The sequence below is a fragment of the Carcharodon carcharias genome, chromosome 4 (genome assembly GCF_017639515.1).
Source record: "Carcharodon carcharias isolate sCarCar2 chromosome 4, sCarCar2.pri, whole genome shotgun sequence".
NCBI lineage: Eukaryota > Metazoa > Chordata > Chondrichthyes > Lamniformes > Lamnidae > Carcharodon > Carcharodon carcharias.
Window position 1 is genome coordinate 97,370,326 of NC_054470.1, and position 144,179 is coordinate 97,514,504.

The 144,179-nt window shown below is 42.1% G+C and overlaps 2 protein-coding genes across 3 annotated transcripts; one reads left to right on the top strand and one right to left on the bottom strand.

Moving 5' to 3' along the window:
- The first annotated feature begins 30,896 nt into the window (after window positions 1-30,896).
- LOC121277203 (uncharacterized protein KIAA2026-like) lies at window positions 30,897-110,366 on the top strand. 2 transcript variants are annotated; one of them, XM_041186358.1, is made up of 8 exons: window positions 30,897-32,006; window positions 56,057-56,257; window positions 70,464-71,914; window positions 89,487-89,569; window positions 92,669-92,758; window positions 98,952-99,067; window positions 103,060-103,244; window positions 105,814-110,366. In XM_041186358.1, exons 1-8 carry the CDS (start codon window positions 31,147-31,149, stop codon window positions 109,464-109,466), a joined length of 6,639 nt encoding a protein of 2,212 aa, XP_041042292.1. In that variant the 5' UTR covers window positions 30,897-31,146; the 3' UTR covers window positions 109,467-110,366. The 2 variants fall into 2 exon arrangements, with proteins under 2 accessions (XP_041042292.1, XP_041042293.1); XM_041186359.1 differs by having other exon boundaries at window positions 103,123-103,244.
- A 12,448-nt stretch (window positions 110,367-122,814) lies between these two features.
- Window positions 122,815-130,462, bottom strand: mlana (melan-A). The gene is made up of 5 exons (XM_041186992.1): window positions 130,337-130,462; window positions 129,927-130,024; window positions 124,404-124,500; window positions 123,738-123,851; window positions 122,815-123,284 (listed from the first exon to the last, which is right to left on the bottom strand). Exons 2-5 carry the CDS (start codon window positions 129,998-130,000, stop codon window positions 123,216-123,218), a joined length of 354 nt encoding a protein of 117 aa, XP_041042926.1. The 5' UTR covers window positions 130,001-130,024; window positions 130,337-130,462; the 3' UTR covers window positions 122,815-123,215.
- Window positions 130,463-144,179: the final 13,717 nt, after the last annotated feature.

Sequence of the window (144,179 nt, forward strand, 5' to 3'; positions counted from 1 at the left end):
AATAGTGATTTGTGACATATACATTCACCATTACACGTGTCAATGAGAAATGATTCACCTGTGAAACCCCTTCTGTGATTGTAGTGACTTAAATTTCCGCTTACGAGTGCTACGTCTTGGTTCTTCCCCCTCGCCAGCAGCTGCATTTGTGGCAGGCTGCTGACTCTGATGGCCCGTTGGCCTTGACTTTGGCAGCCGTCCTCTGGTCACCAGAGATTGTGTGGGCCCCGACTGGGCGAGACAGTCCAGCGCTATGGCTGGGCACTCCTCAGTCATTGCGGTGTGCTCAGATGCAACAGTCACTGGCAGAGGGGCGAGGAGCTATTGCCATCATCAGGAGTGCCCTGAGAGGAGCCCCCAGATGCATGATGCTGCAGATCATCTACCAACATGAGGTTGGTTTGAACCTCCCTGCTCACCAGAGAGGGATGGACAGCTAGCAGACTCACTTGGTTACCTCATCCATCTCTCATATTGGCAGTGACCTGCTGAGGTCACTGCCAGTGTGTGGGGCTGCAGGTCTGATCGCAATCCCAGAAACCCCTGATTGAGTTCCTGGAGCTGCCCCTCCAAGAGAGGTGCCACTCTCTCTATGGGGGATGCTCATAGAGCTGTGGGTTAACGCAGTGCTCACGCTCCACATGGACTCTTCCAGTACAGAGACCACAAAACCTCAGGGATCTCTGCTAGATCTTCATGTGCCTCCCACTGGATATTCAGCATTTGCCGCCTGATAGACAACTCCAGAGGCTCATCATCTGCCTTGGGCTCAGCATCATCCTGGTCTCCAACAATCCTCCAAATGTCAGCGGACTCTCGGCCTCTGGCAGCTCCTCAAGCGAGTGTGACGTTCCTTCCCCAGTGTGCCCTATCATCTGCTTGGGAAGGCTCATGCCCACCAACGTGCCTGTATCTTCATTGGTGCATGGTGAAGAAAGAGGATGTCACGCTGGTGCATCTGGCTGCAGATCATCCTTTGATGTCAATGGTCTTCTGGGTTCTTCTGTGATCTGGAGGATGTTCCATCTGAGAGAGGGAAAAAATATGTAAGTGTCCAGCAGCATTAATGAATCAGAGTACATGTGTTCTGGTTGCTTCTCAGAATGGACATCTGGCTGAGCAAAAACTTCTGAATGGACGCACGAAGGGGATTAGTGGATTTCACCTGTCAGTCTTACAAACGCAGTCCAACATCTTTTATAAGTTCCCCAAATCTCTTCTTTGTCCACTGGACTCTTACCATCCTCCGAACCCTCTACCTCTATGCAACCAGTGGACCTTGCGCCATGTTCACAAGCCATCTCCAGGATCTGCTTCTCCGCCTGACTTAGCAACACAGTTTAGGGACACTACCACGAGTTGAGGCTTGCTCCTTTTCATTGTAACTCTTTTTCTCCTGTAAAGACAATAGTGCTTTCATTAGTCTACATGCCAGAACATTCCACCCTCCCCAGAAAAGTCGCAGATTTAGGTGCCCATCACATTGCAGAACTTCACTCTTCCATACATGCCAGCCATCTGGTCTAATCACATGCAGTCTTTAAGGGTACAGGAAGATGTGATAAATTAAGCCCGGGGCTTCACACCCGGGAGTCCCAACAAGTGCGGTCACACACAAACACATCTCTCCACTGTTACATGGGGACTCAATACTCACCCTGGCAGAGCGCAGAAGGTCATTGAACCTCTTCCTGCGCTACATCCAGGTCCTTTCAGCTACATCATGACAGTGGACCACAGATGCCACCTCCGTCCATGTTTTCTTGGTTAAATGTGGAAACCTCCTCTTTCCATCTTGTGGCAGCAATATCTCCCAAAGTGCACTCACAGCCTCCAGTAGAATCCATAGGCAGTCATCTGAGAAGTGGGGGGCCAAGTGGCTCTGGCCATTTCCACCACACCCGCCATGTTAAATTAGACTTTTCTGCTCCCTTCAATAATTTTTGCACTGTAAATTGCTTGAAATAGGAATTGATAAAGACACAGTGAGGGCAACAAGGCACCTAGGTCCTTAGGAAATAGCAAGACCAGGGCCTGAATTTTAGGATCGTTGAGCGAGCTCAATGGGCAGGACCGGAAGCGGATTTGAAATCCGCTCCCACCTGCCATCAGCTCCTGAAGGCACTGCTAGTGTCCCAGTCTCACATTCCTGCACTGTATCTCACCACATTTGTCTGCCCCTTTAAAGATTAAAACACCTCTCTGAAACCATTCCTCTATGCATAGCAGCCTTCAGGGAGCTCCTTATAAACCTCCTGCCCACGGCTACAATCATTCCGGCTCCCAATCTCTCGTGTCCTCCGACCCCAGGCAGTGCTGAGCCTCTCTCAGCATGAGCTTCACGCTGGCCAGCCAGCGTGTAATTGCTGTCAGGAGCCAATCATGGGCAGGAGCAGATTTCACATCCACTTCCAGTCCCGCCGATGGCATTCGCCCAATGGCCCTAAAATTTAGGCCCTGGTCTTACCATTTCCTAAGGACCCAGGTGCCTTGTTGCCCTCACTGTGTCTTTATCAACTCCTATATCAAGCAAGTTACAGTACAAAAGTTTGTCTAGCTGAAGGGAGCAGAAAAGTCTAATTTAACATGACAGGCTGTGGAGTGTCCCACTCCAACAAGATCTGACCCGCAGTAACATTCCAAAGTGCAAAGACCATTTAGCAGAGACCCTGCCCAAATATTATGCAGAAACCTTTGCTGGAAATTATGTTGGACATTGGAGGGAAGATAGAATCCAGCTTAGTTGTGATGGCCCCTGAAGTTGAATAGCATAATGCCACTCATTGGCCAGAATTTTAGCGTCGGCATGCAGGGGCAGGCCCAGCATACTGACATATAAAATGACATATGGTGACTTCAGGCGTGCGTCCCAAAGTCACCGCACGTCATTCAGATCTTTCGTTCGGCCGGTGCACAGTAGCCTGTTAAGACAAAAAAAAAACTAACATAATTATCAATGCTGCCCATCCAACCTTAAAGTGGGTGGGCAGGCGAAGAGCCCAAACAGTCTTTGCATTTTTCAGGAAGCCTCATCCACGGGCAGAAGATTTTATTAAATACATAAATAATTTTTTCACATTTCATAAACATGCCCCAGCTCATGTGACACAGTCACATGAGGGGACATGTCTAAATAATTTTTATCTTTCTTTATTTAAAACATTCCATATGATCTTAATCTCCCTGAAGCAGCTCCATGCCTCAGGGAGATTGCTGCGCTCTTTCGTGCGCATGCTGGAAAGAGCGCAGGCCCCAACTCTCCCTCCTCCCGCCGCCCTCACAGATAGTGCTGAGCGCTACCGGCCATGCATTATGCTGGGCGAGCCTTAATTGGCCAGCCCATTTAAAATGGCAGCGTGCAGCCAATCGCGGGTGGCGATCGGCTCCGCGCCCGCCTGCACCCGGTCCCGACCAGCCTGCCCAATATTCAGAAAATTTTGCCCATTGTCTCACATGGAGAATAATCAGTTGGGTGAGGCACTCAACAACTGTTGCTGCTAAATTAAAAATAGTTCAGCATTGGCGAGGATGGGTGGGGAAACGGTCAAACAACAAATAGGTGGTCCAAAATCTCCTGTTGTCTCCGATCTCACCGTTCTTACAAGATGTTTGTGAATTCGTACCTGCACATGCTCATGTTCTGTACATACACATAGCCTGGCAGCATAATGCTGTGTTTTTTAAAATTGTGCTTAATTTTTCATGGTTACGTGTTGTGACTAGAGGGAAGGCAAACAGAGAATAAAGAGAAAATGCCATTTGGTGGAAGAACACGTGACAATATTCCATTGAGCAGGAGTATTGAAGATCCAAGTTGAGAGTTTCTGGTTGACTTCTTTTGAATATTAACATGTTTATTTTATTCTGGCAGGATACCAGACAAATCTAAATCTAAATAGTCCTACAAAAACCTCGTACTCACCTATTTTTCTCTGACTGTATATGATAAATTTCATGTGGGGCCTGTGAATGAGATCCAGAACTGTCCTGTTAAACAATAGCCTCCAAAATGTCCTCATTTGGAATTTTGAATGTTCTTCATCAGGTTCCTTCCTCTTGCTGAGGGTTGGATGCAAGGTAGCACCAGCTGCTTCTACTGTAAGCGACTACATTTTTGCGACTAGTTTTAATCGCTAACTATGGGATGATACTCAATAAGGTCTCAAATACTTTTTGAGGTGACTGACCACAAGTCTGCTTCATTAGGAGGGTGCCCTGGGTGTGTCACACACCTTCAGAGCCATTGTCCCCTTGCTAGGATCATCTGCCTCTCCCGTTGTTCCAGACTTCATGCACTTAGAGGGGTGGCGTCCCCTCTTGACACCAGGTGAGGTTGATGGTACATTTAGTTTAGCTCCTCAGATGAGGTAAGGTACAATTACCAGCTGCTTGGAGGCATAAGTAAGGGCTAAGGACACTGTGGGACACCAATGAGCCTACCCCACATTCAAGACTGGAGTGTGCTAGCAATATTTCAGAAGAATTAGTCCTATCACAGAAATCCACCCCCCAACAGCCCGAAACTTAAAATAATTCTCCATATAATCACCTTCTGTTGGCAAACAAAAAGTTGAAAAAGAAGATGCACTAAAAAACAAAGGACAGAAAAATGGTTCAGATTTGGTTGTACAGGAGAGGAGGTGAGAGTGTTAATTAAAAAAAAAAAACCTCAAAAGCTGGAAATAAGGTTGGACGTGTGCAAATAAAAAAGGATAGTAGTGATGGTGATTTCCATTGCTGTTTGTCAGAGCTGGCAGGTTACTTGAGAGATACAGTATACACTAATGCCATAATAAAAACCATTATCCCCTTAAAAGCTCAAACATCTTTCAAAACAAACAAGCCCACATTCTCCTTGAGAGCTTTGTCAACAAACCCTGGTGAGCAGAACCCATTAGAGTCTTTGAACCCAGCCAGATGCTTAGCCATCTGTCCAAATTGGGCTTGAAACAGTCAAACAGCCCACCTAAGCTTCAAGGGGGAAAAAATCAAAGTTATTTGGACATTTCACACAATCAGATCTGAATTTCAATATTGTACATTGCAAAATAGCACTTTATCCAGTGGATAATGTACTCTAATGCAACTGAAGACTTTCCACTTTCAGAATGCTATTTTGCCCTTGACAGATTGCCAGTTGTTAGAAGTGACAACTTGGCATCCATCTTATTTAATGGTCACTTACCTTTTCAAAAACAAAACACTATGATTAACCACTGTAGTAAATCAAATATAATTTAATGCTATAGCATTTCATTATGACATGTAAAGTACGCAACATCTTTTGTACTTACCTTTCACACAGTTCCCACCTCCAAATTATGGTTCACCCATGATTCAAGATACCTCAGTGCTGGTGTGATCCATGTCGCCTGCCAAAGCCTGCCCTCCAACATCAAAATTGTGGAAGATCTGAAATGCCCACTTTCACAATGGTGCCAGCAACATCGGGACAGCAGCATTCAGGCTCCTGACCCACTTGCTTTTCCCACGCGTATGAAAAATCATGGCATCAGAAATGAGGGCAGGAATCCCGGATTCAGGATTTTTAAAGCCCACATCGGCCCCACATCGGGAAAGGAAAATCCTGCACAATGTGTGCAATTCTGGAACCTTGACTACCAGGATAAATGTAGCTGAACTGGGAGAGGTGAATCATTAACCCCTAAGCATAGACTTGGTGCTAACCCCCAGAGAGTTCCTTCATGAAGAGCTAAGGTAAAGGGGTTAAGGATTCGTCTGGTGTCTTGATGAATATTTTTATTATGGTATTAACATAATTGCACTTACATTCTGACTCAGAGACTAGACAGCTAACACTGGGAGAAGCTAACAGAAAAAGGACGCATTCAGATGGGATAGGAAGAAAACATACCATAGAAGTACTGGAAAGAAGTTTGTCTCTCATACATACCACTTTGTGTGGTGGAAGATTAGAAAATATGTGTCTATATATATATATACATATATATATATGTATATACATATATACACATATATGTCCCCAGCCATGTGATAAATTAAATGACATGCCACATTATCCTTATCTCTCAGCATTTTGAAGGCCTATTTTGTTGACATTAATTCCACAGAGGTGTGAACTTTAGCCAATCTGAATTCCAGCATATTATACATCCCAGTCTCTGATCCAACAAACAGTTGTATGTTCTATTGATGTATCAATAGTTTTGCTTTGAAGGGATGGTTTCTGATCTGAATGCAGCCCATTCTCAGCCCTGTAACACTTGTGGTCTGTTAGGTTCAGCTAATTCACCGCCGTAGCCAGATAGTGCTATATTCTTTGTGCTAGTTGGGTGCAAATTGAATAATGCTATGGTAGAATGTGTTGGTACTTGGACTAATATTGCTGATGGTGCTGCTTACATGGTATTGCTAATGTCTGATTTGTGACGTTGCTGACACTACTGCTTTTTGGATATATGTGCTTGGAAGTGACATGATCTATGCTCTGCAAGTATTAATGTTGAACAGAAATATATTCTCATCATAATGATCAAATATTAAGACAAAAAATCTATTGTAAGGGTGGCCGAAGTGCTACTATTGTTGATAGAGTTGATCAGCAGACACTTCTTGGGTGGAAAAAATAAGTTTATTTACAATGTACTCAGCAGCAACTACACGTGTGCTTTCAACCCGAACTCTATCTCTACACTGACAGCTGAGCTAGCCCATTCTACTCTCCTATTGGTTATAACAGATCATGTGATCTTCCTTAACATGTATTATTCTTAAAGGTACATTACACTAAATAAAACCATAATTACTACAAAATCTGTTTCTATTGACACAATAATTTAGGATGAAATAGTGATTAACTTTAAAATTCTATAATGAACTGATGTTATTTGCAAGAAATAGTTTGATATTTGTTAAAGAGACATAAATGCTAGGAAAACACTAACCAGAATTAATTTGCCAACTTTAGGCCTCTAAATTCCTTTAATGAAAAACTGGTCAACTTTCTCCTTGGCCATTGGCTTCTCAATTGTCTTAGGAATCCTTTGAATATTACCCTTCCTTGAAAATCTTTTCATTTTTGAAATGCTTTCAGGTGTCCAAATTTGTGAAAAACTGCATTAAGTAATCTCTTCCTATAGTTTTTTTTAAAGGCATGAGTGAGTTTATAGTTGTATGAAAAAGTCCAAATATGGCCAGCTTCATTACAGGTGAAGATTCAAAGAGCATTGGTTTCCTGTTTGACTTTGCCATTGGAATTCTTCATTCAGTTGTGCTTTGACTATTCTTACAGCAGGCGCACAGGAACGCCACCACCTGCAAGTTTTCCTCTAAGACACGTGCCATCCTGACTTGGAAATATATTGCTGTTCTTTTGTCATCACTGGGTTAAAATCCTGGATCTCCCCCTTTAACGGCATTGTAGGTGTACCTACACCACATGGACTGCAGCAGTCCAAGGCATTGGCTCACCATCATCTTTTCAAGGACAACTAGGAATGGGCAGTTAATGCTAGCCTTGCCAGTGAAGCCACACCCAATGAGCGAATAAAAAAAAACATCTGTAAGTAACCTGAGCGACATACATTCAGAAATGAGCTTAGACTGTTCGATATCTAATTATGTGAGCATTTAAACCAGAGTATAAAAATAGACCCCCCCGCCCCTGTGATGTGAAATTAATATTTCTCCTGTATGTATCACATATTCACTTCTATGATCTTTCCAATAATGAATTTAGCTGAGGCAAAGCCAGAAATAAATCATTAAGCTATTTTATTTTACAGGTAACAAGTGAAAGCAAGTTTCACTTAATTCATTCAATCTACAAAAATAGAAAAAATTAATAAACCATATGTCCTGTCCATTTTATGGCAATAACTTACCTGTTTTTGACTTCACCTTTTTTCTAAACTACTTCTAATTTCTAAGGGTCTCTTATAGTATGGCGACCAGAACTGCACATCTGGGGCAGAATTTTGCCGTCGGTGAGCAGGGGGCGGGGCCTGCTCAGTGACGCATAAAATAACATGGGATGACATCAGGGGGAACCCCCGCCCCATTTAAATTTTCAGGAAGGCGGGGGCTCAGCCAAATCAGCTGTGCGCCCGCCGACCTGTCAATGGCCAATTGAGGCCATTGACAGGATAATTTAAACAATTAAAGGACCTGCCCATCCAGCCTTAAGGTTGGCGGGCAGGCCAGGAGCCCCAGCGGACAATGGAAAAAACACGAAACCTCATCCACCGGCGGGATGGGTTTCATGTAGGGATTTAAAAAGTTTAATAAACTTATAATGTAAATTATGAACATGTCCCATTTCATGTGACATTGTCACATGAGGGGTCCTGTTAGGGATTTTTTTTTCTATTATTCATATTTTTAAAAGTGTCAGCGATCTCGCTGAGGCAGCACTTAGCCTCAAGCAGATGTGCGCTATTTTGTGCGCATGTGCGAAAGTGCGCACTCTCGCTTTTGGGGAACCCCCCACCCGCACAGGAAGCACATAGTGCTTACCGCTGGACATCACACTGGGGGGGCCTTAATTGGCCCACCCACATAAAATGGCGGTGGGGCCCGCTTCTCTGGTGGGGATTGGCTCCCTGCCCGCCGGAGATTGGGTGGGGCCTGCCCGCCCGGCAGGCAGAAAATTCTGCCCCTAAAGCCTAAGTGTGGCCTAACCAAGGTTCGATACAGTTTTAGCATAACATTTAGCATAACTTCTCTACTTTTCAATTCTATCCCTCTAGAAATAGAACGTAGCGTTCGGTTTGCTTTCTTTATGGCCTTAATAACCTGTGGCACAACTTTTAGTGATTGGCATATTTGTACTTTGGATCCCTTTGTTCTTCCTACCCGGCCTTGTGCCTTCCAATTGTAATAAGTGACTTCCTTATTCTTTTGACCAAAATGTACGACCCCAGAATTACATGTGTTGAACTTAATTTGCCAATTATTTGCCCATTCCGCAAATTTGTTACTATTCTCCTGTAATTTGTAGTAGTCCTCCTCAGTCCTGACTATCCACACCCCCTTCCCAATTTGGTACCATCCGCAAATTCAGAAATTTTGCTTTTGATTGCAAATTTCAAATCGTTAAATGTCAATTGTGAACATTGGTGGTCCCACCACTGATCCTTTTAACTCACAAGTTAAGATTACTAGCATTGAACCAATTCTGGCACATGAAGTGAAGAAGCAGCCTCACATACAGCAAACAGCAAAAGTATAGGCTCACACAGTGGTTACAGTGGAAGAAAATCAATATCAGATTACTTGCCTCACCGGCAGTGCCTGATGTTAAGTACCGGGTGACAGTGGGATGTTGTGGAGTCAGGGGAGCACTCCTGCTCCTCCTAACTCCACAGCAATGTTTATGAAGAACATAGCAGTAGCGGTAGATTCTGGAGCTAAACAGGCCCACCATCTGCTCTATCCTTTCATATCCAATTTCTCGGGGACAGCTTAAAATAGGCTTTAGGCCTTTCATCTTCATATGTAAGGCCAAATGCTTGTTTTAGGTAGCTGTCAGAGTTGCCTGAAAAATGGCCCAACCCAATATTGGGTCAGGCATTCTTCGAGCACATTTTTATTACCTGCTGTACCTGTATTTTTGTGCTTCATGTACTACAACAATGTGCAGCATTCTGTAGTCTCCATTTAAATCATATTTTGCTATTTTGATCAAGAATCAAATTATGGTTTCTTTTATCTGAAACTCACCACAGAAGTTGACCTGGATCCAGACTTGGATGAAAATTAGGAAATGTAAAGAGATATTCTCCTCTTGTGGAGCATTGATAATCAATCAGCTGGGATTTGCAAATGTATTTAGGACCATAAGTAGACTGTTTTGACTTTTGACAGCTGAGTGTTTATCAATGCTCCACAAGAGGAGAATATCTCTTTACATTTCTTAATTTTCATCCAAGTCTGGATCAAGGTCAACTTCTGTGGTGAGTTTCAGATAAAAGAAACCATAATTTGATTCTTGATCAAAATAGCAAAATATGACTTAAATGGAGACTACAGAATGCTGCAGAGGGACCTGGTTGTTGTAGCACATGAAGCACAAAAATACAGGTACAGCAGGTAATTAGGAAGGTAAATGGAATGTTGGCCTTTATTGCAAGGGAGGATGAAGTATAAAAGTGACTGTGTCTTGCTACAATTTTACAGGGCTTTGCTGAGTTCACACCTTTCTCGTAACTCCATCTCAGCGTCTGCATACAGTTTTGGTCTCCTTATTTAAGGAGGGATATACTTGCACTGGAGGCAGTTCAGAGAATGTTCACTACGTTGATTCCTGGGATGAAGGGGCTGTCTTGTGATGAAAAGTTGAGCCAAGACTCATTGGAGGTTAGAAGAATGAAAGGTGGCCTTTTTGAAATAAGATTTTGAGGGGGCTTGACAGAGTAGATGCTGAGAGCATGGAATCTAAACTGGAGGTATAGTTTGAAAATAAGGGGCCACCTATTTAAGAAAGAGATTAGGAGGAACTTCTTCTCTCAGGGGGTCATTAATCTTTGGAATTCTCTACCTTAGAGAGCTGTGGAGGCTGCGTCATTGCATATATTCAAGGCTGAGATAGAAAGATTATTGAACTGTAAGTCGAGGGTTATGGGGGATGGGCAGGAAGGTAGCGTTGAAGCCAAGACCAGATCAGCCAAATGAATGGCAAAGCAGGCTCAAGGGGCTGAATGGCCCACTCTTGCTCCTATTTCTTTTGTTCTTATGCCCCTGATTTTGGCATTTGGGGACAACAAGGTCCAAATTCAATTTCATGAAACATTTCGTGAACGACAGACTTTGAAAGCAGTTATGGAAGGGACAGCAGACAGCAACGGGACAGACTTGTAAAGTGATCAGCGAAGGGACGGTTTTGTAAAGCAGTCAGTGAAGGGACAAATTCATGCAGTGTACAAGGAGGGAACAAATTCAGACAGTACACACTGATGGGACAGACTTGTACTGCTGAAACATGTCGAGTACTCCCAAACCAAATTTGAAAAGTGCTTGAGAACTGACCATATTTCTAAATGTGTCTCTTTCTTCAATGACCTTCGAAAAAAATTCTAAGGGTGGGAATTTCCACACCCACCCTCCGCCAGGATCATCCGGACCTGCTGCAAGTCAATGGACTTCTGGCTGGGGTGCCGCCTCGCCCACAGTGGGTCCCACCCATAGCAGGGGCTGGAAAATCCCGGCCTAAATCTGAATAAGTGATATCAGAGGGATGGTGAGACTGATAACTATAGATAAGTGATTATTTTATGAATAAGTCCTATGTACAATTATCACAATTAGGGCTTAGTATTTAATTAATCAAATCTAGTGTGATGAAATGGAAATTAACTGAATAGACAATAGTAACATTTAAGGGTTCCAAATTGTCATTAAATTAAAATCCGATACATACAAATAATGAATTAAGTAATCTACAAACTAAAGGAGCTGATAAACAAAGACAAGGAGTATAGCAGAGTAAAAGCAAGAATTGAAACCCCTTAGAAAGGAGCCTCTAATTTTAACTTTAGGTTCATTAAATAATTAATTAATTAAATCAAAGTTATATTGGGATGCCACTGCAGGTAATGTTTCACAATTGCACTAGGTGGGATTTGTGGAGAACATTACAATCCTGGACACCTACACCTGCAATAAACATCTGTATCTTGAGGAAATTTATCTTAGAGTTGTTGAGCTGGAGTCTGAGGTAAAGACTTTGCAGCACATCAGGGAGGGGTAGAGTTACCTGGACACTAGATCCAGGAGGAAGTCATAGGTTAGGTAGCAGTGAAAGTCTGGTTAGTGTTCGGGGATGGGTGGGTGTGACTATGAGTCAGACAGATAATGGGGACCCCAGTGTAGTGCTGGAGCAGCCGCAACCCTTCTCCTTTAACCAAGAAGTACGTGGCTCTTGCTGCCTGTGCAAATGAGGTCAAAGGCCACAGGGTAATTGAGCAAACTAACCATGGCACAGGAGGCCATACAACTGGTGGGAGTGAATAGCAATGTGGTAGTGGTAAGAGACAGTAAATCCAGGGGGAATAGATACTGTTCTCTGCAGCCGTAACTGGGAGTTCCGAAGGTTGTGTTGCAGCCCAGGGCAGGGTTCAAGACATCTCAAGGTTGGGGCGGGAAGGAGGGGGATCCAGTTATTGTAATCCACCTAAGAACCAATGGTTTAGATAAAACCAGGAATGAAGTTCTGCTGAACGTGTTTGAGGAGCTGGGGTCAGAAGTAAAACACAGAACCTCATAGGTAATAATCTCAGGATTACTGCCAGAGCCATTCACAAATAAGGGCAAGTAGATTGGAAGATTAAATGCATGGCTGAAAGAGAGGTTGTGGGAGACAGAGGTTTCATTTCACTGGGGAAAGAGGAACAGGCTCCATTTAAACCAGGCTGTAAGCAGTGTCATGACAAATCAAATAACGAGGGCTTTAAAGTAATGAAGGGGTTGGAAGGGGGTAAGAATTCAGGAAAGGGTAAATTCAGAAGCAGTAAGAAAAATCTAAAGGCTGTGAAGTAAAGTACTGAGTTAGGTAAAAATAAGCAGTGAGTCAGCAAGGAAAAGAGTCTTTAAAAGTAACAGTATTAGTGACTAAAGCAATATCAAGGAAAAATAGAAAACAGTAAAAGCTAATGATACTCTACCTGAATCTGTGAAGCAACAAATTAGAATTAAAAGCACAAGCAGAAGTTATTGGGCTTGATCTATGAGCCATTACAGAAAGGTGGGGCAGAATTTTCCATGCAGGCTGGTGTTAGGCGTGTTCGGCGGCGTAAGCAGGAAATATGGCAAGAAGTGACATTGTGAAACCAGTTTGCGATCATCCACTCAGCCCATCAATGGCCACGTTTCCCACCATCGGACGTCGGGAATGTAATTTGTAATACATCTGTACATCATTATAAGGCCAGCCCGCCGGAATCATCCCCCCATTGGATCATTCACCCATGTTGCTGGGAAAACACGCCAGTGCAGAACAAATCTTGACAAGTGTGACGTGCAGAAGTCGGGACTTACCCGCTAGGGCCTTGCTCACATCATGGACATCCAAGGAGCAGAAGATGCTGGAGCCCGACAGCAATGGGATCAGGAGGAACATCCATGGCATGCTGGATGGATTCTCATGGACATGGCTCTGCTGCGAAGCAGATCACAGAAGAGAAAAATCACCGTTGAGGGTCTGCTCACAATGGATGATGGATGAGAGGGTGGAGAGGAAGGTCCAGCAGTGTTTGGGAGAGGAAGAAGTATGAGGAGGGGGGGATGGGAGAGGAAGGTCTAGGATTGACTGGGAGAGGAAGAGATACTGGGGGTGTGAGGTTGGGAAGGGAGAAGAAAGGTCAGGGTGGAGGTTGAGAGGCAGGGGAAGGAGTACAGAGGAGGAGGGGGTAACGGGGAAGAGAATGGCAACTGGAGAGGTAGTTGTAAGGGGGGGCAAAAGGTGTAAAGGAAGGTGTTCGGAGTGGAGAATGAGTGCAGAGAGGGAAGGGAGTCCAGGAGGAAGGAGTGCGGAGAGGGGAGGGAGAAAGGTTGGGAGAAGCAAGGGTGGAGGAAGGAGTAAGGGTATCTGAAGGAGTCAGGAAAGGGGAAGGAGAAAGGCTGGAGGAAGAAGTAAGGCTGTGGGTGGGGGAGTCCGGGATGGGGTGAGGAATAAATGGGGGGAAGTCTGGTGGGGGTGCAGGGGAAGAAGTTCCAAGGAGGGAAGGGGTTCTAAGCGGGTAAGAGGTTCCAAGGGGGGAAGGGATCCAGAGGGGCGAAGGGGTCCAGAGGAGGGAAGGGTTACAGCAAGGGGAAGGGGTCCACAGGGGTGGATGTCCTGTTGAACATCAAGGGAGGGCTCTGATGAGTCCGTGACTGCCTCCTGGGGATTGAACTGAGGGTGGGTGTGGTACGAGGGAATGGTGAGAATGACCGAGGGCAGAGTGAGGCAGTCGGGTGGGAGGGTCAGGGTTTGACCGAAGCGGTAGAAGGGACGGCGAAGGTGATTGGTGGGGACTCGGAGGCAGACACGGATCCTGGGAGTTGGAAGGAGGAGGTCAGGGTGGTTAATGTGGATGGATTCGGGAAGGAAGGGATCGTGCTCATTCACCTGGACATTCCCTGAAGGAAAAGGGTTGAGGATGATAGGTCACAGAGGGGCGGTGATGCCAGGGGGGAATCAACAGTGATGGGGGAAAGAAAATGGGTTACTGGTCGAGGGGAAAGAATGGGGGAACGAATGAAAAATTGAATCACAACCTTGCTGTCTAAATCGAAAGTGAAATGAGAGCCATGATGGGCAAGACCAGGTGCTGCATGGGAGTGTGAGGAGTGGACGGGTGGAGATGCAGGTCAGCTCAGATGAATGAGTGAAAGCAAACCCCAGCAGGCAGCATTGAGGTAAGCGTGATACGGGAAAGATCCGCATGCATGGGAGAGTGCTTACACGAGGCTCCGAAAGGCCCTGCCACACATCCCTATCAACATCCTGGGGGTTAGCAATGATCAGAAACTGAACTGGGCTAGGCATATAAATACTGTGTCTACAAGTACAGGTCAGAGGCTAGGAATCCTGCAGCGAGTAACTCACCTCCTGAGTCCCCAAAGTCTGTCTACCATCTACAAGGCACAAGTCAGGAGTGTGATGGAATACTCACCACTTGCCTGGATGAGTGCAGCTCCAACAACACTCAAGAAGCTTGACACCATCCAGGACAAAGCAGCCCACTTGATTGACATTCCTTTCACAAACATTCACTCCCTCCACAACCGACAAACAGTAGTAGCAATGCATACCACCTACAAGCTGCACTGCAGAAACTCATTAAGGCTCCTTAAACAGCAGTTTCCAAACCCACGACCGCTACCATCTAGAAGGACAAGGGCAGCAGATACATGAGAACACCACCACCTGGAAGTTCCCCTCCAAGCCACCCATCAACCTGTCTTGGAAATAAATCGCCGTTCCTTCACTATCGTTGGGTCAAAACCTTGGAACTCCCTCCCTAACAGTACTGTGGGTGTGCCTACACCACAGGGACAACAATGGTTTAAGAAGGCAGCTCACCACCACCTTCTCAAGGGCAACAAGAGACGGGCCCACATCCCGTAAATGAGTAAAAAAATACACACACACACTTCTCCCTCCAGAATCACTCATTGGCCAGCTGCTCCCTCTGCAGTAACAGAGGATGAGATTGAGGGGCTCACAGGCAAAGGGGATTCAGAGGGAAAGGACAGCCTCTGAGAATACTGAGTGGTTGACCCAGGGGTGTCCAGCTGCCTCTCCTCTTCCCTTCAGTTGCCCGGGGGTCCTGGCCTGACTCCGTGAGGGAAAGGAGCACCTGGAGGGAAAGCGAGGTGCCCCATTTCCCACTCACATTGCCACTGAAGGAACTCATCCATGGATCCCGCAATGGAGTGCAGGTTTGCACACATCTTGTGTTCTGCTGGACCAGGGTCTCCATGACATCTGCCATCCTCCCCATGGAGACTTCCATATGCACACATGCGGGCACCACTTTATCGGATAGCAAGCGACGCACTCCTCCGCATCACAGCTCTACGTAACGTTCCCACGCCTTCTGCTGATTCTCCACAATGAGTTGGAAGGCCTATTCCAGAGGTTCATCATCTGACTCACACTTCACAGATGCCTGTTCCCCAGCAACCCTCCAAGTGCCGGGGAGCTCAGCTGAATCGGCCTGCTCCTTTGCGGACACGTGTCCGTGTGGTGGCCATCAGATTCTGAACCCGAGCCTGCTCTAGATCTCGGTCCCACAAATGTGTGTGTCTCTGCACTGGTGGAGGGTGTGGGAAAGTGCTGAGACAAGTCTCCCAGGCTGCTTATTTCCAACTCTTCAATGGAGGAGGTGTCTTCTTGGAAGGAGGTGAGGACATGGATGGATCTGAGGGACTGGCTGGCTGAGGGTGTCAGCCACTTGGCAGAGCTCCTTGTGAATCAAAATAGAGATAATTAGTGCATGGCAGCAGAGTCAAAAGCAGGAGAGAGAGCACTCACATTAGCGTTGAGGGAGGGATGATGTGGTACCTGATCCTTATAAGGGTGTTCATTGCCAACCTGACCGTCACCACAGGCACGGCCCATGTCACCAGTCAGCGTGATGGCACACTCCTCAAAGTGAGTGAGGGGTGTAATGTGGGCCACTCCATCCTTGGTCTTGGACCTCTCCTTGCTGATTTGAGCCAACTTGGATACAGATAGAGAGAGTGAGAGCAGGACACATGGCTTTGCGTGGAATGTTTGTATGGCGAGTGTAGCCATGGACAGGATGAGGACGCGAGCCCCAGAGGATATGAGCCTGATGGAGATGTGAGGGTGTGTGTGAGAGTTAGTGGTGTTGACCCTTGAGAAGTGAGATCCCTGTGGATGTGTGATGGGTTTGTGAGTGTGTGAGGAACAGATGAGACCATTCATCCTGTAGTGGCACTGGGTGGCTGTCCAGGGCATTAGTGCTGCCCACCACTGCCACCCCCTCCCATGCTGGATTGGTGATTCTGCTGCCCCTCCAGCAGCCAAAGCAAGGGTAGAGGACATCACAGTGGGCCTCCACTGCGTCCAAAAGGCGCTCAAGAGACGTGTCATTAAACCAGAGGGCTGCAGTCTTTTTGGCAAAAAGAATTTAGCACTTCTCTGAACAAACTGAAGAATAAGTTGGCAGAGAAGACACAACAATGTTCAATTTTCCAGGGGGCAGCAAACAAAAACAAAAAAGAGATGATAGAGCTGAAGAATCAGCTAAATGAAGCCAAAGAGCCTTTGGAAGCAAAAGTCTCAAAATTCTCCAAAAAGCACACAGATAATAAAATTTTGGGAGACTCGGCCATTGAGCTCAGACAAGTTGAGCTTGCATCTGAAAGAAGTCTGGCCAATAGTGAAGTCAAAAAGAAGGTCGAGATTAAAGTCTGTGCAAGAAAGAAGGCAGCACGTAGAAATAAGATGCATAAATACTAATAGGGCTTTAATTCTGGCAGCATATAAACACATTTTCGTCCATAGGCCTGGCAATCAAATCGCAAACACTGATGCCCTTTGTCGTTTGCCTTTACAAGAAAATGATGAGCACGTCCCAGTTCCACAGTTTTATGGTTAAATTTCTTAGATCCCTCACCAGTATGTGGTCAACAGATCAGAAACTGGACAAATTGAGACCCAGTCCTATCTCAAGTATGAGAACAAGTACTACATGGTTGGTCACAGGAGCACGTATCTGACGAAATGAAACCGTACTTCAACAGAAGACATGAAATAACCAGCCAGGATGGCGTCTTACTGTGGGGAGCACGAGTGATAGTTCCTCCAAAGGGAAGGGAGCCACTTTTAATTAAACTACACAGTGCCCATCCAGGAATTTGCTGAATGAAGACCATAGCATGCAGCTATCTATGGTAGTCTGGGATGGATGGTGAAATAGAGAGTTTAGTAAAGCATTGTGTGCAATGTCAGCAACTGCAAAAGTTGCCAGTGACAGCTCCATTACTCCCATGGAAGTGGCCAGGTAGACCCTGGGTGCAGTTACACATTGACTACGTTGGACCTTTCCTGGGAACATGTTTCTGCTCATTGTCAATGCCCATTCAAAATGATTGGACGTATATGAGGTGAAGTCATCAATGTGAGCCACTACAATTGAGAAATTATGTCAGAGTTTTGCTATTCATGGATTACCAGAAGTAGCCATTTCCGATAACGGCACTGCATTTACGAGTGCTGAGTTTCAACGGTTTATCAACCTCAATGGTGTCACTCATGTGAAAACTGCACCATACTACCCTTCCTCAAATGGACGGGCCAAAAGGGTGGTTCAAATGTTCAAGGCAGGCATGAAAAAGCTAACTGGCGAATCCTTTGCAACCAAACTAACACACTTTCTTTTTCATTACAGGACTATCTCTCATACAACAACAGATGTCACACCTGTGGAGTTATTGTTGAAACACCATCTCAGGACAAGATTGAGCTTCATAATACTAAATTTAGAGAGGAAGGTGGAAAGGAGTCAGAGAAGCCAGAAAACTGCACACGACTGGCATAGTCGTGAGAGGAAATTTACCGTGGGAGAGCCGGTATTTGTGGAAAATTTCAGGGAAAGATCAAAGTAGTTACCAGGTGTAATAAGTGCAGTAACTGGACCTCTATCTTACCATGTGGAGGTGGAAGGCTGGATCATCTGTAAACATGTGGACCATTTAAGGAAGATAGAGACAAATCACCAAGATTTGGTTCCACCAGTGACTATGACCGGGCCTGTGTTTCCCGTTGAGGATACTCAACCCAGGACTGACATGTCTGATGTTCCTGTAAGAGTTGAGGACACAGAAGTGTAAGTTCCCACTGAAGCACCTGATGTTCAGGCAACTCCAGAAAAGGAGGTTCCTGATAAAGAATTTGAATTTGTGGAGCTGCGACGTTCCACATGCACCAGGAAACCAACTGAAAGACTGAACTTGTAAATTCCTTACCCAGTGTAAATATTATGTTGTCTTGAAAAATATGTACTTGTAAATATAATATGTAAAGCTGAGTTAAGGGGGGGAGGAATCTAGTAATTATGGTTTTGTTTAATGTGTAATATACCTTTTTAAAAACAATACTTGTTAAGGAAGACCACATGATCTGTAGTAACCAATAGGAGAGTAGTGCGGGCTACCTCAGCAGTCAGTCTGTGGAGATAGAGTTGGAGTTGAAAGCACACGTGTAGTTGCTGCTGAGTATATTGCAAATAATCTTAAGGTTTCCACCCAAGAAATGTCTGCTAACCAACTCTATCACTAATACTACAACTCAGCCACCCTACAAAAGAGAGTAAGGGTCCTGTGATGTCGGGTAAAGGGGCGCTGAGGGTTGTTGGAGGGGAGATGGAATGAGAAACAGATTCTGGGGGTCAGAGGAATGAGAGGGGGCATATCAACTTTGATGGTGGTGGGCTTTTCGGGAAGGTAGGACACTTCAACATTGACTTGCACGGGTGATGGGGAGGGGTTGAAGGGTAACTGTGGGGAGGTCAAACGTGATTCCTGAGGGGTCAATGATTTTTGGGGTGGGGGGTGGATGTGAGTGACGGCGTTAGGGGGAATAGATATTGGACTCATCTTGGAAAGTTACTTGCACCATGGCTGCTCGCAACTACCGAGAGCCTTGTGGTAGAGATCTTGAGATGCGGCATGGGAGTTGGGTCAATCGGGGTGGGCAGAGATGCAGGTCAGCTCAATTGGACAAACGAAAGGGGTACCCCAGCATGTAGCACTTACAATGCTAGGGCCCTGAGATAGATGAGAGTGTGAAGGGCAAAGGCTCAGCGTGCACCAGAGACTGCTTGCACCAGGGCCGCGAGGACCCTGGTAAAGACCTTTGCCTCCCTATACATGCATGATTTCAGGGGACATGGGGTGTCCCTCGGAAGATGGCTGGGACAGGGTGGGCGGGTGGAGGGGGGGAGTGATGTGTTGGGGGCACAGGCTTAAGGACTATCGCAACTAAACCACATCAGATATGATTAAAGTACAAGTGAACTCTATTTACAAAAGAAATAGTTTAACATCCTTGCAACCACTTGTGAAATCAAAACTTCTAAATTTTCTTTCCCTACCACTTCTTCTAAGTGCTCCCCCAACATCTGCAGCAGGGGTGGAGGTCACCACTGACCAGTTGGCCCCTCTGTTTTGGGTGACCTTGGTGGCCATCTTCTGGAGACTCGAGCCTGGAGGGCCCCAGCTTACTTTGGCTGTCCTGCTGTGGGGCAGCCGCTCTCTGCGGTCACAGAGGATGAGGCTGAAGGTGTTATGGGCAAAGGGATTTGGAAGGGCTGAACAACTTCAGTGAGCCCTGAGTGGAGGTCCCAACAACTGCTCCTCCTCCCTTAGGGTGCCCGAAGGCCCCTGCCTGCCTCCTTGAGGGGAAGGGGCACCTGGAGGGAGGTTGAGTTACCTCATCCCCCTCTCACGTAGCCACTTCAAAAGTTCACCCATGGCTACAGCACTAGAGAGCCGATCTGTGCGCATCTCTGGCAGAATCTTCTGGACCAGGTTTTCCATGGAGTCCACCACCTTTCCTATGGAGACCTCCATGTGTGCACAGGTTGGCACCACTTTGTCAGCCAGCAGGTGGACAGACTACTCCACCTCATGTGCCGCTCTGTTGAGGGTCTCTGACATCTCTGCCTGATGTTCCCCCGCCTCTTGCTGCTTCTTCGGCATCTCTTGGAAGGCTGATTCCAGAGGCTCGACATCGCACTTGAACCTCAGAGATGCCACTTCCCCATCAGTCCTCCAAATGCCAGTGAGCTTTGCTGACCTGCTTCCTCCTACTGCAACATGAATCCGCGTGGTGACCACTGGAATGTGAGACCCTTCCTGAACTAGATCTAATACCCACCGAGGTGTGTGTCTCTGGACTGGTGCAGGTGACTGCTGTAACATTTCTACAAGAGCACTTTTTTCCTCTGCAATATCCTCACCCCTCTCCAGGCTTGTCTGAGTGCTGGACAGGGCTTCATCTCTTTCAGGCCTTGTCCTCCTGACACCTGTAAGTGAGAGGATAGAGTGAGTGACTGTGTGAGCTGTCTCCAACATGGAGGAATGCATGATCCTTAGGTTTCTATGTGACATGCATGGATCCTTACCGGATGGAGGCTGCCCGCTGACCTCTCCATCTCTGCAGACTCTGTCCTGGTCCACCCTGCCAGCTGGGTTGCCCACTCCTTGAAGTTGGTGAAGTCTTTGAGGTCTGGCCAGCCCCCTCCCGTCTTCTCCCTCTCTTCTTTTATGGCTTAACTTCTCCTGCACAAAGAAAGAATATGGGGTTGAGAGCAATTGGGTTTCATGTATCTTCCTCACGCTTCCAGTCCTACAATTAACCCACAGGTTGTGTGCCATGTGACTGATGCACTGCCGGTTGTCCACAAGGGTTCTGGGGCAGTACCCCCCAGAGTGGTTAAAACATGCAGATATAAGGATAAGGTCCACAGAAACATGTCATTAGCAGTGCTTGTTGGTGCCTTCATCTCCTAACCCCACCTTCCCCCCAACCCCCACTTCCCCCCCGACAGTAATTGAGCTCTCTGTGTGGAAAGATCAGGGACCCACAGTGGCCTCTCTACCTGCAGAGTAGATGGGCTGCAGTAGGGCTATGAGGTATTACCTTACCATGTTGCCACTGAGGCCCATGTCCTCTCTACCATTCAGTGAGGTGAGAGTGAGCAATTGAAGGTTCACTTACCCTGGCAGAGCGGATGAGGTTTGTCACCCAATTCCTGCACTGCAGGGCAGTCCTCCGGTGCACACCTTGGGCACTGACTGCCCTGGGGACTCTCTCCCATTCTGGGTTCATCTCCCTGCTCAGCCTCCTCCTCCCATCCTCTGGATCAAGGACATCCCTCCTGGCCTCCATTTCGTCAAGCAGGACACCCAGGGAGGTATTGCTGAATTTGGGCACCAGGGCTCCTGGTCCTCTTTGGGCTTTTTCCTCCCTCAATGTTGGGTAGGCGGCTTTCTGGGCACCGCTTATGACAGTGGGGTGCACACCATCCTGCCCACCCTGAGATTCATCAGGGAACCCCTAACTGCATAATTAATGAGGTCGAGGTCGTGTGATATGGCACAAATTCCCAGCAGTCTCCACAGCGGAAAACACTCCCTCTTCCCGCCCCGCCACACGACCTAGTCCCGGAATGGAAAATGCCACTGCAGGTCTAACTCCTGGATTACTATCTCCCACTGTCTCCCGCCACTGACTGTCCACTGATACCCGATACCTCCTAACACTCCGACCCCCCCGACCCTCCATCTCTCCCCATGACTCTCAGACTCCACCCCCGACCCTCCAACTCTCCCATGACCCTCTGACTCTCCAAACTCCCCAAACCCTCTGACTCCCTGACTCTTTGACTCCCCCTACCCTCCGAATCCCCCCCACCCCCCGCCAACCGATCCCTCTTAACTGCTTCCCCCAGTCAAGCAACGCCTTTGATTTTAGAATTCTCATTCTTGTTTTCAAATCCCTTCATGGCCTCGCTCCTCCCTATCTCTGTAATCTCCTCCAGCACCCCAACCCTCCAAGATATCTGCACTCCTCTTATCCTGGCATCTCATATCCTCAATTTTATTTGTTCCACCATTGGTGGCTATATCTTCAGTTGCCTAAGTCCCAAAGTGAAAATACCCTTCCTACACATCTCTGCCTCTCTACTTTGCTTTCCTCTTTAAGGCACTCCTTAAAACCTGGATTTCTGCCTAAGTTTTTGGTCACCTTCTTTTCAGTGCTTTGGAATGTTTCATTACTTTAAAGGCACTATATAAATATAAGTTGTCGTTGTTGTTGAGAGAGGAAACAGGGTACTATAGGCCAGTTAGCCTGACATCAGTAGAGGAAAAATGCCAGAATCTATTATTAGCAATAGGATAGTTGGACACTAGAAAATCATAAATATAGTCAGGAAATGCTGGAAATACTCAGCAGGCCTGGCAGCATCTGTGAAGAGAGAAACAGAGTTGATGTTTTGAGTCAAGTATGATTCTTCTTTAAAACTTCAGTTCTGAAAAAGAGAAGAGGCATGTTGGACTCGATATATTAACTCTTTCTCTCTCCACAGATATGCTGCCAGACTTGCTCGGTATTTCCAACATTTGCTTTTTCAGGCTTCTAGCATACACAGTATTTTGCTTTTATACAAGAAAATCATAATGTGATTAACCAGAGTCAATATGAATTTACTGAAGGAAATCATGTTTGACAAACCTATTAATTTTTTGATGTTGTAACTACCAAAGTAGGATGTAGCATTTGAATTTTAAAAAAACTTCTGATTAAGTGCCACATTAGAGGTTATTACACAAAATTAGGGCTTATGGAATTGAATGTAATACATTAGCATGGATTAAGGATTGGTTAATGGACAGAAAACAGAGAGTGGGAATAAACAGGTCATGTTCAGGTTGGCAGACTGTAACTAGCAGGGTATCACAAGGATCAGTACTTGGGCTTGATATATTTACAATCTATATTACTGATTCAGATGAGGGGACGGATTGTAATGTATCCAAGTTCGCTGACAATACAAAGTTCAGTGGAAAAGAAAGATGTGAGGAGGATGCAAAGAGGCTGCAGGGTGACTTAGACAGGTTTTGTGAGTGGCCAAGTGTATGGTAGGTGGAATATAACTTGCCAATGTGTGAAGTTATCCACTTTGGAAGGAAAATTAGAAAAGCAGTATGTTTTTTTTTAAATGGCGGAAGATTGGGACATGTTGATATTCAGTGACCTCGGTGTCCTTGTACACGAATCACAGAAAATTAGTATGCAGGTACAGCAAGCAATTTGGCAAGTAAATGATATGTTAGCCTTTACATTATTACACAGGAATTGGATTATAAGAGTAAAGGAGTCTCAATACAATTACATAGCACTTTAGTGAGACCATACATGGCATACTGTGTACAGTTTTGATCTCCTCACCTAAGGAAGGATATGCTTGCCGTAATAGAAGTGTAACCAAGGTGTGCTGTCTGATCCCTCTGAGGGGACTGTCCTATGAGAAGAGCTTGTGTGGACTAGGCCTATATTCCCTGGAGTTAGAAGAATAAGAGGTCTTCTCATTGAAACATGAAAAATTCTTAAGGGACTTGACAGAACAGATTCTGGAAGATGTTTCCCCTTGCCTGGGGATTTTAGAACTAGGGGCCATAGTCTCAGAAAATGGGGTCAGCCCTTTGGGACTGAGGAGAGATTTTTTCACTCAAATTCTTGACCCTAAGGAGCTGTGGATGCTTGGTTATCGAGTACATTCAAGATAGAAATCGATATTTGGATACTAAGATATTAAGGGATAGGGGATACTCATTGCCTCCATTAAGTACCATCCTGTGTATTTCCATATCTTCCTGACTTTAATGGGGAGGGGGAATGGAGAAACACTGTTGTTAACATTATGTTATGTACTTGTACTTTACTGGAAAAATAGATCAGTCACTCTGTTGAATACATGGTCTGTTTTAATAAGCTCAGTGTAATACATGAAGGTTGCTGACTTCCTTTCACTCAGCCAAACCAAAAAATGGGATTTGGGGTAGTGAAGCAGAGGTCAGTCTGTTCAGCAATGATCTAATCTCGGCTGAAGAAACTGTTCTTAGTTGTACTTTGTTTATAATGGTATTTCTATTTTCTTTAGCTTCCAGTCAGTTTCCACAGACCACGTACCATTCTTGGCAAAGTTGGTGTACAGCCAACTTACTCCTAGCCCCGAGCCAATTGCACTCTGTGCTCAATTCCAAGCAAAACACAAGAGCAGGCTTGTGCTTCTAGGTTTACCAGTATTTTCTTCTGCCTACAAATATGGAACTTAATATGATACTGCGCTTGTCTATAAGCACTGCAAAGTGGGATTAAAAAAAAGTTAATGCAAAAGCAAAGCTTGATGCTTGAAACCTGAAATAAAAACAGAAAATGCTGCAAATACTTGGCAGGTCTGGCAGCATGTATGGAGAGAAACACAGAGTTAATGTTTCAGGCCGATGATCTTTCATCTGAACTGGAAAAACGTTATGCATCAGGTTTTATGCAAGCATAGACGCAGGGAAAGGGGAGATGGAGGAAAGAACCAAAGGGAAGGTATGTGATCAGGTGGAAGGCAGGAGAGATTAATTAACAAAAGAGGATGAAGTAAAGCAAAATGAGACAGAAAAGGGACAAGGCAAAAAACAAACCATGTGTCTAATCTAAATGAGCATGGTACAATCAATGGACAGGAAAGCTCAACCAATTATCTGGGCTGCCTTTTTTCAGTGTAACTCTTTCGAGTACAAACCCGTTTCCATCTGTTTCAGATGAAGTTACATTGTTTCATAGTTTGCCATTGTGAAATTTGAACTCTTGAGGTTACAAGCCCAGTACCATAACCACTTGGCTGTTTAGGCCAAGCCTTTTTTCAGTGTATGTAGAGATTTTCCAATGAATTAACAACAATTTTCAGGTGATTTTTGAGCAGACAGAGGCAGAAAATACGGCAGGCAGGGAGTCACTGCCAGCTCCCTGATCTCATCCAGAAAGGATTGGTGCTGGGATCATTATTGTTCAGCGTCTGCATAAAGGATTGGAAGATACAATTTTATTAAGCTGACAGAATTGGCATGTAATTGGCAAATAAGCTTTCATATAGATAAGTGTAAAATAATACATTTTGGTTGGAAGAGGAGAGGGCAGATGCGCCTTGGAAAATAAATGTCTAAATAGGGGAAGAAGAGAAGAACAGAGAGATCTCAAGGTACAGATACACAAGTCTCTAAAGATGATGATGTAGGTTAATATGACCATAAAAAATGCAAAGGCACTGGGATCCATTTCTAGAGGGATAGCATTGAAAAGTAGAGAAGATATGTTAAACTTGTATAGCATGTTCGTTAGACCACACTAGCAGTACTGTGCACATTTCTGGTCTCCATGTTATAATAGGACACAGAGCAGTAATGGGCAACTTTTTGGCCAGAGAACCACATCCAAGCATGGAAATTGTATTGGGGTCACAAATGCCCAAGAAATGAAAAACTAAAATAAAATGTTGTACCAGTAAATATAAAACCTTTACTATTATAAGTATACCATTTTATTTTATTTAGCAAATGTAAATCCCCAAAGCCAAGTGATAACCTCATTAGCTGAATTTAAGATGATTAGTCTGCCACTTAGTCTGTAGAGGGGACACTCCTCGGTAATGTGCATCATTGCTTGTTTCTTTCCACAAGTGCATAAGGGGTTTGTTCTGAGGCCCCAATGGTGGAGGTTGGCTGCACAGAGGCCCTGGCCTGTCCTGAACCTGTTTAACAAGGGCCAATTCACCGTGGTAGTACAAAGCCTGCCGTTTAACAGGTGCTGTTTGTCACAAGTGACTTGTTAGTGACTTCGCTTGTTTCCCATTCCTTGATCCATAGGATGTAGATCTTGCTCATGAAAAGGGCTTCATGTAGTGCTCCATATTATTCCATCGTAACAATACATTACAATAATACCAAACACATTTCCTTTTTCAGGCTTAAGGTGAACAATGCAGTTGGTCACCCCCCTTTATATTGGCATTAAAGTCTGGTGCCATTCTTGTTGTGGAAATGTGGAACTGTGACACTGGTTAGTTGACTGGGATTTGTAGTAAAATTTGTGGTATTTCAGCAGGGAAAATGCATTTGCACACATGAGGGGAGCCAAAAACAAGGTTTTTTGTGCCAGCTTGCAGATATTTGGGAACTTAGATTCACTCAAAAAAACATAAATTTATCCAGTTCTTCTGGACTGTATTTTTCCTTAAAGGTAACATCTTAATGTTAGAAATGCTCTGTTATGTCTGTAGTATAAGGGTCTGGCGCATAAAGGGACTGAGTACAGTACTGTGATGTAAAAGGACAGATGACCCACACCTAGGGTCAGCATAGTGCTGGACAGAGCCTTGTGTGGAAACAAGCATGGAGACAGCTCCTAGCTTGGACCTTTACTGTACCTATGTATATGGTTTCTAGTAGTCAATAAATACTTACTGTTGAACTGCCTAAGGCTACAAATGCCTTAATAAGACATACCAAACTACTCTCAACGCCTTACAACATTGTCAGCCATTTCTGTTACATTCTTGCACTCCCTGGGCCTCGAGGGAGTTTATGGGAAATGCGTCTCTTACTTTTTTATGACTACAGGGTGTTAGAGAACAATGGATTGAAGCCAGAAAAGGTTAAATGTAGCCAAGAAGTAAGCCAGAAAATTGATGTAGAGAAGTACAGTCAGTCAGGCCTCTGCATGACAGCCAAAACAGCATCTGATGCTCTGTCCGAATCAAGTATTTGAACCTACACCTCATCTGAAAGACGACATCTCCGGCAGTGTAGCATTCCCTCAGTATTGTACTCGCGCATCAGCCTTGAATTTTGTGCTCAAGTCCTGGACTGTGACTCGAAGCCAGAACCATCTGATTCAGAGGCAAAAGTGCCACCAAATGAGCCACAGCTGTCACAGGGTTTCTGTTGTTTCCATTCATTCTTGAGAATGTGCACCAGTGTTTAAAATGCAGTTTGCCAGGTTCCAGCCATTGAGGTAGAAAGACTTGTTAAAAAGGTCACCAAGGTTGCTTGTGGGGACCTTCATTTGTATATACCTTGGGACTTGCTTCAGGTATTACAGCATTTATACTTCTATACTTCAATCCCTTATCCACCAGCAGAATTATACGTCAGCAGTTTTAGGATGGCGAGGTTTCCCTTCCCACCACACTGAAGAATCAGTGGTCAACGCATCCCTGTCGATACTGGTTGCCCCCCTACCATTTAATTAGCGCTAATTGACTGGAGCAGGGTCTTCAGCCCCTCACACTAATTGGCCAGCAGTTCTCTAGTCCCAGCAGCAACAGGAGCAGCATTGGATGGAAGTCTAAGTTCCAGGATCCCAGGACCAGGTAAGAGTGGGAGTCTCAGGACAGGGAGGTGAGGTGAGGCCCCGAGGCGGATGGGTTGGCAGATGGATGTGGGGGTGTTAGTCGAGAGGCCGGGGGGAGCAAGCACCTGCAGGGCGGGGCCTTGTGGAAGAGGGTCGCCCAAATTTGAAAAGCTGCTTTAGAGACACCCACCTCCCTACCATCTGCCCCTCCCTTTCCTACCCGAGGCCTGAGCAGGGTCACTTTCCTGGCATCCCTCTGCCCATGAACTCTTCCCACCAGCCTAGAAATTGAGGCTGAGTGATCACTAACTGGCCACTTAAAGGCCTTAATTGGGGTAAGGGCAGGTGGGCCGGCCTAGGCCTTACCCGTCCCACTGTAAAATTGCAGAGAGGTTGGGGTGGCCTGGAGTTCAGTGGGAAGGCATTCTGAAGAATTTTATGCCCTCCTCCCCTCAAGCCCCTATCTACACATCCGCCAGCAGGGGAACATAAGATTCAACCCATAGATCAAGTTATGACTGGATCTGCAAATCTGCTACCCTCTGGTTCTTTAACCAATTATGCTAAATCTGTGTCCTCTGGTAACCCACCTTTCTGCAACCAGAAACAGTTTCTCCTTATTTACCTAACAATTACCCTTACCCTCCTCTGCTGTAAGAACAACCCCAGCTTCAGTCATTTCCCCACTTTTCTGAAGTTCCTTATCCCTGGTACCATTACAAGTGTGGCTATAAAAATTTATAATGTAAAAAGATTTTTTTAATTTATTCTTTCACGGGATGTGGGTATCACTGGCAAAGCCAACATTTGTTGCCCATCCCTAATTACCCTTGGCTTGCTAGGCTATTTCAGAGACCAGTTAAGAATCAGCTATTTTGCTGTGGGTTTGGAATCACATGTAGGCTAGACAAGGTAAGGATGTCAGATTTCCTTCCCTAAAAGACTTAAGTGAACCAGATAGGACCTTATGTTAATCTATAGTTTCACAGTCACCATTACTGAAACAAGCTTTCAATTCCAGAATTATTATTAAATTTAATGTCCACCAGTAACCATGGTGGGATTTGAACCCACATCCCATACCTTTGGATTACTATACTAGTGACATTACCATTATGCCATCATCTCCCTCTACAGGACAGAAACATAGATGCAAGATTTTTTGTTAGCTTATAGATATGTAACCATTATAGTGGGTAGTGCTTTCCTCAGCATCACTGGAGTATACCTGCTTGAAAGTGTGCATTGGTTCTGCATAGGACAGGGGCTGGCTAGTGACAAACTGCCAATCAACATGCATTGTGCAGCCCAAGTGCATGTCTAATGTATGTTGTTGTGAAACATGGGCGGACAATCCAGCAGTGGGGGGTGGGGATGAGTCCAGCGGGCTGGCCTTATAGTAACAATGAAGTTCCTGATGTCCGACGGAGGGGAACATGGCCCTCCATTGGTGGGCGGAGCGGATGCTTGCAAACTGGTTTCACGACCTACCGATTTTTGGCCTTCTCGCCAGATTGTCTGCACGCCACCGAACATGCCTGGCACTGGTGGGCATGGAAAATTCCGGCCACTGTCTTTTACCCTGTCAACCATATCATCCCTTTCAGGTGGTATAATGGCCCCTTTGATCAATACTGCCACCAGTCCCCACCTCTCCCTTCTTTCCTTCACTATCATTTTTGAATGCCTTATAGCTGATTTCCATCTCAGTAATATTGCCAGACATCACCTGTTGCTCAACTCATCTGTGGCTGGAATCTTCATTCGTTACCTCTAGGATATTCCACTGCAGTCCTGGCTACTCTCCCATGTTCTACCCTCTGTAAGCCAAACCTCTGCTGCCTGTGAAGTAACTCACAGTATTCACTTTTCACCCCCATGTTCATCTGACCTAATATCTCCTTATGTGCCTCAGTATCATACTTTGTTTTACGATGCTCTCATGCCTTGGGATGTTTTATTATGTTAAAGGAACTATCGAATCAGAGAATAGTTACAGCACTGGAGACCATTCGGCCCATTGAGTCCATGTCAGCACTCTACACCATCTGGTCCCATTCCCTGGCAATTTTTTCTCTCTTCAGGTGCCTATCCAGTTCCCTTTTGAAAGCCACAATTGAATGTTCCCCCTCCACACCCTCAGGCATGTCCTTCTAGATCTTAACCACATACTTGGTCAAAAAAAAGTATCCTCATATTGCCCTTGATTCTTTTGCCAATCTCCTTAACTGTCTAATAGAAACAGATAGAACTCAGCAAGTCGGGCAGCATCTGTGGAGAAAGAGATTTGACGTTTCCTGTCCAATATGACTCTTTTTCAGAACTCACCCTAAATCTATGTTCTCTGATTCTCGACCCCTCCGCCAAATATTTCAGTTCTGTTGAAGGGTCATGAGGACTCGAAACGTCAACTTTGTTCTTCTCCGCCGATGCTGCCAGACCTGCTGAGTTTTTCCAAGTATTTCTGTTTTTGTCTTGGATTTCCAGCATCCGCAGTTTTTTTGTTTTTATTTTTAAAATATGTTGCAGTAAGCTAGTATCCTGGGGGATGGGGCAACAGGCTTGAAAAATTAAACGGAAGGAAGGAAAATAAGGATGTTAAAAGGTAACTTGGAAAATAAAGTTAATGCAGTAAATGAAAAAATAAACACTGAATTGCATTAAATCCCGGTCTCAGAAACTCAAGATATATTGGATGCCCTCCAACGTCAAGTACAGATGAGCCAGAAGAAGGGAATTTCTCCGAGCACAACTCAGCAGCAGCCTCCGCTGCCACCCTAGGTTTTCGAGAGTTTGGGGTCCGTTCTACGATGACAAAACCCCCAGTTACAAAAGGTGCACCAGCACCACCTCTGCTCAGTCATTGCAGCCCAGGCGATAGCTTCTAAAAAGTTTGCAGGAGATCATACTGCGAGATGCAGGGCAATTTGGAGGGCATATTATCAGAATGCAGAATGTCCAAGTAGGGCAATTAAAATAGACAACATTTCTTTCTGATCTGCACATAGATAAAGTCCGCCAAGCCAGTTGGACATGATTTAGTGCAACAATAAGCAGCATGTTTATTGAATCCTGCATCTTGCAATCAGCCTTTTATTTGCCTGCAACTAATAACGTACGTTGCAATAAAGTGCTGTGTATGCGTATTTAACATCTGCGGACAGGTTGCAAACCTTTCCCGATGCTTCGAGTGAGCAACCTCTCCTAATGTTCACGCCGCGCGGCAGCGGCCGTTTCTTGCTAGCGCCGTCCTGTCCAATGGCTCTAGCTGCCCGCCGTCAATCAATGGGTCTTAAGCGAATGGCGTGAGGCCTGGCTCTGGCTGCCAGCCGTCAATCAGGTGGCACCAACCAATGGCGCACAGCCAGGCGCTGTCAATCAAATGGCCTCAGCCAATGGCTTGCGGCCCGTGGGGGGGCAGCCAGCTGTCAATCAGGCGACTCCAGCCAATCGGAGTGAGCGGGACAGCGAGTAGAGTCAGGCCGGAGCCCGCAGTGTGGTGAGAGGCGGACAGCGAGCGGAGCCGAGCCCGGGGCTACAGGCCGAGTCAGGAGACCCCCCCCTTCCCCTCCTCCCACCTACCCATCGGGAGACTGCGGAGAGAGGGGCTGGGAGCGAGTCCCCGGCTCTGGGGCCTGAGTCAATCAGACCACCCCCCCCCCCCCACCCCACACACACACCCCCTCACAGCAGCGACCCCCTCCCCCGGCTTCACTCTAAGGCCAGGTCGGCCTGGGGCCGGGATGGAAGCGACGGCAGGTGAAGGTGATGGAGGCCCGGCCGTAGCTGCCCTCCGGCGACGGAACAATGAGCCCGCGGCCGATCGGGATGAGACGGCGGCCGAGAATGAGGCGAGCTCAGCAGGCAGAAGAAGAAACAAGAGACCGAGGCCTCCGGGAGAGGAGCAGAGCGGCCCCGAAGAAGAAGATGAAGCAGCAGCGGCGGCAGGGGGCTCGAGTTCAGGGGAGTTACCACGGGACGGAGGCCCGGGTGGCGGCGACGACCAGCAGCAGCAGCAGCTCCCCCAAGACGGGGGCTGCAGCCAGTCGGGCCCTGAGGCCGGGGCTGGAGAGGAGCCCAGGGCCGAGGTGACGGGGCCCAGGACGCGCTCGGCCAGTGGCCGGCTTCCCAGAGCTAACGGGCTCGCCAGGCAGCAGGACGGTCCGGGGGCAGCGGCCGCTCTCGGCGGCAGGTGTAAGGCGGCCGACCCGCAGCCTCCCGAGCTCGGGGATCAGCAGCAGCAGGACGGAGGAGGAGGCGGCGGCAGCGAGAGTGACCGAGAGCAGGAGGCCGAGGATCCCAGCTACGAGGTGCAGCAGGGCCGCCGGATCCTGAGCGAGTTCCTGCTCGACAAGCACAAGAACCTGACGGCCCCGTTCGCCCACCCCGGCGAGCCGGCCGAGAGCTGCCAGCAGCCCGTCTGGCTGTACAAGATGGAAGAGAAGTTCGAGCAGAACCAGTACGGCGGCATCACCGACTTCGTGGCCGACTTCAGGCTGATGCTGGAAAGCTGTTACCGGCTCCACGGCGTGGACCACTGGCTTTCCAGACAGGCTCAGAAGTTGGAGATGATGTTGGAGCAAAAGTTGACGCTGTTGTCAAGGTGAGTGAGCTCCAGAGAGGCAAGGATTTTACCCACGTTGGGTGTGGACACCACAAGACTTGGGGGCGGGGTGGGTGGTGTATTTTCCAAAGTGATGAGGACAAGCGACAGTTCAAATCTTTTTTGAAGCAACGATATTCTTCTGAGCCTCGTCTAAAATTCATCCTAATTATTCAAATCATCCAGCCGTTTTACTATTTTTATTCAGACAGCGACCCCATTAGGCCTGAGTTTTCATACTTGATCGGAAGGAGTTATATTGGACTCGAAACGTTAACTCTATTTCTCTCTCCACAGATGCTGCCAGACCTGCTGAGTTTTCCCAGAACTTATTTTTATTTCAGATCTCCAGCACCTGCAGTATTTTGCTTTTATCTGAGTTCTCAGACAAGTGGAATGGGGTGCGTGGGTGGGTGAAACAATCTCATGTGAATGCTAATGGCGCAGAAGCTTCCACCAATGCCAACCCTGCCCACTGCAATGATTTACTTGTATCCTGCCCATTTTTCCCTATGGGAATTTACACAGCCAAAAGGTCCAGAAAGACCACTGAGTAGGACACTGAGAGAGCTATTAAATGTCTGCTGGTCTGATGTATTATATGGGATCCGATGGGATCATATTCCACACTGATTTAATCATTTGGAGGTAATTATTGCAGAATTATTGAGAAATATCCAATCGCTGGACATGTTCACTGATCCACACATATGAAGTGTTGACTCTCTTTGATGCCTGTTATATCCTGAATTAGTGACCCTTTGCTTTCTTTTCATAATTGGAGTGACCAAATGTAAACTGACAAAGCAGAAAGAAAACAAATCTATATATTGGAATTGTTGGTCTGTGCTAGGAAAATCGACTGCAGCTGCAGTCTCGAAATACTTGCGCCTGCAAACTGTTTTGGTACTACTTATCTGAAATCCATCCTCCGAAGTAAACCAGGTTGATCCTAAAGTCTTGGAAGCAGAGCTGCTCCTTGAAGCAGTACCGTTTGTGTGGTGGGAATGCCAGGGGTTGCGGGGGGGGGGGGGGGGGGGGGTTGCACTTTGTTGCCTGAAATGACCAACTATGCTTTTTGTATAGAGACACAGCAGCTTGTTTGCTCTCAGCAGAATGTCCAATTAATATGATGTGGTGAGGTTGTTTGAGGGGAGGAATGTTGCTCAGGGCACCAGTAGAACTGCCTGCTTTTTCTAAGTGTCATGGGGTATTTTCAATTCACCTGAGCAAGCAGATAAAGTCTGCATGCACCTTTCCCTCAGTACGGGGGAAAAACTTTGTCTGTTTGTATACTGATGCCTTGGAGTGCATATTGAACCCATGGCCCTCTGTTTCAATGTGAGTGTTACCAGCTGTACCAAGTTGATGCGTCTTTTGATTTGTGTAAATTTCGTAATGTATCTCACCAATCCGCAGCATCAGCCTTCTCCAAAGGTTCCATAAGCATTTAACTGTTTCTGAATAAAGGTGCATGCCTGGTTAAGCAAATTCTGCATAAGTTAAAGACTGAAGAATTAAATGAGGTTTGCATACTTAAGTGTAGTATTGCTTTGTCCTTGTAAATGTTCTGTCACCTAGCATTTTAGCGACCATTAATTTGTATATTCTGCACTATTCCTGTGCTACAGTTGAGTTCAAGAGTGCAACCTCAGCTGTTGGTAGAATTGAAAATATTTCTTGTTGAATCAAAAAATGTCTGCTCTTGAAGTAAGCTAAAGATTTTCGTTCGAAGGAGACAACTTCACCCACTTATCGTAGTAAATTTTAGGCAGTTGTTACAGAAGTTGAAGTGTTTATCATTCTGAGTTGGAGTGGTGTGTGACTTGGAGGGGAACATGCAGGTGGTGGTGTTGCACAAAATATTTGTGGAGGTCTCTTGATCCAAACTGCATTTTTTGAGAGAGTTTGGCTGAGATCCTGTTGCTTGACTTTGCAAAGAAAATGTCTAACTTAAAAAATCAAGATTGAATTAGTGTTTCAGCATAGAACAGGCATTCTGTTAAACCAAGATCTACTTAAATATGTTTTCAGTTTGTTAGCCTTGTCCTACCTGTGCTGTTTAGTGTTCCAGAGCACCTGAGGGCCTTTTGATTTGTCATCTTTCTCTCTCCCTTAGGGAACTTTCAAAATGTTGGCAAAAGTGATGGTTGCTGACTTTTGAGGCCATTCTCACCTTGGCATCTGGCTAGAGAACTAGTTTCATTTGATAGACTTTATTCACACTTGTCAAGTCCATTTCTTACTGGCATTGCATTGTTGTTTTTCAATTGAACCTTCTGAGATTTATTTCATTTTGTTTAGCTTATACCAATTTTATTTTTATTTAGGGCTCAACATTAGTAGAAACTCATTTTATTTATCTATTTACTCTTGGTCCTAACTTTGCTCTATGTTGACTGGTTAGAGTTAAAGCCCTAACCTAGAATTCATTGTGGCTCTCCAAATAAATTTTGGAGTAATTGATATATATATATATATATATAAAATACATTTATGTGTGTGTACCATCGGTACTGAATTATGTGCTATGTCACAGAACATAAAGGGGAGTAATAAAGCATGCAACTTAAAAAAGACTTTGATCCCCTAAATTAACATCTCTCAACTGTATACTCTCTCAAATGTCTTTCCAGTACCTACACCCCTGAACTGTCCATTCCACACTTTTTCCATCTTCTGAATATGAAGTATTTTGTATAAAATGTGCTCATCTCCTTTTCAAAGTTCAACCTGTGTCCCTTGATTCTAAAGTTGGTAGCAACCAATGAGACATCCTCAAATAGCATGCTGACAAGATTTGTGAAGTGTTCTAGGTATGGACATAATTGCCTTGTACCCATGCTCAGATGCAGGGATTTGTTAACTTGCTTATTATTGACAAACACTGTGATACTAGTTTTAATGAGCTAACTACTAATCGACTGAGATCGCACTCCAATGTTGGGCCCTGTAGTCTATCCTGTGGCCATTTAGTTTATATTCCCTCAGTGTATTTCTCCTCATTAGTTTTGCCATTCCATTGGATTGCCTCTTTATTGTTTGAATCCTTCCTCCCTTAGATTTGGTGTAATGTGCAAACTTAAATAACTTCATTTCTGTTACCAACTGTTTTGTGACTGATTTCTGCTAATGAGCCTTTATTTAAGTTAATTGATGTCTGATTCCCTTATCTTTGTTTGGCTTCCTCAACCTATCTGGCTTCTTTATCTCATCAATTTGAATGCAATCCCAGCCTGTGTTGAGTTGCTGAACTTAGTTGGGGCAGTAATTAACATCCTACATTTGGCCTCAGAAAAGTACTAACCAGGGTAAGACTCCATTGTAATAATAAAAATATAATACAGTGGATGCTGGAAATATGAAATAAAAATAGAAAATCCTGGAAAAACACAGCAGGTCTGACAGCATATGTGGAAAGAGAAACAGTTAAAGTCCACATGACTCTTCATCAGGATGCTATTGGTACTGACTGGGATGCTTTCTGTGGCAAAATAACTTGCTATCTAGGCTTAGCATTGAAGAATGGCCACTTGAATATGGTGCCTAAGGAGCCATACCTCAAGTTAGCACCGCCCACATAGCAAGGAAGAAATTGGAGATTGGTGGGAAGGGGCAATATTCATATAGGTGTGCACTTTTTTAATGAAAAAAATTTGGTCACAAAAAGTCTAACTCTCATTTACTAATTTACTACAGTTATTGTTCCATCTCTCAATCCTGGGCATGAATACAAGTTCAGGAACCTTCTCTTACTTTATCCTTCATGGGTATGCCTCTGTAAGTGGTGAATATTTGAGGGATGCTCAAGATTTGGGAGAAAGTGTATCTAAACGATACCAACGCCCCGTTCTCATCTGATTCTCACACATCCATTCCACTAAAGGTAGCTATTATGACCAGGAGCAGTAACCCTGGCTGATTTGATTACCATCTATATGCCTCCCAATTTTGGAATTCAGGTACTTGTGTCCCTATTACTGCCAGACTAAGATATGACTCGGCACAAAGCAAAGATCCTTTAAGAGACTGGTTACAAACACGTGTGGCATCTTTCTGATGTGTAATGCTGAGGAGTGATATTTCTTGACCACAATGATTGTGTCAGTGAAAAACTCAGAAACTAAAATGCGCACAAAACTATAACACACAATAAATGACATTTATGTAAGACATTTACACACTGTCTGAACTTTTATAGGTCATGATTTCACTTCTCTCCTTGCAATACTGCAGATGTTTTTGATATTTTGCAGCCTCCTTTTAGATTTTTACCTTTCAGTTGAAACCTAGTTCTTTTGCTGTGTTCAGGCTATTTCTACTGTACTGATATCATGCAAGTTTTCCAGTCTTTGTCATTTCAGAACTGTTAACAATTGTTAGTGTTGTGGTTTTATTGACTATATAACATTTTTTTTAAAAAGGAAGGGATTTGAAGAAGCAACTTCAGGTCTTATCTATGAAGAATTCAACATTTTACGGTTTATAATATCTGAACTTCTGCACTTTTCAAAAAAATTGCAGCTTAATTATAGAATTATTGTAGCACCAAAGGAGGCCATAGGGCCTCCTCTGTGTCAGCTCGCTGCAAGAACAGCTAGGCTGGTCTGACTCCTCTGCCCTTCCCCTGTAGCCCTCCATTTTTTGTTTCTGTTCAGGTGCTTATCCAATTTGATTTTGAAAGTCACAATTGACTGTGCCTCCTTTATACTCTCAGGCACTGCATTCCAGATCCGAACCACATGCGTGAAGTGTTTCCTCGTGTCATCTTTGGTATTTTGTCAGTCATCTTAAATCTGTGTCTCCAAGTTCTCCACCCTTTTTTGCTAATTGGAGCAGTTTCTCCTTATCTACTCAGATCCCTCATGAACACCTCTGTCAAATCTTCTCAAAATTTTGTCTTTAAGGACAACAGCCCAGCTTCTCCAATTTATCCAATTAACCAATGTCCAGAGTTCTGATGAAGAGACATTCAGACTCGAAATGTTAACTGTATTCCTCTCCACAGATGCTGTCAGACCTGCTGAGTTTTTCCAGCTATTTTTGTTTTTACTAATCAAAGTCCATCACCGCTAGAACCATTCTCAAATCTTTTCTGCCCCCTCTGTAATGTCTTTGCATCCTTCCTAAAGTGTAATGCCCAAAATTGGACACGCTACTCCTCTTGAGGCTGAATCAGTGTTTTGTAAAGGTTCACCATAACTTCCCTTGTCTTTGTACTCTATGCCTCTATTAAGACCAGGATGCTGTATGCCTATTTAACCACTTTCTCAACCTGTCTTGCCACCTTCAGTCATTTGTGCACATGTACCTGCAGGTCTCTCTGTTTCTGCACCTTTTTAGAATTGTTCCCTTTATTTTGTATTACTTTTCCTCATTCTTCCTATCAAGATGTATTACTTTGCACATCTCTGCATTAAATTTCATCTTCCATGTGCCTGCCCATTCCACCAGCCTGTTGTCCTCTCACTAACTTCCTCACAGTTCACAATTTTGAAATTGTGAACTGCGCACCCAAGTCGAGGTCATTAATATGTATTTAGATAGTCCTAATACTGACCCATGTGGAATCTCAATATATATCTTCCTCCAGTCCAAAAACAATGTTCACCAGCAACTCTGTTTTGTCACTCATCCAACTTGGTAACCGTACTGCACTTTCCGGCACTTCATCAAATGGCTTTTGGAAGTCCATGTACATCACGTCAGCCACGTTACCCTTATCAACCCTCTCTAGTTACTACATCAAAAAAACTCAAGCAAGTTGGCTAAACAATGTGTTTCCTTCAATTAAACAATTGTTTAATTACTCAATCATCAAATATTTTGTGTTTTTAACAGAAGAAAGTCTGTATGTGTAACCCAAGACCTGTTACACAACATCTGTGGCAGATTTAATACAAGAATCTAATTTCAACATTAGCTTTAAACTTCAATTGCAGGTAGTGGATAAAAATGAAATTTGTTCTGTTTGTCAGTCAGTGCACAACTGGAAAGTACAGATTATTTTTCTGATCTAATGTTTTGTCAGGTTTGTTACATTCTGGCTGCATGTTTCCTAGATCCTATTTACATGGATTATAGTCCATTGTAAATGATTAAGAGCCCCGGTGTTTTGGAAGATTGTATGCAGGGGCTGTAAGGATGGATAGTGTAGAAAAATCATATTAGTGCAGTAATTGGTACTTTACTGGTTTTATTTCTTACACTTGCAATCCCTTTTTCAATTTAAACATCTTCCTTACATAATTCATACACAATATAGTTTTACGGAAAATGTACTTCATCTTAATCATTATGCTTTAGTGGGCCAATTGATATTTTGGGTGGAGAGAACAGAGCAAGTGAGAGGAAGAGAGAAGACAGACAGCTAGGCAAAATAGCTTGATTCTGTTCTTGCCTATTGTCAATGCAGAGGATATTAAAATTATCTTTTCACTGGATTCTTCTTAAATAGTGAACTGAAGTCCAGATTGGAATTGCTTGTGGGGTCAACGCTAGCGATATGCTTTTCCCCAATGTTGACAAAGGATCTTTCTCATTTATCCATCCTCATTGACTGGAAGTTTGGGCAGTATTGTGCTGTAGATCCTTGCCCACTGATGACTGGTCCTGGTTTATCAAACTCCTCACACTGAACTTTTTTTGTATATTGTATGTGTATTTTTTATATATATATTTTATAGAAATGTATTTTTCCTATGATCAGCCCGAGCTCTCATTTGGGCCAGATCCTAGTAAAATCAATCTAGTCAATTGACAACCTAGTGACAATCAATCAAGGGAGAACAGTTTCTGTTTACCAGTATAATTTTGTGAATAACTTTATACTGAATCATTAATCCTGTCACTCAAGAGGCACTTGATTCTTCCTTTTATTCCATAAGTATCTTCCTTGAAGAAAATATGTATCACATTACTGACGGGTTCTCATAATTGCTTTAGCAACAGAATGAGCCTTAAGTGGTAGCTCTCAAATAAGTCCCTTTTCTTTGCAGCTTCATCTTTTGCCATCCTTTCCTCTTTTATTTTCTCCTTCTTCACTGCCCAGACCCCCTGCTCCTAATAATGGCTATATTTTAACTTTGTTTACAGATGGAAGCTACCTGAACAGAGCACATTTCCATCTTCTAACCTTATTCTCTATTTTTTAACCAGTGTTCTTTTGAAGCCTAGGACTTTGTTCACTTTTGATTTCCTAGAATCATTATCTATTAGGACTAGATGCTCTGCTTAACTACATTGCAAGTCATGGCTAATATGACTGCTCTGAAATTTAGGATAATCTGTTCCCTTTGTACAGCCGGCTGGGTCCTGGGCCAAAGTCTTAGACAGAATCTTATTTTTCCACTGGTGTCCAGGCTTAACTGTGACCCCCACTTATACTTGACACATTGCTAGACTGCCTATATTCTATTACCTTGCCTGATTGACAGGCTCAATTTCTATTCCTCCACTGGGACTTTTCATTCTAGCTTAGCCAGCTCTTATCTATTCCTAATGGTTTCTCTCATACCCTTCATGCTGCTGAAAAAAATCTCTGCTTTGCTACTATTCACTTGCTTCTTGCAGATGTTAACTCTGATCTGTTGCACTGTACTTATTTTTCAGAGCTCCTCCATCACTCTTTGCTAAGCTGGGTTGGACTGACTTCTCATGTTCCTGCTGCTACTAATCTGTTGTGCTATTCTTCAGCCTACAGCTTTTACATTTCCAGCAATCCTACGGACCTGCCATTTTCACCCTTTCCTGGTCCCTTGGTCTTTAGAATTCACTTTCACTACATGTCATTACTCTGGTCTGCTAGATCCGTTGTAATAGTGATCCACAGTGGACAACAGGATAAACTTCCTCTGTCTTGTGGTTGATCCTCTGCTCCTTGGCTGTACAATTCCTTAGGCCAACCTCGACAAGTATCTTGGCTAACGATCTGTCCTTGACAGCACCTGGATTAATCCCCTCTGCATAATCCCTTGTCTCTGAACCTGGCTTTTCCAAGCTGGTTCCATGCTGTCTGCAGTTGATTTTATCCATCCACAGGATCTAAACTAAGACTTCAATTTTGGACTGTTAATTTTTCTTCCCTGCATGCACATACTTTCCTTGTCTTCTTTCTGTCATCTGCCTGTACCACCTTTCATCTCTCCTCTTTTGGTCACTCCCTCCCAATCCCTACTCCAACCCACCATTACTCAAACTCTTCTGACTCTCCTGTTGTCCGTGGCTTGAATTCCCCTTCATTGTGCCCAAGGATGTTTCTGCATTCTCTGAATGATCCCATGAGGTATTCATTGTTGATACCTTATGAGCAGAAACCCCGCTCTTTTACTAACCTTTCCAGCCGCTGTGCTTGGTGGGCACCGATGTCGCTAACCTCCTTCCTGTCCCACTTAACGCTCATCACTGCCTTTGTCCTGTTTTCCTCCAGAATGTCTTTTTTTCAAAAAAGGGTCTGAAAAACCTTGTAGGTGATTGTATTCATATCCTGACCAAAACTTGATTTATAAGTAACAACACTTTTTTCCCTTTATGAACCTCCTTGACTGGCTGTGACTCTTTATCACCAAATCACATATTGGTCTTCTCCCTGACTTCCCTAGGATTGATTTTTATGAACATGTTGCCTTGTTACGTTTTTTCTTAAAAACTGTTTCTGTCTGCTGATCATTCTGCCGATCATTCCGCTGATCATTCCGCCTTTCCAAGCCAATTGAATTTCTTCGAGATATCCTCTCTCAGCCTTTGCACTGTTTGGCTACTTATCCTCTAGTTTCATTTAGCACCCCTTGTTCCCTACTGAAGTCACCATCCTCCTACTATGTCCCCAAAAGCTGCTTCATATAAATGCTCTCAACCGTTTTCATACCACCCTATTGACCTTACCATTTCTTCTGGCATCTCTACCTTCATGATCTTAATTACTTATTGGGTCATTTCTAATGAATTTCTTGTATCCCTCACACCCCATCTGTACCCTTCCAACAACATTTCTTACTGTATCTAACCCTGGTAAAAAGTCTTTGTTCTAAGCAGTTTAGAATCGCACTTGAAATTTCTAACTGCTTAGACGTTGACCCTCCATTTACTATTATAATTCTGCTATTCCCTCAGTTTAATCACCATTTATCAGCTCTGGCTGCACTGCATGAAGTTCTACACTCTCCACTGCTAAAACTGCCAACTACTCTTTAGAGAGTGAGGTGATCTTTTTTCCTTAGGTGCATTTTTAAACACAATTCCTTCCTTCCTCTATCCTCACTGCTAATGTCTGTCAAGAGCTTAAGAAATTTCTAACGAAGGAAATCATTCATTTAACTGCCTGTGCTACTTGGACCGCTCTCACCAAGCCAAACCAAGCTCTCAATTTCTCCAATGTTCTTCTCACGATAGCCTTTTAAGCACTGCCCTGTATAACCTCTAAGTTGTTCAAACTACCCCACCCTGTACTTGTTGGCTTGATTGTAAGCCTGTTGCTTAGTATGCTGATTCCAAAAACCCTCATCTACAATTCTAAATGTGGTCTCATTCCATGCTCCCTCTGCTGCTTCCCCCAGATATAGGTTCCATCTTGCATTCTTTGCTTTTCACACCATGACCTACTCTGCATTATATTGCAATTCATGGCAAGCTTTGAGCCATCATGGTCTTATTCTCTCTCAAATTCTTTCTGCCTTGCAACATCGCTCCTTCCTTAAAAGTTATTGCTGCTCCTTGTCCATTTTTTATGCGTTGCCGCTTTATTTAACTGAAACACCTGGGAACTTTCTGCATCATTGATTACTGCAAATTACTTGTATCAAAAAGAAAATATTGATTGAAATTTTACTAGGTGTTTAGTATTCAGAAACTTGTTCTATACTTAAACTGGTTGGCTTCCCTTGAAAGGGGGAAGCAAAAGGAGAGATGATTAGAACTCTGTACAATAAAGATCTCCATTGCAATACTTTTTAAAATGAGTTTGAATAAAAAAGCCATGCAAACTGTATTTGCTGAACATTTTATAGTCTGGGGCTCCATTTGCCAGAGGATGGAGATTTTCTTCACTGAAAGTGAGGCATTGAAATTTCATGGCCACCAGGATAGAGCGTAAGGTTCATGCCCATCAAAATGTCAACACCGCTTCAGAACAATTGACCAAAGAGAGTACCATCATTGCACTTCAGGTTCAATTCTGTCCTATAGCAAGACAAAATTATACCCAAATCATCAGGTTTATTCCTGGAAAAAATATTTATTTGAACTGTTTTTTTGGCACTGGCAGTGGTTGAAGAAGAATATTGGCTTTTTCAGGAAGTACCATGAGTTTTTTAACATCTGCCTGAACCTCCAAATTAAATGAAACACGAAACAGGCCAATTCTATGATTGTATAATCCTAAACTTGCATTGATTACTCAAAATTCTATGATTGTATAATCCTAAACGTGCATAGATTACTCAAAATTACTGATCGTTCATAATTAAGAAATATTACACCTGAAGATTTCTCTGATCTCTGGTAATAGTTGGCTAAAAACTTATCTGATTGCTATTAAGCTACTTGAATACCTGAGACACCAAAAATCTGTTAGCTTCAGCCTTGACAATGCTCAGTGATGGTACATGCAGAACCCTCTGGGGTAGACAATTCCAAAGATTCACAACCCTTTGAGTGAAGAAATTTCTCTTCAGCTCAATTCTAAATGATCAGCCCCTTTATCCTGAGACTGTACCCCTGATTTCCATTGACTTCAATTTTGCCAGGGTTCGTTGGTACCATACTTGGTCAAATTCTGCCTTGATGTCAAGGGCAGTCACTCGCACCTCACCCCTGCAGTCCAGCTCTTTTGTCCATGTTTGGGCCAAGGCTGTAATGAAATCAGGAGCCCAGTGGCCCTGGCAAAGCCAAACTGAACATCAGAATGAATTATTGTTGTGTAAGAGTCACTTGCTGGCACCGTTAATGACACCTTCCATCGCTTAGAGAGTAGGCTGATGGGGTGGTAATTGGCTGGATTGGATTTGTTCTGCTTTTTGTGGACAGGGCATACTTGGTTAATTTTCCACATTGTCGGATAGATAACATTGTTGTAGCTTTCCTGGAATGGCTTGGCTAGGGATGTAGCTCGTTCTGGAGCACAAATCTTCAGTACTGTTGCTGGAATGTTGTCAGGGCCCATATCCTTTGCAGTATCTAGTACCTTTAGCTGTTCCTTGATATCACATGGAGTGAATCGAATTGACTGAAAATTGGACTCGGGAGGAAGCCAAGATTGATCATCCATTCAGTACTTCTGGCTAACGATGGTTACAAGTGCTTCAGCCTTATCTTTTGCACTGATGTTCTGGGCTCCTCCCTTATTGAGGATCGGGGTGTTTGTGGAGCAACCTCCTCCTGTTAGTTGCTTAATTGTCCACTACCATTGATAACTGGATGTGGCAGGACTGCAGAGCTTTGATCTGATCCATTGGTTGTGGGATTGCTTAGCTCTGTCTATTGCATGCTACTTCTGCTGTTTGGCATGCAAGTAGTTCTGTGTTGTAGCTTCACCAGGTTGGCACCCCATTTCAGATATGTCTGGTGCTGCTCCTGGCATGCCCTCCACTCAGTGAACCGGGGTTGATTCCTTGGCTTGATGGTAATGGTAGTGTGAGGAATATATTGGGCAGTGAGGTTACAGATTGTGGTTGACTATGATTCTGCTGTTGATGGCCCACAGTGCCTTGTGGGTGATGTGTTTTGAGTTGCGAGATCTGTTCTGAATTCATCCCATTTAGCGTGGTGTTTCGTGTCTCACAATTTGATAGAGGGTTTTGTGACATGATATGCATGTACCTCTAAGGGAGTATATCTTAAACGGTTGTCAATCACTACCATCTCAACAGGATGTGATGTATTAGTCCATGATTTGTATTCAGTCTGCAGCAGCAAATGGTAGAAGACAGACATGTATACTTAGCCTCCTGATTAACATTATTTGTATATAGTCTTCAAATAAAGAACCCACATTATTGTTTTGCCCATCCTTGTCATATGATTGGTACATTTATGTTAAATAGAAAGATGTAACAGAGGGTACCCTCAGTGTGAAGGCAGGATTTTGTCTTCACAAGGACCTTGTGGTGGTCACTCCTACCAGTATGGTACCTGTGACAGGTACATTGATGAGGACAATGTCCAGTAGGTTTTACTCCCTTGGTTCCCTTACCACCAACCAAAAGCCCAGTCTGGTAGATATGTCACAGAATCTCTCAGTGCAGAAGAGGCCCTTCGGCCCATCGAGTCTGCACAGACACGTGAGAAACACCTGACCTACCTGCCTAATCCCATTTACCAGCACCTGGCCCATAGCCTTGAATGTTATGACTTGCCAAGTGCTCATCCAGGTACATTTTAAAGGATGTGAGTAAACCTGCCTCCACCACTCTCCCAGGTGGCGCATTCCAGGTCGTCACCACCCTCTGGGTAAAAAAGTTTCTCCTCACATCCCCCCTAAACCTCCTGCCCCTCACCTTGAACTTATGTCCCCTCATGACTGACCCTTCAACTAAGGGGAACAGCTGCTCCCTATCCACCCTGTCCATGCCCCTCATAATCTTGTACACCTCGATCAGGTCGCCCCTCAGTCTTCTCTGCTCCAACGAAAACAACCCAAGTCTATCCAACCTCTCTTCATAACTTAAATGTTTCATCCCAGGCAACATCCTGGTGAATCTCCTCTGCACCCCCTCCAGTGCAATCACATGCTTCCTATAATGTGGCGACCAGAACTGCACACAGTACTCCATCTGTGGCCTCACCAAGGTTCTAACCAACTCCAACATGATCTCCCTACTTTTGTTATCAATGCCTCAAGTGTACCATGTGCTTTTTTCACCACCCCACTAACATGCCCCTATGCCTTCAGAGAACTATGGACACACACACCAAGGTCCCTTTGTTCCTTAGAACTTCCTAGTGTCATGCCGTTCATTGAATACTTCCTTGTCAAATTATTCCTTCCAAAATGTATCACCTCACACTTTTCAGGTTTAAATTCCATCTGCCACTTATCTGCCCATTTGATCATCCCGTCTATATCTTCCTGTAGCCTAAGACGTTTGACCTCGCTGTTAACCACCTGGCCAACCTTTGTGTCATCCGCAAACTTACTAATCCCACCCCACACATAGTCATCTGTGTCATTTACATAAATGACGAATAATAGGGGACCGAGCACAGATCCCTGTGGTAAGCCACTGGACACTGGCTTCCAGTCACTCAAGCATCCTTCTGTCATCACCCTCCGTTTCCTACAACTAAGCCAATTTTGAATCCACCTTATCAAATTACCCTGTATCCCATGTGCATTTGCCTTCTTTATACATCTCCCATGTGGGACCTTGTCAAAGGCTTTGCTGAAATCGACATAAACTACATCAACTACACTAACCTCATCTACACACCTCCTCAAAAAATTCAATCAAATTTGTTAGGCATGACCTTCTGACAAAGCCATGCTGACTACCCCGATCAAACCTTGCCTCTCCAAGTGGAGATAGATTCTCTCCTTCAGAATTTTCTCCCAATAGTTTCCCTACCACTGATGTGAGACTGACTGGCTTGTAGTTCCCTGGCTTATCTCTAGAACCCTTCTTAAATAGCGGGACCACATTAGCTGCTCTCCAGTCCTCTGGCACCTCCCCCGTAGCCAGAGAGGAATTAAAAATTTGGGTCAGAGCCCTTGCGATCTCCTCCCTTGCCTCCCGAAGCAGTCTGGGACACAAATCATCTGGACCTGGAGATTTGTCCACTTTTAAGCCTGCCAACACCTCCAATGCTTTGTCACTTCCTATATCAATTTGCTTCCTATCACCCTAGAGGGAAAATGTTGAGCCTGCACCTTCCCCATTTTCTTTTTGAACTCCCCAACCCCCCCCCGCACTCTTCTTTAGATTTCCCCACAAGTATCTGTTCCCAGTCTACCTTGGCCAGATCTTGCCTTATTTTACTAAAATCTGCTCTCCCCAATCCAAAACATGTTTTTGCAACTTGTCTATTTCTTTGCCCATAACCAGCTTAAATTGTGCCATGTTGTGGTCGCTATCACTAAAATGCTCCCCCACCACCACCTCAGCCACCTCTCTGGCTTCTTTCCCCAGAATTATGTCCAGCACTGCGCCATCCCTTGTTGGACCCTTTACATATTCACCTAAAAATTTCTCCTGTATACATTTCAAGAAATCCACTCCATCCAAGCCATTAACACTGTCTGTCCCAATTAACGTTGGGAAAGTTGAAATCACCGAATATAATTACCCTATTATTGTTTTTACACACCTCTGCAAATTGTGCACATATTTGCTCCTCAATTTCCCACTGACTATCTGGGGGTCTATAATAAACACCTAACAATGTGGTTGCCCCTTTTTTATTCCTAAGCTCTACCCCCAAAGCTTCATTCGATGCCCCCTCCAAGATATCATCTGTCCTTACTGCAGTAACTGACTCCTTAACTAATAATGCAATGCCTCCTCCTCTTTTACCCCCTTCCCTGTCTCTCCTGAAGATTCTATATCCTGGAATGGTGAGCTGCCAATCCTGTCCCTCCCTCAACCACATCTCTGTGATGGCTACTATATCACAATTCCACCTTCAATTCTCACCCTGAACTGATCCGTTTTACCTGTAATACTCCTGGCATTAAAGTAGAGGCCATCCAGCCTTACCTTACTCCCTTGAAACTTAATGCAGCTGTACTCCCTCTGACTTGATTGTTTTACCATATTATGATGTGTCCCTAGTCCCTATTCTGCTAATGTTCTGTGACCTCTCCCCCTGCTGAATTAGTTTAAATTCCTCCCAACAGCACTAGCAAACCCACTCGCAAGGATGTTAGCCCTGCTTTAGTTCAGATGTAAACCATCCCGCTTGTACAGGTTCCACCTTCCCCAGAAACTGTCCCAGTGATCCAGGAATCTAAAACCCTTCCTCCTGCACCAACTCTCATGCCATGTATTCACCTGTGCTATTCTCCTATTTCTGTGCTCGCTAGCATGTGGTACTGGGCGTAATCCAGAGATTACAACCCAAGAGGTCTTGCTTTTCAGTCTACTGCCTAACTCCCTGAATTCTTGATGCAAGACCTCATCCCTATTTCTAACTATGTCATTGGTACCAACCCCTGCCTTATCGCCCTCCCCTTTCATGATGCCCTGCAGTACCTGGCCAGCTCGATCTGTAGTGGTGCTACTGAGCCACTCTTGCTGATAGACATTGAAGTTCCCCCACTCAAATTTTTCTCTGTGCCCTTACCATCTTCAGTAGTGCTTCCATGCAGAAGTTCAGAAGTGCTTTTCTTTATTCTTTCTTGGGACGTGGGTATTACTAGCAAGGCCAGCATTTGTTGTCCCTCACTAATTGATCTTGAACTGAGTGGCTTGCTTGGCCGTTTTAGAGGGGCAGCTAATAGTCAACCACGTTATTGGAGTCACATGTAGGCCAGATTTGAATGCATGTACCCAGAGTAATTTTACTACTTCAGCTAAGGGGGTGGCAGGTGGTAATCAGCTGGAGGTTTCCTTCCCATTTTGACTTGATGCCATGAGACTTCTTGGGCTCCGGAGTCGATTTGAGAGCTCCCAGGATGTACCACTGATGGTACAGCACCGTGCCACACCTCTGGTGGGTCTGTCCTGTGCTGTGACAAGATGTACCCAAGAATGGTGATGGTGGTGTCTGGGACAATGGCTGTAAGGTATGATTTGGTGAGTATGACTACATAGGGAGATGGTGGCGTAGTTATAATGTCACTGGACTAATAAAATCTAGAATTGAAAGCTAGTCTCAGTAATGATGATCATGAAACTATCATTGGTTTGTCATAAAAACCCATCTGCTTCACTAATGTCCTTTAGGGAAGGGAATTTGCTATCCTTACCTGGCCTGGCTTACGTGTGATTCCAGGCCCACAGCAATGTGATTGACTCTTAACTGCTCTCTCAAATGGCCTTGCAAGCCACTCAGATCAAGGGGAAGGGATAGGCAACAAATGCTGGCCTTGCCAGTGACGCCCATGCCCCATGAAAGAATAAATTTTTTAAAATGTCAGGCTGTTGCTTGATTAGTCTGAGACAGGTTTCCCAATTTAGGGACAAGCCCCCGGATGTTAAGGAAAACTTTGTACAGTTGGCTGAGTAAGTTGTGCTGTTGTCGTTTCTGGTACCTAGGTCGATGCCAGGTAGTCCATCAGGTATTGGGAATGAGTTTTAGCTTTAATGTTTAAGTTTGATTTGTATTTTCTGTATTTGTGTTAAGAAAAGATCAAGTTGAGTTTTAGTTTGACTTTAAAAGGCGTCTGCATTTCTAATGAGTTTTATGACAGGAGTTAAGCAAATGTAAGAGATGGGGAAAAAAACTGCTTTTGCCTAGCAATGGGTCCAGAGAGAGAGAGTGTGTGCACGTGCGTGTGCGCGCGCGCGCACACCCCACACCCCCAGCAGGTTTGAGTCCAGTTTGAAGACAGCTGCTAAGCAGAAGCAACCTAGAAGGCTCAGATAGCCAGTTCCAAACCAAAGTTAGTTGAAGGTAACTGCCAGAGAGACTGGAGCAAAAGGACAGATAGCAAATCCTAAGCTAAAGAAGTGAATCCCCAAATCCAGATGAGTGGAATAGGGAAGATCTCAAGCACACCACCCAGTCAAAGGAAGGAACCTTGGAAAGGTCCTGTTAAATAAAGTAAGGAGTAGAGAGGCTTCAAGCTAAGAGATTAAGGCTTGGGAAAAGTCAGAAGGACCAAAGACAACTGAAGGTCTGTAACTCTTTGCTGTGGGTGTACTCTTGACAGCTGAGTCAGTGAGAGAGAGTGTGCATGGAGGAATGCTTGAACGCATGTGGTGACCCAGGATAGAGGAACATCGAAAGGAGTTTGAAACCCTGAAGCTGAGCTCTTGTGGAAGGCGTTTGGGAGAAGATTCTAAAGCACGTTCTTTGAGATTGGAAACCCTCGTGTGAAAGGCAGAGTTCAGTGAGACTGGTTGGCTCACTGTGTGACAAGCGCCAGGGGGAGTTGAGGAGAGATCCATAGCATGTGTGTTGGGTGGCATCTGCCACTCGGTTTCAGAGTGTGGTCTGTCTGACCACAGGTCGCCAATTGATTTACATTGTGTGTGAACATTGTGTAAGATAGCTTTTGTAACTTGTGTGATCCTTACAAATCTGTATATGTCTGTAAAGGTATAGTTGTGGGTGAAGGAGTAATGTAGTATAGTTCACTTTTTTGTTGAATAAATGTTTTATTTTGTTAAAAGTTAATCATGACTCCTTTGATCCTGTTCAGTAGCTACTCTTCATGTATCTAAAGAAGCAAACAAAGTTAGGATCTATCAAGCCAGATTCCACCCTGGGATCAGGCTTGTCCAGTTGGTAACATCAGTTGGGATCATAACAGTGGGTTTGGAGTCACTTGTAGGCTATACTAGGTCAAGACAACAGATTTCCTTCCCTGAAGAACATTAGTGAACCAAATATTATTTAAATTCTGTACACCTGTAGTGGCTGGATCAATCATCTGGCTGGAGTAAATATGGTAAATAATCTAAAGCCAAACTAAGTTAAATCTGTCGTGATACAAAAACGTTTTTCCTTTTCTTTTGAAGACATCGAATTGTTAAGGTGTGCACCTTCATACTAAGTGGTCATTATTAATGTCATATAGCCTTGGTGGTGAGAGTTGGCAAGCTAATTGACTATGAAGTAGAACAGCAGAATTTGTTCCTGTCTATGCATTGTACACATGCATAACATGGGCTTGCTAGATAGTAATTGGGAGCAGGAGTCTGCTCTTTTTTTTATATCCCTGCCTCCTAATCCAGGGGAACTGAAGTAAAAAGTAAATTCAGTTTACTCTATGTTAACGAGGGATTGAACCTAGAACCTTACTGATCTGAATAGCTCACTACTGTCCAGATTAAATTTCTGAGCTTTTAGGGAGCATAGGAATATGTGAATGTTCACGGAAACATCTCTGAAAATTGTTCATTTTGGTTAATAACTCAACAAATCATTAAATAACTAATCAATAACCAGAGTTCATGGGTTTAAAATCATTGGTCAAATATCAAGAGGGGAGATGAGAATTTTTTCACTTGAGTTATCAAAATCTGCAATGTATGCCAAAAGGCAGTGGCAACAGATTTCGTAGTTTTATAAGGGAATTGGACAGCTACTCAAGGATAAGAAACTTGTAACGTTACGGACAAATAGAGGGGATGTTGGATGAAGCACGAATGCTCTTACAAACAGCCAGCGAAAGACATCAAGGAACAAATAGTGGCATTCTGTGCTGTAAACTTCTTTGATTCTGTAACACATTTGTTCCTATTTGGATGATACAAATCAATTTGGTGTCTCTTAAATTAAGAACAGATAACCTAAATTTGTTTGGTCACAATGGCAGCGGTTAGCACCAGTAAACAAAAGCCTTAAATCTTAATTGTCTATGTAATATTTCGGATGATTACCAAATTTAATTTGAACTGTGGCAAATGTCAAGTTTATTTTTGTGTTACAGTGGTTGACGTGCTGCGAGGTGGGGGCAGGAGATATCTTTTACCCAACGTCTCAACCATCGCATCATTACTTCATAACTTGGAAGGCGTTTTGTGAAATTTTAATGAAAACTGATGTTAAATATAACCAATGGTGACGGTTGTCTTTCATTGAAAATTAATGCCCTATAAAAAATAGTTGAAATGCACCGTGAGAGATTTGCTTTTCCTGTATTATCCAGCATCCTGCACTTCCAAAACTGAGCAAACTGAACAGGCCATTAGCTCATCTTGCTGGGAAAGGGTAGCTCATTGAAGGACAGTAGAATAAATGAATTGTCCAGGAAGGACCAAAGGCATCTCTCTCCATTACAGAGAGACCGTTGGTTATATAGCTTGGGCACCACTCCGCATCACGTGGAGTAAGGCAAGCCTCTGTGAACTACCATGGTTGGTACAGGGATTGAACCTGTGCTGTTGGTGTCATTCTTGATCCGACTGTAGCCTTCTAGCCGATTGAGGTTAAGGACTGTAGGAGAATTTAATTAGCTAAAAATTAACAATTTTCAGCTTTATCATCCAAAGGATATCTTAAATTAAGAAATGGGCTTTAGTGGCCCCCAAATTTATTAAACATCATTTACTTCTCAGGACCTTTGTAGTTCCAAGAATCCTTTTTAATTCCATCAGTTTTTGTTTGCCAGTGATGATTAATTGGCAGTACTAATTTGTAAGGGTTACTAATCCTGCCTTTGCGTAGAAGCTGAATTAATAAACAATTAATGCTTGGATACCCATGGGCGAATGACTGTATCTGTCATGGGTATCTTAATTTACTGCTCATCTAAGCAGTTCTTTCAAGCAACTACTTGCTCTCTCAGTACTGTACTAGAGTGTTAGCTTTGAATTTTGTGCTCAAAGTCTGGAACGGGACTTGAACCTAGAACCTTTTGACTCAGATGAGAGTGCTATCAGTTGAGCCACAGCTGACATTGACCATTTGACCATTTCTACCTCCCCACACTATGGTTTTTATTGATGTCTATTTCCAGTTGTCTCCTTCATTGGTGTCTAAATTTTTCTTTTCATAAACTTCAATCTCACAATTTTGTTCACTTACTATTCCAGTCCTATTGACCTCCAGTCATTCCCTGTTTCCCACTGAATTCAAAATGCTTGTCATATTCAAATCCCTCCATGACCTTGCTGTTTCTTACCCTGGCAAGATCCTCCAGCCCTGGTATCTACCTGCAGCCTCGTTTTTCCAAAATGGATCTGTTAATCTTTCTCTACCATATTTCCTCCTCCACTGGTGTGCGTTCCCTCCTACCCCCTCCAATCCCATAGTTGGTGGCAGGATTCAGTTGCCTGTATCGTTATTTCTGGTACTCATACCTGAATACACAGTTCACCACATCTCTGTTCAATCTTGATCATCCTCAAAACTTAGTGCTTCAACACAGCAAAAGGCAATCTCCCATAGTTTTCTCCCCCATTCCAGGTCAAGTCTGTGCCAGAACTATGAAGTGCTTTGTGTCGTTTTATCATTTTGAAGAGGGTATTTCATTGCAAGTTAACCTGAAGTGGGTTTAATGGTGCTGGTAGAGCTTTGGGGCGGAAAAACCTAGCTAGTCATAGACCCATACATAGAAGGAAGACTGTTTTACCATTGTACCTGTGCCAGGTTGTACTTTGAAAGAGATATCCCATTAGTCCCACATTCCTGGCCTTTCCCCATAGTTTTGAATGTTTTTCCTTATCAAGCATATACCCAATTTCCTTTTGAAAGATATTACACCAGTGGCACTTGAGAAAGTACTTCATCTGTAAAACACTTTCGGACTTCCTGAGATTGTGAAAGGCACCAGAGAAAATGAAAGTCTTTTTTAACCTTCCCTGCTATAAGAGAATACTTGCAGCATCTCTAGTCTCTCCATGTAACGGAAGCCTTTAGTCCCTGGTATCCTGCTGATTTTCCCTTACTATCTCCAAAGCTTTGGCATCCTTAATTAGGTTTGGAGTTTCAAAGCTTTTTAATCTTTGACCACATTGGTACATACCATGAAGATTTGGGCCACATATGAAATTTGAATCTGTCTTTGCCTGCATCTGCATATTTCTCAATTTGTTCATGCAATAGTACTTGTAGTTCTGATTTATCCCTTCAGATCAGCCAACAGGATACTTAAACATAAAGAGCCTTAAGGTTGCTTGAACTTTTGAGGCTTGCCAGAGAGTAGGTCCTTCTTGTGGCCTATGAGATGCAGTCTGCTGAACAATATCGCTGGTGAAACCCCAGTGCTGTAATTGCCTATCTCAGTAACATAAAAGCGCATTGGTTACTGAATACTTTTAATTTACCTTCCCAAGCCTATTACTCTTCTCTAATGCTAATGCTTTGGGGTTTCTTCCGTTCAAAAGCAGGGTTATTTATTTACTTGAGTTGCAAAAGCATCATGCAGCGTTTTTTGGCACCGTGAAAATGCAAAGTAAAATGAGCTTGGCCAGTCTCAACCCAATTCCTAATTGACACAAATCCATAGCATAAAACTGCTTGTAACTTGGTGCTAACTGACGTCGTTGCTCCTAGAGGCCACCAGTATTTAGCCTAGTGCAGTGTGTTGCTCTTCTGAGGCAGACTCATCACTGGGCAATATAAAAGGAACTCTGTTAGCTCTTCTGTGCTATATCTGACCTGGGAATTTATTATGCTGATAATAGTTGTTAGATATGGTCCTTTGTAGTAACATCTCTCTTGGTGAGCACAAAAAGGATTCACAAAATTATTGGCAGAATAGAATATGAAAATGAAGCCTGAGTGTACTTATAGCAGGGTTTTTCAACCTCATATTTAAATTGTTTAGCACTTGGCATTATATTAAATCAGTAGAATTGAATTGGAAATCTTTTTCCCCACCCCTAATGTTGCTTCAAGGTTATTTGTTGCCTAGTTATATCCTTGAATTCTGTTACATGTAGGCTATTAAGTGATTTTTCTGAGTACAGATATCCATAATATAGGATTTTTCCCACCAGTACTACGTTGTGTGGGTGAGTATAGGAACTAAAACTGGAAAATTGCACCCAAGGCTATGCAGAAGTTTGGTTTAATTTGATCTGCAAAATAGCAGTGAATGTTTCTGGACACTTGCTACAATTTACTGATTTTGAATTTGCAGCTTCTACAATTTACTGTTATTAAATGTCCCAGACCCTCCAATTCCAGAATCCCTGCAGTTGTCTGTCGACTGTCTATTTCATTGCCTTTCTTTCTCTGCTGTTGCTTCATGCCTAATGTGGCTTAAGAATTTTGATCAAATTTGAAGCAATGTTTCCCAATGCCACAGCCAAGGCAAGCTCTTGCTCCAATTTGGTCTCTGGTGCCCTGCGAGTTGTGGTCTAAGGCAAAGCTCAGGCTGTGTCAGGCTGGAGGCAGTAGTGGGCAGGAAAGCAGATGGAACTTCTCTGTAGTACACTTGTAATATCAACTGTCACCTGCTCTGATTTAAGATGAATGAGAGTTTGAACAGAAGCAGTGAATAAATTGTTCAAGTGAATTGCCTGGTTAAATGGATGTTTTGTTGGCAAATAAATAATTTGTTTTAATAGACTTCATTATACCTATGATGTGTAATCAATAAATATTAAGTGGTTTTAAATTTTTCTCTGTTTATACGCTGATATTTTCCAGACGGCATTTATCTAATATTTACCAATTCTTTTAGAGCAAAACTAGAAGGGAACAAGCACTAACCACCATGATGTAGATTTCTCTAGGGAGCTTTTTCTTTTTTTTAAAAAACTTCCTGTTATCCCTTTCAAACTCTTACAATGCATCATAAGTATGAACTATAGGCTTTTAATATTTCAAAGAATAGTTTCATTTTCCATAATTGTTTCCAATTGACTTGAATGTTCAATTATTATGTATTGTAAGCCTTGTTACTCTGCAGTTAGCGTGTAGAAATACTTTTTCAGTATGCAGGGTGAATTTGTTGTCCGTTTGTAATGAAAACCCACATCGTAAGCTTTGCCATAAGCCTTAGTGCTTGAAACCCAGCTTCATGCTAATCCTTACAACCTTGGTATCTTGTTACATACACTTTGTAAAGTATTCTGAGCAATAACCCCTGGTAGCACGATTGTAACGATCTGAATAGATCATTATAAAACGTGAAATATAAATAAATACCTCTATTCGTTGCCCATAAGATTTCCTGGGCTATTTTGTTGTGCTAACCCACAGTACTAATTTGGTTGGCTGTAGCTGGTTATGAAGTTAGATTACTTTTGGGGTACTGTTCAATTTTTCCCCCTTTTTGAGAGCTACTAAAGTTGATCCTGGAAGCTGCATATTAAGCAATTAAAATGCAAACTTCAAATTCAATACACTCTACACTGAAGGCCTAATTTATTACAAGCTAAGTGTGAGAATTTCAATTACTTTTCTTTCAACGATAAGCATGTAGAACTGCTCTATTATAATGTGTGGTACTGGCTCTTGGCTTCAGTCAAATTGTTAACATTATGAATCGTGTTGGGAATAGCAATAAATAAAATGCAATAAAGAAAAAAGTATTTCCTGTATTAACATTGACCTGTGGTGGATTAATCCTTGTGTTACGCAGCTGCTTCTGCCAGAGTCTCGGAAACCTTCCATTCTCTTTTTTTTTGGAGTCCACAGATGCACATAGTTCAGCAGATAAGAGCTTGGAAGATGATATCCTGTCCTTATTGTTTCTTCGTTCTTTATTGACTTGCAGCCTATTAATCTCTGGTTTACTGGCTGAATACCAGTCTGTGTTGTCACATTCCAGGATTGGACAGAATAAGGCTGATGAAATTTCTGAGGCTGACTGTTTCTTTGGAAGTTTACAGTGGGCTCGTCATGGCTGCTGTTCTGGCAGCGGAGTTGTTATTGTCATGCCCAAGTCATGTTCCTGTTAAAATTCTTAATGCTAGAGGTTTGGATTTTTAAATACAGAGTAACTGAATTATGGGGTGAGGGGAAATTTAAAAAGCATTTCTTTCTTTCATTTACTGCTTAACTTGAGCAGTATTCCATATCCCGACCTGAAATACAACATCACAATAATACATTATCTATTAAAATATATATTGCCGAGCATGATCTCCAACTTCCTTTAAACAGAGGCATAACAGTGTGTGCCAAAAATCTAAAGTTATTATTAAAAATCTAAGTTACTTTTCACCAACCTCTCTACTTTACTTTTCTATGAGTGTTGCCACAGAATTTGCATATGTTTTATATATTTGTGTGTTTATAGTGCAACTGAGTAAAGATTAAGTAGCTACAGATTTTCTGCTGAAGGTTGTCATGTGGGAACAACTTACAATGGTGAAATAAATATCAGATAACATTTAAAAGGTCTTGGCACAAGTGATTTCCATACACCAATCTACGTATTGATACTAATATGTTAACTAAGCCTAATGGGAAGACTGTCCATTATTCAACTCCTCCAATTGGCTTTGTGTTACCATTTTTATGTCATTGATCATAGTTTATTTTGTGTATGCAAGGCCACTAAGAGAGAAGACGACCATCGCAGTAACATCAAAAGGCCGTTATGGTTTGGAAGAGGAGCGAGGAACAGTGTGCACTTCCACTCGTCGACGTTCCATGCCCCGCAGCTTAGGGGGCATGTCGACAGGCATAACTGAGTCCATAATGATTCAGGCTTTGCGACAAGAAGAACAGCAGCGGGCAAGGGAAGAAAAGAGGTGAGATGTTCAAAAAAATGTTTTAATATTAGGCCTATGCTGGGACTAACATGTTAACTGGAACTATCTGCCCCACACTCATCTCCCTGCTTTTTCCTGTTATTTTATATTTCTTTTGAAATATTTATCCAGTTCACTTTTAAATAGAAGCCTCCACCTGACTAGCATATGTGCTGCAAATAATGACTCCCCACTTAATTTTTCTAATACCTGAGTTATGCCATTTTTTGTTTTGTCTGATGCTGGAAAAAGTTTGACACTATTCATCATCGCCATGCCTTTCTTAATTTTGATAGCCTGTCCAATCCCCTTTTCATATTCCCTGCTACAGGGAATACAGCAATAAAATTATTTAATTTATCATATGATTCTACTTTGGATTAAAAATAATATATGGTGAACCTGGTAGTGTGCAGGTTGACAATGCATTTCACCTCCAGTACCTCGGCTAGAAATGTCAGAAGTGTCCCTTTGGCTGTAAAAGAATTTCAGTTGAGTTTGAGCAATATAAACACAGTTTCTAGAAGTTGTAAACTCCTATATTTGACTCTAAATCTCATTAGACAGCATGATGACCATTGTGAAAAGTAGAAAGGTCACCCTGGTGTGCTTGAGGATGCACTTCGAAGCTCAGCACAAAGAAAAATTGGAGTGGTGTTATGGGAGCTTTTGTCTAACCAGCCATGCACCTGAGAGTGCTTGCTGTTAATGTTGAGTACCCACAGAGGAAATATTTCATTCCCCATCGGTGATATCTCAACACACAAATTCACCAATAAATTTAAATTCAGAAAATTGTGTACAACAAAACATTACTATTGGTAGATACACTTCAAGCAACTTTTCAACTTTATGAATGAAGATAGCATTAAAATAAGCAAACTTTAAACATAGTTGTCATATGGCTATTGCTGCTCATTTTTTTGTATTATTAGATAGAAAATTAGCTCTGAGTAAATTTCTGTGGGTTAGTTAATTTTTGAATTACTTTTTTGTTATGTGATTCACTCTTCAACTCTTAGATATTTTGGCACTTGGCGGGGGGGGGGGGGTGGGGGTGTCATTTAACCCATTGTTGTTTGTGCATACGCCAGCTTGCATCAGTTAATTCCATTCCCTGGGATGGGAAAGTGTTACCCTGTTAAGCAGTGCTGTTCTGAATCAGCTCTCACCTTTGATTAGTCTACTAATTATTATCTAGTCTTCTATTTTTGCTTTGAAACGTAGATGGAAATAAACAAACTGAGAGGTTGTGTATCATCTTGTAACTTTTTTGCAATTTATTACTCATACTATTGACTTCCAGGTTTGAGGTAGTAAACTATTTTCAGTAACCCTCAACAGTTTTACTGGGATTGATTGGCCATGGAAGAAACATTTACAGCTAACTTGGGGTTGGGTAAAGGCATCATGCAGATGATAACAGCCTTTTTTTGCTCCAGAGGGATAGGTTTTCGCCCTTAATGTCCTGAAGATGCTAACTGTCCCTGAGATTTGGTCCTATGGCTCTGGCATAGCTCACATGGAAAGTAAAACCTACATTTCCTATTGTTGTGTGCTCAATTAAAAGGTGGTAATTGGTCAGCGAGGAAAATTGGAACTGTGTTTTGGATGCTGATGCAATTTTAAGTGACTGATCAAACAAGCAACAGCTTTGTTTCAATATTAATTTATGGGGTTTTGTGGTGAGGGAGGAATGGGTAGAAGAGAGGGAGTGGCTCTTTGTGCAGCTTGCTATTTCCTGCTATTCTGGCATTGAGGACATCAAATGTTAATCAGGCTCTATGAAATGAGTGCCCAGGGTTGCTAGGTGACAGTAAGTATATTGGAGACCACGGAAAGACTAATATTGGGACGAGCGTTATTCATCAAATATATTTTCTTCCTGCTGGCATGAGAAGCCAGCGCCACCATTGCTATTGCTTAGTTCCCAAACATGTGTTCCCTATCTGATGAGTTGGAAGTGGAGGACTATCTAGAGAGGGATGTTAACCTGTGCAGGAGAGGTGCTCTGTGCCCCCTCGCCTGTATCTGCACACTCATACCTGCAGATGGAGGTTAACATTTCTCGCTTTGGCAAACAATTAGTATGTTGAAGGCTGGCTACTGTTCCCAAAGAAAACTGAAGGAATAGATCCAATAGCAGCACAAACACATTAATATTTAACTAACCATAAGCATAGTAATGTTATCCCAGAAATGTTATCCGTATTATGCAGTGCTGGTAAAATAGATATGCCAAGTGATTGGCCAGCAGTGATGCACCTGCCAAGACACAACCAATCAATATGGCAGCCCCGGCACATCTAGCTCGCAAGAACTATGGAAAACTGGCGCCTTGCGGTCTGCCCAGAGAATTGTATCATCTGAAAGGACACCTGAAGCTAATGTGCAACATGGCCTTGACACATCCATGGTCAGCTGTGGCCTTCAGCTCGGCTGCACTTTCTTGTAAACATCCTACAGTGCCGATGTGTGGGGATGATGGCATGGAGTGGTACAGAAGGCGGTCTCCTTGCAACACTTAATTTCTGTATCTACTCCATTTCAACCATCAAACAAACTAAGGTGTTGTGCTGCATGGTTACAAACCTGTACGTTTGTTTCCCTGCATTTTGGCCTATTTTAAACCCTTGCATTTTCAGCCTTGGCAAAGTCTTCTCATGAGATGTCTCTTGAGGCACTTGCGACTTTAAGAATCTATGCTGCCTTATTGTCACATTCTCTTTTATTTGTCTCTCCATTATTCCCATTACTCTCAATTATAGTTAGATGCAATATTCTGCTCAACATTTGTATGCTCCTTTATATCTGCCTGAAACAGCACTTCAAACTGAGGTAATGAGCTGACCATTGTGAATTGCTGAGAGCTATTTGGATTGAAATGATCAAAAACAGAAGGTTGTGGCTGGAGGGTCAGTAGGTTTCTTTCCATGAACAACCCAACCCTGTCACATTATAAATCACTACGTATTCACTGTTGAATACAAGTTACTGATCAGAAACCCATGGATATTTTTCTTTTTTTTTTTACCCTCCCCCCTTTCCAAGCTGGGGCCAGTTATATCTTTCTGGCTGGTATTACCTGACACAACATAGAATAGGTTCATGTCTGGCCTGATCTATTCGGTTCAATTCCATACTGGCCAGTACATTACACAGCTGGCAAACCAGTACTTTTCCATTCAAATGTAATATCCTTGTTTTCAATAAGGAAGAAGATTTGTCCCAATTCTACATGTTAAACAGTTATTTCACCTGTGAAATAGTTACATTTAATATTTGAATGCAATCTATTAAGTGGTATATTAACCTCAAGCTTTAGCATTACCTAGTTATTTTGTCTCTCAAGAACAGCACATCTGGGTTTGCACACTTGACACATATTTCTCTGCTCAGTTATCCTGAAATTGTATCCTAGGTGCCCTTTTGTATGATAGTTTGTATTACATGTTGATGTTCAAATTCATCATTCACTCTATTGCCTTGGTTTCTGTCAACTTTGTATGATCAATCAGGACAGGATATTGAGTACAATGGATCACAAGATCCGCAATGATTTGGACATCTTCACAATCATACACAGGACTATCTTACACCTTCCATTTAATCCTATTAGTTTATGTGAAATTCAGCTTTGTTTCATCCTCTTAGACATAACTAGAATGTCATCAAGTCAGTGGGACAGATGGGTTTTGATTTAAAAGTAAACGCTTAAGGAGGAGCATCAATATTTTCTCCATGATTGTTACATATCTTAATCACGGTGAATGTCCCATGTAGTTTCAACAAGGTGTAAGTGGTGCGTCAAAAACACGTATTTATGTGATCTTATTAAAGTTAAAATAAACTTAAGCACATATTGAATAGGAGCTCAGAGTTTGCTTGATTTGTTCTTTACCTTTGTACAAGCTTCTATGGTATCTGCATTGGTATCTGAGTTTCTACCATCAATATGCCTTGTGAATACAACCCAAGTTGCTTAAATGACACCTGGTGGCAGACATCTAGTACTGTCTGCCCTCTAAATTGTAACGCATTTACACTTAAAAGTCCAGCTTAAGAGAAAAAGAGAGACTAATTTTTTAAAAACTCAAAGATTATCAGTTTTTTTAAACTGAAGTGTATATTTATAGGGCACTTTCAGATGAACTAGTTGGTAAATACTCCTAGTGTAGTACAAAGCCATACAGATAAGTAGAGAGAAAGGGCTTACTAGTTTAGTTCTTTCCTTTTTTGTACAGTTTTCAAGGTTATCTGAATTTGCCATCAGTATACATTGTGAATGCAACCCAAGAACTGGCAAGATGCTCAAATGACATCTAGGGCTTCGGATTCAAGTGGAGTCTGTAAAATGTGTACTGTACAACCACTGCCTCAAGACCATAGTCGTTTGGAATATAATAGTTCAGTTAATCCTTAAATAGGCAAATGCATTAAGATTAGTTCTTACTTTCAGGAATTCAAAGATTGGTATGGAAAAAGTGGGTTTTGATTCATGGGGAACTAGCACCAAAATCGTGGAAAGAAGGAACTGTAGACCATAAGACGTAGAAGCTGAAGTAGGCCATTTGACCCTTCAAGTCTGCTCCACCATTCAGTGAGATCATGGCTGATCTGATAATCCTCAACTCCACTTTCCTGCCTTTTCCCCAAAACCCTTGATTCCCTTACTAATTAAAAATCTGTCTATCTCAGCCTTGAATAGACTTAACAACCCAGCTTCTAAAGCCTTATACAGTAAAGAATTCCACAGATTCATTATCTTCTGAAGAAGAAATTCCTCCTCATCTCTGTCTTAAATGAGCAGCCCCTTACTCTGGTTATAGACTCTTCCACAAGAGGAAACAACCTCTCAGCATCTACCATGCCAAGCCCCCTAAGAATATTTTATGTTTCAATAATGTTGCCTCTCATTCTTCTAAATTCCAATGAGTACAGGCCCAACCTACTCAGCCTCTTCTCGTAAAAAACTTCCTCCATACCTGGGATCAACCTAGTGAACCTTCTCTGGACTGCCTCCAATGTCAGTGTCTCTTTCCCTAGATAAGGGGACCAAAACTGTTCACAGTATTCTAGGTGTGGTCTAACTTGTGCCTTGTATAGTTTTAGCAAGACTTCCCAATTTTTATACTCCATTCTCATTGAAATAAAGGTCAATGTTCCATTTGCCTTCCCTGCTGAACTTACTGGATAGCTTTTTCAGATTCATGCACGCGGGCCCCCCAAATCCCCCTCTGCTGCAGCCTTTTGCAATCTTTCTCCATTTAAATAATATTCACCTCTTCTATTCTTCCTGCCAAAGTGCATAGCCTCATATTTTCCCACATTATATTCCATCTGCCAAGATTTTGCACTCAACCTCTGTACTCCTCCAGACTGTCATCCTTATCACTTGCCTTCCCACCTATTTTTGTGTCATCTGCAAACTTGGCGATAGTACATTCACTTCCCTCATCCAACTCATTAATATATATTGTAAATAATTGTGATCCCAGCACTGGTCCCTGTGGCACTCCACTAGTTACAGGTTGCCATCCTGAAAATGCCCCCCTTTTCCCAACTCTCTCTTCTATTAGTTAGCCAATCCTCTATCCATGCTAATATACTACCCCCAACATCATGAGCCCTTATCTTATTAGGTAGTCTTATGTGAGGTACCTCATACAAAAACTTTTTGGAAATCCAAATATATTACATCTACTGGTTCCCCTTTATCTACCCGTCTAGTTAACTCAAATAATTCTAATAAATTTGTCAGGCATGGTTTTCCCTTCATGAAGACATGCTGACTCTGCTTGATTATATTATGCATTTCTAAATGCTTTGCTATTACATCCCATATAATAGACTCTAAAATTTTCTCAATAACAGATGTTAAGCTAACTGGCCTATAGTTATGTGTTTTCTCTCCCTCCCTTTCTGAATAAGGGTGTTACGTTGGCAGTCTTCCAATCCTCTGGAACTTTTCCTGAATCTAAGGATTCTTGGAAGATTACTACCAGTGCATCCACCATCTCTCTAGCTACTTCCTTTAATATCCTAGGATGCAACCCATCAGGTTCAGGGGACTTATAGGCTTTTAGCCCCATTAGTTTCCTTAGTACTGTTTCTCTAGTGATAGTTATTGTATTTATTTCCTCTCCCCCCACCCCCAACCCCGCTTTTGCCCTTGATTATTTAGCATTTTTGGAATGCTATTAGTGTCTTCTACCGTGAAGACTGATGCAAAGTATTTATTCAACTCCTTTGTCATTTCCTGATTCCCCATAATTATTTCCACAACCTCATTCTCTGAGGGGCCCATGTTCACTTTGGCCTCTCCTTCTATTATTTTTAAGAAGCTCTTATTGTCTATTTTTATATTACTTGCTAGTTTAAATTCAAAGTTTATTTTCTCCCTCTTTATTACTCTTTTGGTCATCTTTTGTTGGATTTTACAACTTCCCAAATCCTCTGGTTTACCACTAATCTTTGCCACATTGTATGTTTTTTTTTCTTTCAATTTGATACTATCCTTAACTTCCTTGATTAATCATGGTTATATCCCCTTCCTAGAATCCACCTTCCTCACTGGGATATATCTTTGTTGTGAGTCATGACCTATTTTCTTAAATATCTGCTATTGTTCATCAACCATCTTTTCAGCTAAGCTCCTTTCCCAGTCCACTCCAGCCAACTCTGCCCTCATTCCTTTGTAATTACCCTTAAGTTTAACACAGTTGTTCCCAACCCATTTTTCTCTCACTCAAACTGAATGCTAAATTATTGTATGTTATGGTTACTGTTTCCTAGGGGATCTTTTACTCTGAGATCATTTATTAAACCTGCCTCATTACACATTACCAGATCCAAAATAGCCTGATCCCTGGTTGGATCCACAACATATTGTTCTAAGAAACTGTCTCGAATACACTCTATGAACTCTTGCTCGTGGCTAACTTTGCCAATTTGATTTTCCCAATCAACATGAAGATTAAAGTCATCCATGATTAATGTACTGCCTTTTTTACATGCCCTTATCATCTCCTGATTTATTATCTGCCCTACAGTATAGCTACTGTTTGTGGGCCAATAGACTATTCCCACCAGTGTCATCTTCTCCTTGTTATTTCTTGGATTCTACATCTTCCAATCCAAGATCATTTCTTGCTATGGTAATTATTCCATCTCACACTAACAAAGCTACCCCACCACCCTTTCCTTCCTGTCTGTCCTTTTGAAGTGCCACATACCCCTGAATATTTAGTTCCCAGCTTTGATCTCCTTGTAACCATGTCTGCGTAATGACTATAAGATCATACCCATTAACCTTTATTTGTGCTATTAAATCATTTATTTTGTTCCGAATATTGTGTGCATTTAAATAAAGAGCCATTCATTTTGCCTTTTTACCATTTTTTTTCCCCCTTTGACCTTATTTGCTGCCTTTTTTTATGTTTGTATACACTGTCCTGTCACTCTCCGGGCATCATTACCTAAATAGCTGCCCTGCAAAGCTGCAATATCCTTTTGCTTTGTAAGCCTACGTATCCCCTCTCCAGAACCACCCCCCCCCCCCGCCCCCCCACCACCACCACCACCACCAATTTAGTTTAAAGCCCTCTACAGCGCTAGTTATTTGATTCGCCAGGACACTGGTCCGAGCACAGTTCAGCTGAAGCCTATCCCACTGGAATAGCTCCCTTCCACCCCAATACTGGTGTTATTGCCCCAAGAACTGAAACCCATTCCTCCCACATCAATCTCTGAGCCACGAATTTAACTCCTTGACTTTATTTACCCTATGCCAGTTTGGCCGTGGTTCATGTAGCAATCCCGAGATTATTACTTTGGAGGTTCTGCTTTTTAATTTAGCTCGAAACTGTTCAAATTCTTTCAGCAGAACCTTCCTTCTAGTCCTTTCAATGTCTTTGGAGCCAACATGGACGACAACAACTGGACCCCTCCCCTCTCACTCCAAGTTCCACTCCAGCCCTGAGGAGATACCCTTAACTCTGGCACTAGACAGGCAACACAGCCTTCGGGACTCGTGCTTACGGCTGCAAAGAACAGTACGTATCCCCCGCAATTATACTGTCCCCTATCACTACTATGTTCCTAGTTCCCCCCAACCCATACCAGTGTGCTATGGTCAGTTTGCTCATCCTCCCTGCAGTCCCCACTCTCGTCAACACAACTTCCAAGAACCTTGTAATTGTTGGATAATTGCAGGGGCTGAGGCTCCTCAAGTGCTACCTCCTGGGTCCCCATATCTGCTTCACTTGCAGTCACACCCTCCTGTCCCTGATCACAGACCAAATTTCAATTTTTAAAAATTCATTCTTGGGGTATGGGCTTCACTGGCTGGGCCAGCATTTATTGACCATCCCTAGTTTCCCTTGAGAAGGCGATAGTAAGCTGCCTTCTTGAACCGTTGCAGTCCATGTGGCATAGGTGCACCCACAGTACTGTTAGGGAGGGAGTTCCAGAATTTTGACCCAGGAATGGCAGTATATTTCCAAGCCAGGATGGTGGGTGACTTGGAGGGGAACTTCCAGGCGGTGGTGTTCCCATCTATCAGCTGCCCTTGCCCTTCTAGATGATAGTGGTCATGATTTTGGAAGGCGTTGTCTAAGGAGCCTTAGTGAATTCCTGCAGTGCATCTTGTAGATGGTACATAACTGCTGCTACTGTGAGTCTTTGGTGGAGGGAGTGAATGTTTATGGATGTGGTGCCAGTTAAGCCGGCTGCTTTGTCCTAGATAGTGTCAAGCTTCTTGAGTTTTGTGGGAGCTGCTCTTATCCAAGGAAGTGGAGAATATTCCATCACACTCCTGATCTGTGCCTTGTAGATGGTGGACAGGCTTTGGGGAATCAGGAGGTGAGTTACTTGTTGCAGGATTCCTAGTCTCTGACCTGTTTTAGACACAGTACTTATATGGTTAGTTCAGTTCAGTTTTTGGATAATGGTAACCCCAGGATGTTGATAGTGGGGGATTCAGTGATGATAATGCCATTGAACATCAAGGGTCGATGGTTGAATTCTTTCCTGTTGGAGATGGTCATTGCCTGACATTTGTGTAGCACGAATGTTACTTGCCACTTGTCAGCCCAAGACTGGATCTTGTCCAGGTCTTGCTGCATTTGGACGTGGGCTGTAGCAAGAACCTAATCTGAAGGGTGTGACTACCTCTTAGAGTAAAGCGTCCAAGTAACTTTCCCCTTCCTTGATGTGGCACAGTGTCTGCAGCTCGGACTCCAGCTCCTCAACTCTGGTCTGAAGTTCCTCAAGCTGCAAACACTTACTACAGACGTGTTCACTTTGGATCACCTTGGTGTTCAGTTCTACAGGAGCATCACATCACCCGTCCTACCATCATTATTGTATTTAATTTAATTTATTTATTAATTAATTACTCTAGTTCCCCTGCTCTTTACACTTTATTGTAATTAATTTTTTTTTTGCACACCAGTATCCATCTTATGTTTGAGCTATTTTAAGAAAGAGAAAGTAAGGACTGGAGACCTAAATGCAAACTAAAGACCTTAATTTTACTTTAAAGACAAGAAATACTCACCAATCCTACTCGCCTATCAGCTGCTCTCGCTCTTGCGTTTTAAAATGAAGCCTCCACACTCTCTCACTGCTCGCGTTTTATAAAAACTGTACCATTGGGAAGGCGTTACCTGAACCATGGCAAATCGTATAACTTGGGCTGTATAGGGGGGCTTTAAACTGAACAGTGGGGGCGAGGGGGCCACATGAAGGGAGATTTGGAAAGTTGAAGGGAAAGAACAAGGAAACAGTGCAGAGTAGCGATATGGTTAAAGGTAACGAGTGTGACATGAAGGCACAGTGTAAAAACCTGAGTGTGTCAGCAATAATATCCGGAGAGGCAAAATGGTAAAAAAAAAATTAAAGTCTCTTATCTGAATGCACAAAGCATGTATAACAAGATGGATGAATTTTATTAATAGCACATAGAAATAAATGAGTGCGATATGGTTGCAAAGTGACCACAGCTGGGACCTGAATATTCAGAAATGCTATTGGAGCTGCAATCATCCTGGCAAGGGGAGGGTATTTTATTACATTCATGACTTATTCCTTGTGGCTGTTAGAAAAGAAGTCAGGAGGTGATTCGTTTGCTGTGGAATACTCAGCTTCTGACCTGCTCTTGTAGCCATAGTATTTATATGATCACTCCAGTTAATTTTCTGGCCAGTGATGACCCCAGGATGTTGATGATGGAAGATCTGGCTATGGTAATGCTGTTGAATGTCCAGGGGAGGTGATTAGACACTCTTGTTGGAGTTGTCATTTCCTGGCACTTGTGTGGCACGAATGTTACTTGCCACTTGTGAGCCCAAGCCTAAATGTTGCCCAGGTCTTGCTAAATTCATGTACGGACTGCATTATCTGAGAAGCTGCAAATGGAACTGAACACTCTGCAATTGTCAGAAAACATGTCTACTTCTGATCTTATCAGGGAAGTCATTGAAGCAGTGGAAGATGGGTGGGCCCAGGACACTACCCTGAGGAGCTCCTGCGTTGATGTCCTGGGACTGAGATGATTGGCCTCCAACAACCACAACCATCTTCCTTTGTGCTAATTATATTTCCAGCCAGAGATTTCCCCATAATTCCCATTGACTTTAATTTTGCTAGAGCTCCTTGATGCCACACTTGGTCAAAAACAGCTTTGATGTCACAGGCAGTCACTGTCACTTCATCTCTAGAATTCAGCTCCTTTGTCCATGTTTAGATCAAGACTATAATGAGGTCTGGAGCCACATGATCCTGGTGGAACCCAAACTGAGCATCGGTGAACAGGTTGGTGAATAACTGCCACTATGGATTACCATATCCATTATTTTTATGATTTTGAGTAGACTGTTGGGATGGTAGTGAATCAGATTTAATCGGTCCTGCTTTTTGTAGACAAGATATACCTGAGCAATTTTCCACATTGTCTAGTAGATTCCAGTATTGTCGCTGTGCTAGAGCGTCTTGGTTAGAAGCACAACTGGTTGTTGAGTACAGGTCATCTTCACTATAGTTGTTGTTGTCAAGGTGCGTAGTCTTTGGTGCATCCATGCTCTCAACCATTTCTTGATATAAATGGAATTGACTGCTGTGATGTTCAAGATCTTGGGGTGACACTGATCATCCACTCTGGCATTTCTGGCTGAAGATGGTTGCAAAGTATTCAAGTGCTGGGTTCTGCCATCATTGAGAATGGGACATTCATGGAACTCCCTTCTCCCATTTTTTTTAAAATTGTCCACTCACTGGATGTGGTAGGACTGCAGAACTTTGTTCTGATTGACTCTTTTAAAAAGTAATTCAATAAACAAATTACTCAATTGCGTTCTATCGTGCATGGTTAGCAGCAAAGAAACGAGGCAAGGGATCAGCAAGACTTTGTTGGTTTTTGTGGCTATACCAGGCTGTGTGTTTGAACTATTTAAGGTCTCCCCTGTACAGGCCAGCAAAGAGATCTTGACTGTTTGGCCAGCACTTCCTAAACATTTTTCCGGTGTGACCTCATTTTAATACTTCAGACATCGTGTGACACCTGAATGAAAATTTGGAGGGGCATGAGATTTGTTGAGTGGTCAGGTGGAGGAGATTCAGCTGTTGGCTGAGTGGTGTGTGGGAGGCTTCAGGTGTTGGGGTGAAGGTTAGGGTCTTCAGCTGTTGAGTAAGGAGGGTGGAGGCTTCAGCTGTTGAGCGTGGGGTTGGCAGGGGGGTGCTTTAGTTCTTAACTGGAAGGGTAGGGCAAAAGGGGTTGTGTGTGTGGAGCTGATGAAAAGATAGGCTTTCCACAAAAAAAAAACAAAAACACCTGCTTACTACCCGAAGCTACTTTCTGAGTGGCAGGGTGAAAAGGAAAATCAGAGGCAAAATCAAGTGAGTTGCTTGGAGTTCTGTAATAAAATTGGCATTGGAATACTTCATTTTTCTTTTGCCTGCTCTGTATATTGCAAGGAATTGTCAGACAGTGCCTGCTCCGATGTTAGGTTAGCCTCCCCAGCTCCATTTTGTTAATTACTATAACCCTGCTGTCTGCTTACAGCCAGTTTACCAACACAATACTACAATGGCATCACAATAACAGCTTTTTCTACTGGAGTACTAATTTGCATAACGCTTAACCATGATGCTGCATTTTATGTATATTGAAATATCATCAATGATCTAAAATGAATCGGTTTTGCTTTATCACATCCTCAAAATGTGAATGATTGAAGCGGTGGTACAATTAGACTGGGAGAGAGGTATCTAATAAAAATGGGCACTTAGCCACAAGCCATAAATCCATATAAAAGCAAACTTCTAAGAACCACATACTTACATGAGTAAGTTAATAATTATACCAATTAATGAAAATACATAACTAGATGTATTTATCAGTGTTTCAATAATTTTTTTGTGAATAATTTTAATTAAATAATTCATTTACAAATACTTAAACTGACATAGTTATTGCACAATATTTATCATTTAACAAATTTATCTCACTAAGTACTATTTCAAAGCTACATTTCTATTCTCTCATGCTGAAATAATTTATAATTTATAAATTAAGATCCAGGCATTACTGCAAGAATAATTTTATGGTAAACATGATGGATAAACAAGGTGGGGAATAAATTCTATCACTTTGTCTCTGTTCTTGATTGTCATGATGGTCAGAAGGCAATGATACATGGACTTGATCATTAGAAGATTCATGAAATAACCTGTAATGACTTAAAAAATTTTTGCCCAGGTGCAGAAGCATTGGTTTACTGCTTTGCCTGAGGATAGCATGACTGAGAGCAGTATTTTGATGGGGCTTTCAGTTGAAAGCCCACATCCTAACCCTCCATTTTATGGTGTAAGCTGTTTTTAACCAGAGCAACGCTGATGCTGTTTCATTATTTTCATTTTAGTTTTAACTTGTGGATTTTGTTTGAATATGTACTGTGGAAATATACAACTTGTTCTTTAGCCTATACAGTAATTTTGTGACACCATCTATGAATGCAACAGCTACTAGAGTTGTGGTACGTTGTATGGTTACTTTTGGCTGTACCATCATGTATGTGCACTTAATGTACAAAAGAAATACTGCCAGTATTTAAATCAGGGCAACGATTTATAAGTGAAACAGTACAAAGTTTTTAAATCGCTAATTAACAATCTTGCTGAATTCTTAAAATTCTGGAACTTTGTTCTTATTCATTCATGGAATGTGTGTGGCACTGACAAGTTGAGAATTTGTTGCCCATTCCTAACTGCCCTTGAGAAGATGGGAGTGAGCGGAGGTCAATCAACATTTAATGGTGAAAGATTTGGGTGGACTTGCCAGAATCCCTGATGAAGAATCCCACTTAAAATGTTAAACCTTTTTCAGATACTAATTGACATGCATTCCCTGAATTTATGTAATACGATAGTAATATGCGTATTATGGAACTGTAGGTATTTGAGTATTGCTGAAAAAAGAGACATGCTGTCGAAGCTTTTCATTTTGCACTCATCAGGAAACATTCAAGAATGCCAAAATTCAAAGGGGGCAACAATTTGTAATGCAGGCGAAGGGTGCTGATTGGTTGGCAAGTTGACTCTGTTGAGGCAATAACATAGAGAATGCATCCAGAAAACAATTGACATCCATGCTTCTGTTTAATTCAAAAATGCATGCTGCCTGGACATGTTCTTTCTGCTTGCAGAGGACAGGGCCCTGCCTATGAATATATGTAGTTTCTAGCAAGTGTAAGTTAGCCACGTTGCAAGCCGGACTGATGATTAGCATACTCTGGACAGCACTTGCTGAACAATCCCATCGCAGAATCACATCAAACATTAGATGTTGTGTTGAGTTTTTCCAGAAACTACATATATTCATATGTAGGGACCTGTCCTCTGCAAGCAGAAAGAAAGTCTCCAAGCAGTGCATCATTTTCAGTTAAACAAAAGCATGGTGGACAATAATTCCCTGGTGCATTCTCCATGGCAACACCTCAACCAGAGACTTTCTAACCAATCAGCACCCTTTTCTCATACAGTATAAGTTATTGCTCCCTTTGAATTTTGGCATTCTTGCGTCTGCCCTGATGAGCTGAAGACTAAAAGCTTCAAGAGCATGCTTCTCTCTTTCAACATTATTCAAGTTCTGTACTATCAAGCAACAAACTGTATTTGTTGATCTAATGTGGGGGTTTTATATTTCCAGATTACGTGAACAGGAGAGGAAAGAGGCTGAAGAAGCTGTCCAAAAAGAGATTGAAGAATGGGAGAAGAATCTAAGAGCCCTGGCTGAACCTACCCGCATGGAGACACTTTGGGAGATCCCTGCCATTGGTCATTTTCTGTGTCTGGCTCAGCAGATCCTTAATTTGCCTGAAATTGTCTATTTTGACCTTGAACGTTGCCTTCTAATGCCCCAGTGTAGTGGTTTTCTGGCTAAGATAATGACTTCTTTGTTGAGCCCTCATCATCGCCGAGCAACTTTGCACCGGAAGCCACCATTGCCCTACAAAATGTGGGAAGCTGCACTGAAACGAAGAGTACTTCATTGGTATGTAGTGGTCAGCCAAGCAGAAAATCGTAATCTACATGCTGAGAAATTGGGCCTTAGTCCACAGTTTTTCTGTGTTCTGGGGGAAACTAGCCCTTTGGAAGTAAAAGCTTTCCACCAGTTAACATTTTACAAACGAGTTTGGTTACTGAAAGGCTTGTGTGATTATGTATATGAAACCCAGAAAGAGGTCCAAGATGCAGTTTTAGGGCAGCCCATCCACGAATGCAGGGAAGTGATACTGGGATATGATTCTCATGAGAATGCCTATGTCCATTTCCCACAGTTTTGTGGTGCAGACTTGCGGATTTACAAACAATCTCCTCTTCCACCCCCTGAATTTCCTATCCCGCCTATCAAAATCTGCAGGATGTCACAACAGAAATCAGTGGAGGCAAAAAGTGGACTTTCTCCTGAAAGCCTTGAGAAACCAAAAAGTAACAAAAAGGAACCCAGTATCAAAACAACACATGATTCTAAAAAGTCCAATGAAGGACTTGACTCTAGCGACTTGGAGGATTTTTATTTAAAAGTAGAACCTGGTCCCCAATTCCTTTCTCAAGAAGGTGAAGAAGAAATAAAATTCAACTGTGAATGTAAAATCCATAGAACTTCTACAGTGAAAAAAGAAAATGTTGGTTCCTGTAAAGAAAATTTAGTGAAGCCTGCTAGCCCTGGAGAGGTTGTAGGATATGGGGAACCTCTTAGCCCAGGAGAAATTAGAATAACTGAAAATGGGGAATTTTGTACAGATGACCCTGAACTAAGAAAGGGTGTAAAACCATTGACTGAGAAGGCAATCAAAAGCTGCAAAACGCTCATTAATGGAAGCCATACTGAAAATTTGGATGTAAGCTGTCTGGTTGGTAAAATAAATAATATTTCTGCAAAACATTTCTTGGGGAAAATTGAGGAGCTTGAGATAGTTAAACTCCATGTCAAGAAAAAGAAGAAGAAGAAAAAGAAACTGAAAGATACTATGAATAAGATTTCACAGTTGAAGCCAGATATGGTTTGCCAAAATCTAATGAAGATTCGGAAACCAGGAATCCAGAAGAAATCCCTATTGATAAAAAAGAAAACAAAACACAAAAAGCACAAGTCTGGTTAGTGGCTTCTCTGGTTTTTTATTCTGTAGGTAAAGGAAAAGATAAGTGAAACTAGTAAAAGTACATTTTTTTCTGCTCAAAATCTTTAATATTTGGCATGGTGTACCTGGGATTGTTATAATCATGTCTGTTTCATTAGTCTATGCCACACTAAGAGAAAGTAACCATTTGACCTCTTGAATTTATTCAGTGAGCTACTATAAGTGACAGCTGGCAATGCATAATTTTGTTCATTCCAATTTATCAGCAGGCTGCATATTCAACTAGTGTTTGATGTGTTTTTGGATATACTGTTGGGATGTTTTTCTGCATTAAATTGTGTGATATGTAAATACTGTAATTGTATAATCAGTTTAAAAGTAGTTGACTTGACTAGAAGCATGAAGAGGTTTAGCAGAAGTCATTGCTATTTGTTTATATTTTCTGGTGAACTCTTTTACACAGGTAGGGAGAAGTGAGTATTTGTGTATTCCTAAGTAAGAGGGTTTGGCTGGAGACGGTTATAAAGCAGTGCAAAATATTGACTTAGGAGTTCTTCGGTTACGGGATTGCTTGTAAATTTCCGTTTGCGAGAATAAAAAATTCATCTTAATAGAATTTGGAGTTGACATCAAATACCAAATGTGTTGGATGATACAAGCTATAAAAGTCCAAGGCTCAGCCACTTGGATGAGATGTCAGAGGTTTGCTGACACCTGTGCAATCTTAACTCAGCACAAGTATCACCATAAGATGATAGAAAGGGACACATTTGAAAAGAAAAACAAATTGGCACTAAACAACTGTAACAAATTCTAGCTGTATTCATGAATGCAGAAATAGGCAATTCAGTCCATGCTGCCTCCTGAGCATTGCAGCTGGTGGTATCTCTTTAACCTCGGTTCCTTGCCTTCACTCCATGCCTTTAATATTCTTGCTTCCCCAGCAAGTATTGTGTCTCCTTTTTAAAGATTATCAATTTATTTTGCACCTATGACCCTCTGTTGTACTGCATTTCACATCATGGCAATCTATTGAAGCCTTTTGTGGATTGACTTTTGTGGATTTACTTTTCGCTAAATGCCAATGTACTAGAACTCTTTTGAATCAGAGGGTTTTAAGTTCAAGTCCTGCAATGGAGTTAGGAGCATATTTGGGCTGATGTTTAAGTGCATGCTGAGGAACTGCTGCATTGTGGGATGTGCCATCTTTTGGATGGGATGAAATGTCAATCCCAGGTCTTGCCTCCAGATTGGTATAAGATCCTACAATATTACTGAAAGATGAGCAGGCCCACATTCCTCTTTCAACAACCACCACTACCACCAAAAATATGTTATTTGGTCGTGCTTGTTGATTTATGGGACCACGTGTGCTCTTTGGCTGCCTTATTTGTCTTTATAACAGTGAATGCACTTCAAAAGTAACCCATTGACTATAAAGCTCTTTCAGGTGCACTGAGGATCTAAAGAGGCATTTATAAATGCCTGTTCTTTCTCAATTGGTTAGTTTGAATTTTTCCTTGTTCTTGGTTCCTTGCTGGAGACGGGCCATTTCTTAACTCCTCCTCTAGTTTCATTGAAAGCAACTAAATTAGATCACCCATTAACCCCTCAAATCCGAAAATGTGGTTCGAATTTAGTAGTCTGTCATTGTAACCAAACTCTTTCATCCCAGTTATGAACCTAATGAATTGTTATATTTGCGGGCCTGCTTCACTTCATTGCCTACTCTTGGTTTTTTTTGGCTTCCATATTTTGGGTTACTCCTAGTGGAGACCCAACTTCCTATGACGACAAGTATCTTTACTAGCCATGTTGTCTAGTTAGTCTTTTGATATTGTGTCTCAATTTGTTACAATAAATTTACATCTGCCATTATTTTGCCACTTGCTTAATTTGGCTGCACACTCCTTCACAATTCACAGAATCACAGAATTGTTACAACATAGAAGGCCATTCAGCCCATCGTGTCTGTGTCAACTGTCCATAGCAGCAATTTACCTAGTCCCACTCCCTGTCTTCTCCCCAAAACTCTGCACATTCTTCCTTTTCAGCTAACAATCCAATTCCCTCTTGAATGTGTTAGCTGAACCTGATTCTGCCATACTGTCAGGCAATGCTTTCCAGATACTAACTACTCACTGCATGAGTGGTTTTCCTCATGTCAATATTGCTTCTTTGTTATAACATTAAATCTGTGCCCTTTTGTTCTTAACTCTTCACCAGTGGATGCATCCCTACCTACTGTGTCCAGACCCCTCAAAATTTTGAATACTATCAAATATCCTCCCAGCCTTCCCCTAGGGAAACAACTTGCAATCTCTCTATGTAACTGACGTTCCTCATCCGCCAGGACTGTGTTCATGAATCTTTTCTGCATTCTGTCTGATCCCTTCACATCTTTCCTAAAGAGGCAATACTCCAGTTGAGGCTGCACCAGTATTCCCTACAAGTTTATCATAACCTCCTTGCTTTTATACTCTCTGCCCCTATTAATAAAGCCTAGGATGATGTATGCTTTATTAATTATGCTTTTAACCTGTCCTGCCACTTTCAGTTACTTATGCACATTACCCTGGCCCCCCTCCTGCATCCCCTTTAGCATTGTACTCATTTTACATTGTCTCTCTGCATTCTACCTACCAAATTGAGTCACTTCACACTTCCCTGCATTAAATTTTATCTGCATCTGTCTGCCCATTACACCAATCTGTCTGTCTATTTGAAGATCTGCACTGCCCTGTTCAGTTTGCAATGTTTCCAAGCTTCATATCATTTGCAAATTTTGAAATTGTGCCCTGTACGCCAAGATCTAAGTCATTAGGAAGAGCAGTGGTCTTGACATCGACCCCTGGGGGGTGCTCCCTTCCAAACCTTCCTCTAATCTTGAAAAAAAACATCCATTAACTGCTACTGTTTCCTGCCACTCAGCCATTTTTGTATCCATGTTGCTATTGGCCCTTTTATTCTATGAGCTATAACATTGCTAACATGCCTGTTGTATGGCACTTTTATCAAATGCCATCTGAAAATTCCATTTACACCACATTAGCAACATTACCCTCATCAACCTTCTCTCTTACCTCATCAAGTAACTACAGCAAGGTAAGTATGAATTGCCCTTATCCATGCTGGCTTTCCTTAATCAACACACATTTGCCCAAGAGACTATTATTTTGTCCTGAATTATCGTTTCTGGAACCTTCCCTACCACTGAGATTAAACCAACTGACCTGTTGGTGCTGGGCTTCTCTTTACACCCTTATTTTGAACAAGGATGTAATATTTGCTATTCTCCAGTCCTCTGGCACTACCCCCGAGTCCATGGAAGACTGGGCAATTATGACCAGTGCTTCCGCACTTTCCACACACTCATTTCCCTCAGTTTCCTTGGCTGAATCTCATCCAGTTGTGGTGCCTTATCAACTTTAAGCACAGGCAGCCTATCCAGTACCGCCACCTTATAGATTTTAAATCTTTCAAGTGTCTGAATTATCTCCTCTTTCACCATGACCTGCACATCATCTTGTTCCTTGGTAAAGACAAATACAAGGTATTCATTTAATACCTAGTCATGCCCCTTGACTCTGTGTGAATCCTCTTTTTGGTCCCTAGTTGGCCCCAGTCCTCTTTTACCACCCTTTTTACTGCTTATATGCTTATAGAAGACTTTTGAATTTCCTTTTATGTTAGCTGTTGGTCTCTTCTCGTACTCCTTTCCTTCTCGGTTTTTCATTTCTCCTCTGAACCTTCTATATTCAGTTCTGTTGTATTGTCCACCTGATATCTAAGCTAAGCCATACTTTTTCTTCTTAATCACTATCGCTCTTGTCATCCAGGGAGCTCTGGATTTGTTTGCTCTGCCTTTCCATTCCATGGGAATATATTTTGACTGTACCTGGACTATCTATTTTCTAAAGGCAGTCCATTGTTCAAATACTGTTTTGCCTGCCAACCTTTGTCCCAGGTCAACTGGAATCAGATCCATTCTCACCCCATTGAAGTTGGCTTTCCCCACAGTTAATTATTCTTACTCTGGATTGTTCCTTGACCTTTTCCATAAGTAACCTAAATCTAATGGTACAATGATCACTGTCCTTTAAGTGTTCCCTTGCTGACACTTGATCCACTTGGCCCACCTTATTCCCAAGAACCAGGTGTAGCAGTGCCTCCTTTCTCGTTGAACTGCAGAAAATTTTCCTGAATACACTCTAGAAGCCCTTGCCCTCTTCCGATATAATCAGTTTCAATCCCTCTTTTGTGATAACTCAAGTTGGGGAGCCAGTTAGTCTGCATTTCCTCTGCTTTCGTTGATTACAAGGGGTCCGTACAAAGAGGTGAAAGGTTCCACAGGCTGAGCGAGGAATTCGTGTAACTCCTGGTGGTAGCTCCCAGAATAAAAGGCCAAGCCTGTGGTCATGTGACTTGTAGCAGCCATCTTTTTTGTGGAAAGTCCTTTTTTAAAAATTGGTAATAGAATTAAGTTTTGGATTTCTTTTCATGCCCTAAGGACCCAACACAGTCTTCATACTAATTAAAGTCTCCCATTATAACTACTCTAATTCTTGCATCTCTGTAATTTCCTTGCAAATTTGTTCCCCTGTATACACCATAATTCCTAGTTTAATATCATCTGCAAACTTTGATGGACTTCCTCTATTTCCAAATCCAGGCCATTTTCTTTTATTTCTGTGTGTAAATAAATAAGTAAAATGTGTGATAAAATATGGGGCACTAGTGCTGATTCCTGGGGAAAATTGCCTCTGAATCCAAGAATATATACAATTATCACGACTTGGTCTCCAACCTTTTAAACAATTTCATATACATACCGTACGGTTGTATTTTAATTTTCTGTATCTCAGTATCAGTTGAGGAGGCTCATTAAATATATGCGTTGAATCAGATATGACATCTATTGATAGCTCTTTATTCATCATCACAGTAGCTCAAATGGCTTTGTGTCACTTATTGAGAATGATCTTGTGTGACAAAAATGTATTTTTTAATTTTTATTGAGCTTTTAATTTGGATTAGTTATTACTAGAAACAGCATGGAAGGCACCTAAATCCAGCGTTGCTTCCTCAACAGGAGGACCACGAGCTTTAACCAGACAGGTTGCTTGCTGAAGATTTCATATTGTGCACCCCAAACTAGCACTATGTAGTACAAAAGGGCATATTTGGGGTGGGGGAGGGCAGTGGTTTGACAGCAGACTGTCAGAATTCGCTAGCATTACCCCTCTGAAACTGACTGCAAATTCAGGTTTCTGGACATGTGCAGATAGTGACAGGTTGCAACTTCACGATTTCTGCACTGAGTGCTTCGACACAGATTCTTGCTGTGATCCTTACCACCCTTTGTTGGCAGTCGTTGAAATCAGCAAGAATTTTAACTTTCTCACTTCCATATTTCTGAAACCCAATAATCAAGTGTAACTGGGGTGTTAATGGCAGTGTGATTAAGAAAATTGGAACACAACTTGTACTGAAAAGATAATTTCGTTGTGCTGTTAAAAGATTAAATAGTAGATTTCTAATTTCAAAAATTTCCAAGATTTTTTCAGAATACCAATATTTTAGATTTCACCTTGGACAGTGCTAGAGCTGAAATTCTCATCAGTGAAAGTTAGAACTCTCAGTGAGACTTACTTTGAGGTCAGCCATGAGCGCCCTCCTTTTGCTGCTAACTGCAAACCCATGCCAGTGGTTACCTCGAGTGCTAATTATTTAATTGATTAGGTCTATCAAATTCAGTCATAAACAAGATTGGCTAATGTTTCATTGTTGATGGAGAGCACTTGATCTGAGGTAATTTCAAGAAGCCAGCAATCTATTATTTGCCTTGTGTAAGTTAATAAGTTCTGCATGATTTTGCAACTAATGACTAGGGAGTTCTGTTTTCCTTTAGTTTTGTGCAAAACCACCATGGGAGATAGATCAGATTGAAGCTGCGGCAACTTGATTTCTATTTCATATCCTTAAAGAAAGTGGCATCTTTATTCGCCTAGAGGAGGGTTGAGAATTGTATGTTTCACAGTGACACTGTTTAATGTTCAGTTACCTGTATATGAAATAATCAAATCACTTAATGGTTTGAAGCTGAAGTCTGGCTGTTAAGAGTGTATATTCCATCTGCTTTTCAGAGTGGAAAATCAGCTGGTAACACATGATGCATAGCAGTAACCAGTTTACAGAGTAAGTTTTCTCTTATTATCCCAGGATTGTGTGAATATTCATCTAGATATTGGGCAGGGAATGCACTGGATTGTAGGGGATGAGCCATGGCTGGTGATGCTGAACACAAGAAAATACAAGAACACAAACAGAAGCAGGAGTATATTGTGTGGTCCATCGAGCCTGCTCCACCATTCAATGCGATCATGGCTGACCTTGGGCTTCAATTCCGTTTTCCTGCCTGCTTCCCATATCCCTTAATTACCTGAGACCAAAACTCTGCATCCCAGCCTTTGGTGTGTTCAACAGTAGAATACTCACGACCCTCTGGGGTAGAGTGCAAAGATTCTCAACTATTTGAGTGAAGTAATTTCTTCTCACCTCATTCCTAAATGAATTGGCCCCTTATCCCGAGACTCTGCCCCTGTCTTTCAGCGTCTACCCTATCAAGTCCCTTCAGAATTTTGTACTTTTCAATGAGATTGCACCTTTTTCTTCTAAACTCCAGAGAGTATAAGCTTAATTTACTCAGCCTCTCATCATAGGACAACTCCCTCATCCCAGGAACTAATCTAGTGAACCTTTGCTCTATCGCCTCCAGTGCAAGTATATCCTTTTTTAAATATGGAGATCAAAACTGCACGTCGTATTCCGGATGTGATCTCACCAAAACCCTGTACAATTGTAGCAAGACCTCTTTATTCTAGTACACCAATCCCCTTGCAATAAAGACCAACATGGTATTTGCTTGCCTATTGGTTGCTACACATGCATGCTAACTTTGTTTTCCTTGTACAAGCACACCTGAACCTAACCTAAAAATGCAATGCCTAATTTTCACAAAACTAAACTGAAAGCCTAATCATCTTGCACTTTTCCAAGCGCTCACTCTGTCCTCATGTCTTGTATCATAAAAATTCTCAGATTTGTAGTTAATGATTTGACCCTGGTTTCCACCAAGCACATATATTTGGTACCAACATGGCTGCACTTTTTTTTTGGATCTATGAAATAAATACTTGCAATAATATAGCACTTGAGTGTGGAGAAGACATAGACACTGAGCAGAGAGTAATGGGATTTGGTGGGGCGGGGGTGTGTGTGACTGAAGGCAAGGGCAAAGGGATAGCTGAAACAAAAACAAAATGCTGGAAAAGCTCAGGTCTGACAGCATCTGTGGAGAGAGAAACAGAGTTGATGTTTCAGGTCCATATGATCCTCCTTCAGAGCTCTGGAGTTTATGGAGCTGCAAGTGTTGAGGTCAAGGAGGGCAACATTGGGAAAGAAAACCCTCAAACCTCAGTCCTCAGGCAGAGGACAACTGCAGCATTCTAGTGAAGCTCAAAGTAAGCTTGAGGAACAACACTTAACAGCCTTCTGGACTCAATATTGAGGGCAATAATTTTAGACAGTAATCTCTGCTCCATTTTGTTTCCTTTTCTTTGCTTCAGTCAGGAGCGCACCTGCTCTTGGCACATCTTTTGTTTCATTGTTTCTTTCCTTGTGCCAGCATCATTCTCTTTGGTCCTGGAAGATGTATGCCTTTTGTCAGTCAATCTCTCCTGACTTCCCCCCTATCACAGACCTTTCCTTTTGTCCTTGTCCCAGCCACCCCTTGCTTAAAACCAGTTATATCTCTAACATTTCACAAACCTGAAATATTAACTTTATTTCTCTCCACAGATGCTACCATAACTGCTGAGTATTTTGGCATTTCTGTTTTCCCTTCAAATTTCCAGCATCTACAGTATTCTGCTTTTCAGTTAGGGGTATCTTGATCCTGGGTTCTGCTATATTAGCTGCCTGTACAAGACAAGTTGGCTATTGTACGGCAAGAGTGCCTTGCAGATCCCAGCTGAATTGGAGGAATTAATGTCCTCGAGACCCCTATTTGGAAACCCTTTCCTCCATGTGCTGAAGCTGTTGATGCTTGAACTGATTGTGGGGTGGAGTTGGGGCTTGATGGCAACTGATTGGCACCTGATGTACTGGTGTGCTGTATGTTGCCAATTCTTTCTACCTGGGGTTTGATCACATGCTGTTCTGACCACAGTATCTGATTGTGTCAGACCACTTGATAGAGGTTAATGTATTCACTGCATGTAGGTTGGGTCTCGTGCAGTTGAGAATCTTCATTTATGGTTTCACATCAGCTGTTGAGAGAACTTCCAAGAATCAAGTGGCCAACAGGTGAAGAGGGGAAAAGAGGAAACCGTTCTTTCTATCTCTTCCCACCCCAAACCCCGAGTGTCCATCTCTGTCCCCTGCGTGATTTCAACCACCACAACCCACATATACCTGGAATGACAGTTCCTGGCTGTAGTGGAGTGCCAGCCTCTTTACTCAACATGCATAGCAGCAGAGAATTCCCTCTATTCCTGAGACAGCTATGCAACCATTCAATGGTTGAGGTGTTTCTCGGCTACTGTGCATGCTGGGTAAAGAGATCTACATTACACAAAATCTGTTGGTTTCAGCTATTGCGTTTCACTCTTAGCTGTGTTCAATGAGAGGAAACATCCTCTCAGTATCTACCCCATCAAGCCCCTTCAGAATTTTATGTTTCAATAAGATAACCTATTTCTCCTAAACTCCAGTTAGTGTAGGCACAAACCCAATGTCTTAAGTTGTAAATTGTCTTGGTGCATTGAAGGCTGCCCATAATTTGTAATTTGAGTGTCTCTGAATTCAAAAGACAATTTGATCTATTTATAATGCTTTCTGGACTGTCAGCAAGTCTCTGCCTGTACGGTTACACTGTAATTACAAATTTGCTGTCATGGATTGATGCAATAGGCCTCTAAAATGTGGAGGGTTTGAAGTTTGCAATACAAGAATTCCCACAATGCACTAGTGTTTTAATTGGAAGCCATCAAGAACAATTGGAGCTTTGACTATCTTTTGAACTTGAAAGGCAAGCTTGTTACATTACTACCATTGCTAAGTATCAAGTATCAGGTGTTAAATAGAGAAACATTTCAGTTGTGTTTTTGTTTTGTTCCAGCAGATGGAGTCGTCTTTGTACCTATGGTATCCGTTAAAAAGGGTGGTTTTCTTCTTCCTTCAGGGGCAACATGATTGGATATGGAAGAGCAAATTGTTCTTGTCAAAAACCGAGAGCCCAGACTTTTTTAAAATCATTAACAACTTATAAATAAATCCTGGAATCTTCATTGAACTAGTTTTGAAATTTGTCTTTCAGGTCATGCATGGCCCCCAAGCTCCATAGAACACTAATGCAGTCCATGAATAGGGAAGCCTGGACACTTTTGCAGTTATACATTTATTCACTGAGATAGCAAAGGGAGCTGTTAAAATGTGGCTTTTGGTTTTAAGTACCTCTACTTCGAATGTTGGTGAGTCTCAAGGAGCACTCCTGTTGTGGCTTGTGTGCAGCTGCACAGCAATCTGGAATGTACTGCGTAAGCCTTGTTCCATGCTAGCAGATGTGTGTGACCACGCAAAAAGTTTAAAGGTGCTGTGCGCAACAGTTAAATTTTGAAGGGAGCATTGGTCTTGCATAACTTAGAGGTTCAAGTACACCTGAAAGAGCCAGTTGCTGGTACAGTTACAGCTTAGTAGAGCCAACAGTGCTGAGTGGCAAATGCAGACTATCCTAAGTATGTCAGGCAATGAACCTTTATCCTGAGAACCTTTTCATAGGAATATGTGCTATATGTCCTCCACAATTTTGAAGGAGATCTATCTTGAGCTGAGGATGTCAAAAACTTGAACAAGATCTGAAACATGGTTTATCTTGGCGATAGTAATTCAGACTCCACATTGAAAATTGTCAGGCAGTCTATTTTCACATAGCCATGCACAAAAGCTATAGAAAACATTGTGTCTGCCATTTAAAGATATACGAATAATTTTTTGCACCAAACATACTGCAGCCTTTGAGCTATATTCAACCCATGTGAATCTACTTCTTACAGTCCAGTCCATATTTTGTTAGAACATGAATTTACCTGTTTGAATTTAGTGTACTTGACAGTTTGAAAGAGCCTGTTCTGTACATTGTTTATTCATTGCTGGAGTGTATTCTATCCCCACATTGTGTTCATGTGCAACATGTGTATAATCACCAAAATTATTTTATCTGTGAATATAAGTTAATTGACTTCAGTGCTTTTATATTGTAATTTTCCCATGTTAGATCAGGCTATTGCCAGGATGCTAGAAGGCTAAATGTGATTTTTTATTGTCTAGCAATTCCTATGTGATCCTTGGAGCTGTAGTACTCAACTCAGTTGTCAACTCAGCAAAAATTTGGACATCCCTCATCTGAGATGTACCAAAGAGAAAGCATGTTTACCTTCATCATGACTGATTACTATGTCCGTCTAGAAGTGGCCCAAGTGATTTTGCTGATATTGCAAATCTCTACAAAAATGCATCTTTCTAATACAGGGATTTGGTCTACTAAACTCTAGAGTAAGAAAACTCTTGTTGAAGAACTTTATTGGCCAAAAGGACAATCACTAATTTAGAATACGAACTGATAATTTTATTGGACAACAAATATTGATACTCAACATTTCACTAGTTGAGGCATGGCAGGATACAAAAGTCCAATGCAAGTCAGTCTTTCTTTCCCGTGGATCCTGGGGTTTTTGGGTTTTTTCATGTTTCCTTGAACTTGGTCTCTTGACTCATGACGTCCTTCAAGACTTTAAGTGAACTAATACAAATCCCTTTGCAGCCTTAAGATTTCAACTCTAGTTTCCCAGTTTATCTTTACTGCTAAAGCTTTCAGTCTGCTACACACTTCACAGATGCTTACTGAAACTCTTCTCCCCCCCACCCCTTTAACTGACTGAACAATCTGAGATGAAAAGAACTCTGCTGACCAAGATCAGGAAGAGAGAGTTGGAATTTTTGGGGTATGAAATAAGAAATCATGATTTAGAAAGCCTGATGCTGATGGGGAGGATCAATGGTAAAAGAAATCGCGGTCAACAAAGAACGAACTTTCTAAAGAGCCTTGCAAACTGGATGAATGTACTGCCAATGAAGATGATCTATCCCTCCAGAGCAAGATTAACATGGAGGTCCATGGTGACCAATAGCCTCTTAGGGCATGGTACCTGAAGAGAGAGAAATTCACTTTATTAAGGCAGTTACCTTTAGCCCCAATACCAGATTCTAATACTGATCTTTATTCTACTCTATTCTTACAGAAGTCCTCAACCTCTGTGACAATTATTTTAGACACTGCTAACTTCCTAGCGAGCGCTCTACTCTAGTCCTAACCCTTTCCCCTGACAAATGTCCCCCAGCAATTGACCTGTGACGAATGTTATCCCTTGGCAAGTGCAAAAATCTTAATGATGCAACCTTTTTTTTTACTCTTTGCAGGTATATTTGTGATGTTTTCCCCAAGTATGTGCACCTGCGTCAACACAACTAACTATTTCTAACCAAATATTTGCAGCACTTGACCAATGGAAGAGTGCTCCGAGTTTCCCCACAGCAAACTAGCCAATCAGCTTTGCAGCCCCGGCCTCCCTTCTAACTGCTGTCTATCTAATTTGTCTCTTTTGAAAGGAGGTCATGGAACACTTGGTGCACTGACCATCTTCCTGACCATAATTTCAGTTTTTCTTAAAGCTACATAACCATATTTGGCACTTTTGAGACTTCAACTTTGAGATTTCTTAACAATGTATCCCAAAATTCTCGAATTATCCAAATGATACCTACATATTAAGACTTTTCATCACTAAGTACAATTTGGGGATAACTTAAACCTTATTAATTACACAAATGTGCCAACAAGGTGACGTCTAACGCCATGCTCTTCATGAAGGGGTGTTTTGGGGAATTACGTGATTATTTTATCACTGGGTTGAATCGTGGATGTTCATACTCATTCCCTTAGTTTCACACTAGTTTGCACAGTTCTGATTCAGAATTCTCTCTCAATATTTCTACTTGTACTGTAGCTCATGTATAACACTGCAGTTGCCTCTCTGCTGCTAGCTGCCTATGGGCACTGTAGTTTTTAGTAAAAACATGCCAGTATATTGTTCTATAAATTGTTCTTGGCTAATAAAAGATTAAAGTGATGTGATCTTGGATATCTCAGTTATAAGGTTTGTAACTAACCATCTATGATGCTGTTGAATTTTAAAACAAGTTGTGGATGGAGCAAATATTGAAGCATCTTTCAATTTTTCATATTTTTAGGGATGTTAACTAATTGTTTAAACTAAGCAGATGGTATAATGCCATTTCTTTGATTAATAAAATGTGTTTTAAAAACTACAATACTGTATATTCTCTATTAACAGTAATTTAAAGAGAATTTCTGGCAGAGATGTGTAAAAGGTAGATCTGATTAAATTTTTAGACTGTTGGTAAGCTCAAGGGAACACCTGACCCTCTTAGGTGGTCCATTTTTTTTTGTTGCATGCTATTACTGGAAGCTACCAATGCTGTAATTAGGCTGCTCAAGACTGAATAACTTTAATGGTACTAATCCAAAATAAAATATTTTAGCCTACAAGATTCAGTGGTGTATATGCCATTTGCCCTGCCCCCAGCCAAACTGATTACTGTCTCCCTATCCTGCTTCCTCAGTGCATTTAATTCTTTCTATATTTTCCACATATCATTGAAGTGTACCAGATTTTCCTGGAAAGGGGCATGTACTGTTAGTTACACTTCTATTCTTCCCCCTTCAGCTCAAAAATTGTGCCTTTTAAACTGCTGAAAGTGCACATTCATAATGGTGTGTCAAGGGCAGTGGGGCACCTAAGACCTTAGTGGAAGTTCATTACAATCCTGTAGTGATCTCCTTATCAAATAAAATTTATGGCTTAAAAGAAATGTGAACAATGGAGAAGGACTTTGGGTCATATTAGGTACAAAAGCAGAAATAAAAAGATTTGATTTTTTTTCTCAAAGGAAGAAAATAGAATGAAAACTTTAAAAATCTCTTAAGTTCTACTGGTAGGATTGTGACTCCGTAGTTTGTTGTTCCCTTCCCAGGCCAGGCAGGTTCATTAGCATTCTAGGAAGATGCCTCTCTGTTAAATAGGTACTTGCACTGTTAAGTAGCAGCCCAGATTTTCTGTGGTGAATTTAGTTGGCAGTTGATGGACAAGTGCAGAAAAGTCATGAAACTTGAGTGGATTTTGAGAATGAACTTGTGTTTTTGCGAGGCAAATTGTCCAACAATTTATAATTTGCAATTCACCCAGTATCCCTAGCCACTAGTTGCTAGACAATTTGCACAATAACGACAAGTGCCATTAAACTTGCTGATATTTTGGCAGGACAGTCTGGGTTATTAATTCATCAGACATAACCTATATGTTGCACATGATGTCCTATTCCTGTTTCTTTTTCTCAGTTACCTTCTCTGCCTCAAACTTTGGTAACCAGTAGCCTGACATGAAGAACAATATCTGAGCTTCATTATAGGAAGAGGTCATATTAGATGCATTATCAAATCTTTATTTTACTTAAATCCAGTATTCTTTCATTTACCCCATCTGGGGCTCTGTATTTTTAGGATTTGTTGGAGTCTATGGTATCAGACCATATGGTGAATCTCTAGAAAATATCTTGTAAGGCTGGCCTTTTTTAAAGAAAAATGAATATAAACTCTGGATTTTATAGCAGTATAGACATCCATTCTTAGAGCAGGGCTATCAAGCTTACATGTTCTAAGTCAATATTTCAGCAACTTGCATATATAGATTAATTGCTAGATCATATCACATATTGGTGTTCTGATTTATCCACTAGTGAACAGTCCTTTCCAAACCTCTACACTCATAAAATTCACAACCGACAAGCCAACAAATGAATTGAAGCAGAGTTCAGATTATATCCTGCCCTGGAATCCTTTCCCAAAGGTCACAGGTTGAGCACTGCTGCTCTAGATGGCCATGTAAGGGAATGAATGAAGCAGGCAGAAACAAATCAGTACCAACATACAGGGTCAAAAATTGGAACTTTGCACTCTTGTGTACCTCAGTTGCATTAATCAAAGACTGCACCTTTTGAGACTAATACAGTACATTTTCTACATCAAATTAATATTTGCCTGCTTGTCTGCAACAACACTTTCCAAAGACTTTAAATACTGTGTAAATTACAAACTGCTTGCAACTGTTTTAAATGCTTGTTGCCTACTAGTTGTGCAACCAGGCAAATAGTATGCATTCATGCAGTATATCAGTGAAGCAGATTTTATTCTATGTAGTTTTTTCCTTGCTCTTGACACACTTGCAGGAATTTCTGTCCTAAGTTTTGAAAGGTGGGATCAGATACCCATTTCTTATTACACAACGATAAAAATTACAAAAGCAACATAGTCGCTTGGTAGTACAAAAGTTGAATATTGCTGAAAAGAGAGACATATTGTCAAAGCTTTTCGTTGTCCATGCATCAGGACAAATGCAAGAATGCCAAATTTCAAATGATCACAGCAGTTCATACTACAGGAGAAGGGGGTACTGATTGGTTGACAAGTTGACTCTGATTTGCTGAGGCATTGTCATGGAGAAAGCAACAGGGAATTATAGGCTACCCAAGTTCCTGGGTTTTTTTTTAAAAGGCACAAGCCTTGAACATATCTTTTTGTTTGCACAAACCAGGTCCTTGCATTTGAATGTATGTCACTTCTAGCAAGGGTAAATGAGCCATGTTACGAGCTCAGCTCATTATCTGTTGCAATCGGGGTTATTCAGCAAGTGCTGTCCAGTCACAGAATCATATCAGACAGATAATTTGTTTTGGGTTTTGCAAACGCAGACAGATTGAGTGCAGCCTGCACTCTGCCAATTAGGAACAACTGAAGAAGTGTGCTCTTTGATTCGAATTGACATCAAGACCAGCAGCAACAGCTCTGTTTTTGTCCATGATGGGCAGATTATATGTTTACAACAAGAATAGATCCATCGGCACACTTGAGAAGACTTGTCTACTCTAAAGCGATATTGAACGCAGGATTTTCATGACGTGCAATGGCAAATTCCACACACGACTACATTCTCAGAATAATGCTCCTTTAAACACTGCTAAGTGCAAGAATTGCCCAAAACCTCAATTTACTTTTACTGAGTAGAAGTCCTCCAGGTTTTGCATAAATCCGAATAACATGAAAATCCTAGCGGCCATATGCTTATAGACACAGACGCACAGATCAGAGTGGACACTTGTAAGTTTTTAGCCATGAACCAGACTGAATGAATGTGACTGTGAGAGACATATGTTAAGGAAGTGTAGTACACATTAAATTATAGAAATTTCAGCACAGGCTATACAGACCACTTCTCTGCTCTTTTCACATAACCTTCAATATTTTTGTGTTCATCTAATTTCCTCTTGAATAACTAGATTGATAAAGATGCAACAACCATTTTTTTGAGGCACTCTTTACTATTATAGTGCTTTGGCAAATTCATCTCTCAAGTTCGTATCCCCTTGTTGATAATTGCGGACCAGTGGAAATAATGAAATATAACCAGTGAAAGGTTAACGACAGACATATGCCATTTGTGCATTCATCAGCCTACAATTTCACCCCGTCCCCACTTTTATCTTAATACACTGAAAAAGCATGAGATAGTGAGTGCAGAATTTAAAAAGTGATAAGTGCATTTGGAGCGGATACCTCTGCCACACTGTATTAACTCAATGTCATTACACTTATGAAGTTCTTGCTTGAAGCTTTTCCCTGCCTGGTTGATGCTCTGTACTCAGTCTCTCTCTCATTCACTCACTTTTCCAGAACTGCTGCACCTAATTAAGGATCACTGGGAGTCGGAGCCTATCCTGATAGGCATTGGGCGCCAGGCAGGGTACACCCAGGATGGGACATCAGTCCATCACAGGGCGCACTCACCTCACTCATTCATATTTTCTCTCTCTCTCTCTCCTCTCTCTCTCTCTCTCTCTCTCTCTCTCTCTCTCTCTCTCTCTCTCTCTCTCTTCCCCCCCCCCAATTGGGGGACAATTTACTGTAGCCAATCCACCCGATCAGCACGTCTTTGGATGGCGGGAGGAAACTAATGCACCCAGACACCCAAGGTCAGGATTCAACCCAGATCCCTGGAGCTGTGAGGCGCTCTGCAACTACAAATCTTAAAAAAATATATATAGTTTTATTAAGAGCTTCCATCTCACTTTGGAGGCTTCAAGCCAATCCTCTGAAACTCTGCTCACTTTTGACAACTGTGATGAATTTCACCACAGCAACTGAGATAACTCGTAACATTTTACAATAATGTTTTGGGTTATTTTATTTAGAATGTTATTGATTGTTTTTAAAAAGTCAGTTTTCCCTATCTCCCAATGTTAATGGATCCTTTAAAAATTCAAGGATCTGGATCAGTACCCTTGCCAAAATCTAATCTGTTCTTCCTTGGGCTATATCCTATCAGTGTACTAAGTTTTGTTGGAATCCGTTCTTTTGGCTTTTTTAGATATATTTGCTAACAGACCAAAAAATGGGTGAAAACATTACTTCCGTCCACCTTCAATGATGGAGGTAAAAACTTAGGCTGACATATTAGATGTAGCACAGCGGTGAAGCTAGTTTGGTGATGTATGGTGGGACCACAGGCCATCCACGTTCTGCCATAATCCATCCCAACTGTTGTGCTAATTTAAAAATTAGCGCTGTTTGTGCTTTCTGAATAGATAAATGCATGACCGCTGAGCCATGCAAATCAGATGGGCTCAGTTTTAATCTTTTGTTTATGATGGCTTAGCTGTTCCTGCTGAGGTGGGTGTAGGGTGCTGCAGTTGGTCTGCTTCTGATCTAAAGCTTGGAAAAATCAGTTAAGGTTTCTGTTATTAGGTCACCACTACTTGATAGCATGTTTATGTGGTGCACCTTATTACTCTAGACATTCATGTTCCCCACAGCCAAATAGCTAGTCAACCCTGTGTCTATATTCAAATACAAGAATAGTTCATGAGGAAACTGGTCTCCGAAGAGCTGGTGAAACCAATTGAAAGAAAAGGGAATTGGCATTAGAATATCACTGAAGTAGGATAATTGCTGGCAGTGAATTGCAACCCAATAAATTATTCTGTTCATCAATTTTTTAATCTTTTAACGGCAACATCTGGAAATAAATTATCAGAAACTTTTCATATTTGTGTTGTGAGGCAATATATGTGTCTTGACTGTTAGTTTTATTTTCAGCATTAGTTTGCCAGATAATCCATATATGCTGCAGCCTTGTTTTCTGCCATCTTAATTCCTTATGCAGTACAGGTCCCTGGTATATTGCTTGTAAAATAGTTGCCTTAGTTGGTGAAGTTAACTCTTCATTAAGTTTGCAAGAACAATTTTTAATTTGAAATGTAAACTTCAGGATAATTGATGCTTAATGTTCTGAGGAGCTCTAGTTACTTAAATGTGCTCATCTCATGCATGTTCTCAGCAAAGAAACCAGATTCTGAAAAGGCAGAGGAGAAGAAGAAGAAGTTGGTACCACCACCGTTGCCTACAATGCCACAGTTTCAGGTGGGTTGACTAACAAATTAACACTTTAGGAAGCAACTTGGGTAAGCTTCAAAACGTGAAGTTAATATCAGAAACCCGAGTTATAGTGATTAACATGGGTAATTCTGTGGATTTTAAGTGATTGGTTTAATTTAATGCAGATTTGTTAAAAAGAACAAATTTGTGCTCTTATGCAGATTGTTAATTCACCATAATGTTGGGCAGTATTATCCACTATTTGACATTATACACATTGCTTTCATATTGTTGTTTGATTTATTTTAAGCATTGTTTACCATCCCTACCTATTTGTTTTTCCAGTATATTACATATGCCATCACCTCTAGAAGCTATGGTACCAGAGTGCCTGGCTGTATACAGACTGTCTGGCTCGGAGCAAGCATCTTGATCTTGATTTCACGTGTTTGATATACTATGTCTTTATGCTTCTAGTCTCTTGGGGACTTGAGTCTAGAGTTCTACAAGTTGATGAATTGTCACATTGAACCTTTAGCTTCCATCAGTCTCCAAATGTTTCTTTGGGAAATGGTCAAATCTGTTGCTTCAATGTGAAAATTAATTAAATTAGTTCCTGGTAGTCATGTCTCCTTATTTAGACACTAAAGCAAGGATGTCTTTTACCTATTTGAAATTTGTCCTGAACTCTTCAGATAGCTCTGCTTTATTATTTGTAACTGCACAACATGAAAAGGATGCTGGTCAAAGTAGAAGAATGGTGTTTGAGGGGAAGTACTCTGTGTGAGTGGTTTGACAAGTTTGTCTTTTAACACGAAAATAGGCTTGAACTATCTCCTATTTGAATTTCATTTATTTCTGGTTTCTGATCAGTGGAACGTTATTGTTGTTTACAATAACATTTACCAACCAGGGTTACTGTAAAAGCAATACTACAAGCCAAAGCACTCTACACAGCCCCACAATCAACCACCACCCCCACCCCCGACGGAGCCCAAATTGCAACAACAATGTTTGTGGAAGGGATGAAATGTTCGCAAAGTAGTCTGAAAATACATGTCCCAGCTCATTTCCTATTTTTCTGGCAGTTAAGTTACTGCATAATGCTGGTGCAGACACGATAGGCCAAGTGGCCTCTCTCTGTGCCATAAACTTTCCATGATTAATACAAGAATTAAAAATTGACTTAGAAGGCTGACTCCATTGACTATTCGCAAAGAGATGAATAAATTCACAAATAAGTGAACAAATAGATAATTTTATGTTCATACATTATGGTTTGATAGAAATACAAAATAAGTTCATGGGCTGGGACAAGTATATAGTCTATTTGTCAAAATTGGTTATTAATCACAAACTGATTATTTGGCTAAATATTTACTTAACCTATCAATTGTTTCCTATCAACCATGTTGCTTCAGTGCTGTCAACTCTCTAACTTTTTTTATGGTTCAAAATGAATCCTCCCAAGTGTGCTTGGTTGTTACAGACCTACTGTTAATGTAAAATGTGGGAATACGTCTTTGGATCTCCTGATCAGGTAATTCCACGTAAACACCGGCGCAACCTCTGTATTAATGGTCCAAACCGTGTCAATTAATGTTTAGATTATTTTCTGAAGTCCTGTTTCCACCCCACTCCCTTGCCGAGTGAAAGGCTAGCTCTTCACTTTTCCTAAGTTGTCCCTGAAGTCTCTGCATACAACAGCTTGAATGCTGTAAAGGAAGGAAGAGTCAAAAGCAAGGGAAAATTGGACGGCATAAGATAAATAGAGGAGATGATTGAGAGACATTGAGTAGACAGCAAAGTGGTAAACAGGAAGGAAAGAAAGAAGCAGATGAAGCAAAGGACTGGTTCTTTGCAGAATAACCACTCCTAGTAAGCTAGAGGGATGCAAAGGTGCAGCATTTTATTGAGTTAATTCCCCCCAAAATGTTGAACACTAAATCAAATAGTTTTGTTTAAATTATCAACTGGCTGAACAATCCATTAGCAAAGGCATGTGGATGTCCTTATATTGATGAACTCAGCACAAGAGGCTTCATGCCCTTCAATCTATGTGGTATGCAACTATTTATACAATAAGTATCTTGACTCTTTATTTCTGGTTATATCTTAATTTTAGTATGAGCATAACTGACTTGGGTGATATTTTCATCCTTTCAAAGTGGACAGGAAAACACGGTGGACAGCCCAAGTGTTGTGTATCCATGTAAAGATGCGAACTTTAGTTCATGGGCTTTGTGGGTGTGCTTATAGAAAATGCTTTTCTTGTGAACACAAGTTTGTGTTGGGAGAAAGTCTGCATTCAAGCAGCACTATGCTAAAAAGGTGACAGCCCATTCTTATGTATTATATAACTCCCACACTACTGAGTTCGAAGTGCAGTTAAATTTTCCCTCTTAGTATTCTTATAATAATTTCTTACTGAGGTACAGTTCCTTTGGAGTGGGGAGGGTGGTGACTAGCAGCGCCTATATTCCTCAGCAAAGTGGGCATTCGTGAAATGAGCTTGGTGATGAGCCTTGTTAGGCTAAATGAGCACTAACGTCCTCATTACCTATCCATATGTGCAGTACCAGCTATCATTGAACTTAGGATCACTAAAGCACTTTCAATGCCACTTTGATCTTATTAGGAAGATTAGCTAACTCAGCAAATGCTGGGAATCAACCTGGGACTTTCTTTTTATGCACAGTAATTTACTACTTTAATCAGCTTGGCTTTTGAGAGGGCACAACTTCCATTGATTTTTTTTTAATTAATTTCCTTTTCCCAACGTATGTAGTAATACAATATCACTTACGAATCACCTTTAGCTGTTCAACCTCGACACATGTTCACATGCATGCTTTCTTTAAGCTTTTTGTGAACTTACAATTATTTTGCACCGTTGGATATGTTTTCTTCACATTGTGATTTCAATATTTTCAAATGGCACATTTGCTTTGGTTATTTCTATTAAGAAAAAAGGTATGAAATGTAGTAAATGAGTTTGTCTGAAGTTGTAAGATGCCATTAACTGTAAAGTACTTTTTTGTAATTTTATTTTACTAACTTTTGCATAGTTTGTTCTTCGTACACCCTGGTGGTTGTATTAGAGCTCTCTTAAGTTAGTATTTTTTTTTTCATTTCTCTGTATAGCTCATTTGCACTAGTCTTGATGAACTCAGGGAACTCATTGCCAAAATGGAAGGAGAGCTAAAAGAACTGGAAAGTAATAAGAAGAAATCTGTAAGTAGCTGATCTCTTTGCTCTGGATCAAAATTTGAAAATCAAAAATGCGCCAATGAATTGTACTTCCAGATATAAAAACAAAAAAACTGCGGATGCTGGAAATCCAAAACAAAAACAGAATTACCTGGAAAAACTCAGCAGGTCTGGCAGCATCGGCGGAGAAGAAAAGAGTTGACGTTTCGAGTCCTCATGACCCTTCGACAGAACTTGAGTTCGAGTCCAAGAAAGAGTTGAAATATAAGCTGGTTTAAAGTGTGTGTGTGGGGGGCGGAGAGATAGAGAGACAGAGAGGTGGGGGGGGGTGTTGTAGGGACAAACAAGCAGTGATAGAAGCAGATTATCAAAAGATGTCAACGACAATAGTACAATAGAACACATAGGTGTTAAAGTTGGTGATATTATCCAAACGAATGTGCTAATTAAGAATGGATGGTAGGGCACTCAAGGTATAGCTCTAGTGGGGTTTTTTTTTTTATTCTTTTTATTTTTTTATAATGGAAATAGGTGGGAAAAGGAAAATCTTTATAATTTATTGGAAAAAAAAGGGAAGGGGGAAACAGAAAGGGGGTGGGGATAGGGGAGGGAGCTCACGACCTAAAGTTGTTGAATTCAATATTCAGCCCGGATGGCTGTAAAGTGCCTAGTCGGAAGATGAGGTGTTGTTCCTCCAGTTTGCGTTGGGCTTCACTGGAACAATGCAGCAAGCCAAGGACAGACATGTGGGCAAGAGAGCAGGGTGGAGTGTTAAAATGGCAAGCGACAGGGAGGTTTGGGTCATTCTTGCAGACAGACCGCAGGTGTTCTGCAAAGCGGTCGCCCAGTTTAAGTTTGGTCTCTCCAATGTAGAGGAGACCACATTGGGAGCAACGAATGCAGTAGACTAAGTTGGGGGAAATGCAAGTGAAATGCTGCTTCACTTGAAAGGAGTGTTTGGGTCCTTGGACGGTGAGGAGAGAGGAAGTGAAGGGGCAGGTGTTGCATCTTTTGCGTGGGCATGGGGTGGTGCCATAGGAGGGGGTTGAGGAGTAGGGGGTGATGGAGGAGTGGACCAGGGTGTCCAGGAGGGAGCGATCCCTACGGAATGCCGATAAGGGGGGTGAAGGGAAGGTGTGTTTGGTGGTGGCATCATGCTGGAGTTGGCGGAAATGGCGGAGGATGATCCTTTGAATGCGGAGGCTGGTGGGGTGATAAGTGAGGACAAGGGGAACCCTATCATGTTTCTGGGAGGGAGGAGAAGGCGTGAGGGCGGATGCGTGGGAGATGGGCCGGACATGGTTAAGGGCCCTGTCAAAGACCGTGGGTGGAAAACCTCGGTTAAGGAAGAAGGAGGACATGTCAGAGGAACTGTTTTTGAATGTAGCATCATCGGAACAGATGCGACGGAGGCGAAGGAACTGAGAGAATGGGATGGAGTCCTTACAGGAAGCGGGGTGTGAGGAGCTGTAGTCGAGATAGCTGTGGGAGTCGGTGGGTTTGTAATGGATATTGGTGGACAGTCTATCACCAGAGATTGAGACAGAGAGGTCAAGGAAGGGCAGGGAAGTGTCAGAGATGGACCACGTGAAAATGATGGAGGGGTGGAGATTGGAAGCAAAATTAATAAATTTTTCCAAGTCCTGACGAGAGCATGAAGCGGCACCGAAGTAATCATCGATGTACCGGAGAAAGAGTTGTGGAAGGGGGCCGGAGTAGGACTGCAACAAGGAATGTTCCACATAAAGAGACAGGCATAGCTGGGGCCCATGCGGGTACCCATAGCCACACCTTTTATTTGGAGGAAGTGAGAGGAGTTGAAGGAGAAATTGTTCAGCGTGAGAACAAGTTCAGCCAGACGGAAGAGAGTAATGGTGGATGGGGATTGTTCGGGCCTCTGTTCGAGGAAGAAGCTAAGGGCCCTCAGACCATCCTGGTGGGGGATGGAGGTGTAGAGGGATTGGACGTCCATGGTGAAGAGGAAGCGGTTGGGGCCAGGGAACTGGAAATTGTTGATGTGACGTAAGGTGTCAGAGGAATCACGGATGTAGGTGGGAAGGGACTGGACAAGAGGAGAGAGAAGGGAGTCAAGATAACGAGAAATGAGTTCTGTGGGGCAGGAGCAAGCTGAGACGATCGGTCTACCGGGGCAGTTCTGTTTGTGGATTTTGGGTAGGAGATAGAAGCGGGCCGTCTGAGGTTGGGCGACTATCAGGTTGGAAGCTGTGGGAGGGAGATCCCCAGAGGAGATGAGGTCAGTGACAGTCCTGGAAACAATGGCTTGTTGTTCAGTGGTGGGGTCATGGTCCAGGGAGAGGTAGGAGGAAGTGTCTGCGAGTTGACGCTCAGCCTCCACGAGGTAGAGGTCAGTGTGCCAGACAACAACAGCACCACCCTTGTCAGCGGGTTTGATGACAATGTCAGGGTTGGCCCTGAGAGAATGGAGTGCAGTAAGTTCAGAGAGAGACAGATTAGAATGGGTGAGAGGAGCAGAGAAATTGAGACGACTAATGTCGCGCCGACAGTTCTCAATGAAAAGATCGAGAGAAGGTAAGAATCCAGAGGGAGGGGTCCTGGTGGAGGGAGAATATTGGAGATGGGTAAAAGGATCCGTTGAACTGGGAGAGGACTCCTGCCCAAAGAAGTGAGCCCGGAGACGAAGACGGCGGAAGAAGAGTTCAGTATCATGCCGAGCCCGAAATTCATTGAGGTGAGGGTGTAAGGGTATGAAACTAAGTCCTTTGCTGAGCACTGAACGTTCAGCATCGGAGAGGGGAAGGTCAGGGGGTATAGTGAATACACGGCTGGGGTTGGGATTGGAAGAAAGAGTGGGGACGGAGGGACAGGCAGGGGTGGAGGGTCCTAGATGGGTGTTGGTGTCGATGAGTTGTTGGAGCTTGCGTTCCTTAGCACTTGAGAGAAAGAGAAAAAGTTTCTTGTTGAGGCGTCGGATGAGCCGAAGGATAAAATGAAACTGGGGGCACGCGCAGCTTTGAGAAAGGGTACGGCGGTGCTGCTGGAGGGAGAGGTCGAGTGTGTTCATATGGCGGCGCATGGCACTGAGTGTGGATTTCAGAATGTGACGGGAACAGCAGTCCGAGAAACGTCTTATGTCCCGGAGATACCTGTAATCCTGGGTGGGTTCGAAACATGAGGGGTGGAATTTCAGTTGAAATCCACGTGGGGTAAGTCGGAGACGGAGACAGTCACTGAGAAAGGAGATATGGCTGTGAAAGCGGGTTTTAGTAAACACCTTGTCAAACGCTAGGAGGGAAATGGAAAGCAAGGAAGGTGAGCAAGACAACAGAGAGATATGGAAATCTTGTTGCAGAGAGGAACAGAACTTCTTCAAGGAGGTAGGCATTTCTTGAAGAGCAGTGGCAGTCAATTAAACACAGAGATAAAAACAAAAAAACTGCGGATGCTGGAAATCCAAAACAAAAACAGAATTACCTGGAAAAACTCAGCAGGTCTGGCAGCATCGGCGGAGAAGAAAAGAGTTGACGTTTCGAGTCCTCTTGACACTTCGACAGAACTTGAGTTCGAGTCCAAGAAAGAGTTGAAATATAAGCTGGTTTAAAGTGTGTGTGTGGGGGGCGGAGAGATAGAGAGACAGAGAGGTGGGGGGGGGGGGGGGGGGGGGGGGGGGGGCGGGCGTGTGGTTGTAGGGACAAACAAGCAGTGATAGAAGCAGATCATCAAAAGATGTCAACGACAATAGTACAATAGAACACATAGGTGTTAAAGTTAAAGTTGGTGATATTATCTAAACGAATGTGCTAATTAAGAATGGATGGTAGGGCACCTCAAGGTATAGCTCTAGTGGGGTTTTTTTTTTATTTTTTTATAATGGAAATAGGTGGGAAAAGGAAAATCTTTATAATTTATTGGAAAAAAAAGGGAAGGGGGAAACAGAAAGGGGGTGGGTACTTCCAGCATTACTTCATCTTTTGGATGTTGCTGATTCAGAATGGCTGGTGCACTTTATCTTGTAAGTCAGATCCTCCAAAATTAATTTGTGTGAAATGATTTTCAACCTGGTTAGGCACCATATAAGCACAACTATTTATTATATGTAGAAGTTTTGAGTATTTTAAAACTTAAGTTTGTGGAAAATAAACTATCTTGAGTTTTTATACATAAGTGAACTAATTAATTGCATATCTAAGACATGGCAGAATGCAAACTGTTGCCAGATTATATTTTCTGCATATAACATCCACCATTTTATATTGGAGCATTCGATGAAAACTCTGGCTCTCTGCAAGCCTGTTTTGAGACTACCCAAATGGCATGAAGTGTATGCTGCATGCATTTTGGGGATTTTGATCTTTATTCTTCACTTTTGACCCCCTGCCGATGTTTCTAGACCTCTGCTAATATTGCTTTTGTTGCTTGCCTTGTGATGATTTTAGGACCAAAATTATGGCCTTTGTGATAATACGGGTAAAAGTTGGGGCCAACACAATGCTCCTTAAATTGACCAAGGGAAGCAAAGAGTAATTGATGAGCTACAACTACCTGGAAAGAGGTGATACATGTTGATGACATTGGAGAGGAATAAAACAGAGTTTACTGATACTTAACTGGGAGAGATTATAGAAAATATATTAAAAGTAGACTAAAGGGACCTGAGTAGGTTATGGGGATTAAGCCAATAGTGAAATGTGAAGTCATAAAGCTAAGGTAGGAAACGAATAGTGTGTGATCACAAAAAAAATTGTGGAATGATACAGTGCTGAAGGAGGCCATTTGCCCCACCATGCCAGCTTTTTGGTAGAGCAATCCAATTAATTTCATGCCCCTGCCTTTTCTCCACAGCCCTGCAGTTATTTCCACTTCAAGTACTTGACAAGTACTTGGGCAAAGCTTGTTAATTGTGAATTGGACGTTAAGAGCAAAACTGACTGTTATCTAGGACAGCCTGACTTCACTTAGGTCTGGTGCAAGATCAGACCCTGACACTGGGTTTAGTTTGCATTCACACCTATAACCACTTCAAGCCAACTACTATAATTGTGCTGCAGATGCAAGCTAAAAAGCATTGTTTTTGCAGTTCTATGTATCTAAGTTGACTATAACTGCTGTAGTTTAATATTGCCTTTCATTTTGTATCATTTGGTAGTAAATAAACCTAATGAATTGTTTAACCTGTCCAATAGCTGGGTTACTTGTGTTTTTATATGCTGTAACATAAAATGTATTTAACTTCTACAGATGCACGAGTCAAATATTAAACCTATGCTGAACTATAATAACATAGGCTTCTAGATATCAGGGCATGCAACTCGAGAGGGGGGAAAATCAGAGACTGTTGGGAGAAAAGCAAAGTATTGACAGTCTCATAAGAACTGTGGGGAATTGGTTTGCATGCTCTCCTTTCACTTTGGAGATCTATATGTAAGTATAGCCCACACTGATGAGTTAAAGTTTCTTTGATTATAAAGCTTCCTTGTGAGATTATTTTGATAAGCTCAGATCATATCCAATACTACTTGGCAAAAAACCGACATTGGTTTGGCAGTGAAAAGGTAATCTTGCTGAAAGGTGTCTCTCCCTCTCTTTTTCTCTTTCTCTCCCCCTCTCTTTTTCTCTTTCTATTTCTCCCTCCCTCTCTCTCTCTCTCCCTCTTTTTCTCTTTCTCTCTCTCTGGCGCGCATGAGCCCGTGCTCTCCCCTGCGAGTGCGCGCTCTCCCGCGCCCCCGTGCTGTCCTGCCTGCCCCCGCACGGCCCCTCTCTTTCATGCCACATATACATGCCCATTGTTATGCTGGTGCTCTGGCAAAAGCTGTTGACGATTTGGGGTTGGGGTGCACAATTGAAGGCTAACTCTACAGCTAATTCTGTAATACATTTAACTTGGAATATTTGATTTCCAGGAGCATGGAGTGAGGGGGAATGAATCATTCTCTAATAAAAATTCCCCAGAAGTTTAAGGAAAAGTTAAAGTAATAATACAGAAAAATAGGTTGAAATAATTACCCCTTGATTTGAGATTTTATTGTTTATATGAAGTTTGTTTTTCTTTTAATATAGAAGTGCAAACCTTACACACAGTTCTCAGGTTAGTGAGTCAGAAAGCCAATGTCAGTTTGATGATTCTAATATGTTTTTGCATTGGGTGCCAAATGGTGAGCTGGTTGAGTCATGGAATGTTGGGTTATGATATCATTCTTACTGTACATTTTGACCATAATAGAGTCTTTTTTATCTACAGGAGAAATGGTTTTACAGACGACAAGCTTTAAAAGATTTACATGGTACTCTAGGACGGCTGCTGAATGAACTGTTGCCGTGGGAACAAAAACTAATCAAGGCTTATCAGAGAAATCGGTAATTCTTGCACTAGTGTGGCTTTTTGTTCTCTTGTCCTGTCTCTTGTCTAACCCTTTTAGTACAGCTAATCATGTTGGGGAGCAGTTTCATAGTTCTTCATTAATGTGTCCAAATGGCTAGAACTTTGCAGCATAGATACAGATTATTTCTCCCTCAAAGTGCTTTCCTCCATGAGGCACTTTGTCTAGTCCCATTCTCCATCCCATTTCCCATACTGTTTTAACATTCTTTTTCAAGCAATTATTTTGTTTAATTCTGAAAGAATATACAGCCTCTGCTTGAAAAAGCTTGAGATGCATTAATTTCATATTTTTGGGAAAAGCTTTTTTTTTTTCTAACCTCCCCTTTAATTCTTTTTGTGATCATCTTAAATCTGAACAGCATACCTCTTCATTTCTTATCTTGTACCACCATCCACAGGCACTGTTTCCAAGGTGACTGTATGGCAATCAGGATAGAAGTCTTGGCTGCTTCCATCCCTTGGAACTCTCTTCTGCAAACAACAACAACTTGTATTTATATAGTATCTATAACGTAATAACACTGGCGTATTATAAAACAGAATTTAACACTAAGCCTCAAAGCGATCTTAAGACAAATCACCAAAATCTTAGTCAAAGACTAAGTTTAAGGGAGGCTCTTAAAGAAGTAAGAGGGTTGGAGAGGCTTACAGTATCACAATATCTTTACAGTGCAGAAGGAGGCCATTCGGCCCACCAACTCTGCATTAGCTCTCTGAAAGAACATTTCACCAAGCCCCACTCCTCTGTCTTATCCCCATAACCTTGCACTTTCTCTCTTTTCAGGTAGCAATCTAATTCCCATTTTGAATACCTCAATAGAACCTACCTCCACCACCCTTCCAGGAAGTTTGTTCCAGACTCCAGCCACCCTCAGGGTGAAAAAATTTTCCTCATATCACATTTACTCCTTTTGCCAATTATTTTAACCTGTGCCCTCTAGTTCTTGATGTTCTCTCGAGTGGGAACAGTTTCTCACTATTTACCCTGTCCATACCTCTCAGGATCTTGAATACCTCTATCAAGTCTCCTCACAGCCTCCTCAACAGTCCCAACCTCTTCAATCTAATTCGAGCCAGCCCACATCCCCTGCCACACTCCACCCTCCCGCACAGCCACCACCCACGTATGATGGAGTGATTCAATTTGGGGATGCTATGGTGGCCAAAATTGGAACAGTACAGATTACTTGGAAGGTTGTGGGGCTGAAGGAGATTACAGCCATATAGGAGTATTGAAAACAAGGGTGAGATTATTAAATTCACTTCATTGCTTAACTGGTTGGGTCTGCAAGCATGGTGGAGATGTGAATGTGCTGACGTCAGGTTTACAGTGGGTTGAACATGGGAGGCCAGCTAAGGTCACGTTTGAATCGTCAAGTCCAGAGGTAACATGGACGGATGAGGGTTTCAGCAACAGATGAGCTGAGGCAGGATCAGAGTCAGGGCTGTTAGAGGTAGAAATCAGTTGAAATATGGTTGGAGGCTCATCTCTGGGTCAGACATAGCACTATGTTTGCCAACAATCTGGTTTAGCCTCAGGGAGTTGTCAGGGAGAGGGAAATGGAATGGAGTTTGTGGCAGGGACCACAGACAATGGCAATTAATGCTAGGTTAATTGTTCATTTCAAATCTGAGATTGATAAATTTTTGTTAACCAAAGGTATTAAAGGACATGGGTTAAAGTTAGGTCACGCATCCACCATGATTTCATTGAGTGACTGAACAGGCTGCATGGGATAAGTAGCCCACCCCGTTCCTATGTTCCAAGTCAGCCAAGAAGCAATGTTGATGCTATCTATTTGGGTTAGAACAGGTGTTCCCAACTATAGTTTCACAGCCTCCTAGAGGCCTGCAAGAAGATTTCAAGGGGTCTATCAAATCTTCAGATTGGTTTTAAAATGATTTCATGTTAATTCCTTACTGCTTTATATTTGATGACCACCAGGGATATTACTGCCAATGGCATGGCTCCCTAGAACCTTTTTATGGACAGACAATCCATGTGCCACAGGATTGACAACCCATGTCCGAAGGGCAAAGGTCTTGGACAGCTTTTATTGTGTATAGAGAAAAGACAAAGTGCCGAGGCAGCCTGTTCCTTGGTGGGTGAAGGATTTCCTGTTGCTGTTCCAACCATACCTTTGTCTTTTGCATCCTGTGCCACTGTGAGACAGCCTTCCAGAGCAGTAAAAATTGCTTTTGAAACCACCTTATTTAATAAGATGACTAATTCCTGAATGTGTCAGCTTAATGCAAAGACAGTCTCTGAGCATCTTACTCTGACAAATGCTGTAATTGTTGTTGTGTTTTTTGGCAACATATTTCAATTCTGTGCTAGGTTAATGCCTGTGAAATGATTCTGCAGTCACCCCAATGTGTTAGCGAGCTGCTTTAAATAAGATTGCAATGTTGAAAGTATGATTTTGTGGACTTTTGTTGACATTGGAGTATACTCCAGAGATCAATTTTTTTTAAAGTTTTTTCTGAAATAATGACATTGCTCATAATAAGAAATGCAATGATTCCTGGCTAAATAAGTGAACACCATAAACCGCCTCTTCGAATGGTCAGTCCTGCTTTCAGTCCTCATACCATTTAGTTTTCAGATGTGAGAAGTGAAATTCCATCTTATTCTGAAACTATCTCAAAGCATGGAGATTTAAATATTGATCTAATTGGGAAAGAAGATTTGATAGTTGTCTGTTAGTAATTGACTCTTTTAAGGTGAAGTTGCTAATGCACGTTCCCAATTTATCTTAATAATACTGGCACAATTAAGTTTACAAAGATAAAATGAATTTGAGTCATTTGTTGCTTTCTTGCCATATTTTCAATTAATAAGCATAACCATTAAAATCCTGTCAAACCTGTTAAGACCTTTGCTTTGAACACAGGTTTATAAGTATAAGTTATTTAACCATATTTATCATCTGTATGCTTTCATCTGTATGCTTTTGATGTGTATATATCTGATCTTAACATGCCAGAATCCATCAAACCTTTGCATAAATTATATTATTGGAAATAAGTTCTTTCTAAAAAAAAATATGGTCAGTTGTTTAGTTCTAATGATGCTGGAGATTTTGGTGCTTGGTGTGAGGAATATTCCAAAACTATCACCTAAATGCCAATATTCTGGTTGTGTTTCTGGGTCAGACCTTTCTGTTTTGAGATCTGGTGAGCTGGTTTTCGAGTTTGTATCTTTGTATCAGAATAGGTTCATGATATTACATGAAGTGCTGAGGGAGCCTTTCTTCCAGGAGAGTTGTCTGAAAGATTTTTAGACTGCACAAAAGTGATGATACTATTTTAGGCTGTACAAAATTTTCATGGAATCAGCCACTCGTGTCTGCTGACTTTTTGTTTTCTTACATAACTAATTTGTATACAGGAAAAATACTTGTGTTGTGTTACAGGAGTCCGTGGAATTTTTTTAACATGGGAAGGGCCCTGCTGCAAAATGGTTGGGAACCCCTGCGTTAGAGTATGCTGATCTGATAGATGTTTGGATGCATATGGGGAGCTACCTGAAATGAAAGGTTTTGGGGAAATTGGAGCAAGGCATGCCAGTGTAACCATTTGTATTGATTGTGTGAGATGTTAAACTGAGGTCTGCCTCAGGCAGACAATAAAGGTACAATTGTTTGAAGAGCAGGGAGTTCGCCCAATGTTTTGGTGGCATCCCTCCCTCAAGTGTCATCCAACAACACAAGCTTATTTTCTCTTTGCTGCTTATGGCTTCTTGTACAAAAAATAACACTCATTTGCCTAGATAAGTTCCTGAACTTCAATATTCAGCGTCTGAAGGTCTCAGATGTTTGAGAGGTTTAATAAGATGCTTTATGAATGCACATCTTTTTGGTTCCTCAGTTATATGCTTTCATTGAAAACAGATGAATACTTTACTTGTGTGCTAGCAATCTGGAAGCTTAATTAATAAAACTGTTCGCTTTTTTATCTTTTAAAGAGCTCGAATGAAGAAAGACTTTGATGACTTTAAAAAACAGCCTGATAATGATGTGTTCCTTAGAGATACCTTGCCAAGCGAAGAAATGGATGGAGAGCCTATAAAAGACATACTTCCAAATGAAGCTGGGTCCTCAAACTTTGCTGACCATCAAGAAATATTGAAGAAAGAATGCTCTGAAATAGGTATCTTCATCTTTTTAATTTTTGAGTTTAAAACTTAAATAAGTAAAGTACATGTTCCATGTGAGTCAGTGCACTTATTTACTAGAGTTCTGTTCCTTTGTACATAAAAGTGGACCTTTTGATGTTGAGTTGGATGGAAAGCAAGCATTAGCAAAAACTTGCACTTCATTCTCGATATCTAATGACATAAAAAGGGCCAATTATATAACCAAGTGAATTTTAGTTCTGTTATGTTGTCTTCAAGACTTCAGCACCATCATTGAAATTATATACAAAAAAATTCAAATGTAAACTCAAAATGGGTTACTGTGCTCAGAATCCCACAGGTCCTGTGTCTTAGTGCCTGACTAGCTGCAGAAACTGACTGATTTTCATATCACCATTAGCAACATTTTTTTTATTCCTCCTTGGAATGTTAGCATCACTGGCAACAACTGAAAAATCTTAAATCCTCTTTCGTTTCCAGCTGAAACTTTAATGTAACCATTGTTCAGACCTCTCCAAATATATTTTGTACACAGAGCAGCATTGTTGTCATTTGTTCTTAGCTTTTGAAGTTACTGAATGCAAATCTTTATTATAGATCAACCATATTTGATTTAGTAATCTGACAGAATGACCTTTGGGACTCACTTATTTGAGTCAAGAGACCATTCATTTGTTTTAACCACTGCCATCAAAGTCAGAATTAGAATTTTGTTTAGATGCTTGAAGAGCCCTAAATATATATAACAGATATCTTGAAGGAACAAGATTGAGGGGAGGCTCCAGCCTTCCTATGGCTGCTTTTCTGGAAATCCTTCAACAGAGTTCCATATAGTGGCATATGCAAAGCTGTATTGGGAGCAATCCTGATTCATTGCATAGATCTTCCTGCAGTGCATAACACCTTTTGACTGCCTATCCTGACTGCTGGCATTATAATTTCCATGCAGGTGCATCCTCTCCTAGCTTCAAACACCGTAGGAGTGAACCCAAGTATTTTTGAGGATACAGGATGAGGAACAAAGATTGACTAACTGATGTGTGCAGTGGGATTCTATCCACCCTTGCATTATAATAACACTCTGGAATTTGGGTGGGTGGTGCTGGGGATGGGCATGGAGATTGTGGGCCAGGTGTGAAGAGATCGAGTTGGTGGTAAGTGATTGACTACCTTCTGTTTAGCTTCACATCAAAATGAAATGTTGTAGTGTGTACGTTCTGGTAATTTGTCTGTTGCCAGAGAAGACTACATCTAGCACTAGCCAGCTGCATGAAATTTTCATGTCTGTACTGAACACTTTGAGTTGAATCTTAACTTCAAAAACAGGTGCATTGGGTTAGATTGGTTCAGGTTATAATTCAAAAAATATAAAACGAGCTGAAGCTGCCTTAATGGAGACAAGGCGTACAGTGAGTGACCAATCCATTCACATAAGGAGGGCTGGACATTTAAGTAATACAGTGAGGCTGTGTGTTTTCACTTTCCATTTTCAACATATCAGCCAGGTTTCCCAGCCCTTGGGAAACCCAGAAGTTAAAAGGAGGGGAGAAGAGTTTAGTCTAAGAGGTAATTGCCATTAATTACATCACTACTAGGGCAGGAATGTTTCTTCCAGGCTTAACAAACTACCCAATAAACCTCCAACCCCAACTGCTCAATCTTCTGCTCCCATGACCACCATTAGACTCTGTTCCCCCAGTTAATTAGGCTGGATATGGGAGGAAACCTACAAGCAAAAAATTAAAGAGCAACAATGTGGTAGAATTGCAGGTTTCCGGAGCTCAAAACAGCCCCCTCACACAGAAGCCCTCTCCAAGCAAATATCCTTGGCTTTCCCCAGAATTTATCAAGCTGGACTGTACTCTTGCAGTGGATGAAGGATGCATGATCAGTTGAATAATAAGGGATCTCAACTATTTTATTCTATACAGCATTTCTCAAACCCATTCCTAAGAAGTGATATTCAATCTATTTTTGGTAATTTGTTCAACTGTCAGTTTCAGACATTCCCAGATATGACCGTAATTTGGGTTAAATTGAAGATAATATTGTACCATTTGAAACACTCATCATTCATTGGGCTATTGAGAATCCTCACTGCCTTCACGTGCACTGCAACTTATCCACCCCATTAAAGAACATCTTGTTAACTTCTTTACCAATTCATTTGCTGTTTAATAAATAATCATTTATACTATACATGCTGCATCTGTAAATCACTTCCTGTTATTAGGTTAATCCAGCTGTAAGGCGAAAATTCTGTCCCACATGTCATCTTTTATACTTTAAATATCCATATACTTTTAACTGGTAAACCTACTAAGTCTGTTATTTAAAATTAGTTAAAATAGTCCAATGATCAGGAAGTATGACATCAGATTTTAATTAATTCATCTTTATGATTAGCTTATGATGACTACCATTGCTAGCGCTTACTGCAACATGTGGTGGGTAACATAGCATAAATGTAGTTAGACATTTATCTGTTGTACAGTACACCACCTGATCTGTTTATATTATTGACATTACAGGCTTGCATGCATTTCACTAGTGTTTATCATTAACCATTTTGATATGTTTCAGATGACATGAAGCAGCCAGACCTGGAGATACCTGCAGGTAAACAGAAGCCCATTAGAAGAGAATGTCCCAATAAAGAAACACAGAAACAAGCTTCCAAGAATCTTAAAAGGCAAATCAAATGTAGTGATCTTGATGAATGTTGGAAAGAATCTCCTCCTAGTAAAAAGACTAGACCAAGCACAAATGAAGCTGCTGCAGATCACAACATAGTAAGTGTGCCATCTGGTACTGAGCCTGGAAACCAAGATAATGAATCAAAATCTGCAACAGTACAGACTCCAGTTGAATCAGTTACCAGCTTGGGCAAGCCAGATGAACATTCTGTGAAGTTAGATGCTTCAAAAGGTGAGATAACTAATGTATCAAGATCAGCTGTACAAAAAGGGACCAAACCTATTCAAGCCTTACTTGCAAAACATAATGGGAACAAAGTGACCTTAACCAGTCAGACATCCTCCTCTGTGAGAGAGGCAAGCAATCCAGAAGAGAAAATAACTGCAGTTGCATCGCATCCAAGTCCAGCAAAGTCCTATTTACCACCTCTTGCATCTTCAAAAGGGCCACTGCAGATGGTGTATAAAATGCCTGATGGATCTTGTGTGCCAATTGATTTGAGTAGCGGCCAGATTAAGATTGCAGTCCAACCTGTTATAGACGCAAAGACTGGAGAAAGGATCATGCAGCAGGTACTTATTGTACCCAAAAACTTACTGGCCCAACAACAAGATGGCAAATCTGTTGAAAAAGAAAGTCCACCCAAGGCACGAAAGGAGCTGGAGAAACGAGCCTCAGTTGGCTCTCAAACTGCTGATTTGGGACATTCTGCTTCAGTAGACCTTCAGTCTCTGTCACCTGCTCAAGTTCAGTCACAGATATCTAATTTAAGGCAGGGTAGGAGCACTGCAGGTTCAACAACAGTAATAACTTCTGTTAGTCAGCCAACAAAAGTTATATCATCTTCATGTAAACTTTTATCCTCATCAATCATTGCACCACAAGGAAGGGTGGAAGTGTCTGCAGTCGTAGCACCTTCAGTTACGTCATCAAATACTAGAGGTGGTCAATCAGCTATTCAACCAGTAACACCAACGAAAACACCGAGCAGATCAATAAGTAATACTGGAACTGCTCAGAGCTTCAACTCTCAGAAGTCAAAGGAATCAAATGAAACAAAGCAAGAACTTAAAACCGTGTGCATACGAGATTCTCAGTCCATCTTAGTCATGACACGTGGTGGAAACACGGGTGTTGTTAAGGTGCAAAGCAACTCTGACCAAAACTCACCTAATGCTATTACTCCAAGGCCAATATTTACTTTTTTACCAGATGTTCAGAACCTTGTTGTATCAAAAACACAACCATTGTCACCATTGACCTCTTTTCTTGTTCCAGCACAGACTTCCCTTACAAATATTGGCCAACTTCCTGTTTCCAGTTCCATTTCACCAGTTTCATTAGGCCTAAACCAATTGGGTGGGGAACCAATTAAATTAGGGTCTTGCAATACTGTGAATAATGCAGGAGTTATACCTGTTCATGTGCCTCTGCCCACAGTTTTGTCAACTGTTTCAGAGAGCTCAACTGTGCACACCAGTACCCACAATGCCTTGAATTTAGTTAGTGGTCCTGTTGGTGGATTAGCTAGTGAAGGTCCAGTCCAAAATAAGGCAACAGTAGCTCAAGCACCGTCATTACAACTCTCACTTGATACTGCAAATGGCAAGCAGTTATTTCTGACACCACCAGACTGTAATAAGGCGGGAGGTAGCACATTCTTGGCTGGGACTGCAATGCCAAAACTTTTATTGGTTCCAAATCCCCCTGCTACACCTTGTGGCACAAGTCAAGTCAGTATAGCACCCACAAATGTGCAACCTCAAAAGTTAGTCTTTATGAGTCCATCGGTGTCTTCAATATCCTCATCCTCCAACTTAGTATTAACAAAACCACCCCAACAACAGCTTGCACCCCCTTTAAACACAACACCGATGGCTGTGAAAAATGCAGACCCTTGTCAGGTGGTGCTGGTACCTTACACTGGGGAAACACCAATTAAAGCCAATCCTTTACCTGCTCCATTTCAGGTAAAAGAGGTTAAGAAGGGAAATCCAGCCCACCTTGTAAGAAACAGCATCCAGAAAATCCCAGGAATCAGCGTTGTGCCGACACTTTCTACAAAGGGCGGAGATGGATTATCTATCAAGAATACTGTCTTACCAACAACTTGTATTAGTACTTCAATTCCTTCAGTTGTGATGGGAAATCAGAGCTCCACATCTTTTAGAAATTCTACTGGAATCAAAATGTGTGTTAGAAACGCATATACAGTGGCAACAGCGGCTACAGGTGCAACTCTTCCAACACCAACTTTTGCAACATTTGGTTCACTTCCCACTGCTTTGCTTAAAGGAAATGACAATATGTCTGGGTCTAATCAAGGGATGTTATCAACAAGACTTCCTGTTGCTATTTCAACAGTGAAAGCAGAGCACCTTGCTTCCTCAATGCTTCTTGCGTCTGCACAGCCAAAGATGTCACATCAGTCACTGACTCCCTCTCTTCCTTTGCCAATTACAACTGCTTTACCAAACCCAATAACAGTCAATTCAAAAATGGTACCAACAAACACTCAACCAGTAAGTACAGCCTTTTCTCCACAAATTGCACATTTTTCAAAAAACAGTTGTCAAACAGTCATTCGTTTTCCAAGTCCAAACACAGTATCCCCAACCAATACAAGTACTGTTCCGAGGTTTGCAGCTGTGCAAGCAGCTACTCGCCTGAGTACACCTACTGTTGGCAATGTGTTCTCTCCTGCTGGTTTGGGTCTTAACCTGACACATCAAACAATGGTACACAGTTTAACAAAACATCCAGTAAGCACTAATACGGTTACTGCAACTACTTCACTAATACAGCCTGTAGCAACTGTACCATCTTCTGTCAGTAAAGTGTCAGGACCATTAAACGAATCTTGTATACGGCAGAAAATTGTTATCAACACAAGTACTCCTTTGGCACCAGGGACTCAAATAGTCATTAACAATCATCGATTTATTGTTCCACCTCAAGGCCTTGGATCTGGTAGCCATGTCCTGCTGATTTCCAATACACTGAAACCGAGTAGTTCTCAAGCAGTAAATTTAAATCCAGGACCTCATACAGGAACTGATGTTACATCTGCATGTCAGAAGGCAATGATGGTTTCTGCTATACCCCACCGTTCTCAATCCTCTCCGTCTCCTTGTGTTGTTCCACCTGAAAAGTTACTTCAAAACCTCTGTGCTCAGAGTGCTGCACAAACAATAACTGCTGTTTCTAGACCTGTTCAGCTTACAACAGGATCAACACTGATAAGTGGCCCTACAGCAAGACCTCAACTTCAGACTGCAGTATGCAAATTCCAAACCCCTGCAAGCCAGAGTGCCACAGTTCTTCCAGTAGACACTTCCTTCAGTAAGTTATTGGTCAGCCCAGAGGGAGCTGTTTTAAATGCTATTAATACTGTGGTTAACCCTGTTGCAAAAGTGGTGTCACAATCCTCTCTAACTCATGTCTTGGGGAATTCAAGTGCTGCTGTAGTCTTCCCTGCATTTAAGGCATCTGAAGTAGTCGACCCTAACAGAACAGTTTCAGCATCTTCCAATCTTTGAACTACAACTGCCAGATAGCTAAGTAATTGGGAATCTAAGAACTTTAAATAGAATTGGAATCTTTCTCCAATTATGTTTTGATTTTTGGGGATAAGGCACAACTTATTAATAGTAACTGATGTCTGAGAGGCACAAGTATTTATTTAGTCTGCAAAGATGTTTTCCCTGTGTTGTATCTGTGAAATCTGTGTATTTCAATGTACAAAAACAATGTTAAAAATTGTAAGACAGCAAATTTGAATGAACTTGTAAATTTCTCCTGGTTTATAATTTTAACAAAAGCATAGCAATTTTAGTGATTGCCTACTGTGCACTCAAAAGCTTCTTGCACACTTGCAGTACAACCTGTATCAATGTCTACATCTTTGGTGTGCTGCAATGTTCTACTTTTAAGTGATTTTTTAAAAAAAAAGTGCTGTCAAAAAAAGCGTACAACTTGTTTATATGCTATTGCTTCCTTTTTAAGTATTTAATATAGAAAACTTCTGCAGTCTGTTGTACAGTTGTAAATACTTTTGAACTCAAAGTTGTACTAAAGTGAATGTATAAAAGAATTTTGCTAATTTATTTGTTTCTTGTTTATATAATGTATAGGTTTTTAAGCTGTTTAGTAGCTTTTACGGACCAGTGTTTAGAAAAATGCAGTAAAATCTGCATGATTAAAAATGTGTGCAATTGTTATTTAAGTGCTTCTTATATTGTTTTTATTTCAATTCAAGTTCCCCCCACCCAGCTATAATTCAATGTTAATTTATTTCCAAGGCTGCAGCAACAATTGCTGGCTTAGAGTTTGACTAAGTAGGTTGGGTTATGTATCTCTCCACTTCCTTGCAGTTGGATTTTGGAGGGGAAGACTTCCGACTTTTAATAACTTTAATAAAGCTGTGCATTTTTATTCTACCATTTTCATAATCTCTCATGGAACTACTCTGACAAGTTGCTGTGTGCTGGCAATTATTGGGGTGTGAATATTGACAAGGAAGGGAAGTGCTAGGCCGGGAAAGGAGGAGTTCCAGCAATCTACAACTTTTAACTGTACACTGGAGAATTATAATGCCCCATTGAAGAAGGTTATCCATTGATAGTGTGACATGGTAAATGCTTTTGTGGGAAGGACTCTTCTGTATATTCTGGTCATCACTCACTTCTGGCAGATAATGCATGAGGAAAATATCTAGTTTTGTCCTGATTTATAAATGGTTGTTCAAAATTGTCCCTCAGTTTCTTCTTAGCTAGTTTTAGGTTCCTGCAGACTAGTATTGTAACTTTTAATTCAATAAGTTCCAGTCCTTACAAACAATTTCTTTATTTTCCCTAATATAGAAATGAAGGAGCGATTGTGTGCATTTCTGGTACACCCATCTTGTCTTGTTGGGCAAAAGGATAATTCTGGCAGAGTATCATTTTATCTAAAATTGCTCTTGTATTCAATCGCTCAGGGAATCAGGAAAGTTTTATTCATCCGTATATGACCATATCTGTGGGTAAATGTACACAAGGCATTGGCATATTATGTAGGTATAACAAAAGTTCATGAATTTGTTCATTTCCTTTTGAATCAGCACTTTGGGGACATTAGTTACTGGACAAACCTTAGTGATGAAGTATCCATTCTACTATGTGGCTGCTGCAAGGTGGAGTAGTGGATTGTATCTCCTACATGTCTCTCCTTAATGAATCGTGTCCTGTCAAAAGTTGATTTTGTGTTATTTGTATTCTGGCTGCTTCCTCAGCCCAATTTGCCACATTACTATCTTGGAGCAATCCTCATGCTTTGATTTAGGATTAGTTTGACTTGACAACTCAGGGCAACATGTGCTTCAGTGTTTCAAAACTGACCTGAAAAGGTAGGTTCTCTTTGTCTTTAAATGGCTTTTGTATATTTATTGTATAAAGCACTTTTTTTAAATGAAGAGGAATGCTGGATTTTTTTCTTCAGTCCCAAAAATACATTTGACATTGCATCAACATTCTGGGGGTTACCATTGAGCAGAAACTGACCTCCAGAAAACAGAGTGCAGCTGAGCTAATTGAGTGAAGACTTGGAGTTTGGAGAGAGGAGAGATTTAAGTGTTGATCTTGCACTTAAAATCTAATCTAATCTGTAATTAGAAAGTACTGTGTAAGCAGGCTACAATCATCTTTCTTGCAGCTTAGACAGGGTAAACTCACTCTCAGCTGTAGGAGCTGAGTAGTTAATTAGCTAACTGGTTGAATCTGGTTACTGTAGCCCCAGTTCAGTTTACTATAAGTTCAGGGTTCTTTAGTGCAGCCTTTGCAAACTGAGTGCAACTGAGTTAACTGAGTGAAGATTGAAATTTGAAGAGAGGGGAGTTGGGAGGAGTTGTTCATTTCCTCTTTTGTCTTTCTCACCCTTTAGAAATTGGTTCTTGCTCTACTACAAGGAAAGGAGCTAGCTGTTTGGTGAGTATCTGGTAAGTGGTTAAGTTCTATTCTATCCCTAAGGTTTAAAATAGTACACAAATTGGTGGTAAAATTAATAAAATATATAAAGCAACATAAATAAGTGAATTAATATAATTGAGTAATTATTTAAAACACATTAAGAATAGCAGGACAGGTGATGTCTCAAAGCTGCAGCATGCGGGAGCTCCTGAATAACATTGTGATGCAGGCAAACGCGTCTGCAGTAAGTGTGGCTTGAGGAATTTCGGCTCAGAGTCATTGAGCTGCAGACTCTGCAACACATCAAGGATGGGGAAAGTTACCTGGATGCTTTATACCAGGAGGCAGTCACACCACTTAGGTGCTTCTGATTTGGTCAGTGGCCAGGGACAGGAGGACGTGACTGCGAGTGAAGCAGGTGAGGGGACCCAGAGGGCAGGCGTGTGAGCAAGGGCTGCAGGGTGGATTGGCAAACTGACCATGGCACTGTAGTACAGGAAGCCATCCAAGTGGGAGGATCAAAAAAGAACAAAGTGGTAGTAGGGGACAGTATTTTTAAGGGTTTGACACTTCTTAGTAGCAAAGGGCGAGAGTCCAGACTGCTTTGTTGCCTGTCTGGTGCCAGGGTTCAGGACATCTGCTCAGGGCTGGAGAGGAGCTTGCAGTGGGACGGTGGGGATCCAGTGGTTGTGGTCCAAGTAAGTACCAACGCCATGGGCAGGATGAGGATGGAGGTTCTGCATCGTCAGTGGAACTAGGCACCAAATTAAGAAGCAGAACCTCAAAGGTAGTCATTTCTGGATTATTACATGAGCCACATGCAAATTGGCACTGGACAAATAAGATTAGAGAAATGAATGCGTAGCTCAGAGACTGATGAGGGATAAGTAGGTTCCAGTTCGTGGGGCACTAGCACCAGTATTGGGGAAAGTGGGATCTCTACCGTTGGGGTTGGTGTCCTCTTGAGCTCCATAATCGGGAAGTAGAGAGGATTTTAAACCATATAGTGGGGACAAGGGGTCAAATTTGGGAAGAAACAGTAAACCAAAGAGCAGAGACAAGGCAAGAAAGAATTATTAATATGGGAAATGATAACCAGACTGACAGAAAGGGACAGAGTATAATTCTAGGAGTAAATCAGATAAGATTAGATACTACCAAAATAATAAAAGGACAAAACTAAAGGCTCTATCTAAACACACAGCATTCGAAACAAAACAGATGAATTGATAGCACAAATAGAAATAAATAAGTACGATCTGATTGTCATTACAGAGACATGGCTGCAGGATGACTTAGGTTGGGACCTGAATATTGAAGGAGACGTGACATTTAGGAAGGACAGGAAGTTAAAAGGCGGAGGGATGGCTTTGTTAATTAATGATGGCATTAGCACATTAGAGAGAGATGACCTAAATTCAGGAAACCAGGATGTAGGAAGTGGTTTGGGCTGAGATGAAAGATAAATGCAGGAAGTCACTTGTGGGAGTGGTGCTCAGGCTTCCTAATTGTAACTACATAGGATAGATTATAAAAGAAGAGATAATGGGAGCTTGTCAGTAAGGGCATGGGGTTTTTTAATTACATATAGACTGGAAAACTCAGATGGGCGTTTTATTTTCGGGATAGTTTCTTAGTTCTGGAGCCAACCAGAGAGCAGACTATACTAGACTGGTATTGAGCAACGAGATAGGTTTAATTGATAACCTCATAGTGAAAGCACCACTAGGTAGTAATGGTCGTAATATGATTTACATTCATTTTGAGGGAGAAACAAGTGCATCCAAAACCAGTATTTAAATAAGGGCAATTATGAGGGCATGAAAGCAGAGTTAACTAAAGTGAACTGGCAAGTGAGGTTAAGGGATAGGTCAATAGAGGTTCAGTGGCAGATATTTCAGAATACATGATAGATGCATTCCAATAAGAGAAAAATTCAAAGGGGGAGGGCACACTGTCCGTTGTTAACTGAAAAAGTATCAAACTTAAAAGCATAGGAAAAGATGGCTGGCAGGTCAGAAGATTGGAAAGAACAGCAAAGAATAACAAAAAGATTAATGAGGGGAAAAATAGAGTATGAGAGATAGCAATATAAAGACAGCAAGAGTTTTTATAGATATTTAAATAAGAGTTAATAAAGTAAACATTGGTCCTATAGAGACCATGCCTGGAGAATTGATAATGGAAAGTAAGGAGATGGTGGATGAATTAAACAGGCATTTTGCTTCGGCCTTCACTATGGAGGACATCCCCAAAATAGCTGTAAATCAGGAAATGGAAGGAAGGGAGGAATTTGGGGAAAATTAGTTAGCCTAACATCTGTCATAGGAAAAATGTTAGAAGCTATTATCAAAGATGTTATAGCAGGGCACTTTGAAAAATTCAAGACAATCAGTCAAAGTCAACATGGTTTTGTTAAAGGGAAATCATGTTTAGCCAAATTATTTGAGTTCTTTGAAGGAGTCACATGTGCTGTAGCTAAAGAGAAACCAGTGGATGTACTATGCTTAGATTTCCAGAAGGCATTTGATAAAGGTTATTGCAGAAAATAAAAGCTCATGGTTTTGTGGGGGGTGGGGGTTGGTGGTGGTAACATTTTAGCATGGATAGAAGATCGGCTAGCTACCAGGAAGCAGGGAGTTGGCATAAATGGGTCTTTTTCTGGTTGGCAGGATGTGATGAGTAGTGTGCCACAGAGACCAGTGCTGAGGCCTCAACTTTTTACAATTTATATAAATGACTTGGATGAAGAGACCAAAGGAATGGTTACGAAATTTGCTGATGACACAAAGATAGGTAAGAAAGTAAATTGTGAAGAGGATGCAAGGAGCCTATAAAGTGACATAGGTAAGCGAATGAGCAAAGATCTGGTAAATGGAGTATAACATGGGCAAATGTGAAATCATTCATTTTGACAGGAAGAGTAAAAAAGGTTATTATCTAAATGGTGAGAGATTGCAGAGCTCCAAGAATCAGAGGAATCTGTGTGTCTTGGTACATGAAACACAAAAGATTAGTATGCAGGTGCAGCTAGTAATTAGGAAAGTTAATGGAATGTTATCATTTGTTGTGATGGGAATTGATTACAAAAGTAGGGAGGTTATGCCTCAGTTGTACTGGGCATTGATGAGACCACTTCTGGAGTATTGTGTAGAGTATTGGACTCATTTTAAGAAAGATGTAAATGCAGCAGTTCAGAGAAGGCTTACTAGACTATCAGGAAAGGCTGGACAGGTTAGGCTTGTATCCATTGGAATTTAGAAGAATAAGGTGATTTAATTGAAACCTTTAAGATCCTGAGGGATCTTGACGGTGGATGTAGAAAGGATGTTACGTCTTGTGGGAGAATCTAGAACTAGGGGTCACTCTTTAAAAAATAAGAGGTCGCTCATTTAAGACACATGAATTCAAATTTTTTCTGAGGGTTGAGTGTCTTTGGAACTTTCTGCCTCAAAAGGCAGTGGAAACAGTGTTTAAATATTTTTAAGGCAGAGCTAGATAGACTCTTGATTAACAAAGGGGTGAAAGGTTACCGGGGGTAGGCAGGAATGTGGGGTTGAGTTTACATTCAGATCAACCATGATCCTATTGAATGGCCAAGCAGGCTCAAAGGGTTGATTGGCCTACTCTTAATTCATATGTATGTAAGTATGACTAACCATATAAATACTGAGGCTACAAGAGCAGGTCAGAGGCTAGGAATCCCGTGGCGAGCAACTCACCACCTGACTCCCCAAAGCCTGTCTTCCATATGCAAGGTACAAGTCAGGATTGCAATGAAATACACTCCACTTGCCTGGATCAGTGCATTTCCAACACCATTCAGGACAAAGCAGCCCATTTCATTGGCACCCATCCACAAATATTCACTCTCTCCACCACCAACACAGTGGCAGCAGTGTGTACCATCTACAAGGTGCCCATTGCAGGAACTCACCAAGGCACCTCAGCACCTTCCAAACCCACAATCGCTACCATTGAGAAGGATAAGGGCAGCAGATGCACAGGAACACCACCACCTGGACATTCCCCTCCAAGCCACTCACAACCTTGACTTGGAAATATGTTGCCATTTCTTCACTGTCACTGGGTCAAAATCCTAGAACTCCCTCAACCGCAGTTTGGGTGTACCTATACCACAGGAACAGCAGCAGTTCAAGAAGGCAGCTCACCACCACCTTTCCAAGGGCAATTAGGGATGGGCTATAAATGCTAGCCTAGCCAGCGAAGCCCACGTCCCATAAATGAATTTTAAGATCTGGTAATCTTCTACTCCGCTAATCTAATTTGATTAAGACAGGGCTTGAGAGTTTTTGTTTACCTGCCTATATCAGCCCAGACTACAAAGTTCTTTCTCTGTTTATTGGTTTTAATTTTGCTCCTCAGTTGTTTTAAGCACCAGAGCTTCGGTGAGTATGTTCCTTTTTATCCAGCAAAACACTTTAGGTAGTTGTCAAGGAAGTTTAGTTTTAATGTTTCAAAAGTTTAACTTTTGTGTTAGCCAATATTGTATGATTAACTCCTATTTATCAATGTGCAAAGTATTGCCTTGGTCTTTCCACTCTCCCTCCTGTAAATCAGAGCACAGTGAAAATTTTACTTATTTTGGTGAAAATAACCAGTAGTCTTAAATTATTTCTCTTGGTCTGTCAGGAATAAGCATAGGTGTTCTGTTTTTTTATGATCTGAAGATCTCTCTTCTCATTCTCCATACCTTCCATCCCCCCCAAAAAAAACTTGGCACAAGATTTTTCTTCTCTTGAAAGATTTCTCCGTAGAAACGTAGGCTATTCAGCTCCTCAAGCCTATTCAGCTAATTATTGAATCACTTTTGCTCCATATTGCTTGATAACCTTGCCTAACAAAAATCTTATTGATTCCAGGCTTGAAAGTTTCAATTCACCCAACACCCACAATCACCTAGAAAGTGACACTTACAGATTTCCATTACCCATTGTGTGAAGAATTGCTTTCCAATTTCACTGCTCAATGACCTAGCTCTAATTTTAAGGTAATGTCCCCTTGTTCTAGGTACCCATATGAGAGGAAAAAGTAACCCGTATCTACCTTATTGAATTATTTTATACTTTTAAAATACCCCTATTAGATTGCTCCTCAATCTCCTGTGCTCATTGGAATGCAAACTAAGTTCATACAACCTTTATCATTTTAAGCTATTGTATAATAACCTGTGTTATAATCCTTCAAAAACTAATAAACCTTTCCTGTGGTACGGAGTCCAAAACTGAGTACAGTGCTCCAATGGGTTCTGACTAAGGCTTTGTACATTGAAACATCACTTTTATAACTTTGTATTCCAGAACCTTTGTGAAAGAGGCCAATATTCCATTTGCCTTTTGAATTGTATTTTGTACCAGAGTGCTAACTATTAGTGATTTCTAAATGTTGACACCCAAATCTTAATGCTCTTCTATAGTTCCTAATATCTTACCATTTGGATGGTACTCCAATTTGTCATTCTGGATTCAACATGGTTGACCTCGCACTTTCCCCACAATGAAATCCATTTGCAATAGTTTTTCCTATCCACTTTGTCTCACCTTCTTGATTGGCACTCCATCAACTACTTTAAAAGTTCACACTCTCCATCACCGATGCATAGTGGCAACAGTGTGCAAGATGCACTGCTGCAATTTGACGAGACTCCTTTGACAGCACCTCCCAAACCAGTAACCTGAAGAACATGGGAACATTACCACCAGCTAGCTCCCCTCAGTCACACACCTATAAATATATCACCGTTCCTTCACTGTCACCAGGTCAAAATGATAGAGCTCCCTCCCTAATAGGACTGTGGGTCTATCCACAAGGACTGCTGCAGTTAAAGAAGACGTCTTGCCATAGTTTTGTTGAGCAAGACGGGATGAGCAATAAATGCTTGCCAGTAATGCCCATATTCTGTGAGCAAATATTTTAAAAATCTGCGCTATTTACTGCCCCTCCTAACTTAGTATTGTCTGTAAACTTGGATACAAAACTGTCTATTCCTTCATCTAAGTAATAGATAAGTATAAAAAGCCAAAGATACCTGGAAAAACTCAGCAGTTCTGGCAGCGTCTGCAGAGAGGAACACAGTTAACGTTTCAAGTCCGAATGACCCTTCAACAGAACTAAGTAAAAATAGAAGAGAGGTAAAATATAAGCTGGTTTAAGGGGGAGGTAGGACAAGTAGAGCTGGGGATAGAGAGCCAGTGATAGGTGGAGATAACCAAAAGATGTCACAGAAGAAAGGACAAAGAGGTGTTGAAGGTGGTGATATTATCTAAAGGAATGTGCTAATTAAGGGTAGAAAGCAGGACAAGCAAGGTACAGATAGCCCTAGTGGGGGTGGGGTGGGGTGAAGGAATCAAAAAAGGCTAAAAGGTAGAAATAAAACAATGGATGGAAATACATTTAAAAATAATGGAAGTAGGTGGGAAAAGAAAAATCTATTTAAATTATTGGGGAAAAAAGGGGGGAATCGGAAAGAGGGTGGAGATGAAGGAGAGAGTTCATGATCTAAAATTGTTGAACTCAATATTCAGTCTGGAAGGCTGTAAAGTGCATAGTCGGAAGATGAAGTGCTCCAGTTTGCATTGAGCTTCACTAGAACAATGCAGCAAGCCAAGGACAGACGTGGGCATGAGAGCAGGGTGGTGTGTTGAAATGGCAAGCGACAGGGAGGTCTGTGTCATGCTTGCAGAGAGACCAAAGGTGTTCTGCAAAGCGGTCACCCAGTCTGCGTTTCGTCTCTCCAATGTAGAGGAAACCGCATTGGGAGCAGCGAATGCAGGAGACTAAATTGAGGGAAGTGCAAGTGAAATGCTGCTTCACTTGAAAGGAGTGTTTGGGCCCTTGGACAGTGAGGAGAAGGGAAGTGAAGGGGCAGGTGTTGCACATTCTGCGGTTGCATGAAAAGGTGCCGTGGGAGGGGGTTGAGGTATAGGGGGTGATGGAGGAGTGGGCCAGGGTGTCCCGGAGGGAACAATCCCTGCGGAATGCCGCCGGCGGGGGAGGGGGGTGGCGGGTGAAGGGGAGATGTGTTTGGTGGTGGCATCATGCTGGAGTTGGCAGAAATGGCGGCGGATGATCCTTTGAATGTGGAAGCTGGTGGGGACAAGGGGGACCCTATCTTGTTTCTGGGAAGGAGAAGAAGGCGTGAGGGCGGATGTGTGGGAGATGGGCCGGACACGGTTGAGGGCCCTGTCAACCAGTGTGGGTTGAAAACCTCGGTTAAGGAAGGAGGACATGTCAGAGGAACTGTTTTTGAAAGTGGCATCATCAGAACAGATGCAACGGAGGCGAAGGAACTGAGAGAATGGGATGGAGTACTTACAGGAAGCGGGGTGTGAGGAGCTGTAGTCGAGGTAGCTGTGTGAGTCGGTAGGCTTGTGATGGATATTGGTGGACAGTCTATCACCAGAAATTGAGACAGAGAGGTTAAGGAAGGGAAGGGAAGTGTCAGAGATGGACCATGTGAAAATGATGGAGGGGTGGAAATTGGAAGCAAAATTAATACATTTTTCCAGGTCCAGAGAAGAGCATGAAGCAGCACCGAAGTAATCATCGATGTACCGGAGAAAGAGTTGTGGGAAGGGGCCGGATTAGGACTGGAACAAGGAATGTTCCACATACCCCATAAAGAAACAGGCATAGCTGGGACCCATGCGGGTACCCATAGCCACACCTTTTATTTGGAGGAAGTGAGAGGAGTTGAAGGAGAAATTGTTCAGTGTGAGAACAAGTTCAGCCAGATGGAGAGTAGTGGTGGATGTGGATTGTTCGGGCCTCTGTTCGAAAAAGATGCAGAGAGCCACCAGACCATCCTGGTGGGGGATGGAGGTGTAGAGGGATTGGATGTCCATGGTGAAGAGGAAGCGGTTGGGGCCAGGGAACTGGAAATTGTTGATATGATGTAGGATGTCAGAGGAATCACAGATGTAGGTGGGAAGGGACTGGACAAGGGGAGAGAGAATGGAGCCAAGATAGCAAGAAATGAGTTATTTGGGGCAGGAACAGGCTGGCATGATCGGTCTGCCGGGACAGTCCTGTTTGTGGATTTTGGGTAGGAGGCAGAAGCGAGCCTTCTCACTTCCTCTCAACTTCTCTCACTTCCTCCAAATAAAAGGTGTGGCTATGGGTACCCACATGGGACCCAGCTATGCCTGTCTCTTTATGGTGTATGTGGAACATTCCTTGTTCCAGTCCTACTCCGGCCCCCTCCCACAACTCTTTCTCCAGTACATCGATGATTATTTCGGTGCTGCTTCATGCTTTTGTCTGGACCTGGAAAAATGTATTAATTTTGCTTTCAATTTCCACCCCTCCATCATTTTCACATGGTCCATCTCTGACACTTCCCTTCCCTTCCTTGACCTCTGTCTATCACCAGAAATTGAGACAGTCCACCAATATCCATTACAAGCCTACCAACTCCCACAGCTACCTCGACTACAGCTCCTCACACCCCGCTTCCTGTAAGGACTCCATCCCATTCTCTCAGTTCCTTCGCCTCCGTTGCATCTGTTCTGATGATGCCACTTTCAAAAACAGTTCCTCTGACATATCCTCCTTCTTCCTTAACCGTGGTTTTCCACCCACGGTGGTTGACAGGGCCCTCAACCATGTCCGGCCCATCTCCCGCACATCCACCCTCACACTTTCTTCTCCCTCCCAGAAGCATGATAGGGGCCCCCTTGTCCTCACTTATCACCCCACCAGCTTCCGCATTCAAAGGATCATCCTCCGCTATTTCTGTCATCTCCAGCATGATGCCACCACCAAACACATCTTCCCCCGTGGCAGCATTCCGCGGGGATCTTTCCCTCCATGACACCCTGGTCCATTCCTCCATCACCCCCTACACCTCAACCTCCTCCCACGGCACCTTCCCATGCAACCACAGAAGGTGCAACACCTGCCCCTTTACCTCCCTTCTCCTCACCATCCATGGGCCCAAACACTCCTTTCAAGTGAAGCAGCATTTCACTTGCACTTCCCTCAATTTGGTCTACTACATTTGTTGCTCCCAATGCAGTTTCCTCTACATTGGAGACACCAAACGCAGACTGGGTGACCGCTTTGCAGAACACCTACGGTCTGTCCACAAGCATGACCCAGACCTCCCTGTCGCTTGCCATTTCAACACTTCACCTTGCTCTCATGCCCACATGTCCGTCCTTGGCCTACTGCATTGTTCCAGTGAAGCTCAACGCAAACTGGATGAACAGCACCTCATCTCCCGACTAGGCACTTTACAGCCTTCCGGACTGAATATTGAGTTCAACAATTTTAGATCATGAACTCTCTTCTCTATCCCCACCCCCTTTCTGATTCCGCCCCCCCCACCACAGCTTTTTTTTCCCAATAATTTATATAGATTTTTCTTTTCCCACCTACTTCCATTATTTTTAAATGTACTTCCATCCATTGTTTTATCTCTACCTTTTAGCCTTTTTTGATTCCTTCACCCCACCCCCACTAGGGCTATCTGTACCTTGCTTGTCCTGCTTTCTACCCTTAATTAGCACATTCCTTTAGATAATATCACCACCTTCAACACCTCTTTGTCCTTTTGTCTGTGACATCTTTTGGTTATCTCCACCTATCACTGGCCCTCTATCCTCAGCTCTACTTGTCCCACCTCCCCCTTAAACCAGCTTATATTTCACCTCTCTTCTATTTTTACTTAGTTCTGTTGAAGGGTCATTCGGACTTGAAACGTTAACAGTGCTCCTCTCCGCAGATGCTGCCAGACCTGCTGAGTTTTTCCAGGTATTTTTGTTTTTGTTTTGAATTTCCAGCATCCGTAGTGATTTGCTTTTATAAAAAGCCAAAGTCCTGGTACAGTTTCCTGGGGAACACCACTTGTCGCAGCCTGCAAATCAGAGTGCATGCTCTTTCTCCATACTCTATCTCTGATCTCCCAAACAATTTCTAACATGTGTTACAAAGTTGCCTCCAATTTTATTTGTTGTAATTTTTGTTAATCTTTTGTGCCATACCTTATCAAATGCTTTCAGACAGTCCATAGAATTAACATCCATAGATATCACCTTTTCCACCATGTTAGTGACATTCTCAAATGTTTAACTAAATTAATCAAATATGACTTGTCCTTCACAAATCTATGCTGGTTCTGGTCACCTCACTTCTCCAGGTACTCAGTCACATTGCTGCTAATGACAGATTATATAACTTCCCCATAACTGACATTACACTAGTCAAACTTTAATTTAAATTTAAATTTCTCCCCCACCGTTCTTAACTAACACAGGTTAATAAAGGCGTGTTACAAACCTGCACATGTCTGCTAATGCCCTTCTGCAAATGACTGCCAGATGCAATGCAAGAAAGTCCTGGTGCATCTGTTGTTTTGGTGTGATGAGCAGAGAAGAGGAAAATAATTCACTTATCTTTGGTTTACCTATATCCTTGATGGCAGCTCTGGTAGTGTAACCCAGTGTTGCAACCTAGTTTCTGAAGAAGAGTCATACAGACTCAACCTTAACTGCTGTTTTTTCTCTCTCCAGATGCTGTTAGACCTGCTGAGTTTTTCCAGCTTTCTGTTTTTGTTTCAGATTTCCAACATCTGCAGTATTTTGCTTTTGTTTTATTGCAACCCTGTGTTTTGCTACTCTGCAGCACATCGTGTTTGCCACACTGGCTTAATATGCCTCAATGCCTCATCATCGTTGTGTGGAGTCCTAGTGATTTCCTCGCCTAATTTTTAAAAATATTTTACTTGTACCCTCATTTATAATGGTATGATTGGACTGATGCTTCAAAGCAAAAATATTTATAGCCTCATTCAACAACCATTTCCCCGCAATTTTCATAGGATTTGTTAATGCAGAAATCTACTACATTTTCCCAGCAAGGTGAATCTTGCATCTTTTAATTATATTGCAGGAAACATAATACAATAATTGTATTTACTGTTGATCTCAACATTTTACTTGAAGAAAGACAAGCTCACTGAAATCAAGTTTGGATTGTAAACACACATTGTGCTTACTTTCTACTTGTAAAATAAAGCCTTGCAATTATATTAAAGCATATGTTTAATGTGTATAAAATGTAACCAGTCCTATGCAATTTAATTCAGTTACTAAACTACAAAATTCAACAAATATCAGCCATTTGTCTAGTGAAATTTTTGAAGAATTCTCACGGCCAAATACAATCCTAAATTTAGTGTGCAAATTACTTAATTTTGGTTTATTTCACCACACAAATATGACAGTATGTAAGCAACTACTTTATGACGATTACATTGCTATTTAACCGCGTCTGGGATGATGACGATTCATCTGAAAAGCTGGATCGATGTGCATTGACAATTTATGGAGAATATGCTGGTGGCAATTGTTCTGAAGCAATTTTCTCATATGCAGGAGGAGCATTTGGAATCTGTTAAGAGAAAATAACATTGATTTGTTTTTTAGGCTAATGAACATGCTTAATCTAACGTGCAGGAATTGGTGTACGTTTTAATACTGTAAACCATATGCATAACATGCTTAGCAATTTTTTTTTACAAATTTCAATTTGCACAGTTATGTAGCATAGTAATCTCAAGTAAGTTGATCTTTGTCAGTTATTGAAAAGTATATGGGAATTTATAAAGATTCAGTCTGTAGTGCATATTGCTTTTGAATTTGTTGTTGGAGTGCTTGAAGACACTACAGATTGTTGTATTGTGTCTTAACACCAGAGAATAAAATTCTATCTTCTAGATTACACAGAAAGTCACATCTTCAATTTTTCAAGAAAGCCCAAATTGTAAGCCATGTGCAAATTTCTAACTCTGAAAAGTATACCTTTATCCATTAGATAAATTTGGGGAAAGAAGTATAATTTTACCAGATTTGAGCTAGTGTAATCATTCAGAGAAGCTTTGGTCTCCAAAGGGGTTCCTTCTTGGATGTGGTGTCTTGCTATCAAAGAACCCATGGCGGTATTAGACAAGCGTCGGTTCTGAAATGAGAAGGGTATTACTGAGTACACCGTGAAGTGGTGAAATGCCAATCATACAACATTACTTAAAAAGGCTATGCAAGCACCTAGTATGAGTTAACTGGGGTATGCTTTTCAAAGTTTCCACATTTTTTGGGGTGTTTATTGCTACTAAATATTTAGCTAGTAAAACTAATTAGTTGCCTTTAGTAAAACTAATTATTTGCCTTTTTGGCTACAAAACATTCAGGTTAATTATAATACAATCAACGTAAGTCTCTCCCAGGTACAATTGCTAATGCAAGTACAAATTGCAAAATCTATATGCCAGACTGCATAAAGTTCCAGTATAATAGTCTGCAAGTTAGCAAATAGGAGTTGGTTGCTGGAACATTGGGACTGAAATCATATTAGATTTGACCTAACCATTAAACAATTAAAATCAGGCTTTTTCTTAATTCTAGAGGGCACACTATTCCACTGCACATCCTTTCAACAATTTGTACTACTACACACAGTCTTTTAGTTAAACACAACTGCAGTGTCAAATGTTCTTTTTAAAAAAAAAATTACCTGGAGGATCAAGTATCCATTACGTTTCTTATAGAACCAGCATCCAATTATCAATAGAACGACAAGGATTATCACCAGGAGAGCAATACCAATAGCCCTGAAAAAGAGTAAAAAAGTGGCAATTCTAATTAGTTTTATCTACCTTTTCGCTGATATAAAATGCAAATTGTTCATTTATTGTATTCCAAAAAGTGCATCCCTTATCAGTAATTATTAGCAAGGGTTACTGCAGACTTTTGGCTTGTTCGGTTTTGATCACTTACAGGCTCTTACAGGCAGATAGACACAGAAGTAAGTATTCAGCCTCTGGAGCCTGCACCTATTCAGTTAAATCATGACTGACCTGTAGGTTAACTCACCTACCTGTCTGGATCTGGAGTCCTTAATACTCTTGACTAATTTTTTGAAAACTTCAGCTAATCCCCATTCTCAACAGCTTTCTTTGGGGGGTGGTACGAGATTTCCACATCCCTTTGCATGAAACGTTTTTGGTATCTGTAGTAATTATGGTTTTATTTAGTGTGTAATGTACCTTTTAAGAATAATACTTGTTAAGCAAGATCACATGATCTGTACTAACCAAAAGGAAAGTAGCGCAGGTCACGTCAGCAGTCAGTGTAGAGATAGAGTTGGAGTTGAAGGCACATGTGTAGTTGCTGCTGAGTATATTGTAAATAAACTTAGGGGTTTCCACCCAAGAAGCACAACTTGGCCACCCTACGACAGTATCACTCCTGAAAGGTCCTGGTTTAATTTTAGGGTTATGCTCACTTGCTACAGACACATCCAACAGAGGCTATATTCTCTTTCTATCAATCCTTTAATAAACCTAAACACTTCATTTAAATTACCCCTCAATTCTATATTCAAGGGAATCGAAGTGTGGTCTGTGCAATTTGTCTCCTAAATTGACCCTTTTTAGCCCTGTTAACATTCTGACGAATCTGTGCTTCACCCCCTTTAAAAGATATCACAACATGACCAAACACTTTCATTGGCAGATAATTCTCTCCTGTTGAGCATGGATTTACCATGACAAAACAAGTCATCTGAAAAATGGTGATATGGCTATAATCCTAGTTTCTGATAACCTCAGGGACAGGATTTTCAGATGGCGGGGTTTCTAGCCCTGCTGACTGTTGACCACTGATACTGGCTGCCCGCAGCCATTTAACACTCTGCGGGGCATTAATTGGGGGACCACACTTCTGCCCTGACCTGGTGAAGGAGTTCTGCCTTAGAGAACTGCTGCCAATCCGATTGGCTGGCAGCTCTGTAGCCCTAGCAACGCTGGGTTCAAGCAGTAGTCACTGCTGGAACTTCAGGCAGTCCCTGAAATAAAGGAACTAATGGTTGGCAGACTTAAGGTTAAGTCCGGGTCATCAGCGGGACATGGCTGACAGGCCCCGGCGAGGGGGTTGTGGTTGGGTTTGAGAGACCAGTGGGGGAGGGTTAAAGGGGAATAAGACCTGGTAAGAGGGAGTGCCTCTGATTGTCGCAGGGGACACCCCTCTTGCCCAACTCTAGCCAACACAGTAAAAGTTGCTGGGCTACCCACCAGCAGCGTGGGCAGACTGAGGCACTTAAGTGGCCATTAAGTGGCTACTTAAGGACCTCAATATGCCTATATTTTGTAGATGTAACTTTCATATTGATAGTGTTTTTAAATTAATGTTTTATAAATTATATTACTGAGAATTTTTTTATTGTTGACCCAGGCGATTCAATATGACTGTGTTTAAAACCAATGTGGTTTGGAGTCAGAGGGATAAAACAGTTTGGAAAGCTTAATTCTGCAAATGGTGAGGCATTTAAATGTTGAGATATTAACACCTTCAGACAAGCTAGCTACACGAACTCCAATTGACAGATAAATGCCACTCTTATGCCAATATAAGCCTGGTTAATGGAGATAACTTTGTCTGATTCAGAGCTTTGCCTCTGAAGTTAGCCTTTTGGTGTTCTTGGGTTGTATTCTTAGCACCATGATATAATAAACTCTCTGGGCCATCACTTTGAATTAAATTACTCTGAGTTGGTGATTTTTTTTATTTCAAGCAATGAATTGCGGTTTAAAAGGGAAATTGTCTTCATAGAGTAAAAACTTTTTTTAAAAATTGGAGGTGGGAGAGGTATGAGACCACAGAACATTATATTGAGTTTTTGTGTGACAATGACATAGACATGTTGTAGTTATAATCTTTGCCTTAAGGGAAATTAAGGGCAGAATTTTTCCTTCGGCGTGCGGGGGCGGGCCTGACACTCCGCCGCATAAAATGGCACAAGATGACGTTGGGCATGCGTCCCAATGTCATCGCGCAGTCCTGCAATATTTCATTTGGTGAGCGCGCACAGGAGTCGGCTGCACGCCCACCGAAATGTAAACAGCCTATTAAAGCCATTAGAAAGCAATTCATGTAATTAGTAACCCTGACCGTCCAACCTTAAGGTTGGCAGGCAGGCAAAAAGCCCAAGTGGCCTTTGCATTTTTTTAGGAAACCTCATCCATGGGCAGGAGGAGGTTTCCTAAAGCTTTTATTAAATAAATAAAAAAGGTTTCATAAAAATAAAAACATGTCCTATCTCATGTGAAACAGTCACATGAAGGGACATGTTTAAATAAATTTTTAAATCATGTATTTAATTATTTTAATATCTATTCCTTTTGCGCGCATGCACAAAAGAGTGCTGGCCCAGACTCTCCCTTCCCCCGCCGCCCAGACAGGTAGCGCTGAGCGGTACTGGCCATGTATTGCGCTGGGCCTGCCTGAGTAAAATGGTGGCGCAGAGCCAATCACGGGTGGCGATTGGCTCTGCGCTCGTTCCCACCCAGCCCACCTGCCATATGAAAAATTCTGCCGTAAGAAACTTGAGGGGTTCATTAGGTTTTGCACAGTGCACAAGAGTGGTAAATCCAAATGCATAGTTTACCCATGAGCAAAAATGATGTTGGCAGTAAATTTTCTGACAAGGCAACTTTGTACTGAAGTTATCAACAACTTTGCCAAGTGAAGATCATATCCAACAGAACAACAGAAATAATAGGGGAAAAATAACAGGCATTTATGAGTAAATCAAGGAGAGCCAGCATGGATTTGTAAAAGATAAATTGTTCTTGATTAATCTAACTGAATTTTTTTTTGATGAAGTTACAGGTTGATTAAGGGAAAGCAATGGATAAGGGCCAAATGTATTTTTCAAAAAAGCTTGAACAATGTACCATACAAAAAGGCTGGTTAACTACATTGAGGTTCATGGAATAGGAAGGTCAGTGTCAACTTGGATAAAAATTTGGCTTAAGGACAGGAAACACCATGTTGTAATAAAGGTGTGTTTTTCAGACTGGAGGATATTAGGCACTGGTGTTCCTCAAGGATCAGTGCTAAGATCACTGTTTTCTTTTGATATGTATAAATGACTTGGAATACAAAGTAAAATATCAAAGTTTTCCAATAATTCCAAACTTGGAGGTTTGGCTAACAGTGAGCATGATACCAATATACTACAGCAGGACAGATGCTAGCAGAATGGGCAGACAAATGGTAGATGGAATTTAATACAGGGGAGTATTAAGTGAAGCACTTTGGCAAAAGGAATAGGGAGAGGAAATATAGGCTAAATGTCATAGTTCTGATGAGTGTACAAGGACTTGGGGGTTAATGCGTATATATCTTCGAAGCTGGCAGGAGATATTGAAAGAGCAGTTAGCAAAGCATATGGGATCTTGGGGTTCATAAATAGAGGTATTGATTACAAAAGTAGGGAAGTTATGCTGAACTTGTATGAGGGTCTGGTTAGGCTACAGCAAGAGATTATTGCATCCAGTTCTTGTCACTGCATTTTAGGACGGACATTTGAGAGGGTGCTGATGAGATTTATTGGAATGGTTCTGGGGATGAGGGAATTTAGCTAAACGATTAAGTTTGAGAAGCTGAGGTTGCTCTCCTTGCAGTAAAGAGGATTGATGGAGGTGTACAAGATTATGATAGGGTTAGTTAAGGTAGGGGAAAAAAACTATTCCTATTAACTGCTGACACAAGTACTTGGGGAGACTGATTTAAGGTTTTTGGCAAGAGATGCAGGGGATGGAAAGAAGAATTTTTTTTTTACACAGTAAGTGCTAATAACTTGGAACTTCTGCCTAAGTCAGCGGTGGAAATAGAGACCATGAATCATTTCAAAAGGCAAGAGGATTAAATAAATTTACGTGGTTTCTGGGATAGAGCATGGAAATGGGACTAATTGGATTGCTCCACAGTGAGCTAGCATAGACTTTGTGGGCTAAATGGCCTCCTTCTGAGCCTTAATAACCCCACAATGCCAGCTGTAACATATCTTTTACATTGCCTAAGATCTACACTCATGTTGCTGGTTCATGGAAACTGGGCTTCACTGAGTATGATTTCTTGGAAGGCCAAGTTTTAATAAACCTGGGTTGTGGGTGGTGAGGGGCAAGGTGCATGATATTCTAAACTAGTGTATATCTCTAGTAATACAGGAGCAGTTTTAGAAACTGCCAAAATTGCAGTAGTTCCACAGTAGGAATTGTGGCCACTTTCCAATACATCCTTCAGCCTCCAAATCTGAAGCACTGTCTCTTGACATGTAGCATCCTTGTTAACTGAGCTTTGCTATGCACGGATTATGTCAAGATAATCACAATGAGACAAGGCGAAGAGGTAAATTCCAAGCACTACCTCAGCTGGTATGGGAATTGAACCCATGTTGTTGCTGTTATTCTGCACCACACTCTAGCCATTGAGCCAACTGAGCTAACTGTCCCTTCATCTGAATCTTAGATCATTCATTTTTGTTCTGACACCTTTTACAGAGAGTCACATAGTAGTTACAGCACAGAAACAGGCCATTGTACTTTAAAAGGTCAATGCCGCTGTATATGCTCCACCTGAGCATGCTATCATCTTACTGCATCTCGCCCTTGCCCTTACATGCACCCTTTTAATAGAGGGGATTCTGTCAGTTCTAAGTACAAGTTTTATTTATCAGTAAGTTAGAGCTACAACTAATTGTTTAGAATTCAATACAAATATATTTAAACTACACCATCAAACTTACTGGACACAATCCACTTAAGATCACATAATTACCATTTCAATTCAACATGGAGGCTGCAAGAAGGTACTTTACAACAGCCGTTCTCTGCTTACAGCCACTGACCCATAAATCCAACAAAGTTGTTTATTTCCATATAACAGTAGTGGAAACTTGGAAGACATTTCAATCAAACCAGAGCTGATAATAACAATCAACCAACAAAGTAAAATAATATTATATCAACCACTGCTTTTTACAGCAGAGCTTTTACAGTTCACCCATTCTGTGACTTATCGATAAACATAATCCGGTTTTAATTGAGGGAACGCATTAATTTAATGTATAAATCGATTTAGCAGAGCTGATAGACTGTCATTGGATAATGCCAATGGTAGTGACAGAATAACATGACAATAGAGAAGGCGGTCAATATGCCTGTGTTTCCAACTATGGGGAGCTCAAACTTACTCTTCTGATTTGAGGTAAGGTCCACCTCTCCCAGGACCAAAAATTCCTTGCAGAGTGTAATCACCTTTTGGCATTTCTGAGGTTTTGTATCAATTCGTCTAAGGAATAAAAAAAAAAGCATAAGCATAATCACAGATCCCTTAAAAAAAAAAGTAAAACATCAAATCTATTTACAAATCAGATCTTTCCACCATTTAATTCACAATGAACACTACAACAATACTCAGTAAAGATTAAACTCTAGACTTTTTAAATCATATTATGAAATAATTAAATTTATATAGTAGCTGCTGTCACATCATTGAATACTGAACAAATTTCATACATTTAAATGGTATTAATTTGAATTAAAACTAAAGCCAAATGTGAACTAATTTGATTGCATCAGTAATGAGCTGTAGCAACTTTACCCGTGTTAGAAGCTGGTGCTGACGTCTGGTGAGCTCTTGATTCCTGGACTGAGTAGCAATGGTACTACACATATAATTCCTTGTTCTTCTTCCCTCCTCCTCTGAGCGGAGTTCTCATGACTATCATGAGACCAAGACCTGGACATTTCTTAGCTCTAATTGGCATGAATAAGCGGCATACCAGCATGCAAAAACCTAAGAAAACTGTCAGCAGCTTCTTCCAATTCAATATGCTGTCTGTTTTAATAACATCAAGTAGGCATAAGACTGAAATTCAGTTCTGAGTCCAAACAAGACCTCCTTGTTGATTTTTCCAGCATGTGACTTTCTTAATTGCTGCTTGCTAGCTCTAAAAAGGGACAAGGTTCCATTAATGGTTATTGAAGCAGATTCATATTATTCATGCACAAGTCATCAATCATTATTCTGATTATGGGTTCTTCCTCCCACCTCTGAGCCTGATCCAGCCCCAGCTCTTGATGATTCTGACTTGTGCTGGGATATGTTCAACTGGTGTTTTTTAGTCTCCTGGTACCCCATCTGTAAAAGTGTTCTCCATGCATGAGCCGAGGGTTTAAGTATCGTCAGGCTGTTCCATTGCAGAGGACATCTTGGATTGTTAGCCACATTCCATTTGCAACTAGTGTTATTTGTTTATACTGCCCATCCGCCACTGGAATTGTCATGTCCAACCTTGAGTTTATAATGCATGTCGATGCTTCAAAGCATAATTTAAACTTATATGAACTGAAGCCATGATCTGGTACTGTGGTAATCTGAGATGCAATTTACCTTTAAGAGAATGTGAGCAGATTGACCACATGACTGTAAGACCCAATAGCTGTGCAGCAGAGACAACAACAGTCATGTTAGTCTAGAGTAGGGTCTGGTTGGAGGAGCACACCATGTTAGTGCTCATGCCTGTATAAATAAATAGCATGTGTTTCATTCCATATTGATCTCCGCGTAGCAGTATTTTGTTATCAACTCACCCACTGACAGATAAGCGTGCAACTGGTTCCCAAGCAAAGTGACCTCAAGGTAGAACATAACGAGTACCCTCACCGAAGTAAACTCTGGGTGAGTTTAACACTCAAGAGTCATTAGGAGGCCTAAAGGACACCTGACCACATTGTAAATCACACTGCATTAAGTTATATTCTGTCTAATATTGAACCCAAGGGGCCTTGCTCCATTCCCAATTTTCTGGGGCCAACACCAGAATCTTAATTATAGGGCATTTGTAGAGCTGAAATTGCAATGCAGCATAGGTATATGGAAGACTTGCAAAGCTCGTAGAGTTGACTTAAGTCAGATTATAAAGGACTGCGCATATTGTATACAACAAACTGTAAAAATGTCCTTGCCACCCTGGTGTAGAAATGTTTGTGCAATTGACAAACCAATTCACTGCAGAAATTTTTTTCACGTGGCCTGTATTTTTGATGAATGCATTTGGCTGAAGCATGTTCTTTCCCACCTGTTTTTCTTTTTTCTCTTGTCCCCTCCCAATATCCACATATACACAGATTGTCCCCATTTTTCCGACGAGTGCTAGACCATAATGCAAATAGACATTTGCCTTTGAATATATGCATTCAGCACCTGAATCACATTCGGGTGGAATGGCCAGGGGGCACATGAGCAATGCCAGGAAGAGCCCTCATATTAATTTTCTCTTCCATATATAACTCAGATACCACTGATAAAATGTGGTGTGCATAACGCTGAAGCTACTGGCCTCCTCAAAGACACAATTTTCTTTTGTTCATGGGTCGTTGGCACTGCTGGCAAAGGCCAGCTTATTGTCCATCCTTAATTGCCCTTAAAAAAGGTGAGGGTGAGCTGCTGCCTTGAACCACTGTGGTGTAGGTACATCCAGTGCTGTTAGGGAGGGAATTCCAGGAAATTTTCCCAGCAGTAGTGAAGGAACAGCGATATATTTCCAAGCTAGGCTGGTATGTAACTTGGTGGGGAACCTAGGTGGTGATGCTCCCTTGCACCTGCTGTCCTTGTGACCTCTACTGCCTAGAGGAAGAGGTTTGATAGGTGCTGTTGAAGAAGCAGTGCATTTTTGATGGTATATACTGCAGCCTCTGTGTGCCAGTGATGGAGGGAATTAATGTTTGAAGTGGTGGCTGGGATGCCAAGTAAGCGGCCTGCTTTATCCTGGATGGTATTGAGCTTTGATTCTTGTCAGCTGCATTCACCCAAGCAAGTGGAGAGTATTCCATCCCACTCCTGACTTGTTCCTTGTAGATATTAGAAAAGGCTTTGGGGGATCAGAAGGTGAGTTACTCACCGCAGAATACCAAGCCTCTGACCTTTTATTTATGTAGCTGGTCCAGTTAGGTTTCTGATCAATAGTGATCCTCAGTATAATAATGATGGGTAAAATAGCAATGGTAATTCTGTTAAATGTCAAAGGAAGATGGTTAGGTTCTCATTTGTTGGAGAAAGTTATTGCCTGGAACTTGTTTGGCACAAATGTTACTTGCCACTTATCAACCCAAGTCAGAATGTTGTCCAGATCTTGCTGCAAGCAGCCACAGAATGAGGAGTTGCAAATAAAACAACACTGCAATCATTAGTGAGCATCCCCACTTCCAACCTCTTCAGCACTATAGCTGGGATGTTGTGGGGCCCTTGGCTTTTGCTGTCTCCAGTGTGCTCAGCCATCTCTTGATATCATTTGGAGAGAATTGAATTGGCTGAAATCTGACATCACTGATGCTGGGATGCTGATGATGGATCATCCACTTGACACTTCTGACTGAAGATGGTTGCAAATGCTGAAGCCTTGTCTTTTGTACTCATGTTGGGCTCCCCCATTACTGAGGATTGGGATGTTTGTGGAGCATCCTCTTCCCATTACTTGTCCACTGCCATTCACCACTGGATGTGATAGGACTGCAGGTCTTTGATCTGATCCATTAGTTGTGGGATTGCTTAGCTTCGTCTGTAGAATGCTGTTTCCACTGTTTATTATGCATGTAGTCCTGTCTTGGACCTTCATCAGGTTTGCATTTCAGTTTAGGGATGCCTGCTGCTGAACCTGGCATGCTCTCTTCATTGAACCAAGGTTAGTTCCCTGCTTTGATAGTAATGATAGAGTGAGGGATATACCAGGTTATGAAGTTGCAGATTGTGGTTGAATATAATTCTACTGATGGCCTACAGCACCTCACAGATGCCCATTTTTGAGCTGTTAGATCTGTTCTGAATCAATGCCATTTAGCACTGTGGCACTGCTATGTAAAATGATGGAGGCTGTCCTCAGTGTGAAAAGACTTTGTCTCCACAAGGATCTTGCAGTACCAATTCCATCATGATCAAATGCATCTGACAGGTTGATTGGTGAGGACAAGGTCAAATAGGCTTATCCCTCAGCACCTGCCTCAGACCTAGTCTGGCAGAAGTGTCCTTCAGGATTCAACCAGCTTGGGCAGCAGTGGCCCTACAAAGCCACTGTTGATAGACATTGATGTTTCCCACCCTGACTATATTCTTTGCCCTTGCTACCCTCAGTGCTTCTTCCAAGTGGTATTCAAAATGGAGGAATACAGATTCATCAGGGAGGTCAGTAAGTGGTAATCAGCAGGAGGTTTCCTTATATTTGATTGACCTTATGTCATTAGACTTATTGAGACAGAGTCAAGATTGAAGACTCTCAGGACAACTCCCTCCTAACTGTGCTGCCATCTCTGGTGAGTCCGTCCTTCCACTGGGACAGGACATACCCAGAATCCAAAGATGGTGATGGAGAAATCTGGAATATTAGTTGAAAAGTATGATTTTGAGCAATGTATGACTATGCAAGGCAGTTGCTTGACTGGTCTATCTGACAATCTCCCAGTTTAGACAAGTCACTATTGGCTAATGAGAAAGACTTTGCAGGGTAGGCTGGGCGGGATGTACCTTTGTTGTAAAAATATAAAGAAATAAGAGATAAAAACAAAAAACTGCGGATGCTGGAAATCCAAAATAAAAACAGAATTACCTGGAAAAACTCAGCAGCTCTGGCAGCATCAGTGGAGAAGAAAAGAGTTGACGTTTCGAGTCCTCATGACTCTTCAGCAGAACTGAGTCAATCTTAGGAAAGGGGTGAAATATAAGCTGGTTTAAGGTGGGGGTGGGGGGGTGGGGGGGGAGAGAAGTTGGGGGTGCTGGGGTGGTTGTAGGGACAAGCAAGCAGTGATAGGAGCAGATAATCAAAAGATGTCACAGACAAAAGAACAAACGAACACAAAAGTGTTGATTTTGGTGATATTATCTAAACGAATGTGCTAATTAAGAATGGATAGTAGGGCACTCAAGGTACAGCTCTAGTGGGGGTGGGGTGGAGAGGCTAGCAGGGCATAAAAGATTTAAAAATAATTGAAATAGATGGGAAAAGAAAAATCTATATAAATTATTGGAAAAAACAAAAGGAAGGGGGAAGAAACAGAAAGGGGGTGGGGATGGAGGAGTGAGTTCAAGATCTAAAGTTGTTGAATTCAATATTCAGTCTGGAAGGCTGTAAAGTGCCTAGTTGGAAGATGAGGTGTTGTTCCTCCAGTTTGCGTTGGGCTTCACTGGAACAATGCAGCAAGCCAAGAACAGACATGTGGGCATGAGAGCAGGGTGGAGTGTTAAAATGGCAAGCGACAGGGAGGTTTGGGTCTTTCTTGCAGACAGACCGCAGGTGTTCTGCAAAGCGGTCACCCAGTTTACGTTTGGTCTCTCCAATTTAGAGGAGACCGCACTGGGAGCAACGAATGCAGTAGACTAAGTTGGGGGAAATGCAAGTGAAATGCTGCTTCACTTGAAAGGAGTGTTTGAGCCCTTGGACGGTGAGGAGAGAGGAAGAGAAGGGGCAGGTGTTGCATCTTTTGCGTGGGCATGGGGAGGTGCCATAGATGGGGGTTGGGGAGTAGGGGGTGATGGAGGAGTGGACCAGGGTGTCCCGGAGGGAATGATCCCTACAGAATGCTGCTGGGGGGATGAAGGGAAGATGTGTTTGGTGGTGGCATCATGCTGGAGTTGGCGGAAATGGCGGAGGATGATCCTTTGAATGCGGAGGCTGGTGGGGTGATAAGTGAGGACAAGGGGAACCCTATCATGTTTCTGGGAGGGAGGAGAAGGTGTGAGGGCGGATGCGCGGGAGATGGGCTGGACACGGTTGAGGACCCTGTCAACGACCGTGGGTGGAAAACCTCGGTTAAGGAAGAAGGAGGACATGTCAGAGGAACTGTTTTTGAAGGTAGCATCATCAGAACAGATGCGACAGAGGCGAAGGAACTGAGAGAATGGAATGGAGTCCTTACAGGAAGCGGGGTGTGAGGAGCTGTAGTCGAGGTAGCTGTGGGAGTCAGTAGGCTTGTAATGGATATTGGTGGACAGTCTATCACCAAAGGTTGAGACAGAGAGGTCAAGGAAGGGCAGGGAAGTGTCAGAGATGGACCATGTGAAAATGATGGAGGGGTGGAGATTGGAAGCAAAATTAATAAATTTTTCCAAGTCCCGACGAAAGCATGAAGCAGCACCAAAGTAATCATCGATGTACCAGAGAAAGAGTTGTGGGAGGGGGCCGGAGTAGGACTGGAACAAGGAATGTTCCACATACACCATAAAGAGAAAGCAAGCTCCAACAACTCATCGACACCAACACCCATCTAGGACCCTCCACCCCTGCCTGTCCCTCCGTCCCCACCCCATCTTCCAATCCCAGCCCCGGCCGTGTATTTACTTTACCCCCTGACCTCCACCTCTCCGATGCTGAACATTCAGTGCTCAGCAAAGGACTTAGTTTCATTCCCTCATCTCAATGAATTTCGGGCTCGACACGATGCTGAACTCTTCTTCCGCCGTCTTCATCTCCGTGCTCACTTCTTTGGGCAGGGGTCCTCTCCCCGTTCAACAGATTCTTTTACCCAGCTCCAATATTCTCCCTCCACCTGGACCCCTCCCTCTGGATTCTTACCTTCTCTTGATCTTTTCATTGAGAACTGTCGACGCGACATTAGTAGTCTCAATTTCTCTGCTCCTCTCACCCATTCTAATCTGTCTCTCTCTGAACTTACTGCACTCCGTTCTCTCAGGTCCAACCCCAACATTGTCATCAAACCCACTGACAAGGGTGGTGCTGTTGTTGTCTGGCGCACTGACCTCTACCTCGCGGAGGCTGAGCATCAACTCGCAGACACTTCCTCCTACCTCTCCCTGGACCATGACCCCACCACTGAACATCAAGTCATTGTTTCCAGGACTGTCACTGACCTCATCTCCTCTGGAGATCTTCCTCTCACAGCTTCCAACCTGATAGTCGCCCAACCTCGGACCGCCCGCTTCTACCTCCTACCCAAAATCCACAAACAGAACTGTCCTGGTAGACCTATCGTGTCAGCTTGCTCCTGCCCCACGGAACTCATTTCTTGTTATCTTGACTCCCTTCTCTCTCTCCTTGTCCAGTCCCTTCCCACCTACATCCGTGATTCCTCTGACACCTTACGTCACATCAACAATTTCCAGTTCCCTGGCCCCAACCGCTTCCTCTTCACCATGGACGTCCAATTCCTCTACACCTCCATCCCCCACCAGGATGGTCTGAGGGCCCTTAGCTTCTTCCTCGAACAGAGACCCGAACAATCCCCATCCACCACTACTCTCCTCCGTCTGGCTGAACTTGTTCTCACACTGAACAATTTCTCCTTCAACTCCTCTCACTTCCTCCAAATAAAAGGTGTGGCTATGGGTACCTGCATGTGCCCCAGCTATGCCTGTCTCTTTATGGGGTATGTGGAACATTCCTTGTTCCAGTCCTACTCCGGCCCCCTCCCACAACTTTTTCTCCGGTACATCGATGATTACTTTGGTGCTGCTTCATGCTCTCGTCGGGACTTGGAAAAATTTATTAATTTTGCTTCCAATCTCCACCCCTCCATCATTTTCACATGGTCCATCTCTGACACTTCCCTTCCCTTCCTTGACCTCTCTGTCTCAATCTCTGGTGATAGACTGTCCACCAATATCCATTACAAGCCTACCGACACCCACGGCTACCTCGACTACAGCTCCTCACACCCCGCTTCCTGTAAGGACTCCAAGCCATTCTCCATGTTCCTTCACTTCCGTCGCATCTGTTCTGATGATGCTACCTTCAAAAACAGTTCCTCTGACATGTCCTCCTTCTTCCTTAACCGAGGTTTTCCACCCACGGTCGTTGATAGGGCCCTCAACCGTGTCCGGCCCATCTCCCGCGCATCCGCCCTCACACCTTCTCCTCCCTCCCAGAAACATGATAGGGTTCCCCTTGTCCTCACTTATCACCCCACCAGCCTCCGCATTCAAATGATCATCCTCCGCCATTTCCGCCAACTCTGGCATGATGCCACAACCAAACACATCTTCCCTTCATCCCCCCGGCAGAATTCCGTAGGGATCATTCCCTCCGGGACACCCTGGTCCACTCCTCCATCACCCCCTACTCTTCAACCCCCACCTATGGCACCTCCCCATGCCCACGCAAAAGATGCAACACCTGCCCCTTCACTTCCTTTCTCCTCACCGTCCAAGGGCCCAAACACTCCTTTCAAGTGAAGCAGTATTTCACTTGCATTTCCCCCAACTTAGTCTACTGCATTCATTGATCCCAATGCGGTCTCCTCTACATTGGAGAGACCAAACGTAAACTGGGTGACCGCTTTGCAGAACACCTGCGGTCTGTCCGCAAGAGAGACCCAAACCTCCCTGTCGCTTGCCATTTTAACACTCCACCCTGCTCTCTTGCCCATATGTCTGTCCTTGGCTTGCTGCATTGTTCCAGTGAAGCCCAACGCAAACTGGAGGAACAACACCTCATCTTCCAACTAGGCACTTTACAGCCTTCCAGACTGAATATTGAATTCAACAATTTTAGATCTTGAACTCCCTCCTCCATCCCCACCCCCTTTCTGTTTCTTCCCCCTTCCTTTTGTTTTTTCCAATAATTTATATAGATTTTTCTTTTCCCACCTATTTCAATTATTTTTAAATCTTTTATGCCCTGCTAGCCTTTCCACCCCACCCCCACTAGAGCTGTACCTTGAGTGCCCTACTATCCATTCTTAATTAGCACATTCGTTTAGATAATATCACCAAAATCAACACTTCTGTGTTCGTTTGTTCTTTTGTCTGTGACATCTTTTGATTATCTGCTCCTATCACTGCCTACTTGTCCCTACAACCACCCCAGCACCCCCAACTTCTCTCCCCCCCCACCCCCACCTTAAACCAGCTTATATTTCACCCCTTTCCTAAGATTCACTCAGTTCTGTTGAAGGGTCATGAGGACTCGAAACGTCAACTCTTTTCTTCTCCACCGATGCTGCCAGACCTGCTGAGTTTTTCCAGGTAATTCTGTTTTTGTTTTGTACCTTTGTTGTGTTCATTGGGTCAATTCCAGGTTCACCTGGTTTTATTGTTAGCTTTCTTTGTATCAGTTTAATGCAATTATGAGACTTGCTACGCCATTTAAGAGGGCAGTTTAAATCAACCACATTTCAGTGGGTATTTAAGGTTCAGTTAAGATGAAGTGGCACATTTAGAAACACAGTTTTCCTCATCTCGCCAATGCTTCTTTTGCCAATTACTTAAATCTGTGCCATCTGGTTCTTGATCCTTCCAACATTGGGAACGGTTTCTCTCCAACAGCTCTTCCCAGACCCCTAAAGGTTCAGAAGATGGAATGTATGTTGTTTCAAAGCACAGCTACTGATTCCTCTGACTATTAGAGTGCTGAAACATAAAGGGTATTTGTGGCACAGGAGCTATGGTTACAATTTTATTGACAATTTTATGTAGACTGGTTTATATAACTTGTTTCTGTAAAACAAGTGTTATGCCTCCACAGAACCACCTCTCCCAGTCAGCTGGAGTTGAGCCCAACACTGAGTCACATGAGAAAGCTGGAGTCATAATTGCAACAGCAAAGTGTACAGGAATGTAGGAACATTTGAATATTAAAAATGTAGGGAACATAAAAAGCCATCAATTCCATACCTACCAAAGACCATGTTCTAATTGTCCTATCACCGACACTATCTTGGTTATTCAAAGAACACTAGAAGTTCCATTGCTGAAAAGGAAAACTTTGAAATTGGTTAAAAATCAAGTCTGTATGTAGTATTTATTAAAACAGAAATGTTTAAAGTTGTAGCACATCCTTCTAAATGACAGCGCAGATAGTTTGGTTTACAATGCTATTTGCAACCTTGCAGCTTACAACTTCCATTGAGCCCCGAGACTGTTGTTGTCCCAGAAGAGTCATAATAGAATGGTTACAGCACGAAGGAGGCTATTTGGCCTGTCTTGTCCATGCTGGCTCTCTTCAAAACAACTCACCATTTTCCTCCCTTTTCCCTGTAGCTATGAACTTTTTTTTCTTTTTCAGATAATGATCCAATTCCCTTTTGAATGCCATGATTGAAAGTGCTTCCACTACAGGCAACATAGTCCAGTTGTTAATCATGTAAAAAAAATTGTACAAATTGTGTAAAGACGGTTTTCCTCATCTCGCCAATGCTTCTTTTGCCAGTTACTTAAATCTGTGCCATCTGGTTCTTGATCTTTCCAACATTGGGAACGGTTTCTCTCCAACTGCTCTTCCCAGACCCCTCATGATTGTGAATGCCTCTATCAAACTTGCTCTCAACTTTCTCTTCTCCAAAAAGAACACTCCCAACTTCTCCAATCTATCCACATAACTTAAGTTCCTCATCTCAGAAACCATTCTCATGAATCTTTTCTGCACCCTCTCTAATGCCTTCACATCCTTCCTAAAGTGTGGTACCCAGAAATGGACGCAATACTCCAGTTGAGGGCAAACCAACATTTTGTAAAGGTTTATCATAATGTCCTTGTTTTTGTACTCTATTCCCCTATCTATAAAGCCCAAGATTCCAAATGCTTTATTAACTGTGCTCTCACCCCACCCTGCTACCTTCAATGATTTATGCATATATACTCTCAGGTCCCTCTGCTCCTGCGCTTCCTTTAGAATTGAACCCTTCATTTTATTTTGCCTGTGTTCTTCCTATCAAAATGAATCATTTCAACATCTCTGCATTAAATTTCATCTGCCACTTATCCAACCGGTCCACCAAACTTAAAGCTTAACATTATCCTCCTCAGAGTTAACAATACTCCCAAGATCTGTCTCATCCACATATTTTGAAATTGTCCTCCCCACGCCAAAGTCCATGTCCTTGATATATATATAACACCCACCCCTGGGGAACGCCACTATAAACCTTCCTCCAGTCTAAAAAAACACCCTTCACCACAACTGTTTCCTGTCACTCAGCCAATTTCATATCCATGTTGCTACTGTCCCTTTCACTCCATGAGCTCTAACTTTGCTCACAAGTCTGTTGTGCGGCACTTTATCAAATGCCTTTTGGAAGTTCATGCACACCACATCAACAGCATTACCCTCAATCCTCTCTGTTACTTCATCAAAAAAAACCTCAAGCAAATGAGTTAAACACAATTTGCCCTTAAATATTTATAGGCATAGTTATTATATTTTGATTGATAACATAAAGTGAAAACGTATTCAGTACAAACGGCTAACTTTTTGCTAACCTTATTGTAGAACAATAATTTTCCAGAAAAGAAAAAGAGAACCCCGATTAAGGTGTGACATGGGTATGAGGTATTACTGAATGCATGATGCCTGGAAGTCAATTTCATGACCAAGATATTCTATTGATCCTATAGGCTGTGTTACATTTTTGGATTGTATGCTAGATAATCCAGGATTAGTGACACCAAACATTCCTTGCATCCTCTATGATCTGAGTGCACCATTTCTTTGTGTGAGCCCAAGTTTTTTTTGTGTTCTTATTTGTTACCTGCTAATCTTTTCTCATACTCTCTTTGCCCTCATAACCTTTTTCAATTTCCCACTGCTTCATCATTCAGCCGTATCTGGTTCAAAGTGTACAGTGCACAAAACATCCCAAACTGTAAATTGAAACACCCAGTAGCATCATAATTTATTTCATTCTACTACTCACTAGTCCTGAAGTGATATATGGGGAAACACCCGATAAGACTTGTGTCCTGACCAACATTGATCCTACAACTAAAACCTCTAAAACTGATTAACCAGCCATTCTTCTCACTGTTATTTATGGAGCATGCTGTTGCATATTAGCTGCTACATCTGCCCACACAAACAAGAATAGCTGCACTTCAAAAAGTATAATCTCTTTGTTTTTATACTTTTATTCCCCTATTTACAAAGCTCAAGATCCCATATGTTTTATAAACTGCTCTCTCACCCCCCACCCTGCTAACTTCAATGATTTATGCATATATACTCTCAGGTCCCTCTGTTCCTGTGCCCCCTTTATAATTGTACCCTTTATGCAGCTCATCCCCAGGGTCCAGCTCTGGCAAATTGAAGGGAGCCACAGCCCCTTTTTTTTTAAAACAGTAGCTGCTGCAAACAGGTGGGTTTTAAGGTCCCATGAAATTTAAATGTCCCAGATAGGCCAGGGGGAAGACAAGTGTTTAAGGTAAGTAGCGTTTGGGGAGGGTGGGGGGGAAAAAATTAAAACTGGAGGTTGGGGGTGTGGGGGCAGTCAGATCCTGGAGCCTGGAGACCTGGAGGGGTTGGGGGTCAGAACTCGCAATGGGGGTTGGGACATGCTGGGTTGGGTGGGAGGATATGTGGGGGTCAGACCTCAGGGCGGTGGGGGTTGGTGGTGGAAAGTCTGTGTAGAACCTTGGCGGGGGGGTGGGAAGTGTCGGGCCTGCGGGCATGGGGGGTGGGTTGGGACTGCTGTGGTATGTGGGGGTTATGTCAGGTTTGTGGGGTGAGGGGGCTGCAGTGGAGGAAAGCGGTTAGTCGGGGGTCAATTTGGGTCTTTGCAATATTTACCAGATGTTAGAAGTTTTAATTCTTCTAACTTCTGGGTAACTTGTGTAACAGTCAGAACAATTCGATGTTTGCAATTTTAAAAATTGCATTTTTGGATAGTTCCCAGGTGCCCAGATGAAATTTGCGCTTCTGGGCAATTGCCATACAAACCCTTACCTGGGAGTTTCTGATGGGGATTCCCCAGTGTATCTTTGATGTACCCCCCCCCATCCCCCCCACCCCACCCCACCACCCCACCACCCCTACAAAATCTGACACTGGGGAGCTCGGAAGTTACGACCCAATAAATATGTATAATTCCTGTTGCCATAACATTAGCATATATATCCAGGAAGTAAATGCAGAAAAGGGTGAACAAGTTGATCCCTAGCTTAAGGTATCTGAGCTGTGAACCTGGCACTGTTTGTTTTGGAAAAGAGGCAGGAGGCATTATTCAAGTATTAAAGATTCTTAAAGAAATACATTGTACTCTGGTGATGTTTTCAAGGTTCCCAAAAATGCTGGAATCAAGGAATTCAGCTTAGGAGAGGCAATGTGCCCATATGCTTTAGGTTAACCTATTTTATTCAGGGATGGTAAACATGTGCAACATATGGTGTGGATACATGAGAGAATTGGGATAGATATTTGAGGAAGAGAGCAATTGAGGGGGATTTGATTTGGGACTTGTCAGATAGACTGCAAGTCTTTTCTGTCAAAATCATAGCAAATGACCAATGTTTTTCAATTTGGTCCTGATATCAACCCGAATTCTGTTTCTCTCTACAGATGATGCCCGACCTGCTGAGGATTTCCAGCATTGTCTGTTTTTATTTAGGCTTATGTGGTGCTCAGCTGTACTTGGCTAATGAGTTTGTGGCTCTCAGCCTTGTTTATTGGAAGCTGTGGAATATTGTGAGCTACACACTCATTACATAATGAATTAAACATTGTTACCTTGAGGAAACAGATTTATAAAGAATCAATTAAAGCAGAAAATGAGAAGGCGGAAATGCAAGACAATAAATAAATGGGACAAATTATGATTGAGTTGATTATATAAATGATTTTTTTTTTAAAAAAAAGGACAACTTATGTAATCAGTCCTAAAATGTCTCAAAGTGCTTCACTCAATTATTTTTGAATTCAAGTAATTTCTTGTAAGCAAATGGCAACCATTTTGTCTAAAGTGTTTGTCTGGACACTGGGAGAACTCACTTCACTTCTTTGAATAAGTTTGTGGAATTAGGAACTCAGTTTGATGACTACTGAAAAACAGATTATTTTCTAATCCATCAAGACCATTGCAAATTAAATAAATATGTATAGTCCAGTCCAAATGCTTGCAAAGACTAAAAGTACCTTAGCAGTGCAAAACTAGCCCCTTCTTTCCAGGATGCCATTTTTCAAAATTTCCAATAATATTTTAACAATGTACACTAACAGCTGTCGATAATTATGCAGCTTTTTGAAAAAAATGTAAATACAAACAAAATTTGACCAGATATAAATAATTATGGCAGGAGTCAAAATGTATTTCATGTGTTATGCTTGCCCACATAACTCCTTTCAGTGTTGCAATCAAGGAACTGGTTAAACAAATGAACAATCTTTCTTCGGTGGCTAAAGACATGCCGTGACTAAAGGCAGAAACACAAACTTATATAGAATCTTATCATATAACATTTTACCAGCAAAATCAACTGGAAACATAATAGCATTCCAGTTACAAATACTCAATGAATAGTGTTGAATAGTCTAGTTAGAGATGAAGACGAAAGAGACAGAGGACTGTACTCAACACTGACCATGTCCTGTGATTATTGAGCAGCCATATTGCCAAGGCAAAATAATTTAAGCCTAAGGCCTTCATGTTGAAGTTACATAAAGCTCTTAAAGTTACATTGCGCCTTGACCCCTATGTTCAGTGGTAATTATCATGTTTAAGCTCCAATAGCT

What these genes read in the sequence shown, in the direction of transcription:
- LOC121277203 (XM_041186358.1), top strand. Translation starts at nt 31,147, where the DNA reads ATGGAAGCGACGGCAGGTGAAGGTGATGGAGGCCCGGCCGTAGCTGCC. An exon ending in AAGTTGACGCTGTTGTCAAG is followed by an intron (nt 32,007 to 56,056) that starts GTGAGTGAGCTC and finishes TGTGTATGCAAG; the next exon opens with GCCACTAAGAGAGAAGACGA. An exon ending in ACACAAAAAGCACAAGTCTG is followed by an intron (nt 71,915 to 89,486) that starts GTTAGTGGCTTC and finishes GCATGTTCTCAG; the next exon opens with CAAAGAAACCAGATTCTGAA.
- mlana (XM_041186992.1), bottom strand. Translation starts at nt 130,000, where the DNA reads ATGCCAAAAGGTGATTACACTCTGCAAGGAATTTTTGGTCCTGGGAGA. An exon ending in CCTTACCTCAAATCAGAAGA is followed by an intron (nt 124,501 to 129,926) that starts GTAAGTTTGAGC and finishes ACTCTTTTTCAG; the next exon opens with GGCTATTGGTATTGCTCTCC. An exon ending in ATTACACTAGCTCAAATCTG is followed by an intron (nt 123,285 to 123,737) that starts GTAAAATTATAC and finishes TTCTCTTAACAG; the next exon opens with ATTCCAAATGCTCCTCCTGC.